Raw genomic sequence first — 125,791 nt, 5'->3', positions numbered from 1 at the left:
TTACGCCGCCATGGTAACTCCAAATCCCACCAAAAGTAATAGCTCCTCCCGGATCGAGCCGCACGCTTTGATACCACTTTTGTGGGTGGGCTCAAGAGCGGCACGAGCCGCATTAACGGTAACGGAAGAATAATAAATAATAAGAATAAAGAAACATTCTATTGGGTGTAGAACAATAGGTGACATGTATGTATGGAGTAGTGACTGACTTGCTTCGCAAGTCAGTCACTGCTCTCCTTATGCATTATATGGGCAGGCCCCAACTAGAAAAATTCCTGAAGAAATTTAACTGGGGCCTGCCAAAGTGTGCCCGCCGGTTTGGACCCAGCTGCTCTGATGCTAAGAATTAGCATCAATGCTAAAGAAAGCTGCAATGTAATCAATAGCATGTGGAGAATCACAAGAATGTTATAAGCTGGACATGCAACATTCAGTATGATAAAGCAAGTGTATTAGCTAAATGAGCAAATATGCTAATGTAAGCATAAATACTTTCAGTAGCATGTGGGTATCATTAGAATGTTTACTGTCATTTACTTACTCCATTAAGTATACTAAACATGGCTAATAAGTCTGAAAATAGAAAATAGCTTATTTAAGCTAAAAGGCGTTAATGAACTGCTTGCTGCAAGGCAGTTCCCTAACCTCGATAAACAGATAATGCAGAATGATATCACTGCACCGCCTCGTGCACTGTCCAGAGGGGCATTTTGAGGCTTTTATTTTGAAATTTGCAGTAAGCTTCATATTAAATGCCCACACTAATCCAATGTGTAAGAGTGCTTTGGATAAACCAGTCACATAAAGCCAAAAGAGCAATTACATGATGTAAAAATTCCAAGGCTTTTATTTTGAAATTTTTGTTAAGCTTCATTTGAAAGGGTCAAAGTCATCCCATGTGTAACAGTCATTGGATTAAATCAGTCATATAACGCTCAAAAAGCAATGACCTGATGTAAAATTTTCAAGGGCTTTTATTTTGAAATTTTCAGTAAGCTTCATTTCAAAGGGCTAGACTCATCCCATGTGTAACAGTGACAGGGTTAAATTAGTTATATACAGCCCATAGCAGCAAGTTTTTCTAAAGGCCAGCTCAGTCCTCCTCTGTTTTAACTGAACTACTAGTTAGAACTACAGTGATGCGATTTGTAGTCCTCAGCAGCTCTCCCTGCTCTGGGTTCCGCCATGGTAAATAATCCTCTGCCAGCTGTGAGTGAGACATCCAGGGGAGACAATTCTCTGTTTGAGCCAGCCAGTTTGACTAAAAAGCATTGCAAAAACTGTTTCCTGCTCGGGAACCGTAATACATATTCGAAAACCGCTTTGAAGCATATGAGAGGGCTATTTGTCGCCTCACATAGTCCCGCCATTCATATCTCTACCTCACCACAGTATTAACAGCGATGAGATAAAAAAGTGTGTGCCAAGGTCTGAAATTTTTCAGAAATACATGGAAGTGAATCAGTGAGATCTGTCTGCTACCCTGGCGCATGACTTTGCTCTGAAGCACCTGGAGAGAAAACTGTAAGCTTAGATAATTTTTGAAAACATTTGACCGGAGCAGGCACGCGATGACAATGTCATGACCAAGTTTGATACCAATCATGCAATATTTGTGAGCGTGAGGGCGAGTTAAAAAATGATTTGGGGTCAAAATGTCGCTCTGACTCTCACTCTAGCGGAGCGCCTTCACACTCTGATTTTTCCAAAATCAAAAACTTTGGGTCGCTTAGAAAGAAGTTGTGGACAAACCATAATACATATTGACGGTGCTGTCTTCACTTTAAAAGAGATCACGGACGATCTACAAAATGAAGTTTGAATGGCGCTTTCTACATAAAGTTATGATTTACACAGAAAATCCTCAAAAATAGGGTATTTTCAGGATTTACTGGTTGCCTCGCCCCCTTGACGACGAGAGATGCACCTGGTGAGCTCGTTAGTGATTTTGGGGTCGTTTTTTGCTTTTACGCCGCCATGGTAACTCCAAATCCCACCAAAAGTAATAGCTCCAATCCGGGATCGAGCCGCACGCTTTGATACCACTTTTATGGTGGGCTCAAGAGCGTACGAGCCGCATTAACGGTAACGGAAGAATAAGTTAAGAATAACTAGAAAATTCCTGAAGAAATTTAACTGGGGCCTGCCAAAGTGTGCCCGCCGGTTTGGACCCAGCGCTCTGATGCTAAGAATTTGCATCAATGCTAAAGAAAGCTGCAATGTAATCAATAGCATGTGGAGAATCACAAGAATGTTAAGTAAGCTGACATGCAACATTCAGTATGATAAAGCAAGTGTATTAGCTAAAATGAGCAAATATGCTAATGTAAGCATAAATACTTTCAGTAGCATGTGGTATCATTAGAATGTTTACTGTCATTTACTTACTCCATTAAGTATACTAAACATGGCTAATAAGTCTGAAAAATAGAAAATAGCTTATTTAAGCTAAAAGGTTATCGTTAATGAACTGCTTGCTGCAAGGCAGTTCCCTAACCTCGGATAAACAGATAATGCAGAATGATATCACTGCACCGCCGGAGGCGGTGCACTGTCCAGAGGGGCATTTTGAGGCTTTTATTTTGAAATTTGCAGTAAGCTTCATATTAAATGCCCACACTAATCCAATGTGTAAGAGTGCTTTGGATAAACCAGTCACATAAAGCCAAAAGAGCAATTACATGATGTAAAAATTCCCAAGGCTTTTATTTTGAAATTTTTGTTAAGCTTCATTTGAAAGGGTCAAAGTCATCCCATGTGTAACAGTCATTGGATTAAATCAGTCATATAACGCTCAAAAAAGCAATGACCTGATGTAAAAATTTTCAAGGGCTTTTATTTTGAAATTTTCAGTAAGCTTCATTTCAAAGGGCTAGACTCATCCCATGTGTAACAGTGACAGGGTTAAATTAGTTATATACAGCCCATAGCAGCAAGTTTTTTCTAAAGGCCAGCTCAGTCCTCCTCTGTTTTAACTGAACTACTAGTTAGAACTACAGTGATGCGATTTGTAGTCCTCAGCAGCTCTCCTGCTCTGGGTTCCGCTACATGGTAAATAATCCTCTGCCAGCTGTGAGTGAGACATCCAGGGGAGACAATTCTCTGTTTGAGCCAGCCAGTTTGACTAAAAAGCATTGTAAACAACTGTTTCCTGCTCGGGAACCGTAATACATATTCGAAAACCGCTTGAAGCATATGAGAGGGCTATTTGTCGCCCTCACATAGTCCCGCCATTCATATCTCTACCTCACTCACAGTATTAACAGCGATGAGATAAAAAAGTGTGTGCCAAGGTCTGAAATTTTTCAGAAATACATGGAAGTGAATCAGTGAGATCTGTCTGCTACCCTGGCGCATGACTTTGCTCTGAAGCACCTGGAGAGAAAACTGTAAGCGCTTAGATAATTTTTGAAAACATTTGACCGGAGCAGGCACGCCAGTATCAATGTCATGACCAAGTTTGATACCAATCATGCAATATTTGTGAGCGTGAGGGCGAAGTTAAAAAATGATTTGGGGTCAAAATGTCGCCTGACTCTCACTCTAGCGGAGCGGCCTTTCACACTCTGATTTTTCCAAAATCAAAAACTTTGGGTCGCTTAGAAAGAAGTTGTGGACAAACCATAATACATATTGACGTGTTGTCTTCACTTTAAAAGAGATCACGGACGATTCTACAAAATGAAGTTTGAATGGCGCTTTCTACATAAAGTTATGATTTACACAGAAAATCCTCAAAATAGGGTATTTTCGACGCTTTGATACCACTTTGCGGAAGAATAGACATTCTATTGGGTGTAGAACAATAGGTGTTATGTATCGTATGGGAGGTGACTGACTTTTGCAAGTCAGTCACTGCTCTCCTTATGCATATGGGCAGGCCCCAACTAGAAAATTCCTGAAGAAATTTAACTGGGGCCTGCCAAAGTGTGCCCGGTTTGGACCCAGCCTGATGCTAAGAATTTGCATCAATGCTAAAGAAAGCTGCAATGTAATCAATAGCATGTGGAGAATCACAAGAATGTTAAGTAAGCTGACATGCAACATTCAGTATGATAAAGTAAGTGTATTAGCTAAATGAGCAAATATGCTAATGTATAAAATACTTTCAGTAGCATGTGGGTATCATTAGAATGTTTACTGTCATTTACTTACTCCATTAAGTATACTAAACATGGCTAATAAGTCTGAAAAATAGAAAATAGCTTATTTAAGCTAAAAGGTTATCGTTAATGAACTGCCTTGCTGCGCAAGGCAGTTCCCTAACCTCGGATAAACAGATAATGCAGAATGATATCACTGCATCGCCTCGCGTGCACTGTCCAGAGGGGCATTTTGAGGCTTTTATTTTGAAATTTGCAGTAAGCTTCATATTAAATGCCCACACTAATCCAATGTGTAAGAGTGCTTTGATAAACCAGTCACATAAAGCCAAAAAGAGCAATTACATGATGTAAAATTCCCAAGGCTTTTATTTTGAAATTTTGTTAAGCTTCATTTGAAAGGGTCAAAGTCATCCCATGTGTAACAGTCATTGGATTAAATCAGTCATATAACGCCAAAAAAGCAATGACCTGATGTAAAAATTTTCAAGGGCTTTTATTTTGAAATTTTCAGTAAGCTTCATTTCAAAGGGCTAGACTCATCCCATGTGTAACAGTGACAGGGTTAAATTAGTTATATACAGCCCATAGCAGCAAGTTTTTCTAAAGGCCAGCTCAGTCCTCCTCTGTTTTAACTGAACTAGTAGTTAGAACTACAGTGATGCGATTTGTAGTCCTCAGCAGCCTCCCTGCTCTGGGTTCCGCTGCCATGGTAAATAATCCTCTGCCAGCTGTGAGTGAGACATCCAGGGGAGACAATTTCTGTTTGAGCCAGCCAGTTTGACTAAAAAGCATTGCAAAAAACTGTTTCCTGCTCGGGAACCGTAATACATATTCGAAAACCGCTTGAAGCATATGAGAGGGCTATTTGTCGCCTCACATAGTCCCGCCATTCATTCATCTCTACCTCACTCACAGTATTAACAGCGATGAGATAAAAAAGTGTGTGCCAAGGTCTGAAATTTTTCAGAAATACATGGAAGTGAATCAGTGAGATCTGTCTGCTACCCTGGCGCATGACTTTGCTCTGAAGCACCTGGAGAGAAAACTGTAAGCGCTTAGATAATTTTTGAAAACATTTGACCGGAGCAGGCACGCGTATCAATGTCATGACCAAGTTTGATACCAATCATGCAATATTTGTGAGCGTGAGGGCGAGTTAAAAATGATTTGGGGTCAAAATGTCGCTTCTGACTCTCACTCTAGCGGAGCAGTTCACACTCTGATTTTTCCAAAATCAAAAACTTTGGGTCGCTTAGAAAGAAGTTGTGGACAAACCATAATACATATTGACGTGTTGTCTTCACTTTAAAAGAGATCACGGACGATCTACAAAATGAAGTTTGAATGCTTTACATAAGTTATGATTTACACAGAAAATCCTCAAAAATAGGGTATTTTCAGGATTTACTGGTTGCCTCATCCCTTGACGCAGAGAGATGCACCTGGTGAGCTCAAGTGATTTTGGGGTCGTTTGCTTTTTACGCCGCCATGGTAACTCCAAATCCCACCAAAAGTAATAGCACACCTCCGGATCGAGCCGACGCTTTTGATACCACTTTTGTGGTGGCTCAGATTCACGGTGACGAATAATAAGAATAAAGAAACATTCTATTTAGAACGGTGACGTATAAAATAAGAAGACAGAACTAGAAAATTCCTGAAGAAATTTAACTGGGGCCTGCCAAAGCCCGCCGGTTTGGACCCATTTGATGCTATGCTAAGAATTAAATGCTAAAGAAAGCTGCAATGTAATCAATAGCATGTGGAGAATCACAAGAATGTTAAGACATGCAACATTCAGTATGATAAAGTATTAGCTAAATGAGCAAATATGCTAATATAAGCATAAATACTTTCAGTAGCATGGGGTATCATTAGAATGTTTACTGTCATTTACTTACTCCATTAAGTATACTAAACATGGCTAATAAGTCTGAAAAATAGAAAATAGCTTATTTAAGCTAAAGGTTAATCAACTGCACTAATAAACAGATAATGCAGAATGAATCACTGCATGATGCCACTAATCCAGAATGATCCAGATTGATGAGGCTTTTATTTTGAAATTAAGATTTAATGTCATCCCATGTAACAGCTTGATGCAGTCATGCCAGCAATGATGTAAAATTTTGAGGCTTTTATTTTGAAATTTGCAGTAAGCTTCATATTAAATGCCCACACTAATCCAATGTGTAAGAGTGCTTGATAAACCAGTCACATAAAGCCAAAAGAGCAATTACATGATGTAAAATTCAAGGCTTTTATTTTGAAATAAGCATAAAAGGGTCAAAGTCATCCCATGTAAAAGTCATTGCAATAATAAATGACCTGATGTAAAAATTTTCAAGGGCTTTTATTTTGAAATTTTCAGTAAGTTTTCAAAGGGCTAGACTCATCCCATGTGTAACAGTGACAGGGTTAAATGAGTTATATACAGCCCATAGCAGCAAGTTGTCTAAAGGCCAGCTCAGTCCTCCTCTGTTTTAACTGAACTAGTAGTTAGAACTACAGTGATGCGATTTGTAGTCCTCAGCAGCTCTCCCTGCTCTGGGTTCCGCTGCATGGTAAATAATCCTCTGCCAGCTGTGAGTGAGACATCCAGGGGAGACACCTCTGTTTGAGCCAGCCAGTTTGACTAAAAAGCATTGCAAAAACTGTTTCCTGCTCGGGAACCGTAATACATATTCGAAACCGCTTGAAGCATATGAGAGGGCTATTTGTCGCCTCACATAGTCCCATTATTCATATCTCTACCTCACAGTATTAACAGCGAGATAACCAAGGAATTGAAATACATGGAAGTGAATCAGTATTTGTTTGCTCTGAAGCACCTGGAGAGAAAACTGAGAGATAATTTTTGAAAACATTTGACCGGAGCAGGCACGCAGATCAATGTCATGACCAAGTTTGATACCAATCATGCAATATTTGTGAGCGTGAGGGCGAGTTAAAAATGATTTCAAAATGTCGCTGACTCTCATTAGCGGAGCGCCTTCACACTCTGATTTTTCCAAAATCAAAACTTTTTAGAAAGAAGTTGTGGACAAACCATAATACATATTGACGTTGTCTTCACTTTAAAAGAGATCACGGACGATCTACAAAATGAAGTTTGAATGCTTTCTACATAAAGTTATGATTTACAGAAAATCCTCAAAAATAGGGTATTTTCAGGATTTACTGGTTTCATCCCCCGCAGTCACCTGGTGAGTCAGTCGTTGCTTTTTACGCCGCCATGGTAACTCCAAATCCCACCAAAGTACAGCTCGGATCGGGACGCTTTTGATACCACTTTTGTGGTGAGCCAGATTAACGGTAATAGTTAAACAGAAAATTCCTGAAGAAATTTAACTGCCCGTGTGTTTGGACCCAGCGTTTGATGCTAAGAATTTGCATCAATGCTAAAGAAAGCTTGTAATCAATAGTGGAGAATCACAAGAATGTTAAGTGTTGGTATGATAAAAGTGCATTAGCAAATGAGCAAATATAATATAATGTATCATTATCATTTATTTTACTCCATTAAGTATACTAAACATGGCTAATAAGTCAAAAAATAGAAAATAGCTTATTTAAGCTACATGTTAATGAACTGCTTGCAGTTCCCTAACCTCGATAAACAGATATCACTGTACTGCCCGCGGTGCACTGTCCAGAGGGGCATTTTATTTTGAAATTTGCAGTAAGCTTCATATTAAATGCCCACACTATTCCTATGTGTAAGATTGCTTTGGATATACCAGTCACATAAAGCACAAACGAGCACTTACATGTTGTAAAACTTCCCAAGGCTTTTATTTTGAAATTTTGTTAAGCTTCATTTGAAAGGGTCAAAGTCATCCCATGTGTAACAGTCATTGATTAAATCAGTCATATAACGCCAAAAAGCAATGACCTGATGTAAAATTTTCAAGGGCTTTTATTTTGAAATTTTCAGTATTTCAAAGGGCTAGACTCATCCCATGTGTAACAGTGACAGGGTTAAATTAGTTATATACAGCCCATAGCAGCAAGTTTTTTCTAAAGGCCAGCTCAGTCCTCCTCTGTTTTAACTGAACTAGTAGTTCAACTACAGTGATGCGATTTGTAGTCCTTCAGCTCTCCTGCTCTGGGTTCCGCTATGGTAAATAATCCTCTGCCAGCTGTGAGTGAGACATCCAGGGGAGACAATTCTCTGTTTGAGCCAGCCAGTTTGACTAAAAAGCATTGCAAAAACTGTTTCTGCTCGGGAACCGTAATACATATCAAAAACCGCTTGAAGCATATGAGAGGGCTATTTGTCGCCTCACATAGTCCCCATTCATATCTCTATTACAGTATGAGATAAAAAAGTGTGTGCAAGGTCTGAAATTTTCAGAAATACATGGAAGTGAATCAGTGAGATCTGTCTGCTACCCTGGCGCATGACTTTGCTCTGAAGCACCTGGAGAGAAAACTGTAAGCTTAGATAATTTTTGAAAACATTTGACCGAGCAGCAGATCAATGTCATGACCAAGTTTGATACCAATCATGCAATATTTGTGAGGAAGTTAAAATGATTTGGGGTCAAATGTCACTGACTCATTTAGCGGAGCTGCCTTCACACTCTGATTTTTCCAAAATCAAAAACTTTGGGTTAGAAAGAAGTTGTGGACAAACCATAATACATATTGACGCTGTCTTCACTTTAAAAGAGATCACGGACGATCTACAAAATGAAGTTTGAATGGTTTACATATATTACACAGAAAATCCTCAAAATAGGGTATTTTCAGGATTTACTGGTTGCCTCGCCCCTTGACGCATTTGTGACAAACCAGAGCGTTAGTGATTTTGCGTTGCTTTTTACGCCGCCATGGTAACTCCAACCCACCAAAAGTAATACCTCCCAACGAGCGACTTTTGATACCACTTTTGTGTGGTAACGAATAATAAATAATAATAAAGCATTCTATTGTAGGAAATCGAAGTGACTGACTTGTGTCAGTCAATATATAAACTAGAAAATTCCTGAAGAAATTTAACTGGGGCCTGCCAAAGTCTGCCGGTTTGGACCCAGCTGATGCTAAGAATTAGCATCAATGCTAAAGAAAGCTGCAATGTAATCAATAGCATGGAGAATCACAAGAATGTTAAAAGCTGGACATGCAACATTCAGTATGATAAAGCAAGTGTATTAAAATGATAAATAATGTAAGCATATTTTCAGTAGCATGTGGGTATCATTAGAATGTTTACTGTCATTTACTCCATTAAGTATACTAAACATGGCTAATAAGTCTGAAGAAAATAGCTTATTTAAGCTAAAAGGTTAATCAAACTGCCTTGGCGCAAGGCAGTTCCCTAACCTGGGATAAACAGATAATGCAGAATGATATCACTACCCGGCACTGTCCAGAGGGGCATTTTGAGGCTTTTATTTTGAAATTTGCAGTAAGCTTCATATTAAATGCCCACACTAATCCAATGTGTAAGAGTGCTTGATAAACCAGTCACATAAAGCCAAAAGAGCAATTACATGATGTAAAAATTCCAAGGCTTTTATTTTGAAATTTTGTTAAGCTTCATTTGAAAGGGTCAAAGTCATCCCATGTGTAACAGTCATTGGATTAAATCAGTCATATAACGCCAAAAAAGCAATGACCTGATGTAAAATTTTCAAGGGCTTTTATTTTGAAATTTTCAGTAAGCTTCATTTCAAAGGGCTAGACTCATCCCATGTGTAACAGTGACAGGGTTAAATGAGTTATATACAGCCCATAGCAAAGTTCTAAAGGCCAGCTCAGTCCTCCTCTGTTTTAACTGAACTACTAGTTAGAACTACAGTGATGCGATTTGTAGTCCTAGCAGCTCTCCCTGCTCTGGGTTCCGCCATGGTAAATAATCCTCTGCCAGCTGTGAGTGAGACATCCAGGGGAGACAATTCTCTGTTTGAGCCAGCCAGTTTGACTAAAAAGCATTGCAAAAAACTGTTTCTGCTCGGGAACCGTAATACATATTCAAAACCGCTTGAAGCATATGAGAGGGCTATTTGTCTCATAGTCATTCATATCTCTACCTCACCACAGTATTAACAGCGATGAGATAAAAAGTGTGCCAAGGTCTGAAATTTTTCAGAAATACATGGAAGTGAATCAGTGAGATCTGTCTGCTACCCTGGCGCATGACTTTGCTCTGAAGCACCTGGAGAAAAACTGTAAGCTAGATAATTTTTAAAACATTTGACCGAGCAGGCACGCCAGATCAATGTCATGACCAAGTTTGATACCAATCATGCAATATTTGTGAGCGTGAGGGCGAAGAAAATGATTTAAAATGCCCTGACTTCACTCTAGCGGAGCGGTTCACACTCTGATTTTTCCAAAAATCAAAACTTTGGGTCATGAAAGAAGTTGTGGACAAACCATAATACATATTGATTCACTTTAAAAGAGATCACGGACGATCTACAAAATGAAGTTTGAATGATGCCTACAAGTTATGACACAGAAAATCCTGGGTTGTGTTGCGCCCCTGACATGCACCTGGTGAGCTCGTTAGTGATTTTGGGGTCGTTGCGCCATGGTAACCCAAATCCCACCAGTAATAGCACCTCCGGATCGAGCCGACGCTTTTGATACCACTTTTGTGTTCGCAGATTCGGTGACGGAAGAATAATAAAATAAAATTCCTGAAGAAATTTAACTGGGGCCTGCCAAAGTGTGCGGTTTGGACCAGCACTGATGCTAAGAATTAGCATCAATGCTAAAGAAAGCTGCAATGTAATCAATAGCATGGAGAATCACAAGAATGTTAAAGCTGACATGCAACATTCAGTATGATAAAGCAAGTGTATTAGCTAAATGAGCAAAAATAAGCATAATACTTTCAGTAGCATATCATTAGAATGTTTACTGTCATTTACTTACTCCATTAAGTATACTAAACATGGCTAATAAGTCTGAAAATAGAAAATAGCTTATTTAAGCTAAATTAAAACAGTTCCTGCTCATAAACAGATAATGTAATGCACTGCATCATAAATATTGAGGCTTTTTGAAATTTGCAGTAAGCTTCATATTAAATGCCCACACTAATCCAATGTAAGAGTTTGATAAACCAGTCACATAAAGCAAAAAGAGCAATTACATGATGTAAAAATTCAAGGCTTTTATTTTGAAATTTTGTTAAGCTTCATTTGAAAGGGTCAAAGTCATCCCATGTGTCATTGATTAAATCAGTCATATAACGCTCAAAAAGCAATGACCTGATGTAAAATTTTCAAGGGCTTTTATTTTGAAATTTTCAGTAAGCTTCATTTCAAAGGGCCAAGACTCATCCCATGTGTAACAGTGACAGGGTTAAATGAGTTATATACAGCCCATAGCAGCAAGTAGTTCTAAAGGCCAGCTCAGTCCTCCTAACTAAGTGTCTCAGCAGCTCTCCTGCTCTGGGTTCCGCTGCATGGTAAATAATCCTCTGCCAGCTGTGAGTGAGACATCCAGGGGAGACTCTGTTTGAGCCAGCCAGTTTGACTAAAAAGCATTGCAAAAAACTGTTTCTGCTCGGGAACCGTAATACATATTCGAAACCGCTTGAAGCATATGAGAGGGCTATTTGTCGCCTCACATAGTCCATTCATATCTCTACCTCATATTAACAGCTGAGATAAAAAAGTAAAGGTCTGAAATTTTCAGAAATACATGGAAGTGAATCAGTGAGATCTGTCTGCTACCCTGATGACTTTGCTCTGAAGCACCTGGAGAAAACTGTAAGCGCTAGATAATTTTTGAAAACATTTGACCGAGCAGGCACGCCAGATCAATGTCATGACCAAGTTTGATACCAATCATGCAATATTTGTGAGCGTGAGGGCGAGTTAAAAATGATTTGGGGTCAAAATGTCACTGATTTTAGCGAGTTCACACTCTGATTTTTCCAAAATCAAAAACTTTGGGTCGCGAAAGAAGTTAATACATATTGACGGTTGTCTTCACTTTAAAAGAGATCACGGACGATCTAAAATGAAGTTTGAATGGCGCTTTACAAGTTATGACACAGAAAATCCTCAAAATAGGGTATTTCAGGATTTACTGGTTGCCTCGCCCTTGACACAGACTGCACCTGGTGAGCTCGAAGATTTTGCTTGCTTTTACGCCGCCATGGTAACTCCAAATCCATATACCTCCGGATCGAGCCACGCTTTGATACCACTTTGTGGGCTCAGGCACGAGCCGCATTCGAAAGCTGAAAAGATTCTATTGGGTGTAGAACAATAGGTAATGTACAGTGACTGACTTGAAGTCAGTCTGATGATTTATGGGCAGGCCCCAACTAGAAAATGAAGAAATTTAAAGCCAAAGTGTTGGTTTGACTCAGCTCTGATGCTAAGAATTAGCATCAATGCTAAAGAAAGCTGCAATGTAATCAATAGCATGTGGAGAATCACAAGAATGTAAGCTGGACATGCAACATTCAGTATGAAAGCAAGTGTATTAAATGAGCAAATATGCTAATGTAAGCATAAATCATTAGAATGTTTACTGTCATTTACTTACTCCATTAAGTAAAACATGGCTAATAAGTCTGAAAATAGAAAATAGCTTATTTAAGCTGGTTAATTAATGAACTGCTTGCTGCAAGGCAGTTCCCTAACCTCGGATAAACAGATAATGCAGAATGATATCACGCTTCCGGCGCGTGTGCACTGTCCAGAGGGGCATTTGAGGCTTTTATTTTGAAATTTGCAGTAAGCTTCATATTAAATGCCCACACTAATCCAATGTGTAAGAGTGCTTTGGATAAACCAGTCACATAAAGCCAAAAGAGCAATTACATGATGTAAAAATTCCAAGGCTTTTATTTTGAAATTTTGTTTCATTTGAAAGGGTCAAAGTCATCCCATGTGTAACAGTCATTGGATTAAATCAGTCATATAACGCCAAAAAGCAATGACCTGATGTAAAATTTTCAAGGGCTTTTATTTTGAAATTTTCAGTAAGCTTCATTTCAAAGGGCTAGACTCATCCCATGTGTAACAGTGACAGGGTTAAATGAGTTATATTCAGCCCATAGCAGCAAGTTTTTCTAAAGGCCAGCTCAGTCCTCCTCTGTTTTAACTGAACTAGTAGAACTAGTGATGCGATTTGTAGTCCTCAGCAGCTCTCCCTGCTCTGGGTTCCGCATGGTAAATAATCCTCTGCCAGCTGTGAGTGAGACATCCAGGGGAGACAATCTGTTTGAGCCAGCCAGTTTGACTAAAAAGCATTGCAAAAACTGTTTCCTGCTCGGGAACCGTAATACATATTCAAAACCGCTTGAAGCATATGAGAGGGCTATTTGTCGCCTCACATAGTATTCATATCTCTACCTCACTCACAGTATTAACAGCGATGAGATAAAAAAGTAAGGTCTGAAATTTTCAGAAATACATGGAAGTGAATCAGTGAGATCTGTCTGCTACCCTGGCGCATGATTTTGCTCTGAAGCACCTGGAGAGAAAACCAGATAATTTTTGAAAACATTTGACCGAGCAGGCAGATCAATGTCATGACCAAGTTTGATACCAATCATGCAATATTTGTGAGCGTGAGGGCGAGTTAAAAAATGATTTGGGGTCAAAATGTCTGACTCTCACTCTAGCGAGAGCCTTCACACTCTGATTTTTCCAAAATCAAAAACTTTGGGTCGCTTAGAAAGAAGTTGTGGACAAACCATAATACATATTGACGTGTCTTCACTTTAAAAGAGATCACGGACGATCTACAAAATGAAGTTTGAATGGCTTTTACATAAGTTATGACGACACAGAAAATCCTCAAAAATAGGGTATTTTCAGGATTTACTGGTTGCCTCGCCCATTTTAGAGATGCACCTGGTGAGCTTAGTGATTTTGGGGTCGTTTTTGCTTTTTACGCCGCCAAACTCCAAATCCCACCAAAAGTAATAGCTCCGGTTCGAGCCGACTTTTGATACCATTTTTATGGGTGGGCTCAAGAGCTACGCATTAACGGTAACGGAAGAATAAAATAACTAGAAAATTCCTGAAGAAATTTAACTGGGGCCTGCCAAAGTGTGCCCGCCGGTTTGGACCCAGCGTGATGCTAAGAATTTGCATCAATGCTAAAGAAAGCTGCAATGTAATCAATAGCATGTGGAGAATCACAAGAATGTTAAGTAAGCTGACATGCAACATTCAGTATGATAAAGTAAGTATTAGCTAAATGAGCAAATAATATAAGCATATACTTTCAGTAGCATGTATCATTAGAATGTTTACTGTCATTTACTTACTCCATTAAGTATACTAAACATGGCTAATAAGTCTGAAAAATAGAAAATAGCTTATTTAAGCTGTTAGCATGAACTGCTGCAAGGCAGTTCCCTAACCTGGATAAACAGATAATGCAGAATGATATCACTGCACGCCCCGTGCACTGTCCAGAGGGGCATTTTGAGGCTTTTATTTTGAAATTTGCAGTAAGCTTCATATTAAATGCCCACACTAATCCAATGTGTAAGAGTGCTTTGGATAAACCAGTCACATAAAGCCAAAAGAGCAATTACATGATGTAAAAATTCCCAAGGCTTTTATTTTGAAATTTTGTTAAGCTTCATTTGAAAGGGTCAAAGTCATCCCATGTGTAACAGTCATTGATTAAATCAGTCATATAACGCTCAAAAAGCAATGACCTGATGTAAAATTTTCAAGGGCTTTTATTTTGAAATTTTCAGTAAGCTTCATTTCAAAGGGCTAGACTCATCCCATGTGTAACAGTGACAGGGTTAAATTAGTAATATACAGCCCATAGCAGCAAGTTTTTCTAAAGGCCAGCTCAGTCCTCCTCTGTTTTAACTGAACTACTAGTTAGAACTACAGTGATGATTTGTAGTCCTCAGCAGCTCTCCCTGCTCTGGGTTCCGTTGCCATGGTAAATAATCCTCTGCCAGCTGTGAGTGAGACATCCAGGGGAGACAATTCTGTTTGAGCCAGCCAGTTTGACTAAAAAGCATTGCAAAAAACTGTTTCTGCTCGGGAACCGTAATACATATTCGAAAACCGCTTGAAGCATATGAGACGGCTATTTGTCGTCTCACATAGTCCCGCCATTCATATCTCTACCTCACTCACAGTATTAACAGCGATGAGATAAAAAAAAGTGTGTGCCAAGGTCTGAAATTTTTCAGAAATACATGGAAGTGAATCAGTGAGATCTGTCTGCTACCCTGGCGCATGACTTTGCTCTGAAGCACCTGGAGAGAATAAGCGCTAGATAATTTTTGAAAACATTTGACCGGAGCAGGCACGTATCAATGTCATGACCAAGTTTGATACCAATCATGCAATATTTGTGAGCGTGAGGGCGAAGTTAAAAATGATTTGGGGTCAAAATGTCGCTCTGACTCTCACTCTAGCGGAGCGGCCTTCACACTCTGATTTTTCCAAAAATCAAAAACTTTGGGTTGCTTAGAAAGAAGTTGTGGACAAACCATAATACATATTGACGTGTTGTCTTCACTTTAAAAGAGATCACGGACGTATCTACAAAATGAAGTTTGAATGGCGTTTCTACATAAGGTTATGACGACACAGAAAATCCTCAAAAATAGGGTATTTTCAGGATTTACTGGTTGCCTCTCCCTTGACGAGACTTGCACCTGGTGAGCTCGTTAGTGATTTTGGGGTCGTTTTTTGCTTTTACGCCGCCATGGTAACTCCAAATCCCACCAAAAGTAATAGCTCCTCCCGATCAGCACGCTTTGATACCACTTTTGTGGGTGGGCTCAAGACGAGCCGCATTAATGTCCGAAGAAGAAGTTAAGAATAAAGAGGCGTTCTATTGGGTGTAGAACAATAGCCTGCCATGTATCATGAGGTAGTGACTGACTTGCTTCGCAAGTCAGTCACTGCTCTCCTTATGCATTGCTATGGGCAGGCCCCAAATATACTAGAAAATTCCTGAAGAAATTTAACTGGGGCCTGCCAAAGTGTGCCCGTCGGTTTGGACCCAGCGTTCTGATGCTAAGAATTACCATCAATGCTAAAGAAAGCTGCAATGTAATCAATAGCATGTGGAGAATCACAAGAATGTTAAGTAAGCTGGACATGCAACATTCAGTATGATAAAGTAAGTGTATTAGCTAAAATGAGCAAATATGCTAATGTAAGCATAAATACTTTCAGTAGCATGTGGGGTATCATTAGAATGTTTACTGTCATTTACTTACTCCATTAAGTATACTAAACATGGCTAATAAGTCTGAAAAATAGAAAATAGCTTATTTAAGCTAAAAGGTTATCGTTAATGAACTGCCTTGCTGCGCAAGGCAGTTCCCAACCTCGGATAAACAGATAATGCAGAATGATATCACTGCACGCCTGGTGCACTGTCCAGAGGGGCATTTTGAGGCTTTTATTTTGAAATTTGCAGTAAGCTTCATATTAAATGCCCACACTAATCCAATGTGTAAGAGTGCTTTGGATAAACCAGTCACATAAAGCCAAAAAGAGCAATTACATGATGTAAAATTCCCAAGGCTTTTATTTTGAAATTTTGTTAAGCTTCATTTGAAAGGGTCAAAGTCATCCCATGTGTAACAGTCATTGGATTAAATCAGTCATATAACGCTCAAAAAAGCAATGACCTGATGTAAAATTTTCAAGGGCTTTTATTTTGAAATTTTCAGTAAGCTTCATTTCAAAGGGCTAGACTCATCCCATGTGTAACAGTGACAGGGTTAAATTAGTTATATACAGCCCATAGCAGCAAGTTTTTCTAAAGGCCAGCTCAGTCCTCCTCTGTTTTAACTGAACTAGTAGTTCAACTACAGTGATGCGATTTGTAGTCCTCAGCAGCTCTCCTGCTCTGGGTTCCGCTGCCATGGTAAATAATCCTCTGCCAGCTGTGAGTGAGACATCCAGGGGAGACAATTCTCTGTTTGAGCCAGCCAGTTTGACTAAAAAAGCATTGTAAAAAACTGTTTCCCTGCTCGGGAACCGTAATACATATTCGAAAACCGCTTGAAGCATATGAGAGGGCTATTTGTCGCCTCACATAGTCCCGCCATTCATATCTCTACCTCACTCACAGTATTAACAGCGATGAGATAAAAAAGTGTGTGCCAAGGTCTGTAATTTTTCAGAAATACATGGAAGTGAATCAGTGAGATCTGTCTGCTACCCTGGCGCATGACTTTGCTCTGAAGCACCTGGAGAGAAAACTGTAAGCGCTTAGATAATTTTTGAAAACATTTGACCGGAGCAGGCACGCGTATCAATGTCATGACCAAGTTTGATACCAATCATGCAATATTTGTGAGCGTGAGGGCGAGTTAAAAATGATTTGGGGTCAAATGTCGCTCTGACTCTCACTCTAGAGGAGCAGCCTTCACACTCTGATTTTTCCAAAATCAAAAACTTTGGGTCGCTTAGAAAGAAGTTGTGGACAAACCATAATACATATTGACGGTTGTCTTCACTTTAAAAGAGATCACGGACGTATCTACAAAATGAAGTTTGAATGATGCTTACATAAAGTTATGATTTACACAGAAAATCCTCAAAATAGGGTATTTTCAGGATTTACTGGTTGCCTCATCCCCTTGACGACGAGAGATGCACCTGGTGAGCTCGTTAGTGATTTTGGGGTCGTTTTTGCTTTTACGCCGCCATGGTAACTCCAATCCCACCAAAAGTAATAGCACACCTCACGGGATCGAGCCGCACGCTTTTGATACCACTTTTGTGGGTGGGCTCAAGAGCGGCACGCATTCACGGTGACGGAAGAATAAGTTAAGAATAATAATAAAGAAACATTCTATTGGGTGTAGAACAATAGGTGCCTGCCATGTAATGCATGGAGGTAGTGACTGACTTGCTTCAAGTCAGTCACTGCTCTCCTTATTAGCATGGGCAGGCCCCAACTAGAAAAATTCCTGAAGAAATTTAACTGGGGCCTGCCAAAGTGTGCCCGCCGGTTTGGACCCAGCGTTTGATGCTAAGAATTAGCATCAATGCTAAAGAAAGCTGCAATGTAATCAATAGCATGTGGAGAATCACAAGAATGTTAAGTAAGCTGGACATGCAACATTCAGTATGATAAAGTAAGTGTATTAGCTAAATGAGCAAATATGCTAATATAAGCATAAATACTTTCAGTAGCATGTGGGTATCATTAGAATGTTTACTGTCATTTACTTACTCCATTAAGTATACTAAACATGGCTAATAAGTCTGAAAAATAGAAAATAGCTTATTTAAGCTAAAAGGTTATCGTTAATCAACTGCCTTGCTGCGCAAGGCAGTTCCCTAACCTCGGATAAACAGATAATGCAGAATGATATCACGCACCGCCTCTGGCGGTGCACTGTCCAGAGGGGCATTTTGAGGCTTTTATTTTGAAATTTGCAGTAAGCTTCATATTAAATGCCCACACTAATCCAATGTGTAAGAGTGCTTTGGATAAACCAGTCACATAAAGCCAAAAGAGCAATTACATGATGTAAAATTCCCAAGGCTTTTATTTTGAAATTTTGTTAAGCTTCATTTGAAAGGGTCAAAGTCATCCCATGTGTAACAGTCATTGGATTAAATCAGTCATATAACGCCAAAAAGCAATGACCTGATGTAAAAATTTTCAAGGGCTTTTATTTTGAAATTTTCAGTAAGCTTCATTTCAAAGGGCCAAACTCATCCCATGTGTAACAGTGACAGGGTTAAATTAGTTATATACAGCCCATAGCAGCAAGTTTTTCTAAAGGCCAGCTCAGTCCTCCTCTGTTTTAACTGAACTACTAGTTCGAACTACAGTGATGCGTACTTGTAGTCCTCAGCAGCTCTCCCTGCTCTGGGTTCCGTTGCCATGGTGAATAATCCTCTCTGACAGCTGTGAGTGAGACATCCAGGGGGAGACAATTTCTGTTTGAGCCAGCCAGTTTGACTAAAAAAGCATTGTAAAAAAACTGTTTCCTGCTCGGGAACCGTAATACATATTCGAAAACCGCTTGAAGCATATGAGAGGGCTATTTGTCGCCTCACATAGTCCCGCCATTCATATCTCTACCTCACTCACAGTATTAACAGCGATGAGATAAAAAAAGTGTGTGCCAAGGTCTGAAATTTTTCAGAAATACATGGAAGTGAATCAGTGAGATCTGTCTGCTACCCTGGCGCATGACTTTGCTCTGAAGCACCTGGAGAGAAAACTGTAAGCGCTAGATAATTTTTGAAAACATTTGACCGGAGCAGGCACGCGTATCAATGTCATGACCAAGTTTGATACCAATCATGCAATATTTGTGAGCGTGAGGGCGAGTTAAAAAATGATTTGGGGTCAAAATGTCGCCTGACTCTCACTCTAGCGGAGCTGCTTCACACTCTGATTTTTCCAAAATCAAAAACTTTGGGTCGCTTAGAAAGAAGTTGTGGACAAACCATAATACATATTGACGTGCTGTCTTCACTTTAAAAGAGATCACGGACGATCTATCTACAAATGAAGTTTGAATGGCGCTTTCTACATAAAGTTATGATTTATCACAGAAAATCCTCAAAATAGGGTATTTTTAAGATTTAGAGGTTGCCTCATCCCCTTGACGCATTTAGAGATTGCACCTGGTGAGCTCAAGTAGTGATTTTGGGGTCGTTTTTTTGCTTTTTACGTCGCCATGGTAACACCAAATCCCACCAAAATTAATAGCTCCAAATCCGGGTTCGAGCCGCACGCTTTTGATACCACTTTTATGGGTGGGCTCAAGAGCGCACGAGCCGCATTAACGGTAACGGAAGAATAAGTTACTATAACTAGAAAATTCCTGAAGAAATTTAACTGGGGCCTGCCAAAGTGTGCCCGTCGGTTTGGACCCAGCGTTCTGATGCTAAGAATTACCATCAATGCTAAAGAAAGCTGCAATGTAATCAATAGCATGTGGAGAATCACAAGAATGTTAAGTAAGCTGGACATGCAACATTCAGTATGATAAAGTAAGTGTATTAGCTAAATGAGCAAATATGCTAATGTAAGCATAAATACTTTCAGTAGCATGTGGGTATCATTAGAATGTTTACTGTCATTTACTTACTCCATTAAGTATACTAAACATGGCTAATAAGTCTGAAAATAGAAAATAGCTTATTTAAGCTAAAAGGTTATCGTTAATGAACTGCCTTGCTGCGCAAGGCAGTTCCCTAACCTGGGATAAACAGATAATGCAGAATGATATCACTGCACCGCCTCCGGCGGTGCACTGTCCAGAGGGGCATTTTGAGGCTTTTATTTTGAAATTTGCAGTAAGCTTCATATTAAATGCCCACACTAATCCAATGTGTAAGAGTGCTTTGGATAAACCAGTCACATAAAGCCAAAAAGAGCAATTACATGATGTAAAAATTCCCAAGGCTTTTATTTTGAAATTTTTGTTAAGCTTCATTTGAAAGGGTCAAAGTCATCCCATGTGTAACAGTCATTGGATTAAATCAGTCATATAACGCTCAAAAAAGCAATGACCTGATGTAAAAATTTTCAAGGGCTTTTATTTTGAAATTTTCAGTAAGCTTCATTTCAAAGGGCTAGACTCATCCCATGTGTAACAGTGACAGGGTTAAATTAGTTATATACAGCCCATAGCAGCAAGTTTTTCTAAAGGCCAGCTCAGTCCTCCTCTGTTTTAACTGAACTAGTAGTTCAACTACAGTGATGCGATTTGTAGTCCTCAGCAGCTCTCCCTGCTCTGGGTTCCGCTGGCCATGGTAAATAATCCTCTGCCAGCTGTGAGTGAGACATCCAGGGGAGACAATTCTCTGTTTGAGCCAGCCAGTTTGACTAAAAAAGCATTGCAAAAACTGTTTCCTGCTCGGGAACCGTAATACATATTCGAAACCGCTTGAAGCATATGAGAGGGCTATTTGTCGCCTCACATAGTCCCGCCATTCATATCTCTACCTCACTCACAGTATTAACAGCGATGTGATAAAACAATTGAGTGCCAAGGTCTGAAATTTTTCAGAAATACATGGAAGTGAATCAGTGAGATCTGTCTGCTACCCTGGCGCATGACTTTGCTCTGAAGCACCTGGAGAGAAAACCGTAAGCGCTAGATAATTTTTGAAAACATTTGACCGGAGCAGGCACGCGTATCAATGTCAGGACCAAGATACCAATCATGCAATATTTGTGAGCGTGATGGAGAGTTAAAAAATGATTTGGGGTCAAAATGTCGCTCTGACTCTCACTCTAGCGGAGCAGACTTCACACTCTGATTTTTCCAAATATCAAAAACTTTGGGTCGCTTAGAATGAAGTTGTGGACAAACCATAATACTTATTGACGCGTTGTCTTCACTTTAAAAGAGATCACGGACGTATCTACAAAATGAATTTGAATGGCGTTTCTACATAAGGTTATGACGACACAGAAAATCCTCAAAATAGGGTATTTTCAGGATTTACTGGTTGCCTCTCCCCTTGATTTACTTAGAGTTGCACCTGGTGAGCTCGTTAGTGATTTTGGGGTCGTTTTTTGCTTTTTACGTCGCCATGGTAACTCCAAATCCCACCAAAAGTAATAGCTCCAATGCCGGGTTCGAGCCAAGACGCTTTGATACCACTTTTGTGGGTGGGCTCAAGAGCGGCACGAGCCGCATTAACGGAGACGGAAGAAAATAAATAATAAAGAGGCATTCTATTGGGTGTAGAATATAGGTGCCTGCCATGTATGGAGGCAGTGACTGACTTGCTTCGCAAGTCAGTCACTGCTCTCCTTATGCATTGCTATGGGCAGGCCCCAATAATAATAAAGAAACATTCTATTGGGTGTAGAATAATAGGTGTTACATGTACGATAGTTAGTGACTGACTTGCTTCGCAAGTCAGTCACTGCTCTCCTTATGCATTGCTATGGGCAGGCCCCAATAATAATAAAGAGACATTCTATTGGGTGTAGAATAATAGGTGTTTGCCATGTAATGCATGAGGCAGTGACTGACTTGCTCGCAAGTCAGTCACTGCTCTCCTTATGCATTGCTATGGGCAGGCCCCAATAATAATAAAGAAACATTCTATTGGGTGTAGAATATAGGTGCTCACATGTATGGAGGTAGTGACTGACTTGCTTCGCAAGTCAGTCACTGCTCTCCTTATGCATTGCTATGGGCAGGCCCCAATAAAACATTAACGTAATCTTTAATCATCTCCAATTCTAAACTGACATTTTTTAGAATTAAACTACAAATGTTAGGCTTCATTGTGGTCTTAGAAAATATAAAGCCTATGTGTTTCTACGACATAATAACTTATCTTCCCAGGGAAAAGAAAACTTTTAACATCTGGAGGAACCATGTCGGTGTGACTTGTTTGTGTGACCTTATGCTTTAGGAAAATAGCAAATGAACCACACCTGTTGTTCAGATCAGATGTGTTTCTTGAACAACATCTGCAGAAGCATAACGCACACTTGGGGAAACCCTGAAACTTGTTTTTGTGTTTGTGTGTATCAAGAGGCGACGTCCTTACATCATCTTCAAACTGCCAATTTACCTTTTATCCAATGATATTGAAGGCGGAGGGCGGAGGCTGAGGAGGAGGTGTGGGGTGTGTGTATGTGTCTGTGTGTGGGCGAGGGAGGGGGCGGAATGGGCATGCAGGGACAAGCAAGAATGACTAGATCTATGCCAGAGGCTGCAAAACAGGAGGTCACAGGTGTTATGGTGGAAATTAATTAATTTAGGTTGTACTGACTATTCCAAAACACAACGCAAACTTAATTGGAGAGACTAAATTGCGTCATTTGTTTTTCCCTTTCAGCTGCAAATATGGCAATCGATTTGAAGTTGAGATGTAGTAAACTAATGTGCAACAGAAGCTGTAGTTAATATACTGAAATATTTTGTTTAGTGTCTTGAATATGAAGTTTGAAACTGGAATTAAAAAAATGTCTGACATCAGTTCCAAATCTGTTGCTTTAGCATTAAGCTATTAGTCAATAATATTTAATAATTGTTACTAAATTGTGGAGAGGTCAGAAATATTATTGAAATCCTTTACTTCTTGTTTTAACGTTATAGGACACACTGCCTTCTTTCAAAGTCTCAACTCTTTTACTGAGTGTCAACTTTATACCCTCGCAATTCAAATAATTTCACTTGATTCCTTCACTTGTGAACCGTTTTTATACATCTGAAATATATTCACTGAAACACAGACCAGTTCCTCCATCTTTATCTATGTGGGAATTCCTAAAGAATAGAGCGTTGTATCCAAGCATGTTCACAGAAAGCTGAGTGGCAGGAAAAAGTGTGGTATAAAAACATTCAACAGTAGTTGGGATAACTGCAGCCATCCTGAAGATGATTGTCAAGCAAACTCCATCGACTTAAAACAAACTCCTACGAAAGTTTCTCTAGATTAATGTCAATTATTAATAAATTAATAAGTTATTAATAACTTAATATTACTAATATATATTTTTTATATATAGATATAGATAGATAGTAGATGGGAGATAATTAGTAATATTAAGTTATAAATACCTTAAGTTATTAAGTTAATAACTTAATACATGAAGATATTATTCACTTAGTGTTAAGTTATTAATAACTTATGAATTTATTAATAATTTACATTAATAAGTTCTTAAGTAATTAACTTAATTTAATAAGTTAAAACTAACTTATCAACTTAATGAGTCAGTAATAACTTATTTAGCTAATAAGTGAACTTCATAACTTAACATAATAACCTAAGTTAAGTTATTAAATTAAGATATTATTAACTTAAGTTGTTATCCATCCATTCATTTTCTGTTCACCCTTGTCCCTAATGGGGTCGGGAGGGTTGTTGGCGTCTATCTCCAGCTACGTTCCGGGCGAGAGGCGGGGTCACCCTGGACAGGTCACCAGTCTGTCGCAGAACTTAAGTTATTAACTTAATAATAACTTAAGTTACTTAAGTTATTAAGTATGTTGATGCACTATTGTTTTATCTTCTGCAATAGATGCATAAAAACAGTTTTAAAACAAACACCTGTCATAAAAAAACTAAATATTTTGCAAGTGAAAGCACCATTTAGAGAAAAAAAAAAGAACTTTTGTATCTTAAAATGAATAATTCACACAGCTCCACAATGACAATAAAACAGGTTTGGTTTTTTAAAGAAATCAATTTCTAACTAAATTGACATTTTTCACACAGTTGAATGAAGCCAAGGCATAGATTCAAACTGGAAGACTCTTCATCTTCCTCTTCTCCGATCATCAGGGTTCAAACCTTCATAAAGCCTGACGATTTCTACACAACCTCACGATCTGCCGTAAGGTCATGATGCCTCTTTGTAGAGATCCCAGGCATTCCTTCTTTTTCCGTCCTCCTCTTTTTTTGTTTATTTAGAAAGCTCCTGCTGCTCGGATCCACTTTCTCCTCTTTCTCTGCTCTGATCAGGAGGATCTCAGTGATGGTGAGATGAATCTCTACCAACGCCCTGGCAGGCTCCTGATGCCTTTGCAGACCCTCTCAATGGCTTGGCAGGTATTATCTTTCCGTACTGCAGTGCTTCTCAATTCCAGTCTTCTGCATGTTTTAGATGGGCCTCTGTTCCAGAACAGCTGATCCAAATGATTGCATGACCTCTTCTGGTAGAAGGGAGGTGTGTGGTAGAAGGGAAACATCTACAACATGCAGAGCAGAGGGGCCTGAGGACTGGAATTGAGAAACACTGCCCTACTGACATCTCTACATGCACCTTCCATATACCCTCGAAGGCATCATTGTCCCTTTGCTATTTTCATCATCTCAGTTTTTCTCGTGCTGTTATTCTGCAGGCATTCATTTACTCACCTTTGCAGGCTCATGCAGCCCATTTCTTCCCTTTTGATTCTCAAGCAGTCTATACCTATTCTTCTCTGCGGGTACGCTTGTCTTTTACTCTGGTCTTCTTCTCAAGCATTCTTTATCTCATCCGACTTTAGCTCAGTCCCTGTTCCCTCTTTCATTAGATTTTTTTGGGAAAGACATCTCTAATCCTTCTCCGCGGCGGCTCATCCTCTCTGACGGAGGTTACCAGAGACACGTCTTCTGCTGAGGACTGAGTGCCAAAGATTATCTGTCAAATAAACTTTCTAAAAGCCACTTTCTCTCTGCGTGAGTCTTTGCAGGTCCAAATGAAGCCTGGGCATAAATTCAAACTGGAAGACTCTTCATCTCACCTGTCCAGCCAATCACCTCGTCATCCTCCTCCTCCGTAAACTTTCTAACAGCTACTTTCACTCTCTGTGTTTTCCTTGAAATACATTTATGTGAAAGACGTAGCAAATTTTACCTCTGACTTCTTTGCAGTAGAGCCTTGAAATGTGTAATTATTTCTACTCTCATTGCTATTTTTAGAGGAACAAGCACTTTTTGGTGTTCTCCAGGTCTCTTATTTAGTGAAAGTGTGTGTCAATGTTTTAATAGCATGAGAAAAGAATCTTCTGAAAGAATTGTATTTCTTTTTTTGGTGCTTCTTCAGTTCGTTTTCAAAACATGACACAACTACATTGTCGACTAAATTATGTTTGATCAGGGCCAGCGTCCAGAGGAGCAGCCTAAAGTATCAGTGATGTTCTTGAAAACTTTCTGGCACAGATGTGGAATGCATTTCTCCTTAATCTGAAATTTCTGTCTCTCATCTCTCGCCCAGATTTTCCCCACAACTCGTTCTTCCGTGGCTTCCAGGTGATCAGGAAAGCAACATGTCTTTGCCTTCTTGCTGTCTTGCCCATCCTCTGGAATGCCTGAGAATTTCGCTGAGGAAAGATTTGACCTTGTCAGCTTTTCAGTTTTTCTCCTCATTGCTAGAAGTTTCTGGATCATAATGGTGACGTGTTGCATCAAACAATTGAATCTTAGACCCACCTGGAGCCACTGTGTGGGTTCTTTGTCCAAAGGAGATGTGGCCAACGATATTACATGTTTTAAGAAAAGCATGTTAAACATCTCTGTACTCTCTTTCTGGAAGTACTCTTCGGTGTCCATGACTTGAGCAAAAGCCTGAGAAATGATGTTGCCCATTATGGCTTTCAAGTCTTTGTATTCATACTGGCAGTTCTTTATGATGTTCAAAATCCCATCTGAACAGACCTGTGTCATGTAGTGCAACAGATCTGCTATACTTTTTCTGATGCTTTCATCTGGACATCCAGATGCCATATCTTCCCACTTTCCTTCTGGAATATAGTTGATAAACTCATCGATTGCAGGAATCACAGAGTCGTCCACTATAACCTGGAGTGCATTTCTCAGTACAATTGAGAAACCCATCTTGCTGGCGTACACTAGAATCTGCTACCACTAGGCCTGTCGCGATAAACAATAAATCGATTAATCGTACGATAAATTAAAACTATCGACATCCTCCTGGACGCCTCCCTGGTGAGGTGTTCCGGGCACGTCCCACTGGGAGGAGGCCCCGGGGAAGACCCAGGACACGCTGGAGGGACTATGTCTCTCGGCTGGCCTGGGAACGCCATGAGATTCCTCCGGAGGAGCTGGTGGAAGTGGCTGGGGAGAGGGAAGTCTGGGCCTGCCTTCTAAAGCTGCTACCCCCACGACCCGACCCCAGATAAGTGGAAGAAGATGGATGGATGGATGGACGTCATTTTAATTATCGGCTTTATCGTCTCTTCCAGCCTTTTTCTCTTTCTGTTGATGATGCTAAATGAAAAAAGGCTCAAGTCCGGTGCTCTCCACTGACCCTCCCTTCCTCATTTCCTTAGTGTAATGCCCAGCGCACACTACACGATCTTAGTGCTGTCGGTTGATTGTCGGCCCATTTTCAAAATCTGAGAGGCCACACATTAACTGACAGAAATCCTAGGTATAACGGTTCGATCAGTTTCGATCCTGCCGTGTGGTGTCCAACGGTGGGCACAACATAATGGCTACAAGTTCAGTTAACAAATTTTAAAACCAGGCATTAATCAATGCATTACTACAATCTACTTGCAACGCATGTGGCTCTAGTATCAGCGTAACGTCCTGACTGAATGAAAATCATTATAACCTATTTATGTCACGTTAACGAAGAACAGCTGAAGAGTTACCGGGTTCATCAACATAGCGATGCCAACTCCTCCCCTCGTCATTTCTGTATTCTTTGTACGAAATGTTTTATAACCGTTAATGTTGTTTCCACATATCATCTCCAAAGTCCGCTGGACATTTGGGATTCCCCTCTGTAATTTCCCTTCTTTCTGATTGGCTACCTGTCACATTCAACAGGCTGCATGCTCCCAGTTGGGGGAAAACCCCTGATTTAGATAGGAGGGGCCACAACGATCTACCATAACACACCACACACACTACAGGATGATCACAAGCGACAATCTTAGTACGATCAAAGTTCTAAGATTGTGTAAGGGGAAAATGTAGGTGTGAACTAACGTGTAGTGTGAACTATTGCATCAGGTAGTCGATGTGCCCATCTTCTCTATTTAAATCTAATGATTACTGAAGGGCAATATGGTAAACATCTAACATATGGTAAACATATAATCTGCACTCTTTTGGTTGAATGCAGTATTTATTTACACTTTGGGTTTATGTTATTTCGTTTTTATTCAAGTACATTTTTGTTAATGGAGACTGAGAATCAATTTCATTTTTATTTTTGGTTGTTTTGTTTATTTTGTTTATCAGTTCCAGTGTTGGGTGTTCTTTCGAAAATAAAGTGTATCTATCTTTGGCAGGAAATTGCATGCATTATTAAGTCATTTCCATTAAATCAGTGTAAAAAGGTCTTCAAACAATACTATCGTCTATCGCAATAGTTTTTTGAGACAATTAATCGTTCAGCAAAATTTGCTATGGTGACAGGTCTAGCTACCACTAGAACCGATATCGAATGTGGGAGAATTTTTGCTAAAGAAGTCTTATAAACCCTCCAGTGCGGAATGTGTCAGCACAGGAATACATGCAGCGATGTGATGTAATTCACCTGCATTTTTTTTTTTTTTTTTACAAATTCGGCTTTGAAATGATGCAGACAAAGCTATGGTTGTCATGTAACGTCACACTACTAAGAACCTTGTAATTAGGCAGCCTAAGGAGTTGCTATGACAACAATAAACAAGCCATAAGCGGAGCTTACGACTGTTTCTACCTAACTTATAAACGTAAGTACATTACACCTATTATTATTACAAATCTTGAGTACTTTAGATAAATAGTGCTAATATATGCGTAATGTTAAGATAAACAGTGCTTACCGTCGTACTTACTGCCGAGCTAGCAAAATTAGCTGAGGTAGCTTTTATCTACAAGCTAACATGGACATATAGCATGCATATATGTTACATGTACTTACTCTGCCAGTCACCAGAACCTTACTATTCACAAGAAGAGCTCCTACGTCTTTTATAGCAGTTTAAACACTGCCACTCTTCCAGTTCATTAAGTAGTGATCTACGTCATAGTAAGAGTTCGAGGCAGCTTGAACCCATCTTCTAATATGTTTTCATTTTCTGTTTCATACGGGTCGATTCCGATATTAATTGTTTTGTTGATATATATTTCTCTCTCACACTGGTAAAGAGTTTCAATATTTTTTCTTTTCGTTGGTCTGGAAGCCATAGTTTATCTACGTTTTGCTCTGCGCTTGCTTGCTAAGATGGCGCGGATCACTTCCGGTTCAGACTTGTAGGAACTATATTTAGAAATGGTGCATGTTTAAATACATTAAATAAAAGAGAATGGAGGTCCGACTTTAAAAAAAAAAATGCAAGTTAAACTATTCATGTAATTATTCCACTCCACTGATTGATGTTTCACAATAAATTATTGCACTGAAGTAGATCTACCTCTGTTTTGAACATTAGAAATGAGATATTCTGCAGTGCCTTAATTTTATCACTTGATGGCAGTGTTGTACTGTTTTACTGTTCTTCACGGACAGAAAATAAAAGAAAGAAAAAACACTGATTCAGTATTTTATGACTCATAATGAGAAGAAATATAAACAGTATAAACAATTTAACTTGCAAATGTTGTATTCCTTCCCGTTTATTTGTCTTGTTCTCTTGAAAACAAGATCATAAAAGATATTCCAGCACATGGAAGGGTAGAGCTGGGGAAAGAAAACCAGTTTTCTATCTGCTGTTTCCAAGGGTGCTAACTGAAAATTTAGTGGAAGGAAAAACGTTGTAAAAGAAAGAAAGGGGTCCAGGAAAAAGCAAAAGAGTTTAGAGGATTATGAGACAAAGACCATTCAAGAGATTCATGAGACATCAATTGCAGCCAGAGTCATGAATCCAGAACATGCATGACACCTATCACATCGAGGTTTTTTTTTTTTTTCTCCCCCAGAAGCTCTTGGGATCTGTCCACAATACCAAAAATACTGCTGTTAAAGTTCCATGTGAGTTTTACTCTCTGAATTGAATTATCAAAAGTTTTAACTTATTTTATTATAACGTCATTTATTGAGATATACCTGTATTTTTAAGTCTTATACATCATTTTCAGGCTTTCGTTACATTTGTTAACATCTTAACATGTTGAATGCATAATGTGCACAAATTATTCATTTGTTATTTATTTAACAAGGACCCCGCAATTTAGATTTTGCTCATCTAAATTAGATTTTCTAAAACTAAACTGGGGTTCTTCTCGGATAAATATACCAAATTAAAATAATATGTTTTCCACCTTTTATAAACGTCTATGTGAGCCTGTTAGACTATAAAATGTGTTTCTGTGATCAGTCAGAACAAGGGGGCATCGTTTGGTCCAAAAAGCTTCATGAAGTGTGAAAAGTGCAAAAATACCCTGAACCCATCTTTTAATATGGTTTCATTCTCTATACGGGTCAATTCCGATATTAGCGATTTTGTTGATATATATTTCTCTCGCACACTGGTAAAGAGTTTCAATATTTTTTTTCTTTTCGTTGGTCTGGAAGCCATAGTTTATCTACGTTTTGCTCTGTGCTTGCCTGCTAACCCAGAGGCCAAAGGAAGTATTTTATTATCATAACATTTTCAGTTTAAATGATACAGATAATGTCTGTATGGTGGTGAAGGTTAACTCTGTTACTTTTGTTGACAATCTTATTGGAACCTGTGTAAATATGAGGAAAGAAGATGTTCAATGAAAATGACCAGCCAGAGTTCCTTGATTATGGAAGTTGAAGTCGAAAAGCCTCACAGTCTGGTCTTAGTGGCGTACGTGACAAATTGCAGGCTTCAGCTCCGTCGCCATAGTGACGAACTTGCGCGTGTGATTGAACTGAGCTTTATCCGTAAGTGTTTAATATCGTTCTTCTTTTGGACTTTTAGCCAAAATAAATTATGCATTATAATCTATGTATTTTTCCTGCCACTTGAAACATTTCCCTTATTTAGCTAACACCTAGTTCTTTGTTATTATCAATACTTTAAGCAATTAAATGACTTCTCTTACGTTGTTGTTTGGCTGCTAGTGACTTTACCATAAAAGTGGAATTCAAAGTTATGGTGGAATTCAAGCAAAATGGGGGATATATTCACCCGATAAAGCTTACCAACGCAATAGAGGAAGAAATAGGGAAAATTAAAACGGCTAAAATCACGAATAACAGAAGAGTGCTAGTACATGCTATCAGTGAATCACAACAACAGAAGATGAAACAGAGAAAAACAGTGGAGTATCCTGCTTTGCTAGGAGCAGGCGAACAGCCATGCCTCGCATTGGCTATCTATTATTTTTCCATGATGGCCTCCCCTGACCGCTCGTCACATCCAGCCATATATCTTTGATAACTTGAAAATACTTTACAATGTCCTTTAAATACTGTTGAAAATACTTTTAGCAAACACTTAATTCACACGGCAAGATTTTTAGTTTCGTTTACTATGAATAATAACAGTCTGTAAGGAAACATGTAAGGAAATTACATGTTTTCGCATACAACGTTGTCTGGCTGCTGACGTCTTGAAATGTCTGTTTTTGCTATTTGAAAATTATTTTGCGGTAGTCGTATTCATAGCTCAAGGCTAACGACTCAATGCGTTAGCTTGAGATTGATTCTAGATGTCGTGCATTGTTCAGTTTAAGGTATTTTTTGACAACGGGGATTAATATTTATTTATTTATGTGTTTATTTTGTATATTTAATTTATAGTAATAGTAAATGCAAATTTTATTTGTCTCTGTATTTTAAGGAATTATTCTGTAATTCATATCTACAGAATATGAATTCTGTAGATATATATTCATCGTAGATATGAATACATAGACGAATCATTGAGCTAGTCGGCCTGTTGCTGTGATACGCCACGGCGTCCGCCATATTGAATTTGACGTATGTGCCATAAGCTATAAGTAAATTAACTGAATTTCATAAAGCTTGTCATTTACACATTGTCTCACAAACAAAAATATATTTGGAAATCAAAGAACAACAACAATGCATATATATAATGACAAGGTAAAATGTGCCAATGAATTATTACAGTGTAAAGTAAAAACATAGGTTGCATTGAACAATATTGTAATTTTGTCAGTAGATACTATAAGATGTAGCATTTATTTATTCTTTATCAATAAGGGAAGTAACATCACCAATCATCATCCTCTTTGCAGTGAGGACTTCATTTGGAGAAGTGCAAAAAAATAACTGATTTTCTGAATCAATTTTCCCTTTGCCAAAAGTTTTTGCTCACCCATCCAAATTACCAGAATCAGATGTTCCAATCACTTCAATGGCTACAGGTGTATACAATTAAGCATCTAGACATGCAGACTGCTTTTGCAAACATTTGTGAAAGTGTTTGCAATTCCTGTGTGGAACTGTGATAAGATTAAGATGCCACCTTTCCAACAAATCTAGCTGTGAATTTTCTCCCTCCAAAATAATCCAGTCAATGGTCAGAAGAAAATGGAAGTTCTTGACAATGACAGCAACTCCACGATGTGGTGGGTTACCACAGTGATAGTGACCTCGCCATTTAGTTATGTTCTCATGGTGTCTATTGGAGGCATTGAGGCCCTTCTATTGAGCGTCTGTTGAAGTCTGTAGGCTGATCTGGAGTTTTGGAAACTGATGGCTAGTGGTTCTGGAGAAAACAGGCGCAAACAGGATCTTATTCAGTAAGAGTAACAGGAAGCTGTGACTGCAAGAGCTTTGTTAATGAATTAACTAATGGTTTATTCCCCCATTAGGTGAGATGCTGCAGCCGGTGAAAGAGGTGACCTGAGAATGACAGAGACCGATACTCCAAAATTGGCGAAGAAGCCCCATTGGACCTCTCTGGAAATCGGCCTCATTACTATCACCTCTTTGTTCTTCATTGTCATTGTTGTCCTCATCATCATGTTTGCCACCCAGTCCGGTGAGTGTTTTAAGTAAGGATTAGCACTGACACTCGTATGTTTTATTAATTTTTTCTTGTCTTTAATAAACTCAAACGTGTGAGCAAAACAAGTGAATCATCTATTCGAAAGGATTTGTCTAGGACATTCATTAGGTTTCACTAAGAGCATGCACAAGTGCTGCCCTTTGCTCATATATGTTCTGTGTGCTTATCCACTGTCCTTCAATATAGTCTCTGGGACAGAATAAAAAAAAGAAAAATATGCATTCAAACATCCCCTTAAAAAGGTTTTAATGATTCAAAAACACTGTCTCAAATTTCTAAATGTAGGCTTGATTCTAAGAACTGCATATTTACTAGAAAATGTTTTGTTTTTTATTTTTTTCCTAAAAGGATGATGATCTAAGAAAAATTGAGAAGCGAGGCCCAAGCCTTTTCTTTCAGTTCAACGTTCAAGTTTTAGATTTTCACTCCTTCAAGCTTCTGCGTTAAAATAAGCAGTTAAATAGGGTTGGAGTTATCACAAGCAGGTGATCTATAGATTAGTTATTGCCAAAGTTCAACAGGTCATGATGGCAGATGATCCTGACAGGAAAGGTCATCCAATTGACAACAAATTAACAAATTAATTAATAAAAATAAATGCAGAAGAAGAGAACAGAAGAAGGAACTGATTTAGACATAATCACCACTGAGTGCTGAAAAACCCACTGAGTAATGGAAATGTGTTTTACATTCTATTGCAGATAAAATCTGCACCACAGCTGACTGCACACGGTCAGGTAAGCAGCTTGTGTTTGTTTGTTTTCTCTCTCTATTGTTTCATCCTGAAGGCTTTGACTTTTCCCAGAGGGAGCCGGCATGGGAGAAGTGAGGCTGCTGCAGAGGCATTTTAGACATGCTCAATGAAAATGGCCTCTTCCAATGAGACATGTTCTCTTTCAGTCAAAACCACAATAAAACAGATATGATCAGCTCTAGGTTTGTGCATGTTCTACATGTAGTTTGTACATGCACAAACTTAGATAATTTAACCTCACTTTCCAGTGAGGCTTAAATAAATTAAGTTTTGTGTTGGTATCTGAAGTGAGCGTTTTGGCCCTTTAGCTTTGTAGGAGGATTAGATCACTCTAATCACAGAGCTTTGTAGCTGCTTTCCTTTTTCTAGCATTCAGCTAATCAGCTGCAGCCTTTGTCCTTCAACAGGTTCTTAGCTAATCTTCTCTTTGAACACTTTGGTGTAAGATGATTAAACATATTTCCCAGAATGCCCGAGTATTAATTAGTGACATTGGAGCATCTATAATCAGGTGGCCATAAGTAGTTGTTGAAAAAGACTTTGAATTAAAAGTTGTACTTGTTTCGACCTGTGATATTAGATTGATTAATTTTTTTGTTTTTTTCTTGTGTGGAGTTTTCATTTGCAGTTTTTGATAATCAGAGTCTTAATTGAGGTGACTTCATGTTTCATTTTGAAAGGCCTTTTGTCTGGAACACTTCTTGGTACATACCTGAGCACTCTTGTCAATGCTCAGACTTCTTTCTCATCAGCTAGATCTGCATTATGTTCTTCTGTCTTGCTTCTGCTTTGTGGTTCACTAATTTATTTCCCTGCCTTTGTAAGTTTTACAGTCTTGACAGTCTTTCTAGCAGAACTAAATTGAATTTCAGCTGTAAAATTTGTCCAGCTCATACTGTTGCAAACTATTTCATAGTTCATACTTAAGATTTTTTTCCCTCCCAATAAACCTCTCAATTTTCTACAGCATCTCGTCTCATTGAGAACATGGATGCTACCATGGATCCTTGTGACAACTTCTATCAATATGCCTGTGGAGGATGGCTGAAAAAGAACATAATCCCAGAGGCCCACACTAAATACGGCTTGTACAACATCTTAAACGCCAACTTGGACGTCATCCTCAAAGGTAACAGTATTTTAAGAAGTTTTTATTTTTGTTCACGAGCGTGAGTTATGAAATAATCCATTTGAAACTCAGCTTCATTGACAGAGATATATCTGAAGCATTTTTCTTTTCTCTGTAAATTTTGATAAAAAATTGTAATACATTCTGTGACACTCCATGTTGTGACCTACACATTCAAAGGGTTAAACCTAACAGCTTGTTTCCCTGAACACAGGAATGGCCATAGTGTTCAGGAGAATCTCTTGTTTTTTTTCCCTCAACACTGTAAAGTTTCTGATAATAATCAAAAAAAATTATTGGGGTGTTTTGAAGCACTGGAGTCATTAAAAGTTGCAGAACAACGTCTCCTGAGGACTCGAGTCCTATAGTTGATTGTAAAAGAAAAGAAAAAAAAGGCCTATTTTAGAGTTTGGGGGATATTCACATTGTGTGAACTGCAGTTGAGTAGAAGTCTATTCACTAATATCACAAACAGCAAGGCAACTTAACTTTATTCAAAAAAAACATTTCAGTTAAAGGCATCTTGAAGTGGTTACACCTTGGAATCAAGAACATAAGCAGGTTCTGAGGGTTTCTATTAAATTACTATGTTAATAACACACACACACACACACACACACACTGTTGGAGCTGAATCTAAAAGCAGCTCTTCATCTTTTTGCAGGCATATACTGCTCCCCCTACACCCTGAGATACACTGATTTCACCTTTATCTTTGTCCTTTTTTTCATGTGTGTTTTTGTTTGTTCTTATATGCAGGTGTCCTTGAAAAGAAGGTGGAGAGGGAGGCTGCTGCTCTCACCAAGGCAAAGACACTTTACAAGTCCTGCATGAACATCAGTGAGTCAGCAGACATAAGATGTGAATGGACTAGTCCATTTTAGATATACTGTTATGTTTTGTATAGGCATCCTTTGGTACAAATCCTGAAGGCTGTCTGTTTCTTTCAGAATGTGGAAGATAAAAATATAATATTAGATGTAATATCAAACATGCTCATCTTTCCCTTTTGTAAAAGTGTTGCATATATATTACGTATGTATACATGATCTAGACCAGGGGTGCTCAAGTCCAGTCCTCGAGAGCTACTGTCCTACAACTTTCAGATGCTTCCCTGCTCCAACACACTTGAATCAAATGAATGGCTCGTTACCAGGCCTGTTCAGAGCTGATCCCGGTCTGTTGGAGTAAGGATGCATCTAAAAGTTGCAGGATAGCTCTCGAGGACTGGACTGGACTTGAGCACCTCTGATGTAGACATTGTAATGGTCACCCAAAAATCTTAAACGTTTTACTCACTGTGTTTTAATTAATGTGGTACTCAGAGCTCATGCGCAGCCACTGTTTTTCAAGTTGGAGAATTTGTATACAAATTGTCTATCAATAGTATTCCAAGACTGAACAAACAGGTTCAATTTCTAAGTGAAAACCTAGAAGGAAAATGATCATTTTTTGCAATTTTTTTGTTTGAAATGGATATGTTGTAAAGGGTTACAATTTCTATTTCGAAACTGTAGTGAATCTTAATTATGCATGTTCCGATTTTACTTTTTCAGTTTGTATAAAATTACTGTATGTTAACTAATTTCCATTTGACTTTCACCAATACTGCACTGTAGACTTAATTGAGCAGAAAAGAGGAGCTCCTTTGCTCGACATGCTGCCAGACATCTTTGAGTGGCCCATGGCTGTGGACAACTGGGAGGATAATTATGGTATTGCATTTTTACCCTTGTTCCCCTCGCTGCCATCATGCTCTAAATCACTTATTGTAGTTCTTCCCTCGTACATCCTCCTTCCTCCGATCTTATTTCTTCAGGGAAAACCTGGAGGTTAGAGGATGTCATTGCCAGGTTAAATTGGAAATATGGAATTCAAGTCCTTGTTAACTTTATCATTCGCGCTGATGACAGAGACTCCACTTCACACATCATTTATGTACGTACAAAGCTTGCGGCTGTAAAACCCCTGATAGTGCATCGCAGTAAATTAGTATTCAGTCTGTTAATTTTTCTCTAACTTTGACAGAGTGTGTAAACAACAATCCAAGCATATTTATTTTTTTCAGTTTTGATTATTTGGGCTTACAGTTGATAAAAATCTCAAAAACAAAATCTCCCAGAAGATTTGAACATTAAAAAATTCCAAAATAAGGGCGTGCTGCAGTGGTGTAGGGGATAGCGCGACCCACATTTGGAGGCCTTGAGTCCTCGACGCAGCCGTTGCGGGTTCGATTCCCGGACCTGACGACATTTGCCGCATGTCTTCCCCCCTCTCCTTCCCCTTTCCTGTCACCCTAGAGCCCACAAAGACCCCCTGGAGGCGGAAAAAAAAAATCCAAAATATGATTTTGGACTATATAACAGTATATGCATTGAAATTAGAGGAATAAATCACCTTCTTCTTTTGTTATTTTGTGTTGCAAAGATCCCTGAAATTTGGAAAACAATAAAATATTTGGCATAAATAGGAAAACTAACAATAGTTTTGCAACATTTCAACTAATTAAAACAAAAAACCTATCAAAGAATAGTTAATTTTTCTATTGTATGCAGCCAGGTAGCTGATAAACTTGACATACTTAAATTCTTGAACAAGTATGTCTTGTAATGAGAAAGTTCAGTCTGTTGGGCAAACCTGGTTACATAATGATCATTATGTCTGGTAACTAGAATATTGTCTTGATTTTTTTTTTCTTTGTCTTCCGTTCTTTGTCAGTTTGACCAACAAATGTCCTTTGGCCTCTTGTCCAGAAACATCTACAGCTGCAAGGGTCGCTTTGCAAAGGTGTGCTGAAATGTTTAATAGTTATTTGGTCATGTGGAAGTAATTAACAAAGCAGTAGAAAATTTTAATCTGTGTTTGTGCTGATTTATTTTGTTGAAAGATTGGTTAACATGGACAGCTGGTGTTTCATAAAGCTGAACAACAAAATCAATAATATGTCGTGACAGACACGAGATCAATATTAATAGATAGTACATCTAATCGAATATTCAATAACAAATTCACTGAACTCCAATCCAGATCCACATTGCATTCTGGGAGATGTAGGCAGGGGAAAGGCAATAGCTTCCCAAACTCTCAGTTAGCATCAACCTAGCAGCAACCTGTTGAGAAACTCATGCAGCAGCACTTTAAGGTTTCACCATTGTATCTCATAGCTGCTTGAACAATAAACAATGATGTAGAGTGAACACTGTGGATGAAACAGAAAATTTCATGCTACTGGTTTGGCAGTATTCAACTATTTAAAACAAAAACCTATCAATCAATATATCAATAATTTTCTATTAAATGACATAAAACACTCATTGTGATGTTTTTCAGCCATATTGTCCAACCCAATTAAAGCATCACCATCATGATTGAACTTCTTTGCACTGCTTAAATGCAATAGTTTGGATTAAGCTATAGGGAAAAATATTGGCTGTCAGTGGATTGTTGTAAATAAAAGGTGGGGAAGAAAATCTTTGTAAGACAGATCAAATGTTACTGGAACAGACTCTGGTTTTATTTTACAGCTGAATGTGAACAGTTGATTTGATAAACAAAAAGCAGCTACTGTAAGCAGCTGTAGCAATAGTTGGTCTGTGCAAGGAGACACTTTTTGTTTTGGGAAAACAAACATTATTAATGTGCTTTACAGGCATGCCGAGCTTATGAGCAGTTCATGTTCGATCTGGCAAAGCTGATCCGCACTGACCGGGGACTGAAAATCGACGAAACGGGCTTAAGAGCAGAGGTGACACGAGTTGTGGATTTGGAGAAAGACATCGCCAGTGTGAGCATACATCTATTCTTTCAGAGATCACTTAAGCTGAAATATGATGCACATTACCAGGCCAGGCTTTTGTCTTTGCTTAGATAAAGATCTTCACAGTTTGTTTTTCCATCAGTAAAGACTGCAATTTGTTGCTCAAACCTAAAATACGTGGATTAGTCAAACCACTGAACAACTATACACTTAATGTTTAAGAATGAAGATGGAAAAAAAATAATTATTAATTTATTCATCCAATAGCTACATTATTAATCACACTAAGTTTCCCTTATTGATTTTAATTAAGTAAAATGGTATTACTAAAACACATAAAAATTGCTCAAAATCTTATCTAAAGCCCTATTAGCTCTTTCATCTCATGTAATAATTAAATTACTTCCCAAGAATTACTGTACAGTTTTTCCACCTTAGCCTCTGTCTTTGCTGGGTTGATGGTCTGCTTTGATCCAACAGTCGTAGTGTTTGCCTTGAAGACACTCTTAGAAACGCAGCCAGTGCTGCTCTCTTCTGGTACTGGACTTTGGGATGTGGAAACCTTGAATTTGGGACTCATTTAAAGACAGCTACTGGCACTGATCATGTCCAAGACTCAGCCCAAAAAAATCGTTTGCAGTATTTCATGTAAACAAAACCATGTATGGTTTGGGGAGTTAGTTGGGCTTGTTGGAGCTTTTCTTGTCAGCAACCTCAGTGGAGAAAATAAATTTACCCTTTTGTGTTTTCTCCTACACCCTGCCATTTGTCTTTATACATGCTGTTTATTTTTGTTTTGCTTTTTTACATCTGGTCTACTTGTACAGCTAAGATGGTGGAACAGTCAAATGTTATAACAGAGAAGTGTGGCCACATTTATCCATTTAGTATTTTAAAGCCCTTCCATATTTATTAGGCATTTATGTAACCGGCATTGTTCGACATAATCATCACAGTATACTAGCATATTCAGAAAAAGTTCACAGTACAAAATAATTCTGGGCATATGCACATTCTTTTGAGACAAGCTTGTTAACTTGTCACACCAAGAATTTCCTAGAAGTCAACAGATTAGTAACCCTGTTTTGTCAATCTGCGCTTCTCCTGTTGCTAACATGCTTTGCTTCCTCTCCACTCCGCTTCTCAGTATTACAAAGCAGTTAAACCATTCAAACTCTGACATTTACAGACCTGAGAGCTCCTGGGCTTGATGCTTCTGGAGATGTACCAAGAGTGTAAAATATTGGGGAAACAGAATCTTTATGAAATTTTTAAGCTGTAGTCCTATGTTTCTTTTTGTTGTGTTTTGTTTTCTCCTAGGCCACTGACTCACCGCAGTGGAGGGATCCAGTGTTGCTTTACAACAAGACGGAATTGAGGGCGCTGAATAGAATATTCACTTTTGAAATTGATTCTCAGGTAATGCTAACGTCTTAGCTTGTGAGCATTTGTCCTATTTATATTTAGTGTCAAATATCTTAAACTTGGTTTCCTTGTTTGTGTTTCGGCTCAACCTGAAGAAATTCAACTGGAGTTACTACACAGCTAAGATAATGGACACCGTGAACATCACGGTTCCCGAATCGGAGAAAATCATTAACTACTCCCCAAACTATTACAGAAAACTCAAAACTGTATTAGCCAAATACACCAAGAGGTGTGTAAGATTATACAAGTCAGAGATGGCTATTGTTTTTCAGAGAAATTTCTTACCTTTGTATGCGGATTGTGTCGATCTCCTTGTCCTTGCTGTGTTTTGTTCCTTAGGGATGTGCAAAACTACGTGGTTTGGCGGTTTGTTATGCAAATGGTAGGTGAGCTGAGTCGAGCTTACAGAAACACCAGGAATGCTTTCCTCAAGGTACACAGCAGGATATCACCTTGACATGTTGACTTGGGAAAACTACTTTCATGAATGTCCTTGCAATGTCTTTATAATAATTTCAAAATGGCAAGTTATTGTATAGGTGTAAAAAATTACTTGTAGTTGAAAACAAAAAGATACAAGGAAGTTTTATAGATGTTACATTTAATAGACTCTGAAATGTCATTAAAACAAGGAAGATGTCAGTGTGTTTGAGAGGGGTCCAATCACTGTCATGCATCAAACACGAGAAAACATCTGAGGAGATTTTCAGAATCTACTAAAGGAGAAATGTGGCTGGAAAAGAATTCTGAATGACCATGATTGGTGATCACTTAAACGTTTGATGAAATCAAATAGAAGAAAAACAATAGTGGATCTCTGGGCTATGTTTAATACTGAGAGTAAGAGCCTTTCCACACACACAATGAAAAGGGAACTCAAAGGATTGTGAATGAGCAGCTGCATAGCGTTTAGAAAGCAACTAATCACTGAGGTTAACTGGGAAACAAAAGCTTCAGTTTGCTAGGGAGCATAAGGATTGGACCCTGGAGCAACGGAAAAAGATCATGTGGTTTGATGAGTTAAGATTTACCATCTTCTACAGTGATGGCCGCTTCAGGGCAAGAAGAGAGGCAAGTGAAGTTATTATCCATCATGCCTGGTGCTTACTGTATAAGCCTATAGGGCAGTGCTATGATCTGGGGTTGTTGCCCCAGATCATTGCACTGTCAGGTCAGGTCTAGGTTCAGCAACGTTAAGGTTGAAAGAATGATGTAATCTGACAATTCTGAATATACTGAATGACCAAGTTATTCCATCAATGGATTTCATCTTCCCTGTTGGCAAGAGCATATTCCAGGATGACAATGCCAAGATTCGTGAGACTCGAATTGTGAAAGAGTGATTCAAAAGCATGAGATATCATTTTTACACATGGATTGGCCACCACAGAGTCCTGACCTTTGGCCAGGCATTGTATTAGTCAAAGAAGCAAAAGGTTCAAGTGCGAGAATTTGTTGAGAGGCTATTGGCTTTGAGCTCTGTTGAGATGACTGAACAGCGGCAGGGAGGCTAGTTATAATTAGTTTAGGGAGGAAATTTATTTTCCCAGCGAGACAATGACTGTAAACATAACACCAGTGCTACAGTGGTTTGGATTCCAGTCTGTCATGCCCACATTCTCTGCAATTTTTGTGTATTCGTTAAATGCAGGTAAATCAACCAATCAGATCATCAGCAGGACTCTGAGTTTGGTTGCATGCTACAGGATAGTTCAGCATTACTTTGTTTTTGTGCTGTTTTTGTATTGCAATTTCTCTTGAACTCTCTCTTGATAGTTCAAGGAAATTAGAATGTTTAGGCGATGCTGTACTTTATTATTGTTTTTTTATAGATTCTTGCAAACTTTCTTTCATAACCCATCCTTTTTCTTTCGCTCTACTTCCTAAAACGGAAATCGGTTTTATTTGAACATGAATAAAGTATTGCCCTGAATGAAGTTTCTCCTTCATTCACAAATTTTCGCAATAGATCCTGACCGGTAAAACATCAGAGGATCCCTTGTGGCGATGGTGTGCACTGTATGTCAATAGCTACCTGGACAAAGCTGTGGGACGGCTCTATGTGCAGGAGGCTTTCTCTGACAACAGCAAAGAGCTGGTAAGTAGAGGCTGAATTGGGTTGATTATCAGATTAAAAAAGCTTTATTGAACAGCTTTCTTTCACATTGACAGTCTGAACTGATGACATAAACATAGTGAGGGTTTTTATGTATTCATATACAGAACGAGAGACGTCTGTGATTTTGTCACCTGTCTCGTGTCTGTTCCTCAGTGTTATCTTGCTTGCATCCACTGGAAGCAGCTGAATGAGGCGTCCTTGTTATCATGCTCACACCACTTACGCTGCAAATCTCAACTGTGTGCCTCTGTGTCTGTACACACACAGGCTTTACCGCTATACTGTTTCGTGTACAAGTGGCACCATCGTAACTCTTAAGCATCTCAACTTCCATAAAGATGTTGGCCTGCTCAGACAGATCCCATTTCCCTGCTGTGTGTGTGTGTGTGGGTGGGCGTGTGTGTGTGCGCGTGCATGCGTTTGTTTCTAATACTTTCTGGGACCATTGTCTTGATGCATACGACGTTGTGGGGATCCACTGCTCCTTGTGGGGACCGAAGCCTGGTCCCCACAAGGGGAAAAACGCAGTTTTGGGTCAGGGCTTAGATTTATGACTAAGATGTGAATTGAGTTTTGGTTAGTGTTAGCCATGTAATGGTTAAGGTTAGGGTAAGGTTTAGGCTATAGAAATGAATGGAAGTCTAAGAGCGTCCCCACAAAGATAGCCATGCAAACGTGTGTGTATTTGGTTAAGTGAGAAGTGACACATGGCTGCTCTGAACATCCAGCAACGTATCTGCTTCCCCCATTCCTCAAGTACATGACCCAGCATAAAGTGTGAGTTGACCAACAGCCGACACATATTTTAGTACAAACATGTATACTTCATGACAGAGTCTCTCAGCAGGGAGTGCTGTTATGTTAATAAGCAACCATAATGAACTTGATTCTTGATCCAACCCTGTTTTAAATCTTTTCATTTAAATAGAGTATCTGTACAGAGGAGGATTTGGGCCTCCTCTAATGTTAATCTCAAAACTTTTTTTTCTCAAAAAAATCTTTAAAGCAGATGGGCACCAGGAAATCCTTTTGCTCTTCTATTAATGAATGGCAGTCTTTGGAGATTCCTCAGCCAAAATAAAAATGGCTTAATTCCAACACGTTCCTCCAGAAAGTTTGTTTTCCTCATCCACAATTTGCATCTTGGTGATTGAGACGGTTTCCTCTGAGCTGCCCATCTGCTTAAAAGTCAGAATTGAGAAAAAAAATCTGAATTCTGAGATTAAAGACATCAATCTTTTTCATGTAAATGAATATATTATTATTGGAAGAGATTATTTCCAGGAGGAAATTTGTACATCAATTACATCATAATTTAAAAAGTATATATTGTCCTGCGGGAAGTAGTTGATCAGTCATCCAGATCATCACCAGACCATCTCCATCTCCTTTGTCCACTTATCAGCGGTCAAGAGACATTCAGTGTACTATAACATTAATTAATAAATGAAGTACTATAAGCAGCATGTTTCTTGTTTAGCTCTAGTTTCAGCTACTCACATGTATATCTGATATAAATGCACCCAAGTGGAAGTTTTGACTGTAAAACTGAGAAAAAATCAGTGATGGTTTATGTACCAACTGCCTGCATCCACACACAACAATCTCCCCTAAAGGCTTTTCGGAAAAATCTCTGTGTGGTCTCTGCCAGTTTGTGGCAAACCACAACATTTTAAAAGGGTTGTTCAATGAGTAAGCAAGGGGTCCACTAACGTGACGAGACAAGGGTTTTTTGGGTTTTCTCTTACTGTGGTCTCAGAGTAGGTCTCAGTTCATTTAATTCTTTGTGTGTAGCAATGCATTTAAAAATGTGGAAACTCTTAGGGTTGTTATTTAAAAAAAAGCCTCGGGCGTGCTGCGGTGGCGTAGGGGGTAGCGCGACCCACGTTTGGAGACCTTGAGTCCTCGACGCGGCCGTCGCGGGTTCGATTCCCGGACCCGACAACATTTGCTGCACGTCTTCCCCCCCTCTACTTCCCCCTCTCCTGTCAGTCTACTATCATATAAGGGACACTAGAGCCCACAAAAAGACCCCCTGGTGGGGAAAAAAAAAAAGCCTCAAGAAAATAAAATCTGTTGTAGATGTTCAACGACACTTTGCAAGTTTGAAAAGGGGTGGAATGACAATAGTATCAATAAACAATTTCATGATTTTATAAAGTTGTTTTTCTTTCTCTTGGTTGCAAGATCATATATTTTAATATCTTTTGCTGTTATATCAGGAAGGACAAGAAAAGGCACATTTTTTCCTCACGGTTTGAAGTTAAACTAGACCAAACATCTCTTTTTTCAGATCAGTTAGAATAAAACAAAATTATTTATATTTAATGACAGAAAATTTAGAGGTGTCTTTTTATGTAGTTTTCTTTAAATTCAGAGGTTTGCATACAGTCATTCTTATATCATTGAACACTAAGGGAAACCGCAGATTATTTCCTGGTTTTGGAAAACTAACAGTTCAACATTGACCATGGAAGTATTTTAAGTCAAGCATATTTTTATTTCTTTTAGGCAAGTGTATGATCAAGTGCTCCAAGAAAAATCCTGATGGAAATATTAAAATTTTCAAAATATATTATTTTTACAACGATCATGTCAATGCAGTTGTCATTATGAACAGACTAATATGCAAGCCTAAATTGTTCTGATATGTAAAGCCTAATAATTTTAGGAAATGTTTTTAACAGTTTGACAGAAGTTATATTTGTCTTATTTCTGATCCAATTAGAGTTGATGAACAACAACAACAGAAACATCAGAACAGAGAACCTTTTCATAATGCATTTTCCTGTTCCATCATTGGCATCCTATAGCATTTTCTCTCTCTTTGGTGTGTTGGGAGATTAGATGGAGGAGATGATTAAAGATATTCGGGAAGTTTTCATTAGTAACCTTGATAACCTCTCCTGGATGGATGAAGAGACCAAAAAAGCAGCAGAAGAGAAGGTGTGAACTTCAGTTGCAAGAATCATTCTATTCAATTATTTCTATTTAGAACAAGTAAACCAGATTTATTTTCATTTTTATTTTTTCATTTTTTTAATTTTTTCTTTGCCAGGCCCGAGCTATCCGTGAACGCATTGGTTATTCTGAAGACATTATGAATGACGAATATCTAAACAATGAGTACAAAGATGTGAGTATTTGTGAAAAACAACACTGTCATCGATATTTCACTAAGTTCTTTGTAACAGAAAATACTTTAGGAAAGTTGCATTTCTTATCCTTCCTATAACATCCCTGTGAAGTTTTGACTGAAATGAGTTTCAGTCAAATATTCTGAAACTGCTTTACTGTCATAAACTTGAAGTTGAGATAAATCAGAGATTAGAAACCTGGAGACGGACCTTCAGATAAACACAGGAGGGATTCTGTTGGTTTTTCGTTTATAAATGATTTTAAGTGTATTTAATTACCACTGGACAAAACTCTCACCTAGGATATTTAGATTCTGTTTTATATGTTTGCATTTTTGACATCTATTCATGTATAGATGTGTTCATCTATACATACCTGTCAACATGTATAGATGTTGATAGGTATTCATGACCTGTCAACACTCGGTCATAAATACATGACCATGTCTTCATGACACTCGGTCGTGAATACATGACCAAGTGTTGACAGCTTTCATCACTGCTAATCCTCCTGATTTTTATCTGGCTGTGTTGCTTTTAGCTGAGCTACAGTGCAGAGGAGTACTTTGAAAACATCCTGCAGAACTTGGAGTATGTGCAGAAGAAACACCTGCAGAAATTGCGAAAAAAAGTCAACAAGGATGAGTAAAGATTTTACTTTTTTTTTTTTTTGTGAGGGCGGTGGATTTACCACCTTTACTCCAGATTTGTTGTAAATGAAAAGTGCATTGTTTGGTATTTAAATCACCTGTTATGTTCGTTTCTAGGGTACAGCAATAATGTTCGTGGGTGAATTTTAGGCGGGCAGTGTTTAGTCATGCAATAGTCTCAAAAAACAAAAAAATCCTCCAAAACATTTTTGTAACTGATTATTAACTTCAATATTAACCATTTCAATCAATATTTGTGCAATGATTCTTGATGACGACAACTTGCTCATTTGGACATAAAAAATGGAATTGATATTTTTTTATGTCCACTGGAAAACACCTACATGCTGAAAACAATAATTTCCTTGAAATTGATCTTTGCTCATTTTTTTTTTATATTACACTTTTTTTTTTTTTCAATGAGTGATCTTTATAATTTAACTTAAGACACACATACTGTTCAGGGTCAAACCTACCCACTGATTAAAATCAAGATAAATGAGTCATGCAGAGAGTATTTATGTTTCCTTCCACTTCTGCTGAGTGTCTACTCAGAGTGGGTGGAGTTTGTCCAAGTTGTATGAACATCTGCTTTCTCGCAGTTTCCTGGTGAAGTAAAGAGTACAGTGAGAAAGTGGCCTTGTGTGCATGCACGTGTGTGGTGTGTTGTGTTTGTGTGTGTGGTGAAATATGGTTCATAGCCGCAAGAAAACATAGAATTGGAAATTTTTTTATCTGTTTTTGGACTTCAACTTGACTGCCGGGTCAAATTGACCCAAACAGTTTGTGTGTAAAAAGTAGACACAGGGGTTGGTACAAGTGTGTAAAATGAATAAATTTTCCATTTATACATATAGTGCACTTATGAAGATGAATAGAAAAAGTTTCATGCAAAAACAATACTTCCAACTATTTAAAAAAACTTTTTAAACTTTAAAATGGGTTAATTTGACCTGCAACATAACAGGAGGGTTAAATCACCTTTTTTATTTATGGTCCTAGCAGAGTGAACTACTACAGTGTTTACCTCATTTATTCTTTGTGCAGTGTGTTCACTTCATACCAAACTTCATACAAACTCCCACATGCATTTAGAGTTCAGCTTTAACAGCAGATAGTCATACAATGACCTTGGGTTTTAAAAGCTGTATGTTAATCTTCCACATTTTTATTCAAGTAGGCTTCTTACTTTGCCCCAATGTTCTTTCACAGTGTGATCGTTTAATAACATTCCTCTCATTTTTGTGTTTATTTATTTTTTCAAGGGGGTTATTTGGAGCTACTGTTATCAACGCCTACTACTCAGCCGACTTAAATGAAATAGGTACCAAATAAGCACCGGAAATTATGTTCAGCCATAAAACATAAAGCCTACGCTACTTTGAAATTTAAAAATGCTTTCTCTGTCTGTAGTGTTTCCTGCTGGTATCCTTCAACCCCCTTTCTTTAACAAAGGCCAGCCTAAATCTCTCAACTACGGTGGAATTGGCATGGTAATCAGTCATGAGATTATACATGGCTTTGATGACAATGGTATGAATTTTCTACTTCATTGTTCTTCCTTACGGTTTTGATGGATTACATTAGTCTGTGAACAGATGGATTTCCCCCTGTAACTGGTACCACTTTAGAGAGGAGCTTTGTTTCACCTTATTATGCCTTTGGCCTCAGGATGTTTTTATATATATATATATATATACAATCTCTTGTGTTTAAATTGTACTCTAGGTTTAAATTACACATAACAAATTCTAACATCTAATAATCACTTTTAAGCCATAAGAAGCTTATGGTTTCAAAATGACAAAATTTCATCATTCTATTTTTACAGTTTAGTCATTTTAGTATAACAGGGGCAGTGCAGAGGTTTCTTCTGGCTGTTTGGACTGTAGATGAACATGTTGCTCTTTCTTACATGTTACTTCATGCCAGTGGCGGCGCTAGAGGGTGCTTTAGCTCCCTCTGGAAAAGTCATACCACCCCCAGAAAATATTAGATTACATTTTTTTTCATCTGATTTAACATTATTTATATGTAGTTATTGCGACATTTTCATCAAAAGACACAAAATAAATCAAAATTATTATATACTGAGTTAAAAAAACATCCCACAAGAGGATTTGAACTTTGTCAATGCATATTATTATTTCCAGGAAACAATTGACATGATGCCGGCTCCGCCCCATGCAGACATGGAGCAATGGACCTTACCACAGGGGCCGTGTTTCATTGGCTGATGCCCAAAAAAGATGACATGAACTTCTTAGTTCCTCTGTCCATTGTAGTAGCTGATATATTGTGAAAATCCGGTAGAAATGATGCACTGATCGAGTCAGAAATATGCTGCAGAGAATCAGTCAAAGTGGAAAACGCCATGTTTACATAGAAACAACGCGCTGTGAGGTTTTGTTTGAGAGACTTGCGGCCACGTGGGATTTTCTAGGTCGGTTGTGGGCGGAACTTGATTAAGTTCATTCTCCCCCAATCATTCCTGCGTATTTGTCAGCAACTGTCATCAGAAAGTGTACGTCCCTTATCTAGATGACCTGACTTTAACGATCTTGACAGTGTTTATCATAGCAAACTACCATATGTTAGTCAGCATGCTTTATGTAAGCATGTGTTATGCTTACATAAAAACATGCAAGCATAACATATTTTTATCATAACAGTGATAGTCAAATGAAGCCCTGTAGCGGTTAATTAGGCAATTAAATAAACACAAGTTATTTAAAAAAAAAAAAAAACTATGACCGTTTGCACCTGATGTCACTGTCTTCACCACGATGGATGTCCAAATCTATGCTCTCCTATATAAAGCCTGTCAAAATGCGTACATATGGTAGCCTAATATCGCTTTTATTTAGTTGATTTCACAGTAAAATGGTCACAAGGTCCTGCGCGGTCGGCTGCACAAATAGACAAGGGTCAAAATCAAGCTTGTCATTTTATTTTAATGAGGAAAGATGCAGCGATGGATAGCAGCAGTCAATCATAAAGACTGGCAGGTGTTGGTGTAACCACGGATTTACAGCAAACACTTTATACAAGGTAAGAGGATTAATGTTCATATACTTTATAAGTAAGTAAGATTAGAAAGACATGGAGAAGATAGTGTCTAATCATCAGTAACCATGGAAACAGTGTCACGCCGTCATGTAGTCTAGAATGTATGGAAAAAATGATAAGCCTCTAGTCTTCTATATGTTTTTAAGGCGCTTCGGTTTAAGGGGAAACGGTGTTTATGACATAGTGACATAAATCATGTGGCGTGAATTCAGACAAAGTCGGTAATTTCATCAACACATCAGGAGGGAGGAGGTATGGGTCGGTTTCTAAGCTAGCTGTTTCAGGCTTCTGTAAATACCGCCGTCTATGAGCCCCAACCAGGTGTGTTACGTTCACAGACAAATTAGCTTGATTCCAGCAACTGGAAACCATAAATAAACTGACAAAAGCAACTTGGAAAAACAATTTTAGCCACTCAGTTCAATACTCCCGATTCTCACTTCTGATCTACATCGTGGCGCTTCGAATGATTAAGTGTCGTAGTTGCAAATGGTCAATACTGGGGTATCCACTTTGTCATAAATGCTGTTTTAACCTAAACAATGTAATATTATCTGGAAGTCATCTGGCTAATGGTTCAAGGCTTCGTTCTGACTTCTAAGTGTCAAATAAAAGCAAATCAGTCTGATTAAAATAACAATACTAATGTGTGTGTGTTGATAACTATAGGGAAAAAAAGATCTCTCTTAGCATCCTCAGTAAAATCCTTAACTCCCCTTAGCACCAGCAGAAATACATTTCTGGAGCCGCCACTGCTCCATGCTTCCTGACAGCTACATGTTTCACTTTATTACAAGAAGAACAATGTGGGGGGGAAAAGATTGAAAAGAATCTTATTTAGGGAACAGATTTTTTAAAAGAAGATGTTAGACAAAATAGCCTCTCAAATTGATACAAAATTTGACAGGGTATTGTATCTATATGTTAACATTTGCAAATGAGGTCATACTTGTAGTTTTCATTATTTAATTATTTTTGGTGGACTCCTGAATCTACTAGAAAATTTCTGGAACTCTCAAGGTGCACGCTAATCAGTACAGCAGCTTTTCCTGGGACCTGGCTAATGGTCTCGTGTATGTTTACACAGTCCCTACTTTTTTGGAACATTACATGAAAAATTCCATTAACTTCACTTTCATTGATGTTACCAGAATTTCTATTGTCTTTGCCACCTTATCCATCTGTCATTTTTCAATCTTTCTTCCTGTGTTGCAGCTTCATCTTCTCTCTGTTTATGAGTACTTCTCCTTTTATCCTTCTTCCTCTGTTCTGCTGCTTTCAACAATGCTTCTTTTATTCCCTGGGTAATTTGTTCCTATAACCCAGAAAATGAAATCTGCAATTTACTGAAAATATGGAGGGAAAATATTCAGGTTTCTTAATCACTTTTTGCACTCTGCACCTATTTTTTCTTAGTTGAATGGCAACAAGACCCTCGAGGAAAACATAGCTGACAATGGAGGAATCCGACAGGCATACCAGGTGAAGAACTTAAGAGATGCTGTAAAAAATATGTTTTTGTTCAAATATGTGACCTGCTTCATACGACTTGAAAAAAATGTTGAAGTCTGTTTGTCAGGATGTTGACATGTTTGTTAGGTTGTATGAAGGTGTGATTGCTTTATAATTTTCTGCTTGATCAGTTCTGACCAGTGACTGATCTGGCACATCATAAAAAATTCACTTTTCCTTCTGTTCATTAGTGCACCAATTATAGACACAACCTTGTTGCAATGACAACATTGTCTATTAGGGAACAGTCAGTAATTATTTTTTTAACATTCTTTATTTAAGAATATTATGACTCCAACATATATGCATATATATATTTATACATACACTTACAAAGTAAAACAGAAAAGAGAGGAGAAAAGGGGCTCAGCAAACATTTAAATCCATTTCAGCAATTGACATTTCTTAGAAATGTCCTCAGGAGCTCACATAAAAGGGAGGTGCACGTATTCATGGTCTTCCATTAATAGAGAGACATACAAAGGGGACTAACACAGCTTTTTATAATCTATAGCAGGGGTTTTCAAAGTATGAAAGGGTGAGCCCCCCTCCAAGGAGCACAATGCCTGCTGCCCCCCCCCGCGGAGGGAGGTGGAGTTGTAAAAACTCCACCTTCAGCCCCGCTCTGGCCAAAACCAGTGATGGCATAGTTACTTTGAAAAAGTAACTTTAATCGGACTACTGATTACTCCTTGAAAAAGTAACTTAGTTATATTACTGACTACTTGACTTGGAAAGTAACTAAGTTACACTAAAAGTAACTTTTTAGTTACTTTCAGCAGCTGCTAACAACAACGCTCTGCCTCCTGTGAAAATCACATTGAGCTTTGCCAATACTTAATTGTAAGTTATTTTATAATGGTAACATCAACAATGTGTCTCCACTGATAAGGTTGAACTGAAGAGGAGATTGTACAAAAAACAGTACAAAAAATAAAAAAACATGAGTAATTTGTGTGGTCCACTGTTGTCTGGAAAACTCAAAGAAGGATTTTAAAGCCCCCCACCCCCACCCACCAGATTCTGCGTTATGCCCCAGAGTTTGATGTCGCAGCGCACAGAGCTCCTCCTGCAGCTCCACAGCTCAGATGGCTGCGACACTTAACGTAATATTAATAATTATAACGGTGCTAACTTGCCATTATAACTATTGCCAACTACGGACACGTTCATTCGTGGCTGTTTTCACGTTTATTGCGCTGTTCATATTAGTCTCGATGTTTGCAGTTTTCTGGAGCGCAACGTGAAGCACGACGTCGGATCATTAACTTGACATTAACAAAGACACAGCGGGACGGATCATCCGGGAAATGATGAACAGGGAGAGACTGACTAAAACTACCTTAATGACGGACAAATTCTGGGATTTATTATGAGTCTCTGATTATTTCCAAGCCCAAATGACCAACTTCACGTTCAAAAACGAGCCCAAAAAGGTGCAACCCGCCACTCATTAAATTTGCAAGCGACTTTTAAAAGATGAAGCCCAAAGCCGCTTATAATAATCGGACTTGGCGACAGAAACTGAAAATAGTTCCAGTTTTTCCACCAACAAATTGCGCATCTCCCCCCATTAATAACTTTTCTGTTGCATAGAAGCCGGTCACTTTCGACAAGACGTCGAGAAATCTGATTAAATAACAAAAGAAGATAGTATGCAAAAATGATTTTGATAAGTAAATGTAGTCTGACTACTGGATTTGAAATAGCAGCGTTAGATTACTTTCACGGAAAAGTGGTCCGTCAGTAACGTTACTGACATCACTGGCCAAAACATCCTCTAAGGTGAAACATTTCCACTGATCCCGCCCACAGCACCCCACAGTACCAACTTTTCCTAAATCCACAGAGTTGATGGTGTGAAAGACGTTTCTCTCACATCAGTAGACAGCAAGCAGATAGCTTTTCCGGTTTACCTTTTCCCTCGCACCGCGCCTCCCCTATAGTGCTCTGGCGCCCCCCAGGGGAGGCGCGCCTCACACTTTGAAAACCGCCGATCTATAGCATCTTTATCTGTGTGGCCATCCAAAGTGGGAAATGGCCGGGGTCCATACACTCAGAAAAATGTCCATTTTTACATAAGGTTTTGCTGTTATCTTTTCCATTATATACACATCCTTCAATCTTTTTGCCATTGTTGAAGGGTGGGAGGTAAAAACTTGAGCCAGGACAGAGTTATCACTTCCCTTGCAACCAGTAGCAGAATCTGTAGTAACTGGACTTCACTTTTCCCAATATTTTCTCCTTTGTTGTCAAACCCAATATATGATGCAGTGGGTTCAGTGGTAATGTGAACTTAAATATGTTTTGAATTCTGTCTGAACCCCCTGCCAGAATGGAATCAGTACTGGGCAGTCCCGACAATATGTGAGTGTGATCTCCAGTCTGATTACAATTCCTCCAGCACAGATTTGTAGCATTTCTGTCAAAGTTTGAAATACTGACAGGTGTTTTGAAGAATCTTATTAATTTCCAGTCAAATTTCTTCCAACTTGGACTGTGGGTGATCTTAAAACTTTTTTTCACAAATATTATATATATTCTTATCTAGTTCCCACTTTTGCTTTATATCTATGAAATTGTCAAAGAAAAAAAATTGTAAATGTTTATATAAATTAGATATAATTGTCCTCTTATTATTATCCTCTATACATTTTATCATAAACTTTTCTACATGTAATGCATTTTGTTTCAAAGTGAGCCATTCTTTCTGTGATAAAAGGTAATCTCTTAATTGCAAGTACTTATAGAAATCTTTAGAGCATAATCCATATTTATCTTGTTACTGTTTAAATGGTCAGTAATTATTTAACAATTATTAAGAGTAAATATTTTACGGTGATAAGGGTTGGGAAAGGGCAAGGCTACAAGCGGAAAAAATCAAACTGGTCTAAACACTAGAAATTAATAAAAAATAAAAATAAATTTATTAAAAAATACATGAAAATGTAACCCTTGTGTTGTCTTGCAGGTCAAAAGTGACCCATTACCATGTTTACCTGTAGAAAAAATACCCTAAACATTGAAGTTTTAGGACTTTTCCTAAATTGACCCTGTCATTAGAAAAAGTGATAGTTTGTTTCTGTTTATATTTCCATGTGGGCTGTACACCACTAGGGTACAAGGATTGTATTATGGGTCATTTCTGACCTGTGAATTATAAATGCATGTCAACAGCAGAAAAAGAGTTCAAAGGCCACACATAAACTCTCTCTAATACACCCATACAACCCCCCCACAAACACATACCTGTAACACCCCACACACACACACACACGTGTGCGTTTGTTTCCAATACCTTGTGGGGACCATTTTCCTGACACATACTACGTTGTGGGGACCCACTGGCCCTTGTGGGGACCGAAGCCTGGTCCCCACAAGGGGAAACACTGTTTTTGGCTCAGGGGTCAGATTTAGGACTAAGGTGTGAATTGAGTTTTGGTTAGGTATGTAATGGATAGGGTTAGAATAAGGGTAAGGTTTAGGCTGTAGAAATGGATGGAAGTCAATGGAAAGTCCCCGCAAAGACAGCTACGCAAACGTAGAAATTTAACTTGCATTTGATCTGCACCTGCACTCTCAATCTGCAGCTAAACCCCCACATCAAGCTCCCAAACACAACAGAAAACAATCTCAGACCTAATAAAAACAAATTAGGTACATAAAAGCATGTAAACAGCAGAGAAAGAGTTCAAAGGCCACACTTTGAACTCTCTTTCTTTCAGCAGAAATAAATTATTTCTTTCTGCTGAATTTGAGTACTGTTAGTTCAGGGGTGGGCAACTCCAGGCCTTGAGGTCCGGTCTCCTGCAACTTTTAGATGCATCTCTACTTCAACACACCTGAGTCAAATATTGAGGTCATTAGCAGGACTCTGGAGAACCTGACTGCAAATGATTCAGCTGTTGGATTCAAGTGTGTTGGACCAGGGAGACGTCTAAGAGTTGCAGGACACCGGCCCTCGAGGACCAGGATTGCCCACCCCTGCGCTAGTTGGTTCCTTGTTGAAGCAATGAGTAGATGTTTCACTGACCAACATGTGCTACATTGTATGTTTGTACACATTAACCGACATGGGATCTTCAGCTTAAGAAGTTGAACATCTTATGTTGAACAAATTCTTGTGCTGAAGATGTTCAACATACCAGCATTTTCATATGGTGAAGAACATCTTTATAGCATGAAGATGTTCTTCACCTTTTGTAGAACATTTTGTGTTCAATGTGGGATCTTCTTCATCTTATGTTCAATGTGGGGTAGGAAGGTTAGGATGTTCTTTGTCTTATGTTGAAGATGTTCATCATGAACAAATCATAAAAAATGTAAAGGAATGAACTGTTGACAAAAAAGTTCCAAATTGTTGACTTTTTGTTCCCTTTCAGTATAATTAATTCAGAAGTAATAACTTCACATTTCCATAATTACAATAATAAACCTTTATTGTATAAAAGAAAACTGCTACAACACTTGATTTGTGGTAAAAGAAAAAAAATCCTCAATGATTATTTATTTCTGCTTTCTATTTTTGGTGGTGTGGCTTACATGTATTCTACGGAAGAGAATTAAGGCCACCGAAGAAAAAAAAAAATAGAATTCTGACTTTAAGGTCAGAATTCTTTTTTTTGGGTGGCCCAAATCCTCTTCCGTATGTATTCAAACTTTTTTTTTTCTGGGAAAAAAAAATCTAATCTTTGATTTTTGCTTTCAGTCTAATTTAAAAATGGACCTTTTTGAAGTGGCAAGATGTGTATTGCCATAGCAAATCTTTACTTTGTCACGTAGAAGCTGTGGTAGCAAACATAAATGAGAAATATATGTAGTGCATTACTGAAAAATTTGTAAATCAAACATTTATTAACTGTGTGTTAAATTTATACAATTTTGTATTTTATTATAGGCATACAAGAAATTTGTGAAGAGGAATGGAGAGGAGTCCCCACTGCCTGGGATTGACCTTTCACATGATCAGCTCTTCTTTCTTAACTTTGCACAGGTAATCAGTCGAACTAAAAATAAATCTTTAATATTGATAAATGCTTAATAAAGTTCAGAATTAAATATTCTTACTCAATATTTCTGACACAATTCAATCTGCCTACCTCAATAGTTACTTGATAACTCTTTACTGTAACTCAATTATGACCTGCTTTAATTTGTAAAGCAATTTGCCTTAAATTGCAGTTTAATAGCAGGTGCATGATGACACTGACCACTTTAGTCAGACCTTTTAAGTTTAGTCATTAACTGTTCCTATTTTTTTGTCTTGAGAAAAATGTCATTCATGAAAGACAAACAGTAGAATCTCAATGTTGTGAAGTTGCTACCCACCTATTTAAAACTGCAGTATCTATTATGAAGAACATTTTTCATGGTCCTTATGTTATTATATGGTAAGTGAGCTAATTTTCAAAGCTTAGTTATTGATAACTCAAATAATATAAAAAAACACAACATGACACTCTAATTAAAGAAAATGTAAGGAGTTCTATTTATCTTTTGCAAAAATGAATATGCTTATGGGGTGGGGTGGCAGAAATACAGTGGGATACCTCACACATCTGTAATTGAATTCATGAAGCTCTTCTTGTCTGATACATTACATCCTGTATATCTCTTTAAGATTTGGTGTGGATCATATCGACCTCAGCAAGCTGTTAATTCTGTTAAAATGGATATACACAGTCCAGTGATGTTCAGGTAATAACACGAAGTGCAGAAGTCAGCATTTCATGACTTAAAAATACAGTTTAAAAAACAAGCACCCTCTGACACACAAAGTTCACCTGCTAACACCAGTCTCCTTTGTATACTCTAGAGTACTTGGCTCTCTTCAGAATTTGCCAGAGTTTGCCAAAGCATTCAAGTGCAACAAAAACAGCAACATGGTCTCTGATAATGTTTGCCGTGTTTGGTGACCTAAAGACCAAACATGGTCTTTAGGTCCATGATACCTCTTCCCTTTAACTGATGGAGCTCTCATGGAGGATTACAGGGATATAGAAGCTTCCCTTTGTTCTTTACTGGATGGACCATGGCTGGTGAACAGGCAGTGCAACATGCACTTCATCCAAGATGGATTATTGTCCCAAAAGAAATAATCCTCATTGGTTGTCTGCTGTTAACGTTTGTCTCTCAAACTGTAACACTGTTGTTCAATAAATCAACCCTCCTGCTCACTGGATACAATCACTCCTTCTGTTTTTTGGGTCTTTTTTGAAGTTTTATTCTGTTTTTTGCTTTCACATTTGCTTATCCTTTGAGCCTGGCAGTGTTTGTTTATGGGTGAATATGCAAGTTTCAGTCAAAATGCTTTACAAGTAGTAGGCAGTAGAGTGGCGCACAGAAAAATGTGCTCAACCCACTCATGCATTAATTCGCCGCCTACCCACTCACATACATGCAACAGGGCCGAACCACTGTATTGTATGTGGGACTCAGCAGGAACTCTCATAAACCTCGGCTGTTTTCAGCCTCTGTCTTGTCTGCAGAGTTTCTTTCCAGTTTTCCCATCATGGACCGTTTAAGTAAATTATCACACAGTCAGAATTGTGTAATACACCATCTGTTGATGGCTGCTGACCAGGTTCTTGTGTTCTCTAACAGAATAGTTAACCTTTGTTAGGTCTATGTTCACCTGATTTGAATGTAGTACTCTTTCAACACAACAGCATAAAATCTGGAGTTTTATGTTTGCACAATGGTTCACCATTGCAGTCTTGTGATTGGGAAGTTGTAGGTTTGATTCTAGTTTCCTCCTGCTACATGTCGACGTGTCTCTGGCCAAGGTACACAGGGAAAACCTTCTATTTTGAACTATTTCATCAATTTCTTAAATTTAAATTCACGGATTATCAACCGATAAATAAATATATTTAGATTCTTATGCTCTGTTAAACCACATAACTTTTTTTAGGAGATGGCACATGCTTTTTTATTGTGTTTATCTTTCTGCCTTACTTCCATCCATCCATCCATTTTCTGTTCACCCTTCTCCCTAATGGGGTCGGGAGGGTTGCTGGTGCCTATATCCAACTATGTTCCGGGTGAGAGGCCGGGTTCACCCTGGACAGGTCGCCAGTCTGTCGCAGGGCAACACAGAGACATACAGGACACACAACCATTCACACACACACTCACACCTAGGGAGAATTTAGAGAGACCAATTAACCTGACTGTCATGTTTTTGGACTGTGGGAGGAAGAAGCCGGAGAACCCGGAGAGAACCCACCATGCACAGGGAGAACATGCAAACTCAGAAAGACCCCGGAACGGGAATCAAACCCAGGACCTTCTTGCTGCAAGGCAACAGCTCTACCAACTGCGCCACTGTGCAGCCTTTCTGCCTTACTTTTTCAGTTGAATTGTATGCAGTTTCCAGCAACAGCACAATACGGTCAGGAGGTGGCAGCATTGTATGTGACATATTTCTGTTTCATTGTTATCAAACATAGGGCGGTTTGCAACAGTGTGTCTTTCAACTCAATCTCTAAATCCATATCGGCCTGTTCTGGGATGTGGGAATTTATTTATTTTCAGTACTTTATCAAAATAACAATTGTACCTATTGTTTTTTGTTTTTTCTTGTCTTGTGAATTCTGTGAAATCTTTTACTGGTGTATTCATAGACATTATAAACAATTGCTGAGCCAATTTCCACATTCTACAGGATTGGATAAAGGCTCATACAGTCAAACATATCCTATACTTCGAGTTTCGTTCAACATTTCTATGAGCAGCACAGGTAGTTGGATGAACACTGCTTTTATTCTACATCAATGCAATTAACCACAGTTTTCCTCTACCGTTAAAAAACATGGTTGTTCAGTAACTAAGACCTTATGATATCAAAATGTAATGGTATTTCTCTTCCAGGATAAGTCTTATCAAAGTAAAACAAAGTGTAAGCTATTTTAATTATTGTAAGAATAAGAAGGTATTTAAAGCTGGACATTTCATATAGATGTAGTTTAAAATTTGTTTTCAGATTTTCAAACTCAACCAATAAAGATGTCTCATTTGGCTGTCCAATAGCACCCAGTTATTGAAGCATTGAGGAGGCCACTATACCTTTTCAATCATTTCTGTAACTGCAGTGTGGTTTGCTTGTAGAAATTTCTTTTCATGGACTGGATACAAACAATTTGAAGCCTGTTAATCCATTTATTTTAGTCTGGTGTGTAGCAGTAAGAAACCTAAAAATGCCGAACCAGAGTTTGCTCATTTTGGGGGCCATTGTTCTTGGTGTCTCTATGAACATGTGTGTGAAGCCCAAATTTATTTATTTATTTACTTTTTGTTTGCTGATATTGGTTTGTGCACTGGCAGGGGCATTTTTAGTACCAATTAGAGGGTGGTGTCAAACACAAAGCAAATGAGGAATATCACGATCCAAAGAGTGAACCAGAAAGCTTGTTTTAAACAAATAAATCAAGAGATTGCCTTCCAAATGTTCATAATTTATCTCTATTATAACATATATTAAATGTATGCTTCTTTTTATTTGGCATATGCAAACTTGTTTTCAACTGTATGTTAAAAGCTTAGGTTTCACATATTTCTTGTTGTGGACTTGGTACACTTGATAGTTGGTAGCTATAGGCAAGTTATGTTTCAGAAATGTATTAAACTTATGTAACTTTTGCAAGTTGACCAAGATCACAAAGCAACTTTGTAGTGAAAGACAGATGTGTACAAAGTGTCTCTATAGTCATTATTAAACTATGATGCAACCACTCTGAAGGAAAGTTTCCAAGTCAAACTATAAGAAGATTATGTTGTTGGGATGGAACCGTGAACTCTACAGAGGGTTTGTAGGCTTGTTATTGGAAAGTGCATGTAAGTCACAACCATGCCCAAGGCGGATGTACCGTTTGTTTTTCTAAATCAGTTCCCAAAAGACCTAACAAAGTGAGTCTAAGGTGTTTCATAAATTAGAAGTGCTATCTAAATGTATTCAAACAAAAAATTCCTTTTAATTAATAAAAAGGACTGAAAGGCTCATAGGATGGTCTCAAAACATCTCCTGGGTCCGGTAAGAGAGAAAAACATCAAATTAAATATTACATGGCTCACTGCTTAACAATTGTGTTTAAATTTTTATTTTGATCAGTTGACAGAAGTGCAAGTCCAAGTCCCTTGTCACTGTCTAAATTTCAAAGTGAAGTGACATGTTGGGTAAAGTAGTAAGAAATAAACTTTTTTTCTGGACAGTAATCCACATTTAAAGAAAACTAATATTAGGCCTCATAAGTACAAGAAGATATTTAGCTACCACATGTGAACTGCACTAACCAAATATCTGTTGGAAATCTATGAGATAAAATGAAACCAACTGTTGTGGCCATTTATGCTAAGTTTTTGTAGTTTATAATTTCTACCAATTTAGCTTGTTCTTTGGGTTGTTAGAATATGTTTAAATTAAGTTAGAACCAAAATTTGTAATTAATTTTTATATTTGGAATTGTTTAGATTACGTGGCTAATTGTTAGACCCTCCCATTAATTTGTGTAATTAAGAACACACCGGGTGTTTTGTGGAAGTTTGTTTGGCAAATGTCTGGTGTGGACGGGAGGTTTTGTAGAATGATTTTTTGACCACTTTTTCCTACAAAAAAAAGAAAACTTTTTCCATATATTCAAACCACTTTGTTGTATCGTCAAACATTAAAGTGAGATTATTTTTCGTTTTGACTAAGCTACAAGATGTTTTTAGTTATTATTTTGTCTATACTTTTGCATTAAATAAATCAATACAAAAGTGCGTTCAAATCCGAAAACTTTCCTGTTACCCACCACGGCCTTTATTGGAAATTTTGGTTTTTTGGAACAAAAGGCTGCGACACCAACTATATATGCCGTATGTATAGTGGTATATACTCTACAGCGCCTCTATATATATATATAAATATATATATATATATATATATATATATATATATATATATATATATATATATATATATATATATATATATATATATATATATATATATATATATATATATATATATATATATATATATATATATATATATATATATACATATATAGGTTTATAACTGGTGAGGCACTGACTTAATCATAATCATATGTACAAATATAGACCCCCTGCATGTTATGGTTTACATAAGGAAATTTTGCGCATGCGAACAACGCTGGAGGGCAAAAAGACTATTATTTAGCATGTCAAGTATAGCCGTTATGCCGCGGTAAAATAATTCCGTTTACTCAGTCAAACTTGGACATGTAGACATTATTAATTTCGTGCTGTGATCCATAGCAAAGGAAAAACCGTTAAAGTACAACTTAAAACCACTTCTTTCTCACTTTCGGCATCAGCGCAGCTACTAGCAGACTCGTTACCATAGCAACTGACAACAACAAAAAAAAAACTAAACACTCAAATATTTTCCATGCAGAAAGCCGAACATTCAGTCTGTTGCAGTAGTATGGTTTTAGGCTTAATGTTTATTTTGTGATTATTAATAAGCGATTGCTGTGGTAAGAGGAGAAAACTATAAATATATCGCTGCACTTGACTCTGCTGTATGGCTAGCTCCATTGCTAGCTCGCTGTTACTGTCTCTTTCTCTGCAGTTGTGGGGTCACAATGTCGGGGATCATGAGCGCCCCCTGCCATGAGGCAAGAAAACTGCCTGCCTCGCCTCGAATCTGTTCTCTGCCGTTTATGATCAGTTGGCGATAAGAAAAACTTTACATTATATACATAAGCTAAATTATGGAAAATCAGTTCATATATTAAATGTTTTTTTAGCCGTTTTATTGGCGACGTACCGACAGGAGGAGCATGCTCTCATCCAGTGGCAACCAGCTGCGCTTACGAGCATTTGAATGGTAAATTAAGAAAATTCAGCGAGTTTGAAGAAAAAAATAATCCGAAACCACAGGGTGAAAATAACAATTTAAATTATTTTATCATTATATATTATTTTTCCATGATGGCCTCCCCTAATCGCACGTCACATCCAGCCATATATCTTTGATAACTAAGTTCACGTTAAAGAGCGTCACAAAAAGCATGACAGGCTTCAGCTCCGTCGCCATAGTAGCGGGCTCCGTTGAACTGAACTTAATCTGTAAGTTTTTCACGTTTGTCTTCTTTTGTTTGTTTTGCTTTACAGCCCAAATAAATTCTACATTTTAATCTACTCATAGCAATATTTCCCTGCCACCTTTCTCTTATTTATTCAACAACCGTTGTAAATATTTTACAATGTCCTTTAAATACTGTTGAAAATACTTTTAGCAAACACTTAATTCACACGGCAAGATTTTTAGTTTCGGTTACTATGAATAATAACAGTCTGTAAGGAAACATGTAAGGAAATTGCATGTTTTCGCATACAACGTTGTCTGGCTGCTGATGTCTTGAAATGTCTGTTTTTGGTATTTGAAAATTATTTTTGCGGTAGTGGTATTCACAGCTTAAGGCTAACAACTCAATACGTTAGCTTGAGATTGATGTCGTGCATTGTTCAGTTTAAAGTATTTTTGACAAAGGGGATCAATATATATATATATATATATATATATATATATATATCTATATATATATATATATATATATATATATATATATATACTAATATTAATCCGAATTTTATTTGTCTCTGTATTTAAGGAATTGTTCTGTAATAGGTTTCATCGTAGATATGAATACATAGACGAATCATTGAGCTAGTCAGCCGGTTGCTGTGATACGCCACGGCGTCCGCCATATTCAATTTGACGTATGTGCCATAAAAGTAAATTAAACAAATTTCATAAAGCGCTGTTCTGCAACTATTTTAAGTTAATGCTTGTCATTTACATATTGTCTCACAAACACTAATATATTTGGAAATTGAAGAACAACAACAAGGCATATATATATAATGACAAGGTAAAATGTGCCAATGAATTATTAGAGTGTAAAGTAAAAACATAGGTTGTATTGAACAATTACAATCCCTTTGCCAAAAGTTTTTGCTCACCCATCCAAATTACCAGAATCAGATGTTCCAATCACTTCAATGGCTACAGGTGTATACAATTAAGCATCTAGACATGTAGACTGCTTTTGCAAACATTTGTGAAAGTGTTGGCAATGACAGCAACTCCACGATGTGGTGGGTTACCACAGTGATAGTGACCTCGCCATTTAGTTATGTTCTCATGGTGTCTATTGGAGGCATTGAGGCCCTTCTATTGAGCGTCTGTTGAAGTCTGTAGGCTGATCTGGAGTTTTGGAAACTGATGGCTGGTGGTTCTGGAGAAAACAGGCGTAAACAGGATCTTATTCAGTAAGAGTAACAGGAAGAGCTTTGTTAATGAATTAACTAATGGTTTATTTCCCCATTAGGTGAGATGCTGCAGCCGGTGAAAGAGGTGACCTGAGAATGACAGAGACCGATACTCCAAAATTGGCGAAGAAGCCCCGTTGGACCTCTCTGGAAATCGGCCTCATTACTATCACCTCTTTGTTCTTCATTGTCATTGTTGTCCTCATCATCTTGTTTGCCACCCAGTCCGGTAAGTGTTTTAAGTAAGGATTACCACTGACACTCATATGTTTTATTAATTTTTTCTTGTCTTTAATAAACTCAAACGTATGAGCAAAACAAGTGAATCATCTATTCGAAAGGATTTGTCTAGGACATTCATTAGGTTTCACTAAGAGCATGCACAAGTGCTGCCCTTTGCTCATATATGTTCTGTGTGCTTATCCACTGTCCTTCAATATAGTCTCTGGGACAGAATAAAAAAAAGAAAAATATGCATTCAAACATCCCGTTAAAAAGGTTTTAATGATTCAAAAACACTGTCTCAAATTTCTAAATGTAGGCTTGATTCTAAGAACTGCGTTTTTACTAGAAAATGTTTTGTTTTTATTTTTTTCCAAAAAGGATGATGATCTCCGAAAAATTGAGAAGCGAGGCCCAAGCCTTTTCTTTCAGTTCAACGTTCAAGTTTTAGATTTTCACTGCTTCAAGCTTCTGCTTTAAAATAAGCCGTTAAATAGAGTTTGAGTTATCACAAGCTGGTGATCTATAGATTAGTTATTGCCAAAGTTCAACAGGTCATGATGGCAGATGATCCTGACAGGAAAGGTCATCCAATTGACAACAAATTAACAAATTAATTAATAAAAATAAATGCAGAAGAAGAGAACAGAAGAAGGAACTGATTTAGACATAATCACCACTGAGTGCTGAAAAACCCACTGAATAATGGAAATGTGTTTTACATTCTATTGCAGATAAAATCTGCACCACAGCTGACTGCACACGGTCAGGTAAGCAGCTTGTGTTTGTTTGTTTTCTCTCTCTATTGTTTCATCCTGAAGGCTTTGACTTTTCCCAGAGGGAGCCGGCATGGGAGAAGTGAGGCTGCTGCAGAGGCATTTTAGACATGCTCAATGAAAATGGCCTCTTCCAATGAGACATGTTCTCTTTCAGTCAAAACCACAATAAAACAGATATGATCAGCTCTAGGTTTGTGCATGTTCTACATGTAGTACCAAGGAGTTTACTTCTTACAGGAAATGAAACAGAATAAGCTCCAAGTCTTAGAAGTTGGAGATTAACCAAGAAGTTATAAAACGGGGGTATCCAAAGTTCAACCTGGAGGCAATTTGCGGCCTGCAGAATGATTCTGGGTGTCTGTTGAGAACAATTCAAGAATAGCATGAATTTTGTTTGCTAGTTCATGCAGTTGATGCAGATCCACATTTAAATTTAAACAATGTTAGGGGGACATTTTTAGATGACAGACTTTAAAAAATATATACAGACAAGTATAAATCCTAAAAATCCTACAATGGAAAAGTCAATGTTTTTAATTCATTTCGGTTAATGTGTGATTAATAGGGATCAAAAACATCAAAACAGCGAGACTGATTTTTTTGTTTTAAATCTTCATTGACTGAACACTTGGCACTTCACAGAATATTTCCCAATTTGTCCAGTTAAACATTTAAACAGTTTAGTTTCCATTTTTATTGTAAGGCCTACAACAAAGAGCTCTTACCTTGGAACCAGCTTTGCTAAAACGTAGTTTGATTCAGTGCAAATTATTCAGAGATAAGTGTACTTTCTTTAATTAAATCAGTGGAAATAATCAAAGCAATCTCAATAAATTCTTAGTATTTATTCCCAACTTAAATAACTTAACCTCACTTTCCAGTGAGGCTTAAATAAATTAAGTTTTGTGTTGGTATCTGAAGTGAGCGTTTTGGCCTTTTAACTTTGTAGGAGGATTAGATCACTGTAATCACAGAGCTTTGTAGCTGCTTTCCTTTTTCTAGCATTCAGCTAATCAGCTGCAGCCTTTGTCCTTCAACAGGTTCTTAGCTAATCTTATCTTTGAACACTTTGGTGTAAGATGATTAAACATATTTCCCAGAATGCCAGAGTATTAATTAGTGTGTGGAGTTTTCATTTGCAGTTTTTGATAATCAGAATCTTAATTGAGGCGACTTCCTGTTTTATTTTGAAAGGCCTTTTGTCTGGAACACTTCTTGGTACATACCTGAGCACTCTTGTCAATGCTCAGACTTCTTTCTCATCAGCTAGATCTGCATTATGTTCTTCTGTCTTGCTTCTGCTTTGTTTTTCGCTAATTTATTTCCCTGCCTTCCAGTTCTCTCTCTTAAGTTTTACAGTCCTGACAGTCTTTCTAGCAGAACTAAATTGAATTTCATCTGCATAATTTGACAGGACTTCTTCCAGCTCATACTGTTGCAAACTATTTCATACTTGTTTAAGATTTTTTTCCCTCCCAATAAACCTCTCAATTTTCTAAAGCATCTCGCCTCATTGAGAACATGGATGCTACCATGGATCCTTGTGACAACTTCTATCAATATGCCTGTGGAGGATGGCTGAAAAAGAACATAATCCCAGAGGCCCACACTAAATACGGCTTGCACAACATCTTAAACGCCAACTTGGAGGTCATCCTCAAAGGTAACAGTATTTTAAGAGGTTTTTATTTTTGTTCACAAGTGTGAGTTATGAAATAATCCATTTGAAATTCAGTTTCATTGACAGAGATATATCTGAAACATTTTTCTTTTCTCTGTAAATTTTGATACAAAATTGTAATACATTCTGTGACACTCCATGTTGTGACCTACACATTCAAAGGGAAGAGTCCTTCATTGACAGTTGTCCAGCAGAGTCATTGATATCTCCCACAAAGACACTACAAAAGATTGTTTCTAAAGAAACATGCTTGTGAGGTTTTGGGTTTTTCTTTGTGTTGATCTGTGTTTTTCTGTGTATTTATTTCGAGTTTCCTGTGTCTCTGAGTCTCTGTGGTTTTATGTCCTTCCCTTGATTGTTTCCCAGGTGTGTCTCATTCCCTTCTTACCTTCTGTGTATTTAGTGTCACCTGTGTCTCTGTCGGGTCCTTGTCGAATTTGTCCAACCAGTCTGTCTGCACTGTCCATTTGTTACCTGTCCTACCAGTGTTGAGCCTTTTGTCTTCCGCTCATTTTGAACTTTGGAATATTTTGTGCCTTATTTTCATGATTAAACAACCATCATTCGTCTCATTCTGGGTCTGCTGCGTCCTGCCTCACCACCTCATATACCGCACTTTATGACAGTGCTGCTTTTAAAGTTGAATGAAAAAAGTGCTTTTAAATAAAGTGCATAAGCATGCATGTAACTATAGCCTTAAAAAAAGAGAGATATTAAACCTAACAGCTTGTTTCTCTGAACACAGGCATGGCCATAGTGTTCAGGAGAATTTCTTTTTTTTTTTTTTCCCTCAACACTGTAAAGTTCCTGATAATAATCACAAAATTAATTGAGGTGTTTTGACGCACTGGAGTCATTAAAAGTTACAGAACAACATCTCCTGAGGACTCAAGGTTGAGTCCTTTAGTTGATTGTAAAAGAAAAGAAAAAACAAAGGCCTATTTTAGAGTTTGGGGGATATTCATTCTGTAAAGAAACATGCTTGTGAGGTTTTGGGTTTTTCTTTGTATTGATTTTGTTTTTCTGTGTATTTATTATTCACTAATATCACAAACAGCAAGGCAAGTTAACTTAATTCCAAAGTGTAACCACTTCAAGATGCCTTTAACTGAAATGTTTTTTTGAATAAAGAACATAAGCAGGTTCTGAGGGTTTCTATTACATTCTATGTTAATAACACACACACACACACACACACACAGTTGGAGCTAATTCAATCTGGAGAGACTCACACAGAGAAGAAAATAACAATTAAAAAGATTTAATGGTACAAGTTCTTTGGCGCTCGGACCCGGCAGAAGACCATGAGCCGAGGATCGCCGTGAGCAGGCGGTCTGCTCGGCGACCTCAGGATAGTCTTCCCCCGGGACCAAAACTGGTGGTGGAGCGGAGCCTGGAGAGGGAGAGCACAGGGGATCCTGGAGGACGTCCCTCATGGTGAAGGTGGAGATGGGGAGGAGGAGGGTCGAAGCCCAGGTGACCAGCAGGAACACCCTAGGGTAGCTTGAACTTTTAAAGGTGTCCTTGGACGACGATTGGCTGGAGCTACACGGAGCTCCGGTCCGGGTTGGCTGTGGCTGGGCGTGGGGATTAGATGATATGGAGAAGCTTTTCGAGTCTCCCAGTTTGAATTTTTGCCAAGGCTCCATTTCAATCTGGAGAGACTCGCACAGAGAAGAAAATAGCAGTTAAAAAGATTTAATGGTTCGAGTTCTTTGGCGCTCGGACCCGGCAGAAGACAGCGAGCCGAGAATCGCTGTGAGCGGGAGGTCTGCTCGGCGAGCTCGGAATAGTCTTCCCCACAAAAGAGGGAGCTGGGCTGAGGCCTGGCTGGCTTGCAGTCATACGACTGATAGGCGCGCTGCATTGGGAGGACCTGTAGTCTGATGAGACTGTTAGGCGTCGGTTGGGGCCTGCAGTCTGGCAAAACTGATAGGCGCGCTGCTTTGGTAGGGCCTGTAGTCTGATGAGACTGATAGGCGTCGGTTGGGGCCTGCGGTCTGGCAAAACTGATAGGCGTTGGTTGTGGCCTGCAGTCTAACAAGACTGATAGGTGACTGTTGGGGCCTGCAGTCTGAGATGACTGATAGGCATCGGTTGGGCCTGCAGCTTGGCAAGACTGATAGGCGTGGGTCATGTCCTGCAATCTGACAGGACTGATAGGCGTGGGTCATGTCCTGCAATCTGACAGGACTGATAGGCGTGGGTCATGTCCTGCAATCTGACAGGACTGATAGGCGTGGGTCATGTCCTGCAATCTGACAGGACTGATAGGCGTGGGTCATGTCCTGCAATCTGACAGGACTGATAGGCGTGGGTCATGTCCTGCAATCTGACAGGACTGATAGGCGTGGGTCATGGCCTGCAAGCTGCCAGGACTGATAGGCATCGGTAGGGCTTGCAGTCTGATGGGACTGATAGGCGTCGGTCAAGGCCTGCAGTCTGACAAGACTGGTAGGCGTTCGTTGAGGCCTGCAGTCTGACAAGACTGGTAGGCGTTCGTTGAGGCCTGCAGTCTGACAAGCCTGATAGGTGACGGTTGGGGCCTGCAGTCGACAAGAATGATAGGCGACGGTTGGGGCCTGCAGCTTGGCGAGACTGATAGGCTTTGGTCGGGGCCTGCGATCTGATTGGCGTCAGTTGGGGCCTGCAGTCTGCTGAAACTGAGAGGCGTCGGTCGTGCCTGTAGTCTGACAAGCCTGATAGGCGATTGGGCCCACATGCTGGCGGGACTGATGGTGAAGCAGCGTAGATGGACTGCAAACATCCAGCCAGCAGGGCTGAGGGCCTGTTAGGCCCAGCGAGATTCCCTAGGTATTAAATAAATATTAGAGATGGCTTGAGCTCCACCACCAGTTATTTGAAGAGATGCTCACCTGAGGACAGGGAACATTGGGCTTTGAGTACTGTGATATGTTCAGATCTGATGTAGGAGGAAATGACCAGCGGCCGAGCTGAAGGAGGGTAGCTGTAGGAAGACCGTGAATGGCGGCTGATGTGGCTGCGCCTATTCTAAAAGAGTCGCCCGAATATTGGCTAGGAGGCAGACTGCAGGACGTTAGAATCAGTCTGAGATGAAGGGTGAACCAGTCGGCGGTCATGGGAAAGTGTTCTGGTGTAAGAAATAGAGGTTTGGAATTGGGACAGAATTTGTGCCTTTTCAGTGTGTATTTAAACATAGCGTGAAAAGGGCAGAACGAACCGTCTGTGCGTGCTATAGAGATGGTACAGGGACCCTTAGCTTTGGAGTGTTTAATAAGGAGATCGTAGTGGTCCGGATAGAATTTAAGATTGGAGACGGTAGATCACTGGACGGATTGAATACTTTGGACATGGAAGTAATTTTGCTAAGTCTTAAAAGACTTTAAAAAAGACTTGAAACCACTGGAGAGGAGCGATTTTAGATAAGGAGAGAAAGGGGCAGAACAAAGTGTGGCAATAAGGTTCCTCAATAACGGAAGAGTGATGGGTTTTCTGCTACCGGGGTTAGCAGGGCTGAGCTTAGATATGCCTCTCAGGAGAAATTTCACCGTGTGGTTTGAAAAGAGACTTGTGGACAAGCTAGGCTGATGCAGCTTAGCGTGGAAATTGATTCCTGTGAGCAAACTGTGGAGTATGCAAACTGTATGTGAGTTTGAAACCACAAATGTCGAAGCAGTAGGTGATGACACGGGAGAACCACGGATATGCGGACAGGATAAAGGCGAATATTGAGAGCAGAACAAAACTTGGCGAAGATTCGCCAGGCAAAAGTATAGGAGGAGAGAGTAGATAGAGCTAGATCCGACTTAATATGATGACGAGCTGAACACAAGAGGGAGTGAAAAGAACAACTTAGTTGAGTGCCAGATCTTCTAAGGCCGGGATAGGTTCTGGGTGAACGTCAGCGGTGGGGCAAAGATGACGAAAGACCTGAAATTTAGAACGGGACAGAGCGTCAGCAATGGCGTTCGAATGGCCGGGCACGTGCTGAGATGTTATGATAAAGTTGTTAGTTACGGCCTGCCATGTAATGCGACAGATGAAAGGCATGATTGATCTGGAGGGAGAGCGTCCTTTATTGATGGCTTGAACCATGGCGGCGTTGTCGCAGCGAGCCGAGATTCGCATTCTGCTCCAAAAACGGCCTCAGAGACAGCATGCTATGGTGATGGGGACTATTTAATAAAAAGTCAAGGACTCTGACTGGGGAAAAGTGGGAGCCCACTTCCCTGCGAACCATTTTCCTTTGAAGAAGCCCCCAAAACCCGAGGACGGGGCCGCGTCCATAAAAAACTGAAGCGAGTCGGCCGAAAGGATGACGTCACTTGAGAAGGAGAAGATGCCATTCCAATCAGAAAGTAGCTTCGACCAGAACGCGAGGTCTGAACGGCAGCCACCATCCAGGACGACGCGGTCTGATAGTGAGGGGATCGAGTTGGCCAGATCGAGTAGGTGCAAGATGAAAGACTGGCCCTGGGGGATTATTCGCATGGCAAAATTAAGGTTGCCCAGCAGCGAGAGGAGCTGGCATTTAGAGACTGTGGATACTGAGACAAAAGAGCTGGAGACTTCTCGGATTTGGGACAGTTTATCCGCGGGCAGCGAAGTGACCATGGAGACTGAATCAAGTGTAATTCCCAGAAATTCAACGGTTGTAGCGGGGCTGATTGTTTTCTTGGCAGAAAGGGGCATGCCTACGTGGGTGAAAAGCTGGCGAAGTATGGACAGAGATGGACCGGGAGAGGGCGTGGGGGGTCAATGAGGAGAAAGTCGTCAAGGAAGTGAAGGACTGCGAGAACTCTAAAGATGTTGAGAAGTATCCAGCACAGCGCTTCGGAGAGGTTGTCGAACAGGCTAGGACTACTTCTGCTGCCGAAGGTAAGCCTTACTGCGAAATAAAAGGAGCCTTCCCACTTGGTACCTAGGAGATGCCAATCGGAGGGGTGTACCAGCATTACTTTAAAAGCATTGGTGATGTCAGCTCTGGCAAGCCAGGCCCCCCACCCGCTTGCTTTAATGAGTGAGATGGTGTGATCTACCGAAGCATAACAGAGAAAAGGGGGTTTTGGGAATGAGGCTATTAATGCTGGAGGTTGGACCGCCGTGGGGGCGGAAAGTTTGAGACGTTTTTTGCGGAGTCCTTGCGGGTAGCCAGCCCGAGTGGATTTACGTGGAATGGGGACAAAAGGGAGGAACGGAGGGGTTCTATCATGTAGCCATTTGAGACTTCATGGGAGAGAAGGCGAGTCACAATGTCAGGTTCATTAAGAGCGGACCAGAGGTTGGAGCAAACAAAAGTGGTGGCGGGATGAGACTGAATGCCTATGCGGAAGCCCTGGGAGAGACCGGTGAGTAGGAAGTTCACGAAGGAGAGATTGGGGTGGGAGCGAAGGAGGAGGGCTAGTTCGTGAATGATAAAAGGTATAGACAGTGAGTGAGCAATCAGGGCTTGGATTGCCGGAGCATCCGGCCAGGGGCAAACGCCGAGGACAGATGGACTTGGGATGAGCATCTTTGCAGAAACTGCATAAGTGGAGGACAGGGCAATTTATAAAGGAGCAGATCCCTTCGTTAAAGTTGTTACAGACTGGGCGGTTGTTAAATACCTCGACCTTCCGACCCCGGCGACCGAGCCACTGTCCGGCCGGGCTGGACAAGGACTGCGGTGGGGCAGAGGCAGCCAAAGGGATCATGGGGCAGAGCGCGCTCTGGTGGCTGACTGCGGAACTTGTGAGGCTTAAGTGAACATGATCAGCAGTTCTGTGTTCAGGACTGACCAGTCCGTGCACATGCCGGATTGGGACAGAGTCGTTGCGGCTTTGGCGGTGGACGCTTTATAATATTGCTAAAATAAAGATATACCGTATTTTAGAATAAGATCAGCAGTGAGAGAGAGATACAAGTCAAGTTCTGTACGGCGGTCTGGGTAAACTGAGCATATGACGTCACGATAGACGCTGAAGCCAGCCAGAAACTCTCCGATGGAGAGATTTTTAGATAAACGGGGATCGCTGGATTTAAAGATAGCGGTGAGTCCATCCGTTGAGGAGACACAGTGATCCACTTCAGGAGATGGGAGAATGAGAGAAACGAGGTTCACGTACTGTCGTTGCAGGATCTTAGATCGCAGTTCAGGAGAGATGAGAGCGTAGGAGGGAACGTAGGAGCGGCCTAACGGGAATGAGGAGACGCAGCGGTGTGTTCAGAAGGTTTGTGAGGCGAAAACAGGGAGCGAATGGATACATCTTAACTGAGTTGCATCCAGGGAGTGCGTTGGCCAGAGTGAATTTGACCGGAGCTGGCTGTGCATTAGGGAGAGTGCTGGAGGTAGCCGGTGGTTGTGCCAGCGCAGTGAGGGAGCAGTCTTGGAGCCCATCTGGGAGGGAGGAAACAGTGTGCTGGAGGAGGTTGACTGAAGAGATGAGAGCCGAGGTAAGGTGGTCTGAATCGGAAAAAGGCTGGGTCGGATCCGCAAGGTAGGGCGTGGGAACAGCAGGAGCTGCTAACGCTGGAGCTGGGGTGAAAGCCAGGGGAGGTGGAACCGGAACACGAGACTGTGAAGTGGAAGGGCCCAAGGAGGTTGGGTCGAGAGCCCGGGTGGCAGGGTGCCAGCCGCAGGGGCTCTTGGCTGGAGGGAGAGAGGATTTCTTGGATCTCTTACGGGGAGGAGAAGGTAGGGTAAGACGTGCCGGGGGAGAGGGAGAAGAGTCACCGAGGGGCAGGAGAGCAGTGAGAGAAGATAGTTGTGAGGGATCCAGGTCGGAGCCGGAAGAGATGCTGTGGAAGGCTAGAGTAGCAGAAGGGGGTAAAGGGGTAAGCCGAGTGGCCAGACGAGCGCTCCTGTGCGACGGGCCTGGGCATGGATGAACCGGATCAGTGGGGAAGGCAAATGGATTGTCTGAATCAGAATTAGACATGATTGCGAGCAAATCAGCAGACTATTCGAAGCACGGCTGACGAACAGGAAGACTCCAGGTTAGCTTGAACTTTTAAAGGTGTCCTTGGACGACGATTGGCTGGAGCAGTGTGGAGCTACAGTCCAGGTTAGCTGTGGCTCTGCGTGGTGATTAGATGATGTGGAGAAGTTGGTCGAGTCTCCCAGTTTGAATTTTCGCCAAGGCTCCATATCTAAAAACAGCTCTTTTTTTTTCTGGAGACATATGGTGCTCACCCTACACCCTCACCCTCTAAATTTTATCAGATACACTAATTTCACCTTTATCTTTGTCCTTTTTTTCATGTGTGCTTTTGTTTGTTCTTATATGCAGGTGTCCTTGAAAAGAAGGTGGAGAGGGAGGCTGCTGCTCTCACCAAGGCAAAGACACTTTACAAGTCCTGCATAAACGAGAGTGAGTCAGCAGACATAAGATGTGACTGGACTAGTCCATTTTAGATATACTGTTATGTTTTGTATAGGCATCCTTTGGTACAAATCCTGAAGGCTGTCTGTTTCTTTCAGAATGTGGAAGATAAAAATATAATATTAGATGTAATATCAGACATGCTCATCTTTCCCTTTTGTAAAAGTGTTGCATATATATTACGTATGTATACATAATCTAGACCAGGGGTGCTCAAGTCCAGTCCTCGAGAGTATTGTTCAGTATTCCAAAACTGAACAAACAGGTTCAATTTCTAAGTGAAAACCTAGAAGGAAAATGATAATTTTTTTTACAATTTTTTTGTTTGAAATGGATATGTTGTAAAGGGTTACATTTTCTATTTAGAAACTGTAGTGAATCTTAATTATGCATGTTCCAATTTTACTTTTTCAGTTTGTATAAAATTACTGTATGTTAATTAATTTCCATTTGACTTCCACCAATACTGCACTGTAGACTTAATTGAGCAGAAAAGAGGAGCTCCTTTGCTCGACATGCTGCCAGACATCTTTGAGTGGCCCATGGCTGTGGACAACTGGGAGGATAATTATGGTATTGCATTTTTACCCTTGTTCCCCTCGCTGCCATCATGCTCTAAATCACTTATTGCAGTTCTTCCCTCGTACATCCTCCTTCCTCCGATCTTATTTCTTCAGAAAAAACCTGGAGGTTAGAGGATGTCATTGCCAGGTTAAATTGGAAATATGGAATTCAAGTCCTTGTTAACTTTATCATTCGCGCTGATGACAGAGACTCCACTTCACACATCATTTATGTACGTACAAAGCTTGCGGCTGTAAAACCCCTGATAGTGCATCGCAGTAAATTAGTACTCAGTCTGTTAATTTTTCTCTAACTTTGACAGGGTGTGTAAACAACAATCCAAGCATATTTATTTTTTTCAGTTTTGATTATTTGGGCTTACAGTTGATAAAAATCTCAAAAACAAAATCTCCCAGAAGATTTGAACATTACAAAAATTCAAAATATGATTTTGGACTATATAATAGTCCAAAATGTTTTAGTACAGTATATGCATTGAAATTAGAGGAATAAATCACCTTCTTCTTTTATGTTGCAAAGATCCCTGAAATTTGGAAAACAATAAAATATTTGGCATAAATAGGAAAATTAACAATAGTTTTGCAATATTTCAACTAATTAAAACAAAAAACCTATCAAAGAATAGTTAATTATTCTATTGTATGCAGCCAGGTAGCTGATAAACGTGACATACTTAAATTCTTGAACAAGTGTCTCTTGTAATGAGAAAGTTCAGTCTGTTGGGCAAACCTGTTTACATAATGATCATTATGTCTGGTAACTAGAATATTGTCTTGATTTCTTTTTTGTTTGTTTGTTTTCCGTTCCTTTTTAGTTGGACCAACAAATATCCTTTGGCCTCTTGTCCAGAGACTACTACACCTGCAAGGGTCGCTTTGCAGAGGTGTGCTGAAATGTTTAATAGTTATTTGGTCATGTGGAAGTAATTCGTAACCAAAGCAGTACAAAATTTTAATCTGTGTTTGTGCTGATTTATTTTGTTGAAAGATTGGTTAACATGGACTGCTGGTGTTTCATAAAGCTGAACAACAAAATCAATAATATGTCGTGACAGACACGAGATCAATATTAATAGATAGTACATCTAATCGACTATTCAATAACAAATTCACTGAACTCCAATCCAGATCCACATTGCATTCTGGGAGATGTAGGCAGGGGAAAGGCAATAGCTTCCCAAACTCTTAGTTAGCTATAGCTTATATATTTTGCTTATAAGCAAGGAAGATATCATCAACCTAGCAGCAACCTGTTGAGAAACTCATGCAGCAGCACTTTAAGGTTTCACCATTGTATCTCATAGCTGCTTGAACAATAAACAATGATGTAGAGTGAACACTGTGGATGAAACAGAAAATTTCATGCTACTAGTTTGGCAGTATTCAACTATTTAAAACAAAAACCTATCAATCAATATATCAATAATTTTCTATTAAATGACATAAAACAGTCATTGTGATGTTTTTCAGCCATATTGTCCAACCCAATTAAAGCATCACCATCATGATTGAATTTCTTTGCACTGCTTAAATGCAATAGTTTGGATTAAGCTATAGGGAAAAATATTGGCTGTCAGTGGATTGTTGTAAATAAAAGGTGAGGAAGAAAATCTTTGTAAGACAGATCAAATGTTACTGGAACAGACTCTGGTTTTATTTTACAGCTGAATGTGAACAGTTGATTTGATGAACAAAAAGCAGCTACTGTAAGCAGCTGTAGCTATAGTTGGTCTGTGCAAGGAGACACTTTTTATTTTGGGAAAACAAACATTATTAATGTGCTTTACAGGCATGCCGAGCTTATGAGCAGTTCATGTTTGATCTGGCAAAGCTGATCCGCACTGACCGGGGACTGAAAATCGACGAAACGGGCTTAAGAGCAGAGGTGACACGAGTTGTGGATTTGGAGAAAGACATCGCCAGTGTGAGCATACATCTATTCTTTCAGAGATCACTTAAGCTGAAATGTGACACACATTACCAGGCCAGGCTTTTGTCTTTGCTTAGATAAAGATCTTCACAGTTTGTTTTTCCATCAGTAAGGACTGCATGTTAATAATTTGTTGCTCAAACCTAAAATACGTGGATTAGTCAAACCACTGAACAACTATACACTTAATGTTTAAGAATGATGATGGAAAAAAAATAATTATTAATTTATTCATCCAATAGCTACATTATTAATCACACTAAGTTTCCCTTAATGATTTTAATTAAGTAAAATGGTATTACTAAAACACATAAAAATTGCTGAAAAGCTTATTTAAAGCCCTATTAGCCCTAAATCTTATCTAAAGATCTATTAGCCCTTTCATCTCATGTAATAATTAAATTACTTCCCAAGAACTATCCATCCATCCATCCATTTTCTTTACACCCTTCTTCCCTAAATGGGGTCGGGAGGGTTGCTGGTGCCTATCTCCAGCTGCGTCCCGGGCGAGAGGCGGGGTACACCCTGGACAGGTCGCCAGTCTGTCGCAGGGCAACACAAAGACATACAAGACAAACAACCATGCACACACACACTCACACCTAGGGAGAATTTAGAGAGACCAATTAACCTGACAGTCATGTTTTTGGACTGTGGGAGGAAGCCGGAGAACCCGGAGAGAACCCACCATGCACAGGGAGAACATGCAAACTCCATGCAGAAAGATCCCCGGCCGGGAATCGAACCCAGGACCTTCTTGCTGCAAGGCAACAGCTCTACCAACTGCGCCACTGTGCAGCCCTCCCAAGAACTACTGTACAGTTTTTCCACCTTAGCCTCTGTCTTTGCTGGATTGATGGTCTGCTTTGATCCAACAGTCGTAGTGTTTGCCTTGAAGACACTCTTAGAAACGCAGCCAGTGCTGCTCTCTTCTGGTACTGGACTTTGGGATGTGGAAACTTTGAATTTGGGACTCATTTAAAGACAGCTACTGACACTGATCATGTCCAAGACTCAGCCAAAAAAATGTGTTTGCAGTATTTCATGTAAACAAAAACATGTATGGTTTGGGGAGTTAGGTGGGCTTGTTGGAGCTTTTCTTGTCAGCAACCTCAGTGGAGAAAATAAATTTACCCTTTTGTGGTTTCTTCAAGGGGCTGCACAGTGGCGCAGTTGGTAGAGCTGTTGCCTTGCAGCAAGAAAGTCCTGGGTTCGATTCCCGGCCCGGGGTCTTTCTGCATGGAGTTTGCATGTTCTCCCTGTGCATGGTGGGTTCTCTCCGGGTTCTCCGGCTTCCTCCCACAGTCCAAAAACATGACTGTCAGGTTAATTGGTCTCTCTAAATTCTCCCTAGGTGTGAGTGTGTGTGTGCATGGTTGTGTGTTCTGTCTGTCTCTGTGTTGCCCTGCGACAGACTGGCGACCTGTTGAGGGTGACCCCTCCTCTCGCCCGGAACGCAGCTGGACATAGAGACCAGCACCCCTCCCGACCCCATTAGGGACAAGGGTGAACAGAAAATGGATGGATGGTTTCTTCAACACCCTACCATTTGTCTTTATACATGCTGTTTATTTTTGTTTTGCTTTTTTACATCTGGTCTACTTGTACGGCTAAGATGGTGGAACAGTCAAATGTTATAACAGAGAAGTGTGGCCACATTTATCCATTTAGTATTTTAAAGCCCTTCCATATTTATTAGGCATTTATGTAACCGGCATTGTTCGACATATTCATCGCAGTGTACTAGCATATTCATAAAAAGTTCACAGTACAAAATAATTCTGGGCATATGCACATTCTTTTGAGACAAGCTTGTTAACTTGTCACACCAAGAATTTCCTAGAAGTCAACAGATTAGTAACCCTGTTTTGTCAATCTGCGCTTCTCCTGTTGCTAACATGCTTTGCTTCCTCTCCACTCCGCTTCTCAGTATTACAAAGCAGTTAAACCATTCAAACTCTGACATTTACAGACCTGAGAGCTCCTGGGCTTGATGCTTCTGGAGATGTACCAAGAGTGTAAAATATTGGGGAAACAGAATCTTTATGAAATTTTTAAGCTGTTGTCCTATGTTTCTTTTTGTTGTGTTTTGTTTTCTCCTAGGCCACTGACTCACCGCAGTGGAGGGATCCAGTGTTGCTTTACAACAAAATGGAATTGAGGTCGATGAATAGAATATTCACTTTTGAAGTTGACTTTCAGGTAATGTTAGCATCTTAGCTTGTGAGCATTTCTACTATTTATATTTAGTGTCAAATATCTTAAACTTGGTTTCCTTGTTTGTGTTTCGGCTTAACCTGAAGAAATTCAACTGGAGTTACTACACAGCTAAGATAATGGACACCGTGAACATCAAGGTTCCCAAATCGGAAAAGATCATCAACTACTCCCCATACTATTACGGAAAACTCAAAACTGTATTAGCCAAATACACCAAGAGGTGTGTAAGATTATACAAGTCAGAGATGGCTATTGTTTTTCAGAGAAATTGCTTATCTTTGTATGCGGATTGTGTCAATCTCCTTGTCCTTGCTGTGTTTTGTTCCTTAGGGATGTGCAAAACTATGTGGTTTGGCGGTTTGTTATGCAAATGGTAGGTGAGCTGAGTCGAGCTTACAGAAACACCAGGAATGCTTTCCTTAAGGTACACAGCAGGATATCACCTCGACATGTTGACTTGGGAAAACTACTTTCATGAATGTCCTTGCAATGTCTTTATAATAATTTCAAAATGGCAAGTTATTGTATAGGTGTAAAAAATTACTTGTAGTTGAAAACAAAAAGGTACAAGGAAGTTTTATAGATGTTACATTTAATAGACTCTGAAATGTCATTAAAACAAGGAAGATGTCAGTGTGTTTGAGAGGGGTCCAATCACTGTCATGCATCAAACACGAGAAAACATCTGAGGAGATTTTCAGAATCTACTAAAGGAGAAATGTGGCTGGAAAAGAATTCTGAATGACCATGATCGGTGATCACTTAAACGTTTGATGAAATCAAATAGAAGAAAAACAACAGTGGGCTATGTTTAATACTGAAAGTAAGAGCCTTTCCACACACACAATGAAAAGGGAACTCAAAGGATTGTGAATGAGCAGCTGCATAGCGTTTAGAAAGCAACTAATCACTGAGGTTAACTGGGAAACAAAAGCTTCAATTTGCTAGGGAGCATAAGGATTGGACCCTGGAGCAACGGAAAAAGATCATGTGGTTTGATGAGTTAAGATTTACCATCTTCCAGAGTGATGGCCGCTTCAGGGCAAGAAGAGAGGCAAGTGAAGTTATTATCCATCATGCCTGGTGCTTACTGTATAAGCCTATAGGCCAGTGCTATGATCTGGGGTAGTTGCCCCAGATCATTGCACTGTCAGGTCAGGTCTAGGTTCAGCAACGTTAAGGTTGAAAGAATGATGTAATCTGACAATTCTGAATATACTGAATGACCAAGTTATTCCATCAATGGATTTCGTCTTCCCTGTTGGCAAGAGCATATTCCAGGATGACAATGCCAAGATTCGTGAGACTCGAATTGTGAAAGAGTGATTCAAAAGCATGAGATATCATTTTTACACATGGATTGGCCACCACAGAGTCCAGACCTTTGGCCAGGCATTGTATTAGTCAAAGAAGCAAAATGTTCAAGTGCGAGAATCTGTTGAGAGGCTATTGGCTTTGAGCTCTGTTGAGATGACTGAACAGCGGCAGGGAGGCTAGATATAATCAGTTTAGGGAGGAAATTTATTTTCCCAGCGAGACAATGACTCTAAACATAACACCAGTGCTACAGTGGTTTGGATTCCAGTCTATCATGCCCACATTCTCTGCAATTTTTATGTGTATTCCTTAAATGCAAGTAAATCAACCAATCAGATCATCAGCAGGACTCTGAGTTTGGTTGCATGCTACAGGATAATTTTGCATTACTTTTTTTTGTGCTGTTTTTGTATTGCAATTTCCCTTGAACTCTCTTGATAGTTCAAGGAAATTCAAATGTTTAGGCGATGCTGTACTTTATTTGTTTTTTTAATAGATTCTTGTAAACATTCTTTCATAACCCAACCTTTTTCTTTCGCTCGGTTGAGGAATGGGGGAAATCGGTTTTATTTGAACATGAATAAATTATTGCCCTGAATGAAGTTTCTCCTTCATTCACAAATTTGTCTCATCACTTTCGCAATAGGTCCTGACCGGTAAAACAGCAGAGGATGCCTTGTGGCGACGGTGTGCACTGTATGTCAATAGCTACCTGGACAAAGCTGTGGGACGGCTCTATGTGCAGGAGGCTTTCTCTGACAACAGCAAAGAGCTGGTAAGTAGAGGCTGAATTGGGCTGATTATCAGATTAAAAAAGCTTTATTGAACGGCTTTCTTTCACATTGAAAGAAAGCTTCGACGTGAAAGCTTTCTTTCACATTATGTCATCAGTCTGAACTTATGACATAAAAATAGTGAGTGTTTTTATGTATTCATATACAGAAAGAGACAGTTTAAGAGACATCTGTGATTTTGTCACCTGTCTCGTGTCTGTGCCTCAGTGTTATATTGCTTGCATCCACTGGAAGCAGCTGAATGAGCTGTTCTTGTTCTCATGCTCACACCACCTACGCTGCAAATCTCAACTGTGTGCCTCTGTGTCTGTGCACACACAGGCTTTACCGCTATACTGTTTCATGTACAAGTGACACCATCGTAACTCTTAAGCATCTCAACTTCCATAAAGATGTTTACCTACTCAGACAGATCCCATTTCCCTGCTGCGTGTGTGTGGGCGTGTGTGTGTGTGTATGCATGCGTTTGTTTGTGTTACCTTCTGGGACCATTTTCTTCATGCATACGACGTTGTGGGGACCCACTGCTCCTTGTGGGGACCAGCCTTCGGTCCCCACAAGGGTAACCGCAAATTTTGGGTCAGGGCTTAGATTTATGACTAAGGTGTGAATTGAGTTTTGGTTAGTGTTAGCCATGTAATGGTTAAGGTTAGGGCAAGGTTTAGGCTATAGAAATGAATGGAAGTCTAAGAGCGTCCCCACAAAGATAGCCACGCAAACGTGTGTGTATTTGGTTAAGTGAGAAGTGACACGTGGCTGCTCTGAACATCCAGCAACGTATCTGCTTCCCCCATTCCTCAAGTACATGACCCAGCATAAAGTGTGAGTTGACCAACAGCCGACACATATTTTAGTACAAACATGTATACTTCATGACACAGTCTCTCAGCAGGGAGTGCTGTTATGTTAATAAGCAACCATAATGAACTTGATTCTTTATCCAACCCTGTTTTAAATCTTTTCATTTAAATAGAGTATCTGTACAGAAGAGGATTTGGGCCTCCTCTAATGTTAATCTCAAAATTTTGACTTTTTTTTTCTCAAAAAAATCTTTAAAGCAGATGGGCACCAGGAAATCCTTTTGCTCTTCTATTAATGAAAGGCTGTCTTTGGAGATTCCTCAGCCAAAATAAAAATGGCTTAATTCCAACATGTTCCTCCAGAAAGTTTGTTTTTCTCCTCCACAATTTGCATCTTGGTGATTGAGACGGTTTCCTCTGAGCTGCCCATCTGCTTAAAAGTCAGAATTGAGAAAAAAAATCTGAATTCTGAGATTAAAGACATTAATCTTTTTCATTTAGATGAATATATTATTATTGGAAGAAATTATTTCCAGGAGGATATTTCACTTATCAGCGGTCAAGAGACATTCAGTGTACTATAACATTAATTAATAAATGAAACACTATAAGCAGCATGTTTCTTGTTTAGCTCTAGTTTCAGCTACTCGCATGTATATCTGATATAAATACACCTAAGTGGAAGCGTTAAACTGAGAAAAAATCAGTGATGGTTTATGTACCAACTGCCTGCATCCACACACAACAATCTCCCCTAAAGGCTTTTCGGAAAAATCTCTGTGTGGTCTCTGCCAGTTTGTGGCAAACCACAACGTTTTAAAAGGGTTGTTCAATGAGTAAGCAAGGGGTCCACTAATGTGACGAGACAAGGGGTTTTGGGTTTTCTCTTACTGTGGTCTCAGAGTAGGTCTCAGTTCATTTAATTGTTTGTGTGTAACAATGCATTTAAAAATGTGGAAACTCTTGGGGTTGTCATTAAAAAAAGCCTCAAGAAAATAAAATCTGTTGTAGATGTTCAACGACACTATGCAGGTTTGAAATGGGGTGTAATGACAATAGTATCAATAAACAATTTCATGATTTTATAAAGTTCTTTTTTATTCTCTTGGTTGCAAGATCAGAGATTTTAGTATCTTTTGCTGTTATATCAGGAAGGAGAAGAAAAGGCACATTTTTTCCTTACTGTTTGAAGTTAAACTAGACCAAATATCTATTTTTTTAGGTCAGTTCGAATAAAACAAAATTATTTATATTTAATCACAGAAAATGTAGAGGTGTCTTTTTATATAGTTTTCTTTAAATTCAGAAGTTTGCATCCAGTCATTCTTATATCATTGAACACTAAGGGAAACCGCAGATTATTTCCTGGTTTTGGAAAACTAACAGTTCAACATTGACCATGGAAGTACTTTAAGTCAAGCATATTTTTATTTCTTTTAGGCAAGTGTATGATCAAGTGCTCCAAGAAAAATCCTGATGGAAATATTAAAATTTTCAGAATATATTATTTTTACAACGATCATGTCAATGCAGTTGTCATTATGAACAGACTAATATGCAAGTCTGAATTGTTCTGATATGTAAAGCCTAATAATTTTAGGAAATGTTTTTAACAGTTTGACAGAAGTTATATTTGTCTTATTTCTGATCCAATTAGAGTTGATGAACAACAACAACAGAAACATCAGAACAGAGATCCTTTTCATAATGCATTTTCCTGTTCCGTCATTGGGATCTTATGACATTTTCTCTCTCTTTGGTGTGTTGGGAGATTAGATGGAGGAGATGATTAAAGATATTCGGGAAGTTTTCATTAGTAACCTTGATAACCTCTCCTGGATGGATGAAGAGACCAAAAAAGCAGCAGAAGAGAAGGTGTGAACTTCAGTTGCAAGAATAAATATTCTATTCTAGATTTATTCTCATTTTCCATTTTTTATTTTTTATTTTTTGCCAGGCTCAAGCTATCCGTGAACGCATTGGTTATTCTGAAGACATCATGAATGACGAATATCTAAACGATGAGTACAAAGATGTGAGTATTTGTGAAAAACAACACTGTTATTGATATTTCACTAAGTTCTTTGTAACAGAAAATACTTTATGAAAGTGGCATTTCTTATCCTTCCTATAACATCCCTGTGAAGTTTTGACTGAAATGAGTTTCCCTCGTGAATACATGACCAAGTGTTTACAGCTTTCATCACTTCTTATCCTCCTGATTTTTCTCTGGCTGTGTTGCTTTTAGCTGAGCTACAGTGCAGAGGAGTACTTTAAAAACATCCTGCAGAACCTGGAGTATGTGCAGAAGAAACGCCTGCAGAAATTGCGAAAAAAAGTCAACAAGGATGAGTAAAGATTTTACTTTTTTTTTGTGAGGGCGGTGGATTTACCAGCTTTACTCCAGATGTGTTGTAAATGAAAAGTGCATTGTTTGGTATTTAAATCACCTGTTATATTTGTTTCTAGGGTACAGCAATAATGTTCGTGGGTGAATTTTAGGCGGGCAGTGTTTAGTCATGAAATAGCCTCAAAAACCAAAAAATTCCTCCAAAACATTTTTGTATCTGATTATTAACTTCAATATTAACCATTTCAATCAATATTTGTACAATGATGTTTTTTTATTTCTCAGAAATTAAGGATCAATGACAACAACTTACTCATTTGCACCTATGAAGACAAATAGAAAAAGTTTCATGCAAAAACAATTCTTCCAACTATTCAAAAAAACTTTTTAAACTTTAAAATGGGTCAATTTACCTGCAACATAACAGGAGGGTTAAATCACCTGTTTTATTTATGGTCCTAGCAGAGTGAACTACTACAGTGTTTATGTCATTTATTCTTTGTGCAGTGTGTTCACTTCATACCACACAAACTCCCACATGCATTTAGAGTTCAGCTTTAACAGCAGATAGTCATACAATGACCTTGGGTTTTAAAAGCTGTATGTTAATCTTCCACATTTTTATTCAAGTAGGCTTCTTACTTTGCCCCAATGTTCTTTCACAGTGTGATCATTTAATAACATTCCTCTCATTTTATTATTTATTTATTTATTTATTCAAGGTGGTTATTTGGAGCTGCTGTTATCAACGCCTTCTACTCAGCCAACTTAAATGAAATAGGTACCAAATAAGCACTGGAAATTATGTTCAGCCATAAACATAAAGCCTAAGCTACTTTGAAATCTAAAAATGCTTTCTCTGTCTGTAGTGTTTCCTGCTGGTATCCTTCAACCCCCTTTCTTTAACAAAGGCCAGCCTAAATCTCTCAACTACGGTGGAATCGGGATGGTAATCGGTCATGAGATTACACATGGCTTTGATAGCAAAGGTAGAATTTTTCTACTTCATTGTTCTTCCTTGCGGTTTTTCTGGATTACATTAGTCTGTGAACAGATGGATTTCCCCCTGTAACTGGTACCACTTTAGAGAGGAGCTTTGTTTCACTTTATTATGCCTCTGGCCTCAAGATGTTGTACTTCTAATTGTACTGTAATTTAAATTCTTTTCCACTTGAGGTATGTCATCTGCATTCTTATTTACACATAACAAATTTTAATATCTAACAATCACTTTTAAGTCATAAGAAGTCAAATGAAGCCCTGTAGCGGTTAATTAGGCAAATTAATAAACACAAGTTATTTAAAAAAAAAAAAAAGTATGACCGTTTGCTCCTGATGTCACTGTCTTCACCACGATGGATGTCCAAATCTATGCTCTCCTATATAAAGCCTGTCAAAATGCGTACATATGGTAGCCTAATATCGCTTTTATTTAGTTGATTTCACAGTAAAATGGTCACAAGGTCCTGCGCGGTCGGCTGCACAAATAGACAAGGGTCAAAATCAAGCTTGTCATTTTATTTTAATGAGGAAAGATGCGGCGATGGATAGCAGCAGTCAATCATAAAGACTGGCAGGTGTTGGTGTAACCACGGATTTACAGCGAACACTTTATACAAGGTAAGAGGATTAATGTTCATATACTTTATAAGTAAGTAAGATTAGAAAGATATGGAGAAGATGGTGTCTAATCATCAGTAACCATGGAAACAGTGTCACGCCGTCATGTAGTCTAGAATGTATGGAAAAAAATGATAGGCCTCTAGTGTTCTATATGTTTTTAAGAACTCTTCGGTTTAAGGGGAAACGGTGTTTATGACATAGTGACATAAATCATGTGGCGTGAATTCAGACAAAGTCGGTAATTTCATCAACACATCAGGAGGGAGGAGGTATGGGTCGGTTTCTAAGCCAGCTGTTTCAGGCTTCTGTAAATACCGCCGTCTATGAGCCCCAACCAGGTGTGTTACGTTCACAGACAAATTAGCTTGATTCCAGCAACTGGAAACCATAAAAACACTGACAAAAGTAACTTGGAAAAACAACTTTAGTCACTCAGTTCAATACTCCTGATTCTCACTTCTGATCTACATCGTGGTGCTTCGAATGATTAAGTGTCGTAGTTGCAAATGGTCAATACTGGGGTATCCACTTTGTCATAAATGCTGTTTTAACCTAAACAATGTAATATTATCTGGAAGTCATCTGGCTAATGGTTCAAGGCTTCGTTCTGACTTCTAAGTGTCAAATAAAAGCAAATCAGTCTGATTAAAATAACAATAGTAATGTGTGTGTGTTGATAACTATAGGGAAAAAAAGATCTCTCTTAGCATCCTCAGTAAAATGCTTAACTCCCCTTAGCACCAGCAGAAATACATTTCTGGAGCCGCCACTGCTCCATGCTTCCTGACAGCTATATGTTTCACTTTATTACAAGAAGAACAATGTGGGGGGGAAAAGATTGAAAATAATCTTATTTAGGCAACAGATTTTTTAAAAGTAGATGTTAGACAAAATAGCCTCTCAAATTGATACAAAATTTGACAGGGTATTGTATCTATATATTAACATTTGCAAATGGGGTCATACTTGTAGTTTTCATTATTTAATTATTTTTGCAGTATAAATAAATGTTAATATTCCCATCCCTATGTCTCTAGGTCGCCACTTCGACAAGGACGGCAATCTGAAGGCCTGGTGGACTCCTGAATCTACTAGAAAATTTCTGGAACTCTCAAGGTGCATCGCTAATCAGTACAGCAGCTTTTCCTGGGACCTGGCTAATGGTCTACGTGTATGTTTACACAGTCACTTGGGGGTTTTTTTCCTACTTTTTTTGGAACATTACATGAAAAATTCCATTAACTTCACTTTCATTGATGTTACCAGAATTTCTGTTGTCTTTGCCACCTTATCCATCTGTCATTTTTCAATCTTTCTTCCTGTGTTGCAGCTTCATCTTCTCTCTGCTTATGAGTACTTCTTCTTTTATCCTTCTTCCTCTGTTCTGCTGCTTTCAAAAATGCTTCTTTTATTCCCTGGGTAATTTGTTCCTATAACCCAGAAAATGAAATCTGCAATTTACTGAAAATATGGAGGGAAAATATTCAGGTTTCTTAATCACTTTTTGCACTCTGCACCTATTTTTTCTTAGTTGAATGGCAACAAGACCCTCGAGGAAAACATAGCTGACAATGGAGGGATCCGACAGGCATACCAGGTGAAGAACTTAAGAGATGCTGTAAAAAATATGTTTTTGTTCAAATATGTGACCTGCTTCATACGACTTGAAAAAAATGTTGAAGTCTGTTTGTCAGGATGTTGACATGTTTGTTAGGTTGTATGAAGGTGTGATTGCTTTATAATTTTCTGCTTGATCAGTTCTGACCAGTGACTGATCTGGCACATTATAAAAAATTCACTTTTCCTTCTGTTCATTAGTGCACCAATTATAGACACAACCTTGTTGCAATGACAACATTGTCTATTAGGGAACAGTCGGTAATTATTTTTTAACATTCTTTATTTAAGAATATTATGACTCCAACATATATGCATATATATATTTATACATACACTTACAAAGTAAAACAGAAAAGAGAGGAGAAAAGGGGCTCAGCAAACATTTAAATCCATTTCAGCAATTGACATTTCTTAGAAATGTCCTCAGGAGCTCACATAAAAGGGAGGTGCACGTATCTCCAATCTGATTACAATTCCTCCAGCACAGATTTGTAGCATTTCTGTTATATTTTGAAATACTGAAAGGTGTTTTGAAGAATCTTATTAATTTCCAGTCAAATTCCTTCCAACTTGGACTATGGGTGATCTTAAAACTTTTTTCACAAATATTATATATAGTTCCCACTTTTGCTTTATATCTATGAAATTGTCAGAAAAAAAAATCTGTAAATGTTTATTAGATGTAATTGTCCTCTTATTATTATCCTCTATACATTTTATCATAAACTTTTCTACATGTAACGCATTTTGTTTCAAAGTGGGCCATTCTTTCTGTGATAAAAGGTAATCTCTTAATTGTAAGTACTTATAGAAATCTTTAGAGCATAATCCATATTTATCTTGTTACTGTTTAAATGACTTAAGAGTTTATCCACTGCATAATTGATTAGTCAGTAATTACTTAACAGTTATTAATAGTAAATATTTTACTCTGATAAGGGTTTGGAAAGGGCAAGGCTGCAAGCGGAAAAAAAATCAAACTGGTTTAAACACTAGAAATTAATAAAAAATAAAAATAAATTTATTAAAAAATAAATGAAAATTTGAACTAATGACCTTGAGAATAATGGAAAGTGATAGAAATGTTTTCTTTTGATCAGTGTTTATATTTATATATACTCCTTTTTGCTTTGAGATCTTCAGTGATTATTTCTTTCTGCTTTCTATTTTTGGTGGTGTGGCTCACATGTATTCAAACTTTTTTTTTCTGGGAAAAAATCAAATCTTTGATTTTTGCTTTCAGTCTAATCTAAACATGGACCTTTTTGAAGTGGCAAGATGTGTATTGCCATAGCAAATCTTTACTTTGTCACGTAGAAGCTGTGGTAGCAAACATAAATGAGAAATATATGTAGTGCATTACTGAAAAATTTGTAAATCAAACATTTATTAACTGTGTGTTAAATTTATACAATTTTGTATTTTATTATAGGCATACAAGAAATTTGTGAAGAGGAATGGAGAGGAGTCCCCACTGCCTGGGATTGACCTTTCACATGATCAGCTCTTCTTTCTTAACTTTGCACAGGTAATCAGTCGAACTAAAAGTAAATCTTTAATATTGATAAATGCTTAATAAAGTTCAGAATTAAATATTCTTACTCAATATTTCTGACACAATTCAATCTGCCTACCTCAATAGTTACTTGATAACTCTTTACTGTAACTCAATTATGACCTGCTTTAATTTGTAAAACAATTTGCCTTAAATTGCAATTTAATAGCAGGTGCATGATGACACTGACCACTTTAGTAAAAGTCAGACCTTTTAAGTTTAGTCATTAACTGTTCCTATTTTTTTGTCTTGAGAAAAATGTCATTCATGAAAGACAAACAGTAGAATCTCAATGTTGTGAAGTTGCTACCCACCTATTTAAAACTGCAGTATCTATTATGAAGAACATTTTTCATGGTCCTTATGTCATTATACAGTAGAAATCATGGTAAGTGAGCTAATTTCCAAAGCTTAGTTCTTGATAACTCAAATAATATAAAAAAACACAATATGACACTCCAGTTAATGAAAATGTAAGGAGTTCTATTTATCTTTTGCAAAAATGAATATGCTTATGGGGTGGGGTGGCAGAAATACAGTGGGATACCTGACACATCTGTAATTGAATTCATGAAGCTCTTCTTGTCTGATACATTACATCCTGTATATCTCTTTAAGATTTGGTGTGGATCATATCGACCTCAGCAAGCTGTTAATTCTGTTAAAATGGATATACACAGTCCAGGGATGTTCAGGTAATAACACGAAATGCAGAAGTCAGCATTTCATGACTTAAAAATACAATTTAAAAAGCAGGCACCCTCTGACACACAAAGTTCACCTGCTAACACCAGTCTCCTTTGTATACTCTAGAGTACTTGGCTCTCTTCAGAATTTGCCAGAGTTTGCCAAAGCATTCAAGTGCAACAAAAGCAGCAATATGGTCTCTGACAATGTTTGTCGTGTTTGGTGACCTAAAGACCATCTTTAGGTCACCAAACACGACAAACATACCTCTTCCCTCTAACTGCTGGAGCTCTCATGGAGGATTACAGGGATATAGAAGCTTCCCTTTGTTCTTTACTGGATGGACCATGGTTGGTGAACAGGCAGTGCAACATGCACTTCATCCAAGATGGATTATTGTCCCAAAAGAAATAATCCTCATTGGTTGTCTGCTGTTAACGTTTGTCTCTCAAACTGTAACACTGTTGTTCAATAAATCAACCCTCCTGCTCACTGGATACAATCACTCCTTCTGTTTTTTGGGTCTTTTTTACAGTTTTATTCTGTTTTTTGCTTTCACATTTGCTTATCCTTTGAGCCTGGCAGTGTTTGTTTATGGGTGAATATGCAAGTTTCAGTCAAAATGCTTTACAAGTAGTAGGCAGTAGAGTGGCGGGCAGAAAAATGTGCTCAACCCACTCACGCATTAATTCGGCGCCTACCCACTCACATACATGCAACAGGGCCGAACCACTGTATTGTATGTGGGACTCAGCAGGAACTCTCATAAACCTCGGCTGTTTTCAGCCTCTGTCTTGTCTGCAGAGTTTCTTTCCAGTTTTCCCATCATGGACCGTTTAAGTAAATTATCACACAGTCAGAATTGTGTAATACACCATATGTTGATGCCTGCTGACCAGGTTCTTGTGTTCTCTAACAGAATAGTTAACCTTTGTTAGATCTATGTTCACCTGATTTGAATGTAGTACTCTTTCAACACAACAGCATAAAATCTGGAGTTTTATGTTTGCACAATGGTTCACCATTGCAGTCTTGTGATTGGGAAGTTGCAGGTTTGATTCTAGTTTCCTCCTGCTACATGTCGACGTGTCCTTGGCCAAGGTACACAGGGAAAACCTTCTATTTTGAACTATTTCATCAATTTCTTAAATTTAAATTCACGGATTATCAACCGATAAATAAATATATTTAGATTCTTATGCTCTGTTAAACCACATAACTTTTTTTAGGAGATGGCACATGCTTTTTTTATTGTGTTTATCTTTCTGCCTTACTTCCATCCATCCATCCATTTTCTGTTCACCCTTCTCCCTAATGGGGTCGGGAGGGTTGCTGGTGCCTATATCCAACTATGTTCCGGGTGAGAGGCCGGGTTCACCCTGGACAGGTCGCCAGTCTGTCGCAGGGCAACACAGAGACATACAGGACACACAACCATTCACACACACACTCACACCTAGGGAGAATTTAGAGAGACCAATTAACCTGACAGTCATGTTTTTGGACTGTGGGAGGAAGAAGCCGGAGAACCCGGAGAGAACCCACCATGCACAGGGAGAACATGCAAACTCAGAAAGACCCCGGAACGGGAATCAAACCCAGGACCTTCTTGCTGCAAGGCAACAGCTCTACCAACTGCGCCACTGTGCAGCCTTTCTGCCTTACTTTTTCAGTTGAATTGTATACAGTTTCCAGCAACAGCACAATACGTTCAGGAGGTGGCAGCATTGTATATGACATATTTCTGTTTCATTGTTATCAAACATAGGGCGGTTTGCAACAGTGCGTCTTTCAACTCAATCTCTAAATCCATATCGGCCTGTTCTGGGATGTGGGAATTTATTTGTTTTCAGTACTTTATGATAATTTATCAAGTATTATTACAGTACTTTATCAAAATAACAATTGTACCTATTGTTTTTTTTTTTTTTTTGTTTTTTGTCTTGTGAATTCTGTGAAATCTTTTACTGGTGTATTCATAGACATTATAAACAATTGCTGAGCCAATCTCCACATTCTACAGGATTGGATAAAGGCTCATACAGTCAAACATATCCTATACTTAGAGTTTCGTTCAACATTTCTATGAGCAGCACAGGTAGTTGGATGAACACTGCTTTTATACTGCATCAATGCAATTAACCACAGTTTTCCTCTACCGTTAAAAAACATGGTTGTTCAGTAACTAAGACCTTATGATATCAAAATGTAATGGTATTTCTCTTCCAGGATAAGTCTATCAAAGTAAAACAAAGTGTAAGGTATATTAATTATTGTAAGGTGAAGAAGGTATTTAAAGCTGGACACTTCATATAGATGTAGTTTAAAATTTGTTTTCAGATTTTCAAACTCAACTAATAAAGATGTCTCATCTGGCTGTCCAATAGCACCCAGTTATTGAAGCATTGAGGAGGCCACTATACCTTTTCAATCATTTCTGTAACTGCAGTGTGGTTTGCTTGTAGAAATTTCTTTTCATGGACTGGATACAAACAATTTGAAGCCTGTTAATCCATTTATTTTAGTCTGGTGTGTAGCAGTAAGAAACCTAAAAATGCCGAACCAGAGTTTGCTCATTTTGGGGGCCATTGTTCTTGGTGTCTCTATGAACATGTGTGTGAAGTCCAAATTTATTTATTTATTTACTTTTTGTTTGCTGATATTGGTTTGTGCACTGGCAGGGGCATTTTTAGTACCAATTAGAGGGTGGTGTCAAACACAAAGCAAATGAGGAATATCACGATCCAAAGAGTGAACCAGAAAGCTTGTTTTAAACAAATAAATCAAGAGATTGCCTTCCAAATGTTCATAATTTATCTCTGTAATAACAGATATAAAATGTATGCTTCTTTTTATTTGGCATATGCAAACTTGTTTTCAACTGTATGTTAAAAGCTTAGGTTTCACATATTTCTTGTTGTGGACTTGGTACACTTGATAGTTGGTAGCTATAGGCAAGTTATGTTTCAGAAATGTATTAAACTTATGTAACTTTTGCAAGTTGACCAAGATCACAAAGCAACTTTGTAGTGAAAGACAGATGTGTACAAAGTGTCTCTATAGTTATTATTAAACTATGATGCAACCACTCTGAAGGAAAGTTTCCAAGTCAAACTATAAGAAGATTATGTTGTTGGGATGGAACCGTGAATTCTACAGAGGGTTTGTAGGCTTGTTATTGGAAAGTGCATGCAAGTCACAACCATGCCCAAGGCGCATGTACCGTTTGTTTTTCTAAATCAGTTCCCAAAAGACCTAACAAAGTGAGTCTAAGGTGTTTCATAAATTAGAAGTCCTATCTAAACGTATTCAAACAAAAAAATTCCTTTTAATTAATAAAAAGGACTGAAAGGCTCATAGGATGGTCTCAAAACATCTCCTGGGTCCGGTAAGAGAGAAAAACATCAAATTAAATATTACATGGCTCACTGCTTAACAATTGTAATTGTGCGGCAAACTAATGGTGTTGTAGAGGGCCGCACTGGGTTAACGTGGTGATTTTAAAGTGTCCGACGCGTGCTTCAATACACTCCAGGTCGCTTCAGGTGGTTGCAATCATTAATTTATTCCACTTTGACAGCTATGCTTAGACTTTACAAGTACTGACACATGACTGACCAGGCTAAACCAAACAATGGCGCCAACAATAAGCGACATTATAGCACAGTCAACAGAAATTACGACCACCACCTACGCACCCGCTTCCTCATACATACTAAACCAGCGCGCCAGTTTGGCTCCCATTCATACCTTAGTGACAGTCACGCCCACCTTGACACACCCACCACCCAAATGTCAAACCGTGTGCTTCTGCCACATCAGTAATTGCTAATTTCAATCATATGGCTCTTACAAATTGTGTTTAAATTTTTATTTTGATCAGTTGACAGAAGTGCAAGTCCAAGTCCCTTGTCACTGTCTAAATTTCAAAGTGAAGTGACATATTGGGTAAAGTAGTAAGTAGTAAGTTTTTTCTGGACAGTAATCCACATTTAAAGAAAACTAATATTAGGCCTCATAAATACAAGAAGATATTTAGCTACCACATGTGAACTGCACTAACCAAATATCTGTTGGAAATCTATGAGATATAATGAAACCAACTATATATTCCGTATATATAGTGGTATATACTCTACAGCGCCTCTATCTATATATATATATTTGTGTGTGTGACGTGCGGTGAGGTTTATAACTGGTGAGGCACTGACTTAATCATGATCATATGTACAAATATAGACCCCCTGCATGTTCTCGTTTACATAAGGAAATTTTGCGCATGCGAACAACGCTGGAGGGCAAAAAGACTATTATTTAGCATGTCAAGTATAGCCGTTATGCCGCGGTAGAATAATTCCGTTTACTCAGTCAAACTTGGACATGTAGACATAATTAATTTCGTGCTGTGATCCATAGCAAAGGAAAAACCGTTAAAGTACAACTTAAAACCACTTCTTTCTCACTTTCGGCATCAGCGCAGCTACTAGCAGACTCGTTACCATAGCAACTGACAACAACAAAAAACTAAACACTCAAATATTTTCCATGCAGAAAGCCGAACATTCAGTCTGTTGCAGTAGTATGGTTTTAGGCTTAATGTTTATTCTGTGGTTATTAATAAGCGATTGCTGTGGTAAGAGGAGAAAACTATAAATATATCGCTGCACTTGACTCTGCTGTATGGCTAGCTCCATTGCTAGCTCGCTGTTACTGTCTCTTTCTCTGCAGTTGTGGGGTCACATTGTCGGGGATCATGAGCGCCCCCTGCCATGAGGCAAGAAAACTGCCTGCCTCGCCTCGAATCTGTTCTCTGCCGTTTATGATCGCTACTCAGCACACGAAACACAGTTGGTGATACGAAAAACTTTACATTATATACATAAGCTAAATTATGGAAAATCAGTTCATATATTAAATGTTTTTTTAGCCGTTTTATTGGCGACGTACCGACAGGAGGAGCATGCTCTCATCCAGTGGCAACCAGCTGCGTTTACGAGCATTTGAATGGTAAATTAAGAAAATTCAGCGAGTTTGAAGAAAAAAAAATCCGAATTGGTTAAGAAAAATGAAAAATATGTAATTTTTATAGTGCAAACCACAGGGTGAAAATAACAATTTAAATTATTTTATCATTATATATTATTTTTCCATGATGGCCTCCCCTAATCGCACGTCACATCCAGCCATATATCTTTGATAACTAAGTTCACGTTAAAGAGCGTCACAAAAAGCATGACAGGTTTCAGCTCCGTCGCCATAGTAGCGGGCTCCGTTGAACTGAACTTAATCTGTAAGTTTTTCACGTTTATCTTCTTTTGTTTGTTTTGCTTTACAGCCCAAATAAATTCTACATTTTAATCTACTCATAGCAATATTTCCCTGCCACCTTTCTCTTATTTATTCAACAATCGTTGTAAATATTTTACAATGTCCTTTAAATACTGTTGAAAATACTTTTAGCAAACACTTAATTCACACGGCAAGATTTTTAGTTTCGGTTACTATGAATAATAGTCTGTAAGGAAATTACATGTTTTCGCATGCAACGTTGCCTGGCTGCTGATGTCTTGAAATGTCTGTTTTTGCTATTTGAAAATTATTTTGCGGTAGTCGTATTCACAGCTTAAGGCTAACGACTCAATACGTTAGCTTGAGATTGATTCTAGATGTCGTGCATTGTTCAGTTTAAAGTATTTTTGACAAAGGGGATTAATATTTATATATATTTAATTTATACTAATATTAATCCGAATTTTATTTGTCTCTGTATTTAAGGAATTGTTCTGTAATAGGTTGCATCGTAGATATGAATACACAGACGAATCATTGAGCTAGTCAGCCGGTTGCTGTGATACGCCACGGCGTCCGCCATATTCAATTTGACATATGTGCCATAAAAGTAAATTAAACAAATTTCATAAAGCGCTGTTCTGCAACTATTTTAAGTTAATGCTTGTCATTTACATATTGTCTCACAAACACTAATATATTTGGAAATTAAAGAACAACAACAAGGCATATATATAATGACAAGGTAAAATGTGCCAATGAATTATTAGAGTGTAAAGTAAAAACATAGGTTGTATTGAACAATTACAATCCCTTTGCCAAAAGTATTTTCTCACCTATCCAAATTACCAGAATCAGATGTTCCAATCACTTCAATGGCTACAGGTGTATACAATTAAGCATCTAGACATGCAGACTGCTTTTGCAAACATTTGTGAAAGTGTTGGCAATGACAGCTACTCCTCGACGTGGTGGGCTACCACAGTGATAGTGACCTCGCCATTTAGTTATGTTCTCATGGTGTCTATTGGAGGCATTGAGGCCCTTCTATTGAGCGTCTGTTGAAGTCTGTAGGCTGATCTGGAGTTTTGGAAACTGATGGCTGGTGGTTCTGGAGAAAACAGGCGTAAACAGGATCTTATTCAGTAAGAGTAACAGGAAGAGCTTTGTTAATGAATTAACTAATGGTTTATTCCCCCATTAGGTCAGATGCTACAGCCGGTGAAAGAGGTGACCTGAGAATGACAGAGACCGATACTCCAAAATTGGCGAAGAAGCCCCGTTGGACCTCTCTGGAAATCGGCCTCATTACTATCACCTCTTTGTTCTTCATTGTCATTGTTGTCCTCATCATCTTGTTTGCCACCCAGTCCGGTGAGTGTTTTAAGTAAGGATTAGCACTGACACTCATATGTTTTATTAATTTTTTCTTGTCTTTAATAAACTCAAACGTATGAGCAAAACAAGTGAATCATCTATTCGAAAGGATTTGTCTAGGAGATTCATTAGGTTTCACTAAGAGCATGCACAAGTGCTACCCTTTGCTCATATATGTTCTGTGTGCTTATCCACTGTCCTTCAATATAGTCTCTGGGACAGAATAAAAAAAAGAAAAATATGCATTCAAGCATCCCCTTAAAAAGGTTTTAATGATTCAAAAACACTGTCTCAAATTTCTAAATGTAGGCTTGATTCTAAGAACTGCATATTTCCTAGAAAATGTTTTGTTTTTTGTTTTTTCCAAAAAGGATGATGATCTAAGAAAAATTGAGAAGCGAGGCCCAAGCCTTTTCTTTCAGTTCAACGTTCAAGTTTTAGATTTTCACTCCTTCAAGCTTCTGCGTTAAAATAAGCAGTTAAATAGGGTTGGAGTTATCACAAGCAGGTGATCTATAGATTCGTTATTGCCAAAGTTCAACAGGTCATGATGGCAGATGATCCTGACAGGAAAGGTCATCCAATTGACAACAAATTAACAAATTAATTAATAAAAATAAATGCAGAAGAAGGAACTGATTTAGACATAATCACCACTGAGTGCTGAAAAACCCACTGAATAATGGAAATGTGTTTTACATTCTATTGCAGATAAAATCTGCACCACAGCTGACTGCACACGGTCAGGTAAGCAGCTTGTGTTTGTTTGTTTTCTTCCTCTATTGTTTCATCCTGAAGGCTTTGACTTTTCCCAGAGGGAGCCGGCATGGGAGAAGTGAGGCTGCTGCAGAGGCATTTTAGACATGCTCACTGAAAATGGCCTCTTCCAATGAGACATGTTCTCTTTCAGTCAAACCACAATAAAACAGATATGATCAGCTCTAGGTTTGTGCATGTTCTACATGTAGTACCAAGGAGTTTACTTCTTACAGGAAATGAAACAGACATCTACACAGATAATAAAATAATGTACAATGAGAGTAAATTTAGGAAAAAAAAGATACATTTTTCTACTATTTACCTTTGGTTTATTAAATGTCATGTTGAAAATTTTTTGTGTCCTTGATAAACACTGGAAAACTTGACTATAATTGATATTAGAGCAATCTAACACATTCTTTAGTGATAATTTTTGGTTCTAAGCTCCAAGTCTTAGAAGTTGGAGATTAACCAAGAAGTTATAAAACGGGGGTATCCAAAGTTCAACCTGGAGGCAATTTGCGGCCTGCAGAATGATTCTGGGTGTCTGTTGAGAACAATTCAAGAATAGCATGAATTTTGTTTGCTAGTTCATGCAGTTGATGCAGATCCACATTTAAATTTAAACAATGTTAGGGGGACATTTTTAGATGACAGACTTTAAAAAAATATACAGACAAGTATAAATCCTAAAAATCCTACAATGGAAAAGTCAATGTTTTTATTTCATTTCGGTTAATGTGTGATTAATAGGGATCAAAAACATCAAAACAGCGAGACTGATTTTTTTGTTTTAAATCTACATTGACTGAACACTTGGCACTTCACAGAATATTTCCCAATTTGTCCAGTTAAACATTTAAACAGTTTAGTTTCCATTTTTATTGTAAGGCCTACAACAAAGAGCTCTTACCTTGGAACCAGCTTTGCTAAAACGTAGTTTGATTCAGTGCAAATTATTCAGAGATAAGTGTACTTTCTTTAATTAAATCAGTGGAAATAATCAAAGCAATCTCAATAAATTCTTAGCATTTATTCCCAACTTAAATAATTTAACCTCACTTTCCAGTGAGGCTTAAATAAATTAAGTTTTGTGTTTGTATCTGAAGTGAGCGTTTTGGCCTTTTAACTTTGTAGGAGGATTAGATCACTGTAATCACAGAGCTTTGTAGCTGCTTTCCTTTTTCTGGCATTCAGCTAATCAGCTGCAGCCTTTGTCCTTCAACAGGTTCTTAGCTAATCTTATCTTTGAACACTTTGGTGTAAGATGATTATACATATTTCCCAGAATGCCAGAGTATTAATTAGTGTGTGGAGTTTTCATTTGCAGTTTTTGATTATCAGAGTCTTAATTGAGGCGACTTCCTGTTTTATTTTGAAAGGCCTTTTGTCTGGAACACTTCTTGGTACATACCTGAGCACTCTTGTCAATACTCAGACTTCTTTCTCATCAGCTAGATCTGCATTATGTTCTTCTGTCTTGCTTCTGCTTTGTTGTTCACTAATTTATTTCCCTGCCTTCCAGTTCTCTCTCTTTTAAGTTTTACAGTCCTGACAGTCTTTCTAGCAGAACTAAATTGAATTTAATCTGCATAATTTGACAGGACGTCTTCCAGCTCATACTGTTGCAAACTATTTCATACTTGTTTAAGATTTTTTTCCCTCCCAATAAACCTCTCAATTTTCTAAAGCATCTCGTCTCATTGAGAAAATGGATGCTACCATGGATCCTTGTGACAACTTCTATCAATATGCCTGTGGAGGATGGCTGAAAAAGAACATAATCCCAGAGGCCCACACTAAATACGGCTTGCACAACATCTTAAAAGCCAACTTGGAGGTCATCCTCAAAGGTAACAGTATTTTAAGAGGTTTTTATTTTTGTTCACAAGTGTGAGTTATGAAATAATCCATTTGAAATTCAGTTTCATTGACAGAGATATATCTGAAGCATTTTTCTTTTCTCTGTAAATTTCGATACAAAATTGTAATACATTCTGTGACACTCCATGTTGTGACCTAAACATTCAAGGGGAAGAGTCCTTCATTGACAGTTGTCCAGCAGAGTCATTGATATCTCCCACAAAGACACTACAAAAGATTGTTTCTAAAGAAACATGCTTGTGAGGTTTTGGGTTTTTCTTTGTGTTGTTTTGGGTTTTTCTTTGTGTTGATCTGTGTTTTTCTGTGTATTTATTTCGAGTTTCCTGTGTCTCTGAGTCTCTGTGTTTTTATGTCCTTCCCTTGATTGTTTCCCAGGTGTGTCTCATTCCCTTCTTACCTTCTGTGTATTTAGTGTCACCTGTGTCTCTGTCGGGTCCTTGTCGAATTTGTCCAACCAGTCTGTCTGCACTGTCCATTTGTTACCTGTCCTACCAGTGTTGAGCCTTTTGTCTTCCGCTCATTTTGAACTTTGGAATATTTTGTGCCTTATTTTCACGATTAAACAACCATCATTCGTCTCATTCTGGGTCTACTGCGTCCTGCCTCACCACCTCACATACCGCACTTTATGACAGTGCTGCTTTTACCGTGCTGTAGTAAAGTTGAATGAAAAAAGTGCTTTTAAATAAAGTGCACAAGCATGCGTGTAACTATAGCCTTAAAAAAAGAGAGATATTAAACCTAACAGCTTGTTTCTCTGAACACAGGCATGGCCATAGTGTTCAGGAGAATTTCTTGTTTTTTTTTTCCCTCAACACTGTAAAGTTCCTGATAATAATCACAAAATTAATTGAGGTGTTTTGACGCACTGGAGTCATTAAAAGTTACAGAACAACATCTCCTGAGGACTCAAGGTTGAGTCCTTTAGTTGATTGTAAAAGAAAAGAAAAAACAAAGGCCTATTTTAGAGTTTGGGGGATATTCATTCTGTAAAGAAACATACTTGTGAGGTTTTGGGTTTTTCTTTGTATTGATCTGTGTTTTTCTGTGTATTTATTTCGAGTTTCCTTCCTTCCTTTATTTCAAGTAGACTTCTACTCAACTGCTGTTGAGTAGAAGTCTATTCACTAATATCACAAACAGCAAGGCAAGTTAACTTAATTCCAAAGTGTAACCACTTCAAGATGCCTTTAACTGAAATGTTTTTTTTTAATAAAGAACATAAGCAGGTTCTGAGGGTTTCTATTACATACTATGTTAATAACACACACACACACAGTTGGAGCTAATTCAATCTGGAGAGACTCACACAGAGAAGAAAATAACAATTAAAAAGATTTAATGGTACAAGTTCTTTGGCGCTCTGACCCGGCAGAAGACCATGAGCCGAGGATCGCCGTGAGCAGGCGGTCTGCTCGGCGACCTCAGGATAGTCTTCCCCCGGGACCAAAACTGGTGGTGGAGCGGATCCTGGAGAGGGAGAGCACAGGGGATCCTGGAGGACGTCCCTCATGGTGAAGGTGGAGATGGGGAGGAGGAGGGTCGAAGCCCGGGTGACAAGCAGGAAGACCCTAGGGTAGCTTGAACTTTTAAAGGTGTCCTTGGACGACGATTGGCTGGAGCTGCACGGGAGCTCCGGTCCGGGTTGGCTGTGGCTGGGCGTGGGGATTAGATGATGTGGAGAAGCTTTTCGAGTCTCCCAGTTTGAATTTTTGCCAAGGCTCCATTTCAATCTGGAGAGACTCGCACAGAGAAGAAAATGGCAGTTAAAAAGATTTAATGGTTCAAGTTCTTTGGCGCTCGGACCCGGCAGAAGACCGCGAGCCGAGAATCGCTGTGAGCTGGAGGTCTGCTCGGCGAGCTCGGGATAGCCTTCCCCACAAAAGAGGGAGATGGGCTGAGGCCTGGCTGGCCTGCAGTCATACGACTGATAGGCGCGCTGCATTGGTGGGGCCTGTAGTCTGATGAGACTGATAGGCGTCGGTTGGGGCCTGCAGTCTGGCAAAACTGATAGGCGCGCTGCTTTGGTAGGGCCTGTAGTCTGATGAGACTGACAGGCATCGGTTGGGGCCTGCAGTTCTGGGTGAACGTCAGCGGTGGGGCAAAGATGACGAAAGACCTGAAATTTAGAACGGGACAGAGCGTCAGCAATGGCGTTTGAATGGCCGGGCACGTGCTGAGATGTTATGATAAAGTTGTTAGTTAGGGCCTGCCATGTAATGCGACAGATGAAAGGCATGAATGATCTGAAGGGAGAGCGTCCTTTATTGATGGCTTGAACCATGGCGGCGTTGTCGCAGCGAGCCGAGATACGCATTCTGCTCCAAAAACGGCCCCAGAGATAGCATGCTATGGTGATGGGGACTATTTCATAAAAAGTCAAGGACTCTGACTGGGGAAAAGTGGGAGCCCACTTCCCTGCGAACCATTTTCCTTTGAAGAAGCCCCCAAAACCGGAGGATGGGGCCGCGTCCATAAAAAACTGAAGTGAGTTGGCCGAAAGGATGACGTCACTAGAGAAGGAGAAGATGCCATTCCAATCAGAAAGTGGCTTCGACCAGAACGCGAGGTCTGAATGGCAGCCGCCATCTAAGACGACACGGTCTGATAGTGAGGGGACCGAGTTGGCCAGATCGAGTAGACTGGCCCTGGGGGATTATTCGCATGGCAAAATTAACGTTGCCCAGCAGCGAGAGGAGCTGGCATTTAGAGACTGTGGATACTGAGACGAAAGAGCTGGAGACTTCTCGGATTCGGGACAGTTTATCCGCGGGCAGCGAAGTGACCATGGAGACTGAATCGAGTGTAATTCCCAGAAATTCAACGGTTGTAGCGGGGCCGGTTGTTTTCTTGGCAGAAAGGGGCATGCCTATGTGGGTGAAAAGCTGGCAAACTATGGACAGAGATGGACCGGGCGAGGGCGTGGGGGGTCAATGAGGAGAAAGTCATCAAGGAAGTGAAGGACTGCGAAAACTCTAAAGATGTTGAGAAGTATCCAGCACAGCGCTTCAGAGAGGTTGTTGAACAGGCTAGGATTACTTCTGCAGCCGAAGGTACAGTTGTGGTCAAAAGTGTACATACACTTGTAAAAAATCATAATGTTATGGCTGTCTTGAGTTTCCAATAAGTTCTACAACTCTTATTTTTCTGTGATAGAGTGATCGGAACACATACATGTTTGTCACAAAAAACAGTCATAAAGTTTGGTTCTTTCATAAATTTATTATGGGTCTGCTGAAAATGTCACCAAATCTGCTGGGTCAAAAATATACATACAGCAACAAAATATGTCAATTTTGGTGATGTAGCGAGTTGTGTCAATCAAATTAGCTTCATGTCATGGCCTCTTCACTTCTTCTAAGTGATTCTGATTGACTACAGCTGTTGACTTCTCATGAGCCCATTTAAATAGGGCTCATTTGACCCAGTGATTAGACTCAGCTACAAAAGCTACAATGGGAAAGTCAAAGGAACTCAGTGTGGATCTGAAAAAGCGAATTATTGACTTGAACAAGTCAGGGAAGTCACTTGGAGCCATTTCAAAGCAGCTACAGGTCCCAAGAGCAACTGTGCAGACAATTATACGCAAGTATAAAGTGCATGGAACAGTTGTGTCACTGCCATGATCAGGAAGAAACGCAAGCTATCACATGCTGCGAGAGGAGATTGGTCAGGATGGTCAAGAGTCAACCAAGAATCACCAAGAAGCAGGTCTGCAAGGATTTGGAAGCTGATGGAACACAGGTGTCAGTCTCCACAGTCAAGCGTGTTTTACATCGCCATGGACTGAGAGGCTGCCAAGAAAGAAAGAAGCCCTTGCTCCAGAAAAGGCACCTTAAGACTCGACTGAAGTTTGCTGCTGATCACATGGACAAAGATAGAACCTTCTGGAGGAAAGTTCTCTGGTCAGACGAAACAAAAATTAAGCTGTTTGGCCACAACACCCAGCAATATGTTTGGAGGAGAAAAGGTGAGGCCTTTAATCCCAGGAACACCACGCCTACTGTCAAGCATGGTGGTGGTAGTATTATGCTCTGGGGATGTTTTGCTGCCAGTGGAACTGGTTCTTTGCAGAAAGTAAATGGGATAATGAAGAAGGAGGATTACCTCCAAATTCTGCAGGAAAACTTAAAACCATCAGCCCGAAGGTTGGGTCTTGGGCACAGTTGGGTGTTCCAACAAGACAATGACCCAAAACACACATCAAAAGTGGTAAAGGAATGGCTAAACCAGGCTAGAATTAAGGTTTTAGAATGGCCTTCCCAAAGTCCTGACTTAAACCCCATTGAGAACATGTGGACAGTGCTAAAGAAACAGGTTCATGCAAGAAAACCATCACATTTAGCTGAACTGCACCAATTCTGTCAAGAAGAGTGGTCAAACATTCGACCTGAAGCTTGCCAGGACCTTGTGGATGGCTACCAAAAGCGCCTAGTTGCCGTGAAAATGGCCAAGGGACATGTAACCAAATACTAATGTTGCTGTATGTATATTTTTGACCCAGCAGATTTGGTGACATTTTCAGCAGACCCATAATAAATTTATGAAAGAACCAAACTTTATGACTGTTTTTTGTGACAAACATGTATGTGTTCCGATCACTCTATCACAGAAAAATAAGAGTTGTAGAACTTATTGAAGACTCAAGACAGCCATAACATTATGATTTTTTACAAGTGTATGTACACTTTTGACCACAACTGTAAGCCTTAATGCGAAATAAAAGGAGCCTTCCCACTTGGTACCTAGGAGATGCCAATCGGAGGGGTGTACTGGCATTACTTTAAAAGCATCAGTGATATCAACTCTGGCAAGCCAGGCCCCCCACCCGCTTGCTTTAATGAGTGAGATGGTGTGATCTACCGAAGCATAACAGAGAAAAGGGGGTTTTGGGAATGAGGCTATTAATGCTGGAGGTTGGACTGCCGTGGGGGCGGAAAGTTTGAGACATTTTTTGCGGAGTCCTTGCGGGTGGCCAGGCTGAGCGGATTTACGTGGATTGGGGACAAAAGGGAGGAACGGAGGGGTCCATTCATGTAGCCCTTTGAGACTTCATGGGAGAGAAGGCGAGTCACGATGTCTGGTTCATTAAGAACGGACCGGAGGTTGGAGCAAACAAAAGTGGTGGCGGGATGAGACTGAATGCCTATGCGGAAGCGCTGGGAGAGACCGGTGAGTAGGAAGTTCACGAAGGAGGGATTGGGGTGGGAGCGAAGGAGGAGGGCTAGTTTGTGAATGATAAAAGGTATAGACAGTGAGTGAGCAATCAGGGCTTGGATTGCCGGAGCATCCGGCCAGGGGCAAACGCCGAGGACAGATGGACTTGGGATGAGCATCTTTGCAGAAACTGCATAAGTGGAGGACAGGGCAATTTATAAAGGAGCAGATCCCTTCGTTAAAGTTGTTACAGACTGGGCGGTTGTTAAATACCTCGACCTCTGACCCCGGCGACCGAGCCACTGTCCGGCCGGGCTGGACAAGGACTGCGGTGGGGCAGAGGCAGCGAAAGGGATCATGGGGCAGAGCGCGCTCTGGTGGCTGACTGCGGAACTTGTGAGGCATGTAGAGGCTTAAGTGAACATGATCAGTCCGTGCAGATGCTGGATTGAGACAGAGTCGTTGCGGCTTTGGCGGTGAACGCTTTATAATATTGCTAAAATAAAGATATACCGTATTTGAGAATAAGATCAGCAGTGAGAGAGAGATACAAGTCAAGTTCTATGCGGCGGTCTGGGTAAACTGAGCATATGACGTCACGATAGACGCTGAAGCCAGCCAGAAACTCTCCGATGGAGAGATTTTTAGTTAAACGGGGATCGCTGGATTTAAAGATAGCGGTGAGTCCATCCGTTGAGGAGACACAGTGATCCACTTCAGGAGATGGGAGAATGAGAGAAACGAGGTTCACGTACTGTCGTTGCAGGATCTTAGATCGCAGTTCAGGAGAGATGAGAGCGAAGGAGGGAACGTAGGAGCGGCCTAACGGGAATGAGGAGACGCAGCAGGTGGAACCGGAACACGGGACTGTGAAGTGGAAAGGCCCGAGGAGGCTGGGTCGAGAGCCCGGGTGGCAGGGTGCCAGCCGCAGGGGATCTTGGCTGGAGGGAGAGAGGATATCTTGGATCTCTTACGGGGAGGAGAAGATGGAGTAAGACGTGCCGGGGGAAAGGGAGAAGAGTCACCGAGGGGCAGGAGAGCAGTGAGAGAAGCTAGTTGTGAGGGATCCAGATCGGAGCCGGAAGAGATGCTGTGGAAGGCTAGAGTAGCAGAAGGGGGTAAAGGGGTAAGCCGAGTGGCCAGACGAGCGCTCCTGCGCGACGGGCCTGGGCAAGGATGAACCGGATTAGTGGGGAAGGCAAATGGATTGTCTGAATCAGAATAAGACATGATTGCAAGCAAATCAGCAGACAATTCGAAGCACGGCTGACGAGCAGGAAGACTCCAGGGTAGCTTAAACTTTTAAAGGTGTCCTTGGATGACGATTGGCTGGAGCAGTGTGGAGCTCCAGTCTGGGTTAGCCGCGGCTCTGCGTGGTGATTAGATGATGTGGAGAAGCTGGTCGAGTCTCCCAGTTTGAATTTTCGCCAAGGCTCCATATCTAAAAACAGCTCTCTTTTTTTTTCTGGAGACATATGGTGCTCACCCTACACCCTCACCCTCTAAATTTTATCAGATACACTGATTTCACCTTTATCTTTGTCCTTTTTTTCATGTGTGCTTTTGTTTGTTCTTATATGCAGGTGTCCTTGAAAAGAAGGTGGAGAGGGAGGCTGCTGCTCTCACCAAGGCAAAGACACTTTACAAGTCCTGCATAAACGAGAGTGAGTCAGCAGACATAAGATGTGAATGGACTAGTCCATTTTAGATATACTGTTATGTTTTGTATAGGCATCCTTTGGTACAAATCCTGAAGGCTGTCTGTTTCTTTCAGAATGTGGAATATAAAAATATAATATTAGATGTAATATCAAACATGCTCATCTTTCCCTTTTGTAAAAGTGTTGCATATATATTACGTATGTATACATGATCTAGACCAGGGGTGCTCAAGTCCAGTCCTCGAGAGCTACCGTCCTACAACTTTCAGATGCTTCCCTGCTCCAACACACTTGAATCAAATGAATGGCTCGTTACCAGGCCTGTTCAGAGCTGATCCCGGTCTGTTGGAGTAAGGATGCATCTAAAAGTTGCAGGATAGCTCTCGAGGACTGGACTGGACTTGAGCACCTCTGATGTAGACATTGTAATGGTCACCCAAAAATCTTAAACGTTTTACTCACTGCGTTTTAATTAATGTGGTACTCAGAGATCATGCGCAGCCACTGTTTTTCAAGTTGGAGAATTTGTATACAAATTGTCTATCAATAGTATTCCAAGACTGAACAAACAGGTTCAATTTCTAAGTGAAAACCTAGAAGAAAAATTATTTTTACAATTTTTTTGTTTGAAATGGATATGTTGTAAAGGGTTACAATTTCTATTTCGAAACTGTAGTGAATCTTAATTATGCATGTTCCGATTTTACTTTTTCAGTTTGTATAAAATTACTGTATGTTAACTAATTTCCATTTGACTTTCACCAATACTGCACTGTAGGCTTAATTGAGCAGAAAAGAGGAGCTCCTTTGCTCGACATGCTGCCAGACATCTTTGAGTGGCCCATGGCTGTGGACAACTGGGAGGATAATTATGGTATTGCATTTTTACCCTTGTTCCCCTCGCTGCCATCATGCTCTAAATCACTTATTGCAGTTCTTCCCTCGTACATCCTCCTTCCTCCGATCTTATTTCTTCAGGGAAAACCTGGAGGTTGGAGGATGTCATTGCCAGGTTAAATTGGAAATATGGAATTCAAGTCCTTGTTAACTTTATCATTCGCGCTGATGACAGAGACTCCACTTCACACATCATTTATGTACGTACAAAGCTTGCGGCTGTAAAACCCCTGATAGTGCATCGCAGTAAATTAGTACTCAGTCTGTTAATTTTTCTCTAACTTTGACAGAGTGTGTAAACAACAATCCAAGCATATTTATTTTTTTTCAGTTTTGATTATTTGGGCTTACAGTTGATAAAAATCTCAAAAACAAAATCTCCCAGAAGATTTGAACATTACAAAAATTCAAAATATGATTTTGGACTATATAATAGTCCAAAATGTTTTAGTACAGTATATGCATTGAAATTAGAGGAATAAATCACCTTCTTCTTTTGTTCTTTTATGTTGCAAAGATCCCTGAAATTTGGAAAACAATAAAATATTTGGCATAAATAGGAAAATTAACAATAGTTTTGCAATATTTCAACTAATTAAAACAAAAAATCTATCAAAGAATAGTTAATTTTTCTATTGTATGCAGCCAGGTAGCTGATAAACTTGACATACTTAAATTCTTGAACAAGTATGTCTTGTAATGAGAAAGTACAGTCTGTTGGGCAAACCTGTTTACATAATGATCATTATGTCTGGTAACTAGAATATTGTCTTGATTTTTTGTTTGTTTGTTTGTTTTCCGTTCCTTTTTAGTTGGACCAACAAATGTCCTTTGGCCTCTTGTCCAGAGACTACTACACCTGCAAGGGTCGCTTTGCAGAGGTGTGCTGAAATGTTTAATAGTTATTTGGTCATGTGGAAGCAACTCGTAACCAAAGCAGTAGAAAATTTTAATCTGTGTTTGTGCTGATTTATTTTGTTGAAAGATTGGTTAACATGGACAGCTGGTGTTTCATAAAGCTGAACAACAAAATCAATAATATGTCGTGACAGACACGAGATCAATATTAATAGATAGTACATCTAATCGAATATTCAATAACAAATTCACTGAACTCCAATCCAGATCCACATTGCATTCTGGGAGATGTAGGCAGGGGAAAGGCAATAGCTTCCCAAACTCTCAGTTAGCTATAGCTTATATATTTTGCTTATAAGCAAGGAAGATATCATCAACCTAGCAGCAACCTGTTGAGAAACTCATGCAGCAGCACTTTAAGGTTTCACCATTGTATCTCATAACTGCTTGAACAATAAACAATGATGTAGAGTGAACACTGTGGATGAAACAGAAAATTTCATGCTACTAGTTTGGCAGTATTCAACTATTTAAAACAAAAACCTATCAATCAATATATCAATAATTTTCTATTAAATGACATAAAACACTCATTGTGATGTTTTTCAGCCATATTGTCCAACCCAATTAAAGCATCACCATCATGATTGAACTTCGTTGCACTGCTTAAATGCAATAGTTTGGATTAAGCTATAGGGAAAAATATTGGCTGTCAGTGGATTGTTGTAAATAAAAGGTGGGGAAGAAAATATTTGTAAGACAGATCAAATGTTACTGGAACAGACTCTGGTTTTATTTTACAGCTGAATGTGAACAGTTGATTTGATAAACAAAAAGCAGCTACTGTAAGCAGCTGTAGCTATAGTTGGTCTGTGCAAGGAGACACTTTTTATTTTGGGAAAACAAACATTATTAATGTGCTTTACAGGCATGCCGAGCTTATGAGCAGTTCATGTTTGATCTGGCAAAGCTGATCCGCACTGACCGGGGACTGAAAATCGACGAAACGGGCTTAAGAGCAGAGGTGACACGAGTTGTGGATTTGGAGAAAGACATCGCCAGTGTGAGCATACATCTATTCTTTCAGAGATCACTTAAGCTGAAATGTGACGCACATTACCAGGCCAGGCTTTTGTCTTTGCTTAGATAAAGATCTTCACAGTTTGTTTTTCCATCAGTAAGGACTGCATGTTAATAATTTGTTGCTCAAACCTAAAATACGTGGATTAGTCAAACCACTGAACAACTATACACTTAACGTTTAAGAATGATGATGGAAAAAAAATAATTATTAATTTATTCATCCAATAGCTACATTATTAATCACACTAAGTTTCCCTTAATGATTTTAATTAAGTAAAATGGTATTACTAAAACACATAAAAATTGCTCAAAAGCTTATTTAAAGCCCTATTAGCTCTTTCATCTCATGTAATAATTAAATTACTTCCCAAGAATTACTGTACAGTTTTTCCCCCTTAGCCTCTGTCTTTGCTGGGTTGATGGTAGAGCTGTTGCCTTGCAGCAAGAAAGTCCTGGGTTCGATTCCCGGCCCGGGATCTTTCTGCATGGAGTTTGCATGTTCTCCCTGTGCATGGTGGATTCTCTCTGGGTTCTCCGGCTTCCTCCCACAGTCCAAAAACATGACTGTCAGGTTAATTGGTTTCTCTAAATTCTCCCTAGGTGTGAGTGTGTGTGTGCATGGTTGTGTGTTCTGTCTGTGTCTGTGTTGCCCTGCAACAGACTGGCGACCTGTTCAGGGTGAACCTCGCCTCTCGCCCGGAACGCAGCTCGAGATAGAGACCAGCACCCCTCCCGACCCCATTAGGGACAAGGGTGAACAGAAAATGGATGGATGGTTTCTTCAACACCCTACCATTTGTCTTTATACATGCTGTTTATTTTTGTTTTGCTTTTTTACATCTGGTCTACTTGTACAGCTAAGATGGTGGAACAGTCAAATGTTATAACAGAGAAGTGTGGCCACATTTATCCATTTAGTATTTTAAAGCCCTTCCATATTTATTAGGCATTTATGTAACCGGCATTGTTCGACATAATCATCACAGTACACTAGCATATTCATAAAAAGTTCACAGTACAAAATAATTCTGGGCATATGCACATTCTTTTGAGACAAGCTTGTTAACTTGTCACACCAAGAATTTCCTAGAAGTCAACAGATTAGTAACCCTGTTTTGTCAATCTGCACTTCTCCTGTTGCTAACATGCTTTGCTTCCTCTCCACTCCGCTTCTCAGTATTACAAAGCAGTTAAACCATTCAAACTCTGACATTTACAGACCTGAGAGCTCCTGGGCTTGATGCTTCTGGAGATGTACCAAGAGTGTAAAATATTGGGGAAACAGAATCTTTAAGAAATTTTTAAGCTGTAGTCCTATGTTTCTTTTTGTTGCGTTTTGTTTTCTCCTAGGCCACTGACTCACCGCAGAAGAGGGATCCAGTGTTGCTTTACAACAAAATGGAATTGAGGTCGATGAATACAATATCCACTTTTGAAATTGATTCTCAGGTAATGCTAACGTCTTAGCTTGTGAGCATTTCTACTATTTATATTTAGTGTCAAATATCTTAAACTTGGTTTCCTTGTTTGTGTTTCGGCTCAACCTGAAGAAATTCAACTGGAGTTACTACACAGCTAAGATAATGGACACCGTGAACATCACGGTTCCCGAATCGGAGAAAATTATCAACTACTCCCCATACTATTACAGAAAACTCAAAACTGTATTAGCCAAATACACCAAGAGGTGTGTAAGATTATACAAGTCAGAGATGGCTATTGTTTTTCAGAGAAATTTCTTACCTTTGTATGCGGATTGTGTCGATCTCCTTGTCCTTGCTGTGTTTTGTTCCTTAGGGATGTGCAAAACTACGTGGTTTGGCTTTGTTATGCAAATGGTAGGTGGGCTGAGTCGAGCTTACAGAAACACCAGGAATGCTTTCCTTAAGGTACACAGCAGGATATCACCTTGACATGTTGACTTGGGAAAACTACTTTCATGAATGTCCTTGCAATGTCTTTATAATAATTTCAAAATGTCAAGTTATTGTACAGGTGTAAAAAATTACTTGTAGTTGAAAACAAAAAGGTACAAGGAAGTTTTATAGATGTTACATTTAATAGACTCTAAAATGTCATTAAAACAAGGAAGATGTCAGTGTGTTTGAGAGGGGTCCAATCACTGTCATGCATCAAACACGAGAAAACATCTGAGGAGATTTTCAGAATCTACTAAAGGAGAAATGTGGCTGGAAAAGAATTCTGAATGACCATGATTGCTGATCACTTAAACGTTTGATGAAATCAAATAGAAGAAAAACAACAGTGGATCTCTGGGCTATGTTTAATACTGAAAGTAAGAGCCTTTCCACACACACAATGAAAAGGGAACTCAAAGGATTGCGAATGAGCAGCTGTATAGCGTTTAGAATACAACTAATCACTGAGGTTAACTGGGAAACAAAAGCTTCAATTTGCTAGGGAGCATAAGGATTGGACCCTGGAGCAACGGAAAAAGATCATGTGGTTTGATGAGTTAAGATTTACCATCTTCTAGAGTGATGGCCGCTTCAGGGCAAGAAGAGAGGCAAGTGAAGTTATTATCCATCATGCCTGGTGCTTACTGTATAAGCCTATAGGGCAGTGCTATGATCTGGGGTTGTTGCCCCAGATCATTGCACTGTCAGGTCAGGTCTAGGTTCAGCAACGTTAAGGTTGAAAGAATGATGTAATCTGACAATTCTGAATATACTGAATGACCAAGTTATTCCATCAATGGATTTCGTCTTCCCTGTTGGCAAGAGTATATTCCAGGATGACAATGCCAAGATTCGTGAGACTCGAATTGTGAAAGAGTGATTCAAAAGCATGAGATATCATTTTTACACATGGATTGGCCACCACAGAGTCCTGACCTTTGGCCAGGCATTGTATTAGTCAAAGAAGCAAAAGGTTCAAGTGCGAGAATCTGTTGAGAGGCTATTGGCTTTGAGCTCTGTTGAGATGACTGAACAGCGGCAGGGAGGCTAGATATAATCAGTTTAGGGAGGAAATTTATTTTCCCAGCGAGACAATGACTCTAAACATAACACCAGTGCTACAGTGGTTTGGATTCCAGTCTGTCATGCCCACATTCTCTGCAATTATTATGTGTATTCCTTAAATGCAAGTAAATCAACCAATCAGATCATCAGCAGGACTCTGAGTTTGGTTGCATGCTACAGGATAATTTTGCATTACTTTTTTTTGTGCTGTTTTTGTATTGCAATTTCCCTTGAACTCTCTTGATAGTTCAAGGAAATTCAAATGTTTAGGCGATGCTGTACTTTATTTGTTTTTTTAATAGATTCTTGTAAACATTCTTTCATAACCCATCCTTTTTCTTTCGCTCGGTTGAGGAATGGGGGAAATCGGTTTTATTTGAATATGAATAAATTATTGCCCTGAATGAAGTTTCTCCTTCATTCACAAATTTTCGCAATAGGTCCTGACCGGTAAAACAGCAGAGGATGCCTTGTGGCGACGGTGTGCACTGTATGTCAATAGCTACCTGGACAAAGCTGTGGGACGGCTCTATGTGCAGGAGGCTTTCTCTGACAACAGCAAAGAGCTGGTAGGTAGAGGCTGAATTGGGCTGATTATCAGATTAAAAAAGCTTTATTGAACAGCTTTCTTTCACATTATGTCATCAGTCTGAACTTATGACATAAAAATAGTGAGTGTTTTTATGTATTCATATACAGAAAGAGACAGTTTAAGAGACATCTGTGATTTTGTTACCTGTCTCGTGTCTGTGCCTCAGTGTTATATTGCTTGCATCCACTGGAAGCAGCTGAATGAGCTGTTCTTGTTATCATGCTCACACCACCTACGCTGCAAATCTCAACTGTGTGCCTCTGTGTCTGTACACACACAGGCTTTACCGCTATACTGTTTCGTGTACGAGTGACACCATCGTAACTCTTAAGCATCTCAACTTCCATAAAGATGTTTGCCTACTCAGACACATCCCATTTCCCTGCTGCGTGTGTGTGGGCGTGTGTGTGTGTGTATGCATGCGTTTGTTTGTGTTACCTTCTGGGACCATATTCTTCATGCATACGACGTTGTGGGGACCCACTGCTCCTTGTGGGGACCAGCCTTCGGTCCCCACAAGGGTAACCGCAAATTTTGGGTCAGGGCTTAGATTTATGACTAAGGTGTGAATTGAGTTTTGGTTAGTGTTAGCCATGTAATGGTTAAGGTTAGGGCAAGGTTTAGGCTATAGAAATGAATGGAAGTCTAAGAGCGTCCCCACAAAGATAGCCACGCAAACGTGTGTGTATTTGGTTAAGTGAGAAGTGACACGTGGCTGCTCTGAACATTCAGCAACCTATCTGCTTCCCCCATTCCTCAACTACATGACCCAGCATAAAGTGTGAGTTGACCAACAGCCGACACATATTTTAGTACAAACATGTATACTTCATGACACAGTCTCTCAGCAGGGAGTGCTGTTATGTTAATAAGCAACCATAATGAACTTGATTCTTGATCCAACCCTGTTTTAAATCTTTTCATTTAAATACAGTATCTGTACAGAGGAGGATTTGGGCCTCCTCTAATGTTAATCTCAAAATTTTGACTTTTTTTTTTCTCAAAAAAATCTTTAAAGCAGATGGGCACCAGGTAATCCTTTTGCTCTTCTATTAATGAAAGGCTGTCTTTGGAGATTCCTCAGCCATTAAAAAAATGGCTTAATTCCAACATGTTACTCCAGAAAGTTTTTTTTCCTCATCCACAATTTGCATCTTGGTGATTGAGACGGTTTCCTCTGAGCTGCCCATCTGCTTAAAAGTCAGAATTGAGAAAAAAAAATCTGAATTCTGAGATTAAAGACATTAATCTTTTTCATTTAGATGAATATATTATTATTGGAAGAAATTATTTCCAGGAGGATATTTCACTTATCAGCGGTCAAGAGACATTCAGTGTACTATAACATTAATTAATAAATGAAACACTATAAGCAGCATGTTTCTTGTTTAGCTCTAGTTTCAGCTACTCACATGGATATCTGATATAAATACACCCAAGTGGAAGCTTTGACTGTAAAACTGAGAAAAAATCAGTGATGGTTTATGTACCAACTGCCTGCATCCACACGCAACAATCTCCCCTAAAGGCTTTTCGGAAAAATCTCTGTGTGGTCTCTGCCAGTTTGTGGCAAACCACAACGTTTTAAAAGGGTTGTTCAATGAGTAAGCAAGGGGTCCACTAATGTGACGAGACAAGGGTTTTTTGGGTTTTCTCTTACTGTGGTCTCAGAGTAGGTCTCAGTTCATTTAATTGTTTGTGTGTAGCAATGCATTTAAAAATGTGGAAACTCTTGGGGTTGTCATTAAAAAAAAGCCTCAATAAAATAAAATCTTTTTTATATGTTCAACACTATGCAGGTTTGAAATGGGGTGTAATGACAATAGTATCAATAAACAATTTCATGATTTTATAAAGTTCTTTTTTATTCTCTTGGTTGCAAGATCAGAGATTTTAGTATCTTTTGCTGTTATATCAGGAAGGAGAAGAAAAGGCAAATTTTTTCCTTACTGTTTGAAGTTAAACTAGACCAAATATCTATTTTTTTAGGTCAGTTCGAATAAAACAAAATTATTTATATTTAATCACAGAAAATGTAGAGGTGTCTTTTTATATAGTTTTCTTTAAATTCAGAAGTTTGCATCCAGTCATTCTTATATCATTGAACACTAAGGGAAACCGCAGATTATTTCCTGGTTTTGGAAAACTAACAGTTCAACATTGATCATGGAAGTACTTTAAGTCAAGCATATTTTTATTTCTTTTAGGCAAGTGTATGATCAAGTGCTCCAAGAAAAATCCTGATGGAAATATTAAAATTTTCAGAATATATTATTTTTACAACGATCATGTCAATGCAGTTGTCATTATGAACAGACTAATATGCAAGTCTGAATTGTTCTGATATGTAAAGCCTAATAATTTTAGGAAATGTTTTTAACAGTTTGACAGAAGTTATATTTGTCTTATTTCTGATCCAATTAGAGTTGATGAACAACAACAGAAACATCAGAACAGAGAACCTTTTCATAATGCATTTTCCTGTTCCATCATTGGGATCTTATGACATTTTCTCTCTCTTTGGTGTGTTGGGAGATTAGATGGAGGAGATGATTAAAGATATTCGGGAAGTTTTCATTAGTAACCTTGATAACCTCTCCTGGATGGATGAAGAGACCAAAAAAGCAGCTGAGGAGAAGGTGTGAACTTCAGTTGCAAGAATAATTATTCTATTCTAGATTTATTCTCATTTTCCATTTTTTATTTTTTATTTTTTGCCAGGCTCAAGCTATCCGTGAACGCATTGGTTATTCTGATGACATCATGAATGACGAATATCTAAACGATGAGTACAAAGATGTGAGTATTTGTGAAAAACAACACTGTTATTGATATTTCACTAAGTTCTTTGTAACAGAAAATATTTATGAAAGTGGCATTTCTTATCCTTCCTATAACATCCCTGTGAAGTTTTGACTGAAATGAGTTTCCCTTGTGAATACATGACCAAGTGTTTACAGCTTTCATCACTGCTAATCCTTCTGGTTTTTCTCTGGCTGTGTTGCTTTTAGCTGAGCTACAGTGCAGAGGAGTACTTTAAAAACATCCTGCAGAACCTGGAGTATGTGCAGAAGAAACACCTGCAGAAATTGCGAAAAAAAGTCAACAAGGATGAGTAAAGATTTTACTTTTTTTTTGTGAGGGCGGTGGATTTACCAGCTTTACTCCAGATGTGTTGTAAATGAAAAGTGCATTGTTTGGTATTTAAATCACCTGTTATATATGTTTCTAGGGTACAGCAATAATGTTCGTGGGTGAATTTTAGGCGGGCAGTGTTTAGTCATGAAATAGCCTCAAAAACCAAAAAATTCCTCCAAAACATTTTTGTATCTGATTATTAACTTCAATATTAACCATTTCAATCAATATTTGTACAATGATGTTTTTTTATTTCTCAGAAATTAAGGATCAATGACAACAACTTACTCATTTGCACCTATGAAGACAAATAGAAAAAGTTTCATGCAAAAACAATTCTTCCAACTACTTAAAAAAACTTTTTAAACTTTAAAATGGGTCAATTTACCTGCAACATAACAGGAGGGTTAAATCCCCTGTTTTATTTATGGTCCTAGCAGAGTGAACTACTACAGTGTTTACCTCATTTATTCTTTGTGCAGTGTGTTCACTTCATACCACACAAACTCCCACATGCATTTAGAGTTCAGCTTTAACAGCAGATAGTCATACATTGACCTTGGGTTTTAAAAGCTGTATGTTAATCTTCCACATTTTTATTTCAGTAGGCTTCTTACTTTGCCCCAATGTTCTTTCACAGTGTGATCGTTTAATAACATTCCTCTCATTTTATTATTTATTTATTTATTTATTCAAGGTGGTTATTTGGAGCTGCTGTTATCAACGCCTTCTACTCAGCCAACTTAAATGAAATAGGTACCAAATAAGCACTGGAAATTATGTTCAGCCATAAAACATAAAGCCTAAGCTACTTTGAAATTTAAAAATGCTTTCTCTGTCTGTAGTGTTTCCTGCTGGTATCCTTCAACCCCCTTTCTTTAACAAAGGCCAGCCTAAATCTCTCAACTACGGTGGAATCGGGATGGTAATCGGTCATGAGATTACACATGGCTTTGATAGCAAAGGTAGAATTTTTCTACTTCATTGTTCTTCCTTATGGTTTTTCTGGATTACATTAGTCTGTGAACAGATGGATTTCCCCCTGTAACTGGTACCACTTTAGAGAGGAGCTTTGTTTCACTTTATTATGCCTCTGGCCTCAGGATGTTGTACTTCTAATTGTACTGTAATTTAAATTATTTTCCACTTGAGGTATGTCATCTGCATTCTTATTTACACATAACAAATTTTAATATCTAACAATCACTTTTAAGTCATAAGAAGTCAAAGGAAGCCCTGTAGCGGTTAATTAGGCAATTAAATAAACACAAGTTATTAAAAAAAAAAAAAAAAGTATGACCGTTTGCACCTGATGTCACTGTCTTCACCACGATGGATGTCCAAATCTATGCTCTCCTATATGAAGCCTGTCAAAATGCGTACATATGGTAGTCTAATATCGCTTTTATTTAGTTGATTTCGCAGTAAAATGGTCACAAGGTCCTGCGCGGTCGGCTGCACAAACAGACAAGGGTCAAAATCAAGCTTGTCATTTTATTTTAATGAGGAAAGATGCGGCGATGGATAGCAGCAGTCAATCATAAAGACTGGCAGGTGTTGGTATAACCACGGATTTACAGCGAACACTTTATACAAGGTAAGAGGATTAACGTTCATATACTTTATAAGTAAGTAAGATTAGAAAGACATGGAGAAGATGGTGTCTAATCATCAGTAACCATGGAAACAGTGTCACGCCGTCATGTAGTCTAGAATGTATGGAAAAAATAAGCCTCTAGTGTTCTATATGTTTTTAAGAACTCTTCGGTTTAAGGAAAGCGGTGTTTATGAGACAGTGACATAAATCATATGGTGTGAATTCGGGCAAAGTCGGTAATTTGATCAACACTTCAGGAGAGAGGAGGTACGGGTCGGTTTGTAAGCTAGATGTTTCAGGCTTCTGTAAATACCCCATCTATGAGCCCCAACCAGGTGTGTTACGTTCACAGACAAATTAGCTTGATTCCAGCAACTGGAAGCCATAAAAACACTGACAAAAGCAACTTGGAAAAACAACTTTAGTCACTCAGTTCAATACTCCTGATTCTCACTTCTGATCTACATCGTGGTGCTTCGAATGATTAAGTGTCGTAGTTGCAAATGGTCAATATTGGGGTATCCACTTTGTCATAAATGCTGTTTTAACCTAAACAATGTAATATTATCTGGAAGTCATCTGGCTAATGGTTCAAGGCTTCGTTCTGACTTCTAAGTGTCAAATAAATGCAAATCAGTCTGAATAATAACAATACTAATGTGTGTGTGTGTTGATAACTATAGGGAAAAAAAGATCTCTCTTAGCATCCTCAGTAAAATCCTTAACTCCCCTTAGCACCAGCAGAAATACATTTCTGGAGCCGCCACTGCTCCATGCTTCCTGACAGCTACATGTTTCACTTTATTACAAGAAGAACAATGTGGGGGGGAAAAGATTGAAAAGAATCTTATTTAGGGAACAGATTTTTTAAAAGAAGATGTTAGACAAAATAGCCTCTCAAATTGATACAAAATTTGACAGGGTATTGTATCTATATGTTAACATTTGCAAATGAGGTCATACTTGTAGTTTTCATTATTTAATTATTTTTGCAGTATAAATAAATGTTAATATTCCCATCCCTAACTCCTAGCTCCCATCTGTTCTGTGTCTCTAGGTCGCAACTTCGACAAGGACGGCAATCTGAAGGACTGGTGGACTCCTGAATCTACTAGAAAATTTCTGGAACTCTCAAGGTGCATCGCTAATCAGTACAGCAGCTTTTCCTGGGACCTGGCTAATGGTCTACGTGTATGTTTACACAGTCACTTGGGGGTTTTTTCCTACTTTTTTTGGAACATTACATGAAAAATTCCATTAACTTCACTTTCATTGATGTTACCAGAATTTCTATTGTCTTTGCCACCTTATCCATCTGTCATTTTTCAATCTTTCTTCCTGTGTTGCAGCTTCATCTTCTCTCTGTTTATGAGTACTTCTCCTTTTATCCTTCTTCCTCTGTTCTGCTGCTTTCAACAATGCTTCTTTTATTCCCTGGGTAATTTGTTCCTATAACCCAGAAAATGAAATCTGCAATTTACTGAAAATATGGAGGGAAAATATTCAGGTTTCTTAATCACTTTTTGCACTCTGCACCTATTTTTTCTTCTTAGTTGAATGGCAACAAAACCCTCGAGGAAAACATAGCTGACAATGGAGGGATCCGACAGGCATACCAGGTGAAGAACTTAAGAGATGCTGTAAAAAATATGTTTTTGTTAAAATATGTGACCTGCTTCATGCGACTTGAAAAAAATGTTGAAGTCTGTTTGTCAGGATGTTGACATGTTTGTTAGGTTGTATGAAGGTGTGATTGCTTTATAATTTTCTGCTTGATCAGCTCTGACCAGCGACTGATCTGGCACATCATAAAAACTTAACTTTTCCTTCTGTTCATTAGTGCACCAGTTATAGACACAACCTAGTTGCAATGACAACATTGTCTATTAGGGAACAGTCAGTAATTATTTTTTTAACATTCTTTATTTAAGAATATTATGACTCCAACATATATGCATATATATATTTATACATATATATATCTATATATATATATATATATATATATATATATATATATATATATATATATATATATATATACACTTACAAAGAAAAACAGAAAAGAGAGGATAAAAGGGGCTCAGCAAACATTTAAATCCATTTCAGCAATTGACATTTCTTAGAAATGTCCTCAGGAGCTCACATAAAAGGGAGGTGCACGTATTCATGGTCTTCCATTAAAAGAGAGACATACAAAGGGGACTAACACAGCTTTTTATAACCCATAGCATCTTTATCTGTGTGGCCATCCAAAGTGGGAAATGGCTGGGGTCCATACACTCAGAAAAATGTCCATTTTTACATAAAGTTTTGCTGTTATCTTTTCCATTATATACACATCCTTCAATCTTTTTGCCATTGTTGAAGGGTGGGAGGTAAAAACTTGAGCCAGGACAGAGTTATCACTTCCCTTGCAACCAGTAGCAGAATCTGTAGTAGTATTTTCCGCACTATAAGGCGCACCTAAAAACCTTCAATTTTCTCAAAAGCCGACAGTGCGCCTTATAATACGGTGCGCCTTATATATGTACCAATATTGAGCCACAAGAGGTCGCAGCACAACTACGGTAAGCAAGCCGCCGACTTCATTTTACTCCGTGAAGAAGAACTCCAGCCGCTAGATATTGGCGTCTATCCAGTCGTTAGCAGTCTAGCTAACTGCTAACTGCGTGAAACAGTGGATGACAGAAAGCCAATACACGTTCACCAAGATGGGGAGACAGCGCGGACGACATGTGGGCATGTTGGGCCGTATTATTCGCCAACTGTTTAATTCGGACACTGAAGAAGAAGAATTCAAGGGATTCGTGGATGAGGAATAACATAGTAAAGTGAGCTTTACATGTTTATTTTGTGTGTTTACAGCTAAACAAGGTTGGTCATATTGTGAATATGGACATTAACGTTTGAACAACGTTGAGTTATTGATATATTGTTATTGCTTTGCACTATTTAGAGCGTTACTATATTGTGATTGCACTAACGTTTTGTGGGGAGACTAGATTGAAATCGGGAAATTGTAAAGTTCTGAACCCAAATAAAATTGCTCCACAGCGCCACCTTGGGAATTTCACCCAAGGAATATTACTCCCCTTTTTGATAGGACACACAAGTTCACTCATGCGTGGATTAAGACATCTGAGACAAGTTTAAAATGTACAAACAGCTTTTTATTAGATGCTTCTTAAAATATTCCTTTTAAAACCAATTCTTTATAACACTAAGGGAAAACAAGAAAAGTAACTACAGTAGCTGAGGTTACCGGCGGAGGGGGGCCACTATAGGACGGTATCCACCTAAACACAGCAAACAAAACCCCTGTAAAGCACCAGACGCAGTGAGACAACCCAAACTCAGGAATCACGGCACACAAAAAAGAAGACACCGTCACCACACCAACACCGCCGCCGGGCCTCAGCACTGCCAACAGAGAGAGAAAAAAACAAAGACAACAATCCAAAATATACAACAAAAAGAAAACAATATCAGCCTAAATGTATAAATAGTTAGATCACACCAAAAAGGCTGGAACAAAAATAAAGAAAAACAAATTAAAATGTCCGAATCTGGTGCGACCCTCTGGCCATGCCGCAACAGGAGGTGAATTGAGCGCGCCGGAGCCGCACGCCAATGCCGCACGCCAAACACCACTTCAATTAGGGCGTGTAGCCGCCACCACAATCCAAGGGTTGATAATGCGCAGAATCCGGGATATCAACAGAGCAGCAATGGTAATATGGGGAGACCTGTAAAAGTTAATTAGTCACTATTTAACAGAACTGCAACAAATTGGCGCTAACAATGAGCGTTACTTCTTACCTCCCAATCCAGACAAACTCATGCATGCGCGCACACACACACACACACAAACCGACGACGAGGAGGAGAGCCGCACAGTAGCGTTTTGCCTATGATCACACCTGGATTTAGATCTTCTGTGAACAAACAGCAATAGTGCAAAGAGAGGGGAGACCTACCACCACAAGATCAGAGCAGCATGCACCTGATGTTATGCCTTTTGGCTGTCAGTCCCTGAGACGCGAGTCGCAGCCAAAGCTTGAGGAAGACATGTGTGTCCGATTGGGCGCAGCGGCTTCTTATATACCACGCCCACTTTGCCCAACCGGAACCTCGCACCTGAAAGCTATTTGTATAGCAATATATATATATTTCTATACCACTACAGTTTGATTTATCATAACAGTATCAGACTGTTTTTTAAGTGTTTATAGAATCGAGGAAAAGTTCCCCTCCACTATGTGATATAAATGTTGCTCTACGTGTTGCCACGTCACTAACTTTACCTCGGGGAAAATAATAAAACAGCTGTTTATTCATTTTGGGAGTTGTCAGAACGCTGATTTGTAATCTATTAATAAAGTTTGACTGACCTATCTGACTGTTTTGTTGACATTCCCTTTAGTGCAGCTCCATTTAATGGACGCATAACGTAACCCCAGCCTCTACTGTAGCTTCTTTTCTATGCGCCTTATAATGCGGTGCGCCTTATATATGAAAAAAGTTTTAAAATAGGCCATTCATTGAAGGTGCGCCTTATAATGCGGTGCGCCTTATAGTGCGGAAATGGTAACTGGACTTCACTTTTCCCAATATTTTCTCCTTTGTTGTCAAACCCAATATATAATGAAGTGGGTTCAGTTATAATGTTTTGAATTCTGTCTGAACCCCCTGCCAGAATGGAATCAGTACTGGGCAGTCCCAACAATATGTGAGTGTGATCTCCAGTCTGATTACAATTCCTCCACCACAGATTTGTAGCATTTCTGTCATATTTTGAAATACTGAAAGGTGTTTTGAAGAATCTTATTAATTTCCAGTCAAATTTCTTCCAACTCCTCACCTTCAATAACAATTTTCTGATCTAGTTTCCACTTTTGCTTTATATCTATGAAACTGTCAGAGAAAAAAAAATCTGTAAATATTTATATAAATTAGATATAATCGTCCCCTTATTATTATCCTCTATACATTTTATCATAAACTTTTCTAAATGTAACGCATTTTGTTTCAAAGTGGGCCATTCTTTCTGTGATAAAAGGTAATCTCTTAATTGTAAGTACTTTAGAGCATAATCCATATTTATCTTGTTACTGTTTAAATGGTCAGTAATTAACAATTATTAAGAGTAAATATTTTACTCTGATAAGGGTTTGGAAAGGGCAAGGCTACAAGCGGAAAAAAATCTAACTGGTCTAAACACTAGAAATTAATAAAAAATAAAAATAAATTTATTAAAAAATAAATGAAAATTTGAACTAATGAACTTGAGAATAATGGAGAGTGATAGAAATGTTTTCTTTTGATCAGTGTTTATATTTATATATACTCCTTTTTGCTTTGAGATCTTCAGTGATTATTTCTTTCTGCTTTCTATTTTTGGTGGTGTGGCTCACATGTATTCAAACTTTTTTTTTCTGGGAAAAAATCAAATCTTTGATTTTTGCTTTCAGTCTAATCTAAACATGGACCTTTTTGAAGTGGCAAGATGTGTATTGCCATAGCAAATCTTTACTTTGTCACGTAGAAGCTGTGGTAGCAAACATAAATGAGAAATATATGTAGTGCATTACTGAAAAATTTGTAAATCAAACATTTATTAACTGTGTTAAATTTATACAATTTTGTATTTTATTATAGGCATACAAGAAATTTGTGAAGAGGAATGGAGAGGAGACCCCACTGCCTGGGATTGACCTTTCACATGATCAGCTCTTCTTTCTTAACTTTGCACAGGTAATCAGTCGAACTAAAAATAAATCTTTAATATTGATAAATGCTTAATAAAGTTCAGAATTAAATATTCTTACTCAATATTTCTGACACAATTCAATCTGCCTACCTCAATAGTTACTTGATAACTCTTTACTGTAACTCAATTATGACCTGCTTTAATTTGTAAAACAATTTGCCTTAAATTGCAATTTAATAGCAGGTGCATGATGACACTGACCACTTTAGTAAAAGTCAGACCTTTTAAGTTTAGTCATTAACTGTTCCTATTTTTTTGTCTTGAGAAAAATGTCATTCATGAAAGACAAACAGTAGAATCTCAATGTTGTGAAGTTGCTACCCACCTATTTAAAACTGCAGTATCTATTATGAAGAACATTTTTCTTGGTCCTTATGTCATTATACAGTAGAAATCATGGTAAGTGAGCTAATTTCCAAAGCTCAGTTCTTGATAACTCAAATAATATAAAAAAACACAATATGACACTCTAATTAAAGAAAATGTAAGGAGTTCTATTTATCTTTTGCAAAAATGAATATGCTTATGGGGTGGGGTGGCAGAAATACAGTGGGATACCTCACACATCTGTAATTGAATTCATGAAGCTCTTCTTGTCTGATACATTACATCCTGTATATCTCTTTAAGATTTGGTGTGGATCATATCGACCTCAGCAAGCTGTTAATTCTGTTAAAATGGATATACACAGTCCAGGGATGTTCAGGTAATAACACAAAGTGCTGAAGTCAGCATTTCATGACTTAAAAATACAGTTTAAAAAGCAGAAACTCTCTGGTACACAAAGTTCACCTGCTAACACCAGTCTCCTTTGTATACACTAGAGTACTTGGCTCTCTTCAGAATTTTCCAGAGTTTGCCAAAGCATTCAAGTGCAACAAAAGCAGCAACATGGTCTCTGACAATGTTTGTCGTGTTTGGTGACCTAAAGACCAAACATGGTCTTTAGGTCCATGATACCTCTTCCCTTTAACTGCTGGAGCTCTCATGGAGGATTACAGGGATATAGAAGCTTCCCTTTGTTCTTTACTGGATGGACCATGGCTGGTGAACAGGCAGTGCAACATGCACTTCATCCAAGATGGATAATTGTCCCAAAAGAAATAATCCTCATTGGTTGAAGCACTGTCTCTCAAACTATAATACTGTTGTTCAATAAATCAACTCTTTCAATCTTCTGCTCACTGGATACAATCACTCCTTCTGCTTTTTCTTGTTTTTTTTTAATAAGTTTTATTCTGTTTTTTGATTTCACATTTGCTTATCCTTTGAGCCTGGCAGTGTTTGTTTATGGGTGAATATGCGAGTGTGTTTCAGTCAAAATGCTTTACAAGTAGTAGGCAGTAGAGTGGCGGACAGAAAAATGTGCTCAACCCACTCACGCATTAATACGCCGCCTACCCACTCACATACATGCAACAGGGCCGAACCACTGTATTGTATGTGGGACTCAGCAGGAACTCTCATAAACCTCGGCTGTTTTCAGCCTCTGTCTTGTCTGCAGATTTTCTTTACAGTTTTCCCATCATGGACCGTTTTAGTTTAAGTAAATTATCACACAGTCAGAATTGTGTAATACACCATCTGTTGATGCCTGCTGACCAGGTTCTTGTGTTCTCTAACAGAATAGTTAACCTGCATTAGCTGCATTTTTTTCTTTTTTTTAATGTGACAAGTGATTATAAATGACTTGAGATGACAATCTACTTATTCCAGACCTTTTTTCATAAATTGTGCTGGGCCTCCTCTGTTTCTTATGATTGTTACCACAAGTGTGCATTTATGAAAAAAAATCTGAATATATATATTAAAGAATAGTTTAAATTTTTACTTATCGTTTGTTGTCTTTTTAAGAAGTAAAAAAATGTATCTGCACAGCTCTCCTGCCTGGCTGTTGGTGACATAAAAACACTTTTGGTGGCTCGCCACTAAAAGGTAAAAATATTAACTGCACCACAGAAACTCAGCTTACAAATGCTTTCTAGATTTCAAATTGACAATAAAATAACAAAACTTGATGTGAATATATTGCACACAAAATATTATGTCAGCTATGCTAGGCTAAGTTAGCAAGAGAAAAAAGTACGCCAAAATTTAGTTTTTCGATGTATCAGTAATAATAATCCATAATAATCTTGTCATTATAAAAACCATGCAATAAAATTACATGTTGTGTTCTTGATATTAAACAAGAATTGAGCTCACATCTGTCCAGTTCACACATCTAACCTTTGTTAGGTCTATGCTCACCTGATTTGAATGTAGTACTCTTTCAACACAACAGCATAGAATCTGGAGTTTTATGTTTGCACAATGGTCCAACATTGCAGTCTTGTGATTGGGAAGTTGTAGGTTTGATTCTAGTTTCCTCCTGCTACATGTCGACGTGTCTTTGGCCAAGGTACACAGGGAAAACCTTCTATTTTGAACTATTTCATCAATTTCTTGAATTTAAATTCACAGATTATCAACCGATAAATAAATATATTTAGATTCTTATGCTCTGTTAAACCACATAACTTTTTTTAGGAGATGGCACATGCTTTTTTTATTGTGTTTATCTTTCTGCCTTACTTTTTCAGTTGAATTGTATACAGTTTCCAGCAACAGCACAATACGGTCAGGAGGTGGCAGCATTGTATATGACATATTTCTGTTTCATTATCAAACATAGGGTGGTTTGCAACAGTGCGTCTTTCAACTCAATCTCTAAATCCATATCGGCCTGTTCTGGGATGTGGGAATTTATTTGTTTTCAGTACTTTATGATAATTTATCAAGTATTATTACAGTACTTTATCAAAATAACAATTGTACCTATTGTTATTTTTTCTTTTTTTGTCTTGTGAATTCTGTGAAATCTTTTACTGGTGTATTCATAGACATTATAAACAATTGCTGAGCCAATTTCCACATTCTACAGGATTGGATAAAGGCTCATACAGTCAAACATATCCTATAATTAGAGTTTCGTTCAACATTTCTATGAGAAGCACAGGTAGTTGGATGAACACTGCTTTTATACTGCATCAATGCAATGAACCACAGTTTTCCTCTACCGTTAAAAAACATGGTTGTTCAGTAACTAAGACCTTATGATATCAAAATGTAATGGTATTTCTCTTCCAGGATAAGTCTATCAAAGTAAAACAAAGTGTAAGCTATTTTAATTATTGTAAGGTGAAGAAGGTATTTAAAGCTGGACACTTCATATAGATGTAGTTTAAAATTTGTTTTCAGATTTTCAAACTCAACTAATAAAGATGTCTCATCTGGCTGTCCAATAGCACCCAGTTATTGAAGCATTGAGGAGACCACTATACCTTTTCAATCATTTCTGTAACTGCACTGTGGTTTGTATCCAGTCCATGAAAAGAAATTTCTACAAGCAAACAATTTGAAGCCTGTTAATCCATTTATTTTAGTCTGGTGTGTAGCAGTAAGAAACCTAAAAATGCCGAACCAGAGTTTGCTCATTTTGGGGGCCATTGTTCTTGGTGTCTCTATGAACATGTGTGTGAAGTCCAAATTTATTTATTTATTTACTTTTTGTTTGGGGCCTGGCAGGGGCATTTCCAGTTGCACTCAAGCTAATGCACTCAGATCACAATCTGATCACAGATCACAGTCCAAAGAGTGAAAGCTAGTTTTTAAACAAATAAATTGAGGGATCTCTTGTCTCTGACTGTAGTTTATCTATAAGGAATGATAACATTGTGAATTAAAATTCTGGTGATAAAGTTTTACATTCGGAGGAAGGGATGGATGAATTCGTCTGACGTTGCTTATTTACCATCTTAAGTTGGTAATAAGCATCTTGATTGGCCCACATCAAAAGAACTGGTGTTACACATTGAAATGAACACAACAGGCCATAGACACAATATGTAAACAGACTGGCTTTGCAATTGTACCTTTTGGCCTTTTAATCCTGATTTAAACTTTCAACATCATTTCAACAACTCAATAACATACAATTGAAAACAGATATTTACAGAAGCTATATAAAACGACACGCATTTTTTCAAACCCAAAAGGTTGAATGAAGTCATACAATTTAAAAGTCAATTTATTCCTTATACCAACCAAATAGAAATGTTTTTACATTACATAACTTTTGCAAGTTGACCAAGATCACAAAGCAACTTTGTAGTGAAAGACAGATGTGTACAAAGTGTCTCTATAGTCATTATTAAACTATGATGCAACCACTCTGAAGGAAAGTTTCCAAGTCAAACTATAAGAAGATTATGTTGTTGGGATGGAACCGTGAACTCTACAGAGGGTTTGTAGGCTTGTTATTGGAAAGTGCATGTAAGTCACAACCATGCCCAAGGCGCATGTATCGTTTGTTTTTCTAAATCAGTTCCCGAAAGACCTAACAAAGTGAGTCTAAGGTGTTTCATAAATTAGGCTTCTCTAAAAATATTCAAACAACAGTTTCCTTTTTAATTAATGAAGGGACTGAAAGGCACATAGGATGACCTCTAAAGATCCCTCAGGCCGGTAACAGAGAAAAACATCAAATTAAATATTACATGGCTCACTGATTAACAGTTGTGTTTAAATTTTTATTTTGATCAGTTGACAGAAGTCCAAGTCCCTTGTCACTGTCTAAATTTCAAAGTGAAGTGACATGTTGGGTAAAGTAGTAAGAAATAAACTTTTAAAATCCACTTTTAAAGAAAACTAATATTAGGCCTAAGTGCAAGAAGATGTTTATCTTCTACATATGAACTGTACTAACCAAATATATCTGTTGGAAATCGATAAATATTATGTAATATAATGAGACTAGCTTAAATGATTGTAAATGCAAGTGGATGAAGATAGGAATATGCTTTACTAGAATTTAAAATAAGATATATCTGTATTTTTTATTCATAAGAATCCATTATTGATAGGCCAGCACCCATGAAAAGCTATTAATAATAACTGCCAAGTGAAAAAGTAAG

General features: G+C 38.7%; 2 protein-coding genes across 2 annotated transcripts; both read left to right on the top strand.

Annotated features, from left to right (window-relative positions):
- The first annotated feature begins 28,117 nt into the window (after positions 1 to 28,117).
- LOC122832560 (neprilysin-like) lies at positions 28,118 to 121,917 on the top strand. The gene is given in 39 exon segments (XM_044119429.1): positions 28,118 to 28,206; positions 32,231 to 32,400; positions 33,129 to 33,164; positions 34,149 to 34,310; positions 35,070 to 35,150; positions 35,930 to 36,025; positions 36,130 to 36,248; positions 37,029 to 37,097; positions 74,681 to 74,815; positions 76,925 to 77,023; positions 77,125 to 77,261; positions 77,372 to 77,465; positions 79,005 to 79,133; positions 81,729 to 81,827; positions 81,910 to 81,987; positions 82,201 to 82,304; positions 94,281 to 94,450; positions 95,165 to 95,200; positions 96,904 to 97,065; positions 103,837 to 103,917; positions 104,693 to 104,788; positions 104,893 to 105,011; positions 105,624 to 105,692; positions 106,598 to 106,732; positions 108,103 to 108,201; positions 108,303 to 108,439; positions 108,550 to 108,573; positions 108,575 to 108,641; positions 110,177 to 110,305; positions 112,869 to 112,967; positions 113,050 to 113,127; positions 113,340 to 113,443; positions 114,164 to 114,222; positions 114,312 to 114,431; positions 116,121 to 116,254; positions 116,617 to 116,682; positions 120,725 to 120,820; positions 121,466 to 121,542; positions 121,661 to 121,917. Coding segments are annotated over 38 exon segments (3,828 nt in total). The 5' UTR covers positions 28,118 to 28,206; positions 32,231 to 32,267; the 3' UTR covers positions 121,761 to 121,917.
- Positions 60,996 to 63,458, top strand: LOC122832561 (neprilysin-like). Its single transcript, XM_044119431.1, has 4 exons — positions 60,996 to 61,076; positions 62,342 to 62,511; positions 63,239 to 63,274; positions 63,343 to 63,458. The coding sequence occupies exons 2-4, from the start codon at positions 62,379 to 62,381 to the stop codon at positions 63,399 to 63,401; spliced, it is 228 nt and encodes a 75-aa protein (XP_043975366.1). The 5' UTR covers positions 60,996 to 61,076; positions 62,342 to 62,378; the 3' UTR covers positions 63,402 to 63,458.
- Positions 121,918 to 125,791: the final 3,874 nt, after the last annotated feature.

The sequence above is a fragment of the Gambusia affinis genome, linkage group LG06 (assembly GCF_019740435.1).
Source record: "Gambusia affinis linkage group LG06, SWU_Gaff_1.0, whole genome shotgun sequence".
Classification (NCBI taxonomy): Eukaryota; Metazoa; Chordata; class Actinopteri; order Cyprinodontiformes; family Poeciliidae; genus Gambusia; species Gambusia affinis.
The sequence above is the reverse complement of the archived record's forward strand: the minus strand, read 5'-3'. Positions and strand labels throughout refer to the sequence as shown.

Coding starts and splice junctions, on each gene's coding strand:
- LOC122832561 (XM_044119431.1), top strand. CDS start 62,379: ATGACAGAGACCGATACTCCAAAATTGGCGAAGAAGCCCCGTTGGACC. Junction 62,512..63,238: donor CTTGTTTGCCACCCAGTCCG/GTAAGTGTTTTA, acceptor ATTCTATTGCAG/ATAAAATCTGCACCACAGCT. Junction 63,275..63,342: donor AGCTGACTGCACACGGTCAG/GTAAGCAGCTTG, acceptor GACTTTTCCCAG/AGGGAGCCGGCATGGGAGAA.